Here is a 111,333-nt window from a genome sequence, read left to right as displayed (position 1 = left end):
CCTTTCCATCCACCATTCTTCCCCATGTATACTTATGTTTGACACTCTTCTTCAACACTGTTTGCCCACGCCTGTGGGGAATTTGGGCTAACGATCAGTATTAGGAAAACCAACGCCATGGGCCAGGACGCCCCTGCATCACCATCGACAACGAGGATCTTGAGATCACCGACCATTTCACGTACCTGGGTTCAACAGTTGCCAGCAACCTGTCGCTCGATGACAAAATCTCCAAAATGCCCCGCCAAGCCCGCCGCCGTCATGGTGAAGTTGAGCAAGAGAGTATTGGGCAAAAACCAGCTGGCAGTAAACACCACGCTCAAGGTGTACAAGTTTCGTGTCCTCAAACACCATGCTGTAGGATGGTGAGCCATGGATCACGTATCCCAGACAGGAGAACCGCCTGGAAAGCTTCCACCTTCGCCCTATCTTGGGCATCACGTGGCAGGCCAAGGTCACCAACATGGCAGAGCTAGAGAAAGCAGGCTTCCCTTGCATGCACCTCATGCTGTCAGCATCGCTTGCAATGGTTTGGGCACGTGCGAACAGGCATTAACCTAAACAATTGAGAAGTGGCGGCAGCTGACCTCGGCATTTGTAATTGTTGATTCGAACTACGTGTTCTTTTCTTTATCTGCACTTCTTGTATATTGATTCAATGTCAAATAAAATGACTTACCGTGGCCACTGGCGCCGCGCTGTGCAGGAGTCACGAGAGGCAAGGAAAAGATGAATTTTCAGCTAGAGAACAAATACACACATACACACACACACACATATATATATATATATATATATATATATATATATATAAACATAAATGTAGTAGCACATTTGTTCATATTACACAAGAAACCCACATTCGGAGAACAGGAAATTCGAATAAAAGATTCTATATTTCGGCTACCAACTGTAGCCCTTTTCCTGAAGAGGGTTACAGTTGGTAGCCGAAATATGTAATCTTCTTTTATTCGAAATTAATTTTCTACGACTGTGGGTTTCTTGTAATATATATATATATATATATATATATATATATATATATATATATATATATATATATATATATATATATATATATATATGACAGATGAGCGGTGGGCTGGCAAGGTAAACACAGAGAAATGTTTTATTTTTATTTCTTACGTTTTGTCCTTACTAGGACTTCAGAGAACAGAGATGTGTGTGTTTAATTTGGGAGAGAGGCTCCCACGGGCTTTAGGTGTGAGCCCGTTTGGTGGGTGATTGTACATACGAGTGTGTGTGGGCCCAGCCACACACACTCATACATTCACAAGATGTGCACACGCATAAGAATGCGCATGCACATCTCCGTGAATGCACCCTTCTCAATATAACTGAATTTGATGGTAGGTGGTGACATCTTGGTATATATAATGTAAGAAAAGGGGAGGGGGGTGATCCAATGTATGAGTGTGTGTGACCTTGGCCACACACACTCATACATACATTGGATGTGCATACGCATGCAATATGCGTATGCACATCACCATGAATACACCCTTCCGGACAATAAGCATATATATATTGAAATTAAAGGGGGTGTGATTCAATGTATGAGCGTGTGTGGCCTTGGTCACACACACTCATACATACATTAGATGTGCATACGTATGCAATATACGTATGCACATCGCTATGAATTCACCCTTCCGAACAGAGACATGTATATATAATAATTAAAGGGGGGGCTGACACTCCACCAGCCGACGCAGTTCAAACTGACTTAAGTGGCTGCATAGGCGGCGCACAAGACCCTCAGATGTTGTCGGAGGCCCTCTCCTCAGAAAAGCAGTTGCGGGGCAATGCTTGAGGTAGTGGTTAAGGGTGGCTTCAGGGTGGCGGCAATGATGGCATCTCTTTTCTTCTGGTGTGGGGTTCGTCTTGATTTGCCAGAAACAACGGTCCTCCAGCCGCAGACGGAAGAGCAGAGTTTCCACTTTTCTAGGTGTGGAGCGAGGAAGTACAAGGGGCTCGTAGTCTGTGACTGCCCTGTACCACCTCGCCCTCTCTGACACCTCTGCCTCCAGTCTGTGCTCGAGGAACCGTTGTACCTGGTTAAGAGCCCTGGTGCGTAGGCGCAACTGATTTCTGCTGAGAGAGAACAGAGAGAAATCGATATCTTATATACCAGCCGAAGATTTATCCCGTCCCTCTGCGGCCAACCTCATTCCTCCCACCTCTCCGTTCAGCTTCGCGAAGTACCTAACAACTCACCGTTTTTAAAAGTTCCTTTAATAAACCAATCCCGAGGGTTGCTACTCGGGAAACGATGTACGCTGCTTCTATTATTGTCCTCGTTTTCTTCGCGAGTCCTTTTCTATTCCGTCCTAATCTGGTACGTAGCCATGGTTGTCTACGTGGACTACTATAGTGGGTTGGAAGTCTGGTGGGCACTGACGTAAATTTTGTGCTCACTTGTCCAACTTTTAACATCCCTTTTCTGCTGCATTTCCTAACCTGGGATGCTAAAATAAATTATAGGGGGTGCTGGGAAACTATGCATATATACACTTTACTTTCTTGTGATAATACTAATAATAATGAACGAGTTCCGTAGGTGCGGCGTAGTACCACTGACAAAAACAAACATTTCACATCACTCACCGCAGCTCCACATTTACGTGACTCACCGAATCAGCCTTATAGCAGAAATGGTCCCGTGCGTATCTTCCGCTTACATCCACCCAGTATTTTCCACTTCTACCCTCTGAAATGTTGCCAAAGGGGAGGATAAAAGCTTCTGCCGATAGACCAAGACAGCACTGTATGAGGCAGAAACATGGAACATAAGAGAGGTAGAGTTTAAATGTGTTTGAGATGAAATAACTGAGAGGTATGGTAGAGGTTACTAGGCTGGATAGAGTGAGAAACATGGAGGTGAGGAGTACAGGGGTGGAAAAGGAGTTGGTAGATAGGGTTGATGAAAGAATATTGGGATGGTTTAGACACATGGAAAGAACGAGTGAAGAAAGATTAGTAAAAGAGCCGTAGAAGGCAGAGGTGGAGGAGTGAACATGAGGGGGTGACCAAGAAGATGAACGGATGGGGTAAAAGGGGCATTGTGAAAGAGGGAAATGTCTGTTGAGGAAGGAAGGGAAAAGCCAGAAGATAGGGGTGAGTGGAGAATGGTTGTGTATGGATGAAGCTGTGATGCATAGAAGGGAGTTGGAGATGGAAGAGTGAGGGAGTATGTGTGAATGATATTTTGATGCAGCCCAAAGGAATTTCTCTCCACATCTTCTCTTTTTCTGCATGAGGGGAAAGAGGGGGGGGGGACCAATTAAATGAAGCAGCCTTGCTGTAGATGTGCTGTGTCTTGCTGCATTGTCTCTGACCCAGACAGTGGGCGAGATGCAAGGATGACCCATCATCCAGGAGGAGCCAAGAAAAGAAGGAGGGGTGGTGAATGGGAGTGGATTTATGCCTTTGACTTTTGCCACCTCCCTTGTAAGGGGGGAAAAAGCATGTGGTATATATATGTCAATCAGAATGTGAGATGGTTTCTAAGAAAATAAGAGGATAGTATTGCAAAGGGAACAATACAAAGAAACAAAATAGTGTATGCTAATGTTGATGGTTTACTATCAGGCAGGTTAGAGATGATTACTTAAGGATAAACAAACCTGATATTGTGTGTTTAGTGGAGACCAGAATTCTAAAAAAAATGTTGGCCTACAGCTGCGGAACAATAGCTACATCTGGAGAAGAGAGATAATTTAATGGGTGGAGGGATAATGTTTGTTGTGAAAAATTACATAAAGGTGGAAGAAGCAAATCTGAATGAAGGCAAGGCTGATCCACCTGAATATTTGAACTAAAGGGCAGAATAAAAGACTTCATGGTGGTATATGCCCCCTCCCAAGACAAGAGCTTGGAATGAAGCTGAATATCAAGAAGATTATTTAACAAAGTAGCAAATTAGTCCTTATTGGAGATTTTGATTGCAGTGAAGTCAATTGGGAGGAATGGGAAGTGGCAAAGCAGATTCCTAGGGAAATACCCAGTTAAACATAGCAATAGAGAATACAATGACTCAATGGGTAAAGTGATTCAGGTAAGAGGAGACATTCCCACATCTGTTACTAACCAGGGCCAGACATCATTAGCTCTTTGAACTACCTTTGCCCCATAGGAAGAAGTGACATTGCAACAACTGAAGTTCAGTTGGAAGATGAAGAAATGGAGCCAAGGAATGAATCACACAGGCAAGAAAGACTCAATTTTGAGTATGCAGATTACTTAGGGTTGAAAATTTTATTTGAAGAAGCAAATTGGTAGGAATTTATGAATACCACAAGAATAAGGAGGAAATAGGAAATCTTTCTCGATATTTACAAACCTGTGAATGAACAAACATGTGTCAGAGATTAGTGGAGGGAAGCAGAAACAGGAATGGTTTAACAAAAGATGTGAAACTGCAAAAAAGATCAGGGCCGTGGCTTTGGAAAAATAGAGCAGTAAAACAAAAGAAACTTAAAAACAAGCTAGAAATGACTATACAAGTAACTGTAGGGAGAAAGAAATGTTGAAAGAGGTGTAATAGACAAATGCAATGATGAACCAAAACTGTTTTACAGGTAATGGTAAATTGAAACACTGGGAAGTAATCAATGGTAAATTGAAACACTGGGAAGTAATCACCAAGTTAATAATGGGTGGTGAGGTCATTGAAGAGGCCTCAACTCAGGCAGAAATAAAGTTTCCAGTCAGTCTTCAAAAAAGAGCTTTTTTTTTTTTGAGGGGAGCAAAAAATTCAGGTTTAGAAGATATAATGTAAGAGTGAAGTAAGTACTCAATCTTTTGGGATCACTCGCTCATTTTTCAATGTAACTCAATTATATGATCACCAAACCATAAACAAACACACCACGGTTGCTGTGCCACCCACGCTCCATCGGCCATCCATCGAAACTCATTCTCACTCTTTATTCAGTTGTGTTTACTCCCTCGGCCCGTGTATTAGTGTCTGTTTTGTACTACTATTTCACATTCACTGTTACTTTTATGAGAGTAATACATAATGTGATGGCTTCTAAGCAGCCTACAACAAATACTACTGGTAAACTAAAGCCCAAAAGACTGAGGAAGAGTTCATCATTGGAGAAAAAACTTGAAATTGGTAAGCACCAAGAGGGAGGTGAAGTGGCTAACTCCATTGCCAGAATCATGCAGTTGCCCGTCAACAAGGAGACAGTTTAAAGAAAGCTGGTGAAACAACTACATTAATGGCAAAGACACTGACAAAGCAAAGGGAACCAATAATAGAGGAAATGGAGAGACTCTTAAGGCTGTGGATTGAAGACTTGTCTCACCGCAGCAATTCTCTTTCTACCTCCCTTGTGACTACAAAAGCTCTCTCAATTTATAATGATCTACATAAGAGGGGATATGAAGTTAAGGATAAGTCAACTTTCAGTGCTAGTAAGGGTTGGTTTGACCATTTTAAAGCATGAGCAGCCCTACACATCAAAATAACTGGTGAAGCAGCAAGTTCTGATGAACCTGCCACTGCAGCATTCATACCAACACTGAAGAAACACACTGAAGAGTGTGGCTACAGTGCCAAAAAGGTGATAAACTAAGACAAGACAGGCTTGTATTGGAAGATGTCATTCAGAACCTTTGCTATGGAGGAGAAAACAATGCCAGGATTTAAAGCATCCAAAGACAGATTAACCCTGGTGTAGACTGGTAATGCAGCTGGGGACTTGAAGCTGAAGCCAGCTCCACATTACAATATTCAAACAAATTTATCAATAATTTTGCAGTGTGGCATGGTGCTCTATCCTGCATGAAAACATCAGCTTGACACTAATTCATGCTGGGTTCAAGTTCATCTAGGATAACCTCAAAGTAGCTGTTCTGTTTCTGGCTAGAAAGAATATTGCCACCGAGTCTTCCCACTTAGGTAGTAAAAGGCTGCTAAAACAGGATGGAGTGAAGGGACTTGGCATCCTGCTTTCTGTAACCCTAAGGGGAACATTCCTATGAGAAGTTATGGCAAAAGAGGGGTCTGAAAGTTTTCCAAACAAAACCCTAAGGTTTGGGTCTTTTAATGTGCATGGGTGTGGTACAGATGAGAGCAAAAGGGAAGAGATAGGCAGTATGTTTGTGGGAGGGAAGATGAATATGTTGGTATTAAGTGAAACTAAGTTGAAAGGGAGGGGTGATTTTGAGTTTGGGAGTGTACAGGGGAGGGTGTCAGGAGTGAGGAGAGGGCAAGGGAGGGAAGAAGTGGCTATACTAGTGAGGATATAGGTAAGCATGTGGTAATGTGGAAGGTTTCTTCAAGGTTAATATGGATGAAGGTGAAACTGGGTAGGAAGATGTAGGTCTTTGTAAGCGCATATGGGCCTGGTAGTGAAAAGTGTAGAAAGTAGGCCTTTTAGATAGATTTAAACAAGTGCTTATAGAATTTTGGGAAGAATGTCAATATAGTGGTTTTGGGGGTGTCTCAATGCTGGGGTAGGGGATGAACCAATAGATGGGATGGTTGGGAAGTGTGGAGTGCCAGGTAAAAATCATAGTGGAGAGCTAATGGAAATGTGTTCACAGAGTTGATGATAGCTAACAGTATCTAGGAAAAAGGTCAAGCATAAGTACACATGGAAGAGGGGGGTGGATGGAAGGGTGGTTGACAAAGCATTAAGGACATTAGTATGCATACATCAAAATAATTAAGCAAGACTGATTACCTTGTTTTACCTTGTAGTTTTAGGTGACCTCGCCATGGTCTTGGGACCTACTGCTTACAAGTCTAATATTTTGTGTTTAGTGGAGACCAAAATCACACCTCATGATGCCAGCGTCAGCATCATTGTATGGTAGAGATTAATAGACTATGCAGTGGTATCCAGGAGAAGACTAGAAAGAGTTCTGGGTGTCCATGTTCTTAGGGGATTTATTTATTTATTGTAAATGTTAGTGTAAAAATTATCTATGCCAACTTTTATGAAAACCTATTGAAAAAATATATAATGAATAAAAAAAATAATGAATTTGAGTTTTTTCCTTATATCTTAGTAACTAATAGAACCTGTGATCTATTTTTTTAATAGAATCTTTGATAAAAATCATATTGTTAACTTGTTACTGTTTAAAAATTATACCATACCTTTTCTTTGCATAATTACATTACAAGAATCTAGTTTTACCCTTTGAGACATAATTCAACAAGACAATTTAGAAAAAAGTCTAAGTATTATACAAACAAAAATTATTTATACAGAGAAGTTTCTGAATATCATAAATGTGACAAAAATACTGTTACTCACACACTGAGCTGCAAAGATAAAACAAAAATTTCACCCTCTGTGTGAAAACATTATCGGCAATAAGATGGAAAATGCATAGATAATGATAAAACAGATATATAAGAAGTGCAGTGAGTGATATTTTTCACATTTACATTATCCCAAAAATTTTGATTTTATTTTACTGGGGCAAAACCCCTGGGCCATTACAGAAACAGTGATTCATGTTGGGATTTTGTTTCACTAAGGATAAGCCACTTCCCATCATTCAACACAGTCCCTAGTTATATAATGATCTACACCAGGGCAGTGGACAGGATGCAGGGATGACCCGTCATCCAGGAGGTGCCAAGATAAGAGGGAGGGTGGAGGGGAGTGGAATATACACTACCTCGATTTACAAACTAGTTACGTTCTTGAAAAAACGTTCGTATATCAAATATACTTAAATCGAGCACTTTTTTCCTATATAAACCCATTATATTATGTGAGATAGGTTCTTTCAACAAATTTCATGTCCCTATAAAGTCATCACATTAAATATGCATAATCTTGAATACTGTTCTCTGCTAATTACATACAAATACATAAAATATTAATATGCAAAGTAGATAATAACACTTAGGAGGCACAATGTCACTTGAAATAATGCTAATAATCCACGATTAACCGAGACCAAGTGAGTAGACCGAGCAGTACATACATATACCAAGGCTTTTTCCCCCTTACAAGGGGGGGTAGCCAAAAAGGAAAAGGCATAAAATCATTCCCACCCTTTCCATCCCTGAATACACTCCACACCCCTCCACCCTCTCTCTTATCTTAGCACCTCCTGGATGACGGGTCATTCCTGCACCTTGTCCACTGCCTTGGGTCAGAAGCAGTGTCGTAGGACACAGCACATCCAGAGCAAGGCCGCTTCATTAAATCGGCGACCCCCCTCTCCGTCCCCCCATTGCATAAAAGGAGAAGACTGGGAGGAATCCCTTCGGGCTGCGTCAAATTTTGCTCACACATACTACCTCACCCCCCCATGCCCCCACCCTGTGGTGGGGGAAAAGAATACTGCCACCAAGTATTTCCACTTGGATCGTAAGAGGCGAGAAGAAAGGGACAGGGATTGGGACTAGGCATCCTTCTCCTTGTAGCCCCACAGGGGACATTCCTAAAAGAAAAAAAAAAAAAAGAAAAAAAAAAAGTTTAATATTTATGATGTAAAAATATTTTTCTTTTTTTAATATCTATGATTTAAAAATATCATAATTTTTTTCAACAGGATTTTATTCATTATGGCGGATTTTTAGTTCGTATTTCGATTTTTGGGACAACAATTTTTTGTTCGTTATAGCGAAAATTCGTATATGGAGCGTTCTTAAATCGAGGGAGGAGTGTATAGGAAATGGAGCGGGTGGGAGTGGTTTCTATGCCTTTTTTTTTTGGCTACCCTCCATGTAGGGGGAAAGCCTTTGTATATGTATGTACACCAGTGTTTCTCAACCAGGGTTCCCTGGAACCCTAGGGTTCTGCAACAGGTCCCTATGGGTTCCACAAGAACAAGCAAGATAATCTAATGGACTTTTGATTTTTTATTTAATTTCATATATATTATATAATTAAATCCGCATGACATATTCTTGGTTATTGTAATAATGTAACATAGACATCATCCTATCTAACCTATTATTATGATGAAAATAAAATGAGAAAGATATGATATATGTGTTTTGTTTTTTTGCGCAGGGGTTCCTCGAGACATGCAATTTATTTTAAATGTTATGCAAGGGTAAAAAGCTTGAGAAACACTGATCTACACTAAAAGAAAAAGAAAAAAATTTCAACAGCAACACTCAAGCAATACACAGTAAAATATAAATCAAGTTGGAACTCTATATGAATTTGAATTTGAGTTTAAATATGTTAGAAAATTAGAGAATAGGAGAAGGGACCCAATGGGCATTGCTCTTTTCCTGTATACTATAATTAGGTAAATACATGGTGAATTGTTACTTCCTATTTCTTGCCTTCACATCTCACTGTCAGTATAAGTTGACAGACATACAATATACCCTTCTAAAATTTTATACAAGAAAAACACCAAATGTAAATATCAAATATAAAGTTAGTCTTATGCCATGTCCCGTTATATAGACATTTTGCCCACTCGAGATACTATTTTAAATAATTTAATTAGAAATAGTAAATGATGCTGTACAACACTTTTACTTCAAAAGTATGTTGTGTATACTTCAACTAAATTTTCCACAAGATTTAAAAAATTGTCAAAAAATCCATTTCTAGCAAACTGACATCCTTACCCTCTTCAATATGAGTTGAATTCTTGCACACAGCGTTGACTGCCTGATGTACAATGATTCAATAAAGCATCACACTATGCTTGTTATAAAATATAAAGTTATAGCTGTATTACTCATTCTTTCTCCCTGAATGTTGGTAAGTTTAGAAAATATGATCAAACCTGTTCACAGAATATGGAGGTCACTCAGCTACAACTATAAAATAAATATAATCAAGATGCTGATTCCAGTATCTTCGTATACCCACTCACACCTCATGACGCTAACGTCAGCATCATTGTATGGTAGAGGTTAATGGACTATGCAGTGGTATCCACGAGACAGTAGGAAGAGTTCTGGGTGTCCATGTTCTTAGGGGATTGGGTGGGGGAATATCAGATAATTTTTTGGTGGAAGGTAAGTTGAGAGTGGAAGATAGGAGGAGAAAGAAGAAAAGGGCAGATGGGCCTCTCTTAAATTTTAGTTTCAGCCCCATACAGTGTTGCAGGTACAATCATCCTTCATACAATCTCCTCTTTGCATCCATTCCCAGATACCTATTAGGTTACTCATGACCTTTCCGATCCCCCAAGACTTTTACTTGTTTTCCTCATTCTACAGTTTACCTCCATTCCCTGCTACATGTAACCCAATATAACTAAAACTATCTACTTCCTCTAGCCTCTCACCTCTAATACTTTCGACATCCTACCATCCTCTCCCCCTTGTACATCTTATCACTTTACTTTTACCCACATTTACTTCCAACTCCCTCCAATCACATACCTTCCCAAACTCCATCACTGCCTTACACTCTCCTCTTACCCTGCCACAAATGCAGTGTCATCAGCAAACAACAATTGCCTCACCTCCCACTTCTCTCCACTATCTCTAACAATCTCCAGTCCCCTGCCCATCACCTTGCATTTATCTTCCATACCACCCCCATCCATGTACACATTGAACAGCCATGATGACATGACAACCCTAATGCAGCCCCACCTTTACTTCAAACCACTCACTCTAATTTCAATCCTAACACAGGTTCTACTACTCTCATAAAAAATCTAACTTCCCTTAACAAAGGCCATGCAGTAGCTCAGTGAATACCTTGTCAAACTCATATGTAGGTGGTCATGAGTTTGATTCCTGTGACCCACTGCGAGCTTCCTGTGTTGGTTCCTGATAGCCCTGGCCAGGCAGGAAGGCAATCCAACATCAGCGTGAAAAAAAAAAATCCTACTGTGTGGGTGTGGGATGGTGAATTTTACCATAAACTTTCCCCCAATCTCAAATATATGCACCACCCTTCCTGTCTACCTTTTCCAAATCCATAAAGGCCCAAAAAACATCCTTACCATTTGCCAAAAACTTTTGAAAAGGTAAGGATGTTTTTTGGGTTGTTACATAGCTATTTTTATCTACCTATATACTGAGGCCTTCTTCCCCCTAAAACATCTCAGGTCACAGGGAGTACATGCACTCACCAAAATTGCAAACTACAACTATTCACACAACATCATACCTAACATGTGGAAGCATGGGAATATCATCACATTTCCTAACAGTTCCAGCATCAATCCATTCACACTACTCTGCACCACCTCCTAAGTCAGAGAACACCAAATACTACAGCTTATCAAACCACATATCACAATACAGTTTTAAATAACAACACTCCACAAATACTCTTCAAATTGATCTTACACAACTTTTTTACATGGCATAAACTCAGATAGGCCTCCACACAACACTTCTTATAACATTAAATTTTGATGCTAACCCCAACACAATCTCACAAACAAAATATGACACAGATATGCACAATAATACCAAAAGATGGCTTACCAATTATGATAATGGCCAATCATCACACACCAGAAACCTTAGGAATGAAGAACATTATAGTATTTGTCCTATCCCTCTCTCTCTTCAATCTATACATGCACAGTATACCCACAACCCACAAATACAAAGCTACAGATATCTGTCCAGGATGTAACACATCACCTCATACTACTTACCACATTATGGAAGATTGCATCACAACTATGCATACCAAGAACACAAAATAGAGGGGGGTCCTCAAGGTATGATTGAGTTCCATTCCTCCACATATTAAATAAAATTTTGGCAAAGGTCAAAAATAGCCTAAGTAAGAACCTTTCTTGTAAACTACTTTCTTTTTCTTTGGTGCACTATCATCACAAGAGTCTATTTTACTGGTACCCATAATGAAGGGGAAACTCCATCAACTCCCCTCCCCCCAAGCTAAATATAGCATTGATGATATGGTTTAACATCACAAACTCCTCCCATCGGAAGGCTAGGATGGTGCCCCTTACAGAGGACTTTGTAGCATGGACTTTAATGAACCATGCCCTTGGTTCAACTTTGCCGGTGGCAGGATTCGAGCCGCCATCCCCCGACATTTGCCACATGTAACAACGCCCTAACACGCTCAGCCAGCGAGCTTCCAATGAAGGGTCATCCTTGTCTACCGCCCACTGCCCAGAAGGGTCAGAACCAATGCACTAAGACACAGCACATTCACAGCAGTGCCACATCACTCACATTGTGATGCTCCCTCCTTGTGCCCCATCATATAGAAAATAAAGAAGACAGGGAGAAATCCTTTCAGGTTGCATCAGCATACCATCCATACACAACTCGCTTCTATCCTCTCCTTTCTACCTTCCCTGCTCAATAGATTCCCTTTCTTGTTCAAACCCCTTTTCACCTCATCCATCCATCTCATCTTTAGTCGCCTCCTATAGTTCATCCACCTCTGCTTTCCACACTAGATTAGCTAATCTCTCTTTATTCTTTCCATGTGTCCAAACCATCCCAATAATCTTTCATCAGCTCTATCTACCACCTCCTTTTCCACTCCAGCTCTCCTCATTTCTCACTCTATCCAACCTTGTAACTCCTACCACATTTTTAAGACACCATCTCAAAACACATTTAAACTTCTCCTTTCTGCCTCCCTTAAATTCCAAGTCTCTGCCCCAGTGTTGTTGGGACAATCACCCCTTCATAAAATCTTCTCTTTGCATCCATTCCCAGATGCCCATTCCTCTAGACACCTTTCAATCCCCCAAGACTTCTCATTCTACAAATTACCTCCCTCCCCCACTCTATTTTTTTGCCACATGACCTCAAATACTTAAAACTACTCACTTACTCCAGCCTCTCTCCTTAAAGACTTGACTTCCAACTTGCTGCCAACCTCTCCCCTGTACATCTAATCACTTTATTTTTACCTATATTTAACATAAGATTTCTCCTTTTGCATTCTATACTGGATTATTAACTGCCTTAATCCCTCCTCTGACCCCACTACAAGTGTAGTGTCATCCACAAACAACTGGCTCATTTCCCACCACTATCTCTAACCCCCCGTCCTTCACCCTCTCATATCACCCCATCCATCTACACACTGAACAGCCATGGCAACTTGACACAGCCCTGATGTAGCCCCATCTTTTCCTCAAACCACTCACTTTCTCCATTTCTAATCCTATCACAAGCTCTACTACAGTACTACCTCTCATTAACGGTCTAAAAGGGGGTTAACAGTGTCCGTTGATGTGAATAATCTGTTGATTTGGAGTGGTTTTGGGTGGCATAGTGATTGCATGCATTAAACAACAGCACCAAAAACACAGCTAATTTATGTCCGTTAATGAGAGGTAATAATAAATTCTTGACTGCCCCTAACAGCTTTCCTCTAATCCCATATATCTGCAATACCTCCCACAATGTTCCTATTATCTACCCCTGACTTTAGCAAAGCGTTCGACAAGGTGCCCCAACAGGGACTACTAAATAAAGTCAAAACCCATGGCATAGGAGGAAAGTGTTAGAATGGATTAGAGATTGGATCAGTGACAGCAAACAGCAGGTCACCATAAACAGTGTAAAATGGGAGTGTTTCTAGTGGTGTTCCCCAGGACTTGGTTTTGGGCCCCTTATTGTTTATGTATATAAACGACTATGACAATATGATTAATAGTGATGTTACCAAGTTTGCAGACGACACTAAAACAGGACACCTAACTAGGTCAGAAGACAGGAGAAGACGCCGAGATTCTGCAGGAAGATCTTAACAAATTGTTCACATGGTCAGTGAAATGGCAAATGGACTTCAATATCTCAAAGTGCAGCATGTTAAACATAGGGCTACACAACCCCAAAAATAGATATAGCTTAGATAACACATTTTTAGAGAAAACTGAGTGCGAGAGAGACTTGGGAGTTCTAGTGAGTCCTGACCTTAAATCCAGGAAACAGTGCATTAGCACCAGGAATAAAGCTAACAGAGCATTAGGTTTCATTGCTAGGATGGTTATGAATAGAAGTGCAGAGGTAATTATCAAACTATCTAGCGTTAGACCCATCCTTGACTATGTGGTACAGTTTTGGTCTCCATCTTATAGAATGGACATCAATTCACTAGAATCAGTACAAAGGAGAATGACCAAAATGATACATGGGCTCAGAAATCTACCTTAGGAGGAGAGGCTTAGGCACTTTAACTTGCATTCTCTGGAAAGACACATAGTGTGGGGTGATCTAACAGAGGTGTTCAAGTGGATCAAAGGCCTTAACAAAGGTGACATAAACAAGGTCATCATATCAAGACAACAAGGCAGGGCTCATGATAATAGATTTAAATTGGACAAATTTAGATTTAAGAAGGAAATAGGAAAGAATTGGTTTATCAATAGGATGGTCAATGAATGGAATAGACTTAGTAACCATGTAATGAGTGCTGACACTATCGGTTGTTTTAAGACACAGAAAACTTTTCGGAAGGGGATGACAGGTGGTAATGGACATGAAACTACCTAGTGTAGACCTTATGGTCTCTTGCAGTCTCCTTCATTCTTATGTTATCATAAGTCTTCTCCAAATCCATAAAGACCCAAAAAACATCCTTACCTTTTGCTTAAAGCTTCTCACAAATCTGCCTTCCTCTTACCAACTTCACTTCCATTAACATCTGCCCAACTGTACCATTTACCTCCCACTCAGCCTGACCCATGCCCCTCACTCTTTTAACTTCCAAAATATCTTTTTATTCTTTTAAAAAAAATTGTCAAACTTCTACCCTATTTTACATCTGCCATCCACTTTCCCTTCTTTTTCTTATGGCTTCTCTCTTTTCTTGTACCTCTCACATGCTTCTGAGTCCTACTTTGCTACCAATCCATGTATGCTTTTACTTTTCTACTACAATCTTCACATCATCCTACCACTAACTACCTTTCCTTCTACGAGGGGCGTTCAAAAAGTTTTGGCAACAAGGTAACAAAAACAAAATTAATAGAGATACATATTTATTGAGCCTTACACTCCTTTAACATACTCTCCTCCAAGGTTTACGTACTTCTGGAGCCATGTCATCCACTTGACAAAGTACTTGAGTACTCAAAACATGTATACTTTTCAGTTCTACATTTATCCTTCTGGCAAGGTCCTGTTCCCTATGAAAATTGATCCCAGCACGCATTTCTGACAACTTAGGGAATAACCAAAAGTCACATGATGCCAGGTTAGGACTGTAAGGTGGATGGTCAATGAGTTGCCGCTTGCTTTCCTCCACAAACTGGCAAACTGGCGAGTTTTGACAGCAGTTACTGGAGGTGTAGTAATGGTGGAGGTGAACCTTTCTTGAGGCAAGGCATGTGGGCTTTTTTTTTTCTAGATTTTTCACTACTGACTTGAGAGCTGTTTCTGTATAGTAAGTTGCATTAACATTCTGACATTTGGGCACAGTAACAATGGATACAGGGCCAGATGAAGTGAAGAACATGATGAACATTTGCTTTCGTGGAGGGTCGTGCATCTTCTCCAAACCAAACCATGTCTCTTGTGTGTCACTTGAAAGAAGTAAAACCACTTCTCATCACCAGTCACCATATCTGTCATGCATTTTTGACCTTCAGGACCAAATTCAGAGAGAATTGCCAAAGCACACAGAACTTTTCTCCTTTTTTTTTGTCGTCTGACTGGAGATGCGGCACCCATCAAGAACAAACCTTCCTCATCTTTTGATCTTCATGAATGATCGCATGGATGCTGCCAGGAGAGAGTCCAAGATCATCACTAATAACAGCAATCTTCGTGGATCATTTGTCTGACAGCAGCAGTGTTTTCCTCAGTCCGTGACGTGGATGGACATCCAGTTTATGGATCATCTTCAAATGACTCTTCCATTCTTAAAAGATGATACCCATCTTGTTACTGTGTGATATGAAGGACAATGCCTATCTAGAATTTGGTTCTGGTCAGCTTGAATCTGCCTTGCATCCTCGCTGAGCTTTGTCATCATGACAACATAGAATCTCCATTCAGTTCTGTGCAGTGAGGCCATTTTCAGGCAGAGCATAGTAGTGTATGTTCAGTTTCCTGGCCTGGCAATGCACTAAATAGCAGCTGACAAGTGTCTCCCGAGTTCCATTTTGTTCCAACAGATGGTGCACCACACTTTCACAGTTGCCACCTAGTTCCAAAGACGCTGGGTCTTTTTTGAGACGTAGTTGCCAAAACTTTTTGAACGCCCCTCATATTCCCTACCCTCATTCCACATCCCATTTTTACACACTTTGTCACTTCCTCCTTGAAACAAACCGATTCCTCTTCTACTCTATCCTTTACCACCTCCCATGCTTCTCTTAGCTTCTAGTACTCCTTCTCTTTTAAAATGTTTACTAGCACCTCTCCACCTTCCATACTTTTCCTCTTCCTCCACTCTCAACTTTCTACCAAAGAATAATCTGACTCTCCCATTCTCTTCCATGAGAACATGGACATCCAGAACTATTTTTATCCTCCTTTTTGATACCAATACATAGTCTACTAATACCTCATCAACCACCTTTCCATCTGCCCTAAAATATGGGCATTCAGAACTTTTCCCAACCTTCCTTTGGATACCACTACATAGTCCATTAATGTCTTATCAAACACCTTTCCATTCACCACCCTTTCCTATGTATATTGACACTTAACTTTCTTCTTAACCACTTCAGTACGAGTCAAATTCTCGCGTGCAGCATTGGCTGCCATATTTACTATTCATCACACTGCTTGCATATTATAAAGTCACTGTTGTATTACTTGTTCTCTTTTACTTCGAGTAATAATAAACACAGAAAACATGATCAAACTAGTTCACAGAATCTGGAGGTAACTTGTGTACAACTACAAAAAATATCATATATAATCAAGACGTCAACGCCAGCATCCTTGTGTACCCACTCATGCCTCATGACGCCTACGTAGGTGTCATTGTACCCAAGTGGTTAAACATCATCTTTGCTATCATCAGCTCACTAAATTATGATTCTCAAATTTTTTCACTCCATTCCCCCTTTCACAAATTCTCAACATGTGTGTGGCTCCCCTTCATTTTTCTCCTAAATCCCACCCCACAAGAAAGAAAGAAAAAAAAATAATAATAATATATATATACATTATACAATAATAATAATAATAAAATATATGATAAATAAAAAAATCAATACATAAAAAATAAATTAAATTATAAATGTGTATATATATATATATATATATATATATATATATATATATATATATAAAATATTGATAAATGAGAAACCCTTTGCTTTATTACAAAGTTGACAATCACATTTATCTTACATTTGATGGAGTTTTGTGATGCTTAAATTACATTCAGATACATCACATTATATAAAAATATATAATTTGTAACAGCAAGCCATAGGCCCCCTTATTTCTTGTCATGGCTCCCTTGGGAGCAATGACCCCCAGGGTTGTGAACTGATGTTCTGAACACATCACCATCAATGCTTCATTATAGTTTTTACCTGGAGGTGCTAAGATAAGAGGGAGGGTGGAGGGGTGTGGAGTGTATTCAGGGGTGGAATGGGTGGGAATGATTTTATGCCTTTTCCTTTTTGGCTACCTCCCTTGTAAGGGGGAAAAAGCCTTGGTATATGTATGTACCTGGCATTTCAAACTTCCCTACCACTCCACATATTGGTTCATCCCTTACACTCGAATTGAGATCTTTCAACACTACTATATTGACATTCCCTTCAAAACATTCTAAACACTTGTTTAAATATATCAAAAAAGCCTCCTTTTCCTCTTCACTTTTCTCACTACCAGGTCCATAATCACTTGCAAAAACGTCTATTTGTTAATGGAGAAACCAGAAATAATGGGAATTGCGGAGACAAAACTGAAAGGTCCTATGTCACCAAGTATAGTGGGACAAAGTCTATACAACCATTCGGCAAAAAATAGGATGGATGAACGGGGAGGAGTCATGTTATTGACTAGAAAGGGCTTAAATGTGACAAAGATAACAGAAGGAAAAGATAATGTGGAAATGATTATGATTAAAGTTGTAAATAGTAATATGAAAAGTAGAAAATTTATAGTAGTATATGTGCCCCCCAAAACACAGGCTTGGTCCAATAGTGATCATTCCAAATTACTGGAAGACAAAGAATGCATTATCTGAGTTACTGATAGATGGAGGAAACATAGCAATTATGGGCGACTTTAATGCTAAGGAAATAAATTGGGGAGAAATAACATTAACCCCTTCCATACGGTGCCACACACGTAGGCGTCATGGGGAGCGAGTGTATTCGCGAGGCTGCCATATCGGCGTCTTGATTATATTTATTGTAGTCGCCCCTCCATAATGACATTCTTTCTAATTCTTTTGTAATCGCATTTTCTATGGTTATCAAGATTCACGGGTGAAGAGAGAACGATCGATATAAGCGGTGACTATATTTTATGATGCGAGTATTATTACGACACGTCCTACGGCTGGCATTGGTTGCTGCCACCGAGATCTAAGTCCATGACGCCTACGTGTGCGGCACCGTATGGAAGGGGTTAAAAGGTGGGGAGGAACTCTGGGGCAACACACTACTGTATATGACCAGTGACTATATACTGACTCAATGGGTCAAAGAAAATACCAGATACAGAAACAATGGAGGACTGTCAAGACTAGACCTAATATTCACATCTGAGCTTGAAATTGTGGACAAAATGAATCACAAGACACCAATTGGGAAGTGACCACATACTAATAGAGTTCAAACTTAAAGAACAAAATGATGTGAGAAGAAATGAGAAACATAGAGAAGGAAGATTAATGTACAGCAAAATAGACTTTGCAAAACTTAATTTTTTTTTTTTTCAAAACGCTAACTAGGTAAAATTTTTCAAATGAAGATACAAAGATTGAAGAGATATGGAACATAAAGAAAAATACAAGGAGAAAAAACATATGTACCAAAGAAGAAACAAAAAAGGGTTTACATAAAGTGTTAGTATAACAAAAAGTGTAGTGAGGCTAAAGATAGGAAAGACAAAGCCTGGAAAACATTGGGGGGAAAAAAAAAAAAAAAAAATGGCAAACACACATCAAACTGAGAAATGAATATGTAGATATACACAGGGAGGAAAAAAGAAACTATGAAAAAGATATAATAGATAAATGCAAGGACCAACCAATTTTTTTTCACGGATATGTAAATGATAAACTAAAATACAAATACGAAATAGTGAAACTGCGTGAAGGAAATAATGAGTATATAGATGATGTAGAACTGGCTGAAGTAATGATCAGGCATTTTAGGTCTGTATTTACAATTGAAAGCTCACAAATTTGGGATGAAAATCACCCGACAAGAAAGAAATAACCGTGACACAGAAAGCACTAAGGGACCAAATAGAAAACCTTGAAGTCAGAAAGCCACATGGGCCCGATGGAATTGCAAACTGGATATTGAAACAATGTATAGATGAACTAACAAACAAAATACACAAGACAATTGACTTCTCACTCAAAGAAGGAAAAATACCACAAGATTGGAAAAATGTAAATATTGTACCACTATACGAGACAAAGAAAATCCAACAAACAATAGACTGGTATCCTCTTTACAAGCACAGTAGCAAAAATATGTGAAAAAGTTATTAGGAATAAATGGATTAAACACTTGGAAGAAAACAATATACTAAATCCTAAACAATTTGGTTTTAGAAGTGAAAAATCATGTACTATAAACATATGCTTTTACTCAAGATCAATAGAAATAATACAAGAGACAGATGGGCAAATTGTGCTTTCTTGGACTTACAAAACTCTTGACAAAGTACCACACAAAAAGCTAAGAAAAATTGAAATAATAGGTGGAATACAAAGAAACTTATTGGAATGGATGAAAGATTTCTTGAATGAGGTTAGTACTTAGAGACAAAAACTCAAACTGGGAATATATGATAAGTGGAGTCCCACAAGGCTCTGTTTTGGGTCCAATAATTTTTTATATTTATATAAATGATATGGATGAAGGTGTCAAATTGTGTGAACTTCTTTGCAGATAATGCGAAACTACTAAAGAGAGGAAGTACAGAGGAAGACTGCAAATCTTTTCAAGACCTAGACAAAGTCTGGAAATGGAGTCAGAAATGCGAAGTGAACTTCAACATTAATAAATGTAGCATAATGGAATTTGGAAAAAGCAAAAATAGAATATCATCTCAATATATAACTGGTACATAGGAAGTAAAAAAAAAAAAAAAAAAAGTCAACTCGGAAAGGGACCTAGGAGTTACTATCTCTAATGACACAACACTAAACAAACACATCAACAAATTAGTGGGAGAAACTTTCAACTTATTAAGATCTATGTAAGTAGCCTTTGACTACATGGTTGAAGAAAAGATAAAGAAAATACTAGTTACACTGATAAGACCAAAATTAGAAAATGCTGCGACACTATGAACACCTAGTTAAAAAAAAAAACTAAAAAAAAAACACAAAGAAACTAGAAAGAATTCAAAGAGCAATGACAAAGATAGCACCAACACTCTCCAATTTGACATATGAACAAAGATTAGATAAACTAAATCTACCAACCCTGGAATAAAGAAGAGAAAGAAGTGATTTGCCAACCATCAACAGAATTATGAAAGGGATGGAAATTCTTGATGGAGATGACTTACTAAAGTGGGACTGAAGAAAAACAAGAGGAAACAAGAAGAAACTTAAGAAGGGCAGGCACAAAAGAGATCTGAAAAAGAATAGCTTCCCACACAGAGTGATAGATATCTGGAACAAAATGAATGAGGAGACAGTGCGTGCTAAAACTATACATGACTTTAAGAACAAACTGGATGCAGAAAGATACAAAAGCGGGTCACTGCGAGCATAGCTCTCTTTCCGTAAAATACAACTAGTTAAATACATCTCCCATCCCAGTTTCACCTTCACTCACATTAACCACTTCCATACGGTGACGCCTACGTAAGCGGCATAAGGAGCAAGTGGGTACTCGATGATGCCGACGTCGGCATCTTGATTATATTTATTGTAGTCGTACCTACGTAATTTCCATTCTCTCTAAACTGGCTTCATCAATTTTCTATGGTTATCAAAATACACGGGTGAAAGAGAACGAACGATTGAGCGCTGACTTTATTTTTTATAATGTGATTATTATGATGTAACATCGCACGTCGGGCAGCTAATGCTGCCAGACGTGCGATGTGCCCCGGAGTGAAGAGGTTAACCTTGAGGATACTTCCTTCCACTCCACAACAACCTTTACTATCTCATCATTTACCAACAGAGCCACCCCTTCCTTTCCTCACCTCCTCCTCACCCTGACCACTCTCCCAAACTCAAAATCACTCCTCCCTTTCAACTTAAGTTTCACTTAATACTAACACATCCATCTTCCTTCTCACATATAGCCTATCTCTTCCCTTTTACTCTCATCTGTACCACAATCATAAACATTTTATGATTCAAATTTTGGGGTTCCCTTTGAAAATCTCCCACACACTTCTATGCCACTAATTTTCATAAAATAACTTTACAGAGAACAGGGTACACACTCTCCCACCTTGTTGCCTTTTATGACTCACATGTGAATGACAGTGACAGAATTTTTTCCTGCCCCTATGACAGGGAAATTAAAAAAGTATACTTAGAGAAGTGGTACAGGGCAGTTTCAAGGAGACGTCAAAAGTAGCACCATTCTAGCCTGTAAGGGTACCCCAAAACAGTCCCTAGATCATTGGCTGCATGTTAATATGCAATTTATACTGCACAACATGTAATCAGTATCCCAGTAAGTCTTGTACACATGCTGCCATTACTTATGGCATTGGGAATTAGGTGAAAATTCCCAGGGGTTCAGAATGCAGGTGTGGTCAACATTGCTCCCTAGCCTACATATTGCACATACATATAGCAATCTGCATTCCACCTCCACCTCCACTCCACCCTTTCCCACCATATTCGCACCCAAGTATCTAAAGCTATCCACTTCCTCCAGTTTCTCTCCCTTAATACTCACTTCCAATTTGCTGCCACATTCTTCCCTTGTACATCTCATCACCTTACTTTTAACCACATTTATCTTCAACTTCCTTCTTTTGCACACCTTCCTAAACATATTTTGATAAAGTACCACACAAAAAACTAATAAGAAAAATAGAATCAATAGGTGGCATCAAAGGAAAATGATTGGAATGGAAGACTTCCCGACTGGAAGGAAAATGCAGGTAGTAATTAGAGACAAATACTCAACCTGGGAAGAAATGATAAGTGGTGTCCCACAAGGTTCAGTATTGGCTCCAGTCATGTTTGTCATATATATGACATGGGTGAAGGAGTGGAATGTTATATGAACTTCTTCACAAATGAAGCAAAAATACTAAAGGCAGAGGCAGAGCATGCATGCCGACAGGAGACCTTTTGGTCCATATCTAGGTCGGATGCCAAAAAAAAAATTATAAATTCATAAAAAACTATGTCAATAATTAATAAAATACATAGGCATTCATTATAGGCAGGCAACCGCGATTCCTGTAGTCTGGAGCCTATTCGTCAGCGTCTGTCTGTCACTGGGCGGGCGCAGGCCAAATTGCTTCAAGTAACAGTTACAGTCCGATGGATGTCTCGTAGAGGTGGGTTGGTTGGTGCAGTCAATGATGTAAGTGATGCAGCGATCTAAATGCATTTCTGCCTCCTTTCTTCAACCCTCGCGTTGGCACCAATGTAATGATCAGGGTGTTGTCCTCTTCCCACACGACACGCTTCCAGCCAGCCACCTATCCGTCTCCATCCTACGAATTCGCGCCCAACACTAAGTACAGAGGAAGATTGTGAATAATTACAGATAGACCTAGACAAAATCTGGAAATGGAGTCAAAAGTGGGAAGTAAACTTCAATATCACAAAGTGAAGTATAATGGAGTTCGGAAAAAGTAAATATAGAATATCGAGAAATTATAAAATTGGTGAAGAAGTCAAAAAAGCAAATTAAGAAAAAGACTTTGGAGTAATAATCAGCAAAGACATATCACCAGACGAACATATCAATAAAATAGTCAAGAGAAACCTTCAACCTATTAAAATCAATGAAAGTGGCATTTGACAATTTGGATGAGGGAATTATCAAAAAAATATTAAACTAATAAGACCAAAACTGGAGTACGCAGCAACACTATGGACACCCCGTACTAAAAAGAATATAAAGAAATTAGAAAGAATACAAAGAGCAACAACAAAGTTGACACCAACTCTCCAAATTAACATACGAACAAAGATTGTCCAAATTTGAACTCTGGAACAAAGAAGAGAAAGAAGAGATCTACTGACTATTTATAGAATCATGAAAGGAATGGAAATCCTAGAGATGATTTATTAAAATGGGAAATGGAAAAACAAGAAGACATGAAAAGAAACACAAAAAGGATAATAATTGAAGAGATCTGAAAAAGAATAGCTTCCCGCATAGAGTGGTGGGTACCTGGAATAAATTAGATAAGGAAATAGTGTGTGCAAACACTACTCAAGATTTTAAGAAAAAACTTTATGCTGAAAGATTCAAAGATGGGTCACCACGAGCATAGCTCCCTTCCCATATAATACAACTAGGTAAATACACACCAGCAGCGGTTGATGTAGGACGTATGAAAAGGAGCTCCGAAGCGCCAAGCAGCACTTCATTGACAGACGAATTTTAAACTGGTGCTAGTTGTGTTTACTAAAGTGGGAAGGAAGAAGTGTACAACAAGTGACCAAAATACAATAGTCTGTGTCTTTATTTATTTTTTTTTTTATTGGTATCGATCACTCTAAGAATTGAAGAAAATAACGGCAATTTGAGGAAAAAGAACCAATGAAGAGATGCCTGGATGTAAGTGGGGTAGAATCACCACTAGGGGTGATCCCCAAAAGGACATGCCTGAATAAAACCCCGAAGACATTCCAAAGGTTTGAAAAAAATTATTTTCTGGTTTTGATAGAGAGGGTGGAATTACGAATAGAGGGATAGAAATATTGAGCCCAGGTATACAAATATAGTGAGAAATAGAGAGATCAATGATTTATTAGATGAAATAATCGAACTAAAAAGTGAGCATAGGGCAATGTATAAAGAGATAGCCCTAAGAAAGGCAAATGAAAAAGGAACTAAATATAATCAAGGGAGAAAATGAAAGGTTGAAAAACTGAAGATATAAATAAAAATGAGGCATTAAAAAAAATGAAGGACCAAATACAGGCAATGACTGGGAAAATGGAAGAGAAGATCAAAGAAAATTATGTCCAAGAAATAAACAATGGAAAGTAGAACTGGAAATAAAAAAAAATTCTTTTAAAGAAATAGTAGAACAAGTCAAGGAAAATACTAAGGAAATGGTATTACAGTAATTAAGGAGAAAGGAAATTTGGTCAGGGACACAGTGGATAAAAAAAGTGCATTGTAATCTATGGTATTACAGAGAAACATGATGTTCCTAGATATCATAAAGAAAAAGAGAAAGAGATCACTAAAAAATTCTGAAAGAGATTCAAGAGAAGGGACAGGATATAAAAAAGTTGAGGAAACATATAGAATTGGAAAATATTCAAAAGAAAAATATAGGCAACTAAAAGTAAAACTTAGGTCTCAATTGATAGCAGAGGAAGTACTATCTAGAACAGCAAAACTAGCAAATAGCGAACATTACAAAAATTGATGGATAAAAAAAGAAAAGAGCAATGAAGAAGAGAAAGAAAAGGAACTTCGAAATGAAGCAAATAAAAAAAAATGAAAAGAGAACCGAGACTGAAAAGATTTTTTTTTTTTTTTTTTTGAGAGAGAGAGTGTGCTGGACCTGAGGCTAAGAAAATGGTATATTAAGAACAAGGATACAAAGCTGACAGAAAAGTACGAGAAAGGACAAAATTAAAGATAGCTTCTACCAACATAGATGGAACGATTTCAAGACTGAATGAATTAAATGACTATCTGGCATCAGAAAAACCAGACATAATGTGAATTGTAGAAACGAAATTAAAAAGTCCTCTATCACCAAATGCTGTGGGACAAGGTCTATACAACCATTGGATGAAAAATAGAGAGGAAAAACAGGGTGGGGGGGGTATTATTTTTGACTAGGAAAGATTTAAATGTGACAAAGATAACATACATACATACATACATATACCAAGGCTTTTTTCCCCTTACAAGGGAGGTAGCCAAAAAGGAAAAGGCATAGTCATTCCCACCCATTCCATCCCTGAAAACACTCCACACCCCTCCACCCTCCCTCATATCTTAGCACCTCCTGGATGACGGGTCATCCCTGCACCTTGTCCACAGCCCTGGGTCAGAAGCAGTGTCGCAAGACACAGCACATCCACAGCAAGGCCGCTTCATTAAATCGGCGACCCCCCCTCTCCGTCCCCCAATGCATAATAGGAGAAGACGGAGAAATCCCTTCGGGCTGCGTCAAATTTTGTTTTTTAGGAAAAAAAACATGTGGAATCAATTATGATAAAAGTTGAAAAGTCACATGAAAAGTAGAAAATTTGTAGTAATGTATGTGGCCCCCAAAACACAGTCCTAGACCGAAAGCTATCATTCCAAACTGTTGGAAGACACAAAATATGAACTAATTTATCGAAAGAGGAAATATTAGGAATAATGGGTGATTTTAACTCAAAAGAAATATGTTGGGAAGAAATGACAGTGAAGGGTGGAGAAGACCTCTGGTGAAACATAATACTTGATATGACTATTGAATACACAATGAATCAGTGGGTAAAGGAAAATACCAAATACAGTAGAAGCCCGATTTAACGAACTAATTCAGCCAAGGTTCAGTCCGCTATATTGAATTTTCCGTTAAATTGAGCGAGTGAGCGTTGGTGTAACAGTGTTGCCAGAGCGGATTATAAAAATGATACATACCTAAAAATTCCCTGGTGTACACACACAAACATACAGTATATTATTGTAGGTGAATTATAGGCAGCACAATCGTGAATTGCAAACGAACAGCAACGTGCAGTAATTTGTTGCAACATGTGTGTGTGTGTGTGTGTGTGTGTGTGTGTGTGTGTCGTGTAACAATGATATGAGCTGTCTGTGAATTTCGCGGAATATTAGTCATAGCTTCGTGTTTGGTTCGATGTACATAATTCTAGCGATTAATAGGACTGGGCAGTTGGTTTTTGGATAGTGAGCATTATTGTTGTGTTGTTGCAGAAAACGTAGTTCGTTGTTATAGAAGTGTTTTTCGTGGTGATTACTCTCGCGTACTGATTTTGAATTTTCCCATCAACTTACTGTTTCATTATTTTGTTTTCCTATTATACCGTCTATTTCTACTTGAATATATTTCTGCTACAATTATACTTTATACATATACTGAATTATATATTGTATATATATATATATTATATATATACATACATACATATACCAAGGCTTTTTTCCCCTTACCAGGGAGGTAGCCAAAAAGGACAAGGCATAAAATCATTCCCACCCATTCCATCCCCGAAAACACTCCACACCCCTCCACCCTCCCTCCCATCTTAGCACCTCCTAGATGACGGGTCATCCCTGCACCCTGTCCACTGCCCTGGGTCAGAAGCAGTGTTGCAGGACACAGCACATCCACAGCAAGGCCGCTTCATTAAATCGGCGACCCCCCCCTCTCCGTCCCCCCATTGCATAAAAGGAGAGGACGGGGAGAAATCCCTTCGGGCTGCATCAAAATTTTTGCTCACACACACTACCTCACCCCCCATTCCCCCGTCCATTCCACCTCATGCATCACAACATTTTCCATATACAACCATTCTCCATTCACCCCTGTCTTCTGTCCTCTCCCGTCCTTCCTCAACAGACATTCCCCTCTTCCCCAAAGCCCCCTTCACCCCATCCATCCATCTCATCCTAGGACGTCCCCTCATGTTCACTCCCTCCACATCTGCCTTCCATACCTCCTTTACTAGTGTAACGAGGAATAAAAATTTGGGAATGGATGCTAAGAGGAGACTGTATGAAGGAGTGATTGTGCCAACAGCATTGTATGGAGCAGAGACATGGAACATAAGAGAGGAAGAGAGAAGGAATTTGAATGTGTTTGAGATGAAGTGTCTGAGAAGTATGATGGGGGTTACTAGGCTTGATAGAGTGAGAAATGAGGTGAGGAGGAGAACAGGAGTGGAAAGGGAGCTGGGAAATAGGGTTGATGAAAGAGTATTAGGGTGGTTTGGACACACACACATATATATATATATATATAAATATACACTCACTATCCGAGTTACGACCTAGATCGGTTCCGACCAACCGGTCGTAAGTCGAAACAGTCGTAACTCGGACCGTATACATTCGAGGTGTATACTCAAGGACATATGATGCAGAGCATAAATCCAGCTCAAATGTTTCGTTTGTGGCCTCATTGTAGAACATTCTCAGTGTATGCAAAATATCCAATACTCTTTGATTGTTATACTAAATAATAAATTAATAATAATAAATTAATAGGATAGGGTAAAAGAAAGAAAATATATTACACAGGATTCTTATTAGAGACCGAAAATACAAATTAACACAAAGATACAAAATATAAAAAGTAGAAAATATGCATGTAAAAAACAAAACAAAAAATCAAAATCCACTTTTTGGTTGCATGTCATCTACACTTTCTTCGTGCGTACGGTCGAGGGAAAGATCAGGCAGTAGGTCTGGCGAGGCACCATGGGGGATCCGTTGGTATCCGCTGGTCGAGCCATACATACATACATACATATACCAAGGCTTTTTCCCCCTTCCAAGGGAGGTAGCCAAAAAGGGAAAGGCATAAAAACACTCCCACCCATTTCATCCCCAAATACACTCCACACCCCTCCCACCCTCCCTCTCATCTGAGCACCTCCTGGATGACAGGTCATCCCTGCACCCTGCCCACCGCCCTGGGTCGAGCCATAATTAATAAAAAGAGGTTGAAGTAATAAAGGCTTAATAACATCTAAAATAATTCCCTCAAATGTACATGAAAACAAGCACAAGATTCGCTTCTATGCACTGGGCTCAATCGTCGCCTCCCATGCGAAAAACATTCGGTCTCTCTTCGTAAGAAAAGAACGATAATCATAGCATAACGTTATTTCATCAAATAAATATTTTATGCATGGAATAGTACAGTGAGATATATTGTCTTATTGAATATAAGATATTATACTTCAGAACTCCAGGAATATCATAGACTTGGGTTAAAGCTATTTGTATCCATGTTCGTACACTACAGCTTTCGACTTTCGACCAATAGAGAACTCGAACCAGAATGAAAAGTACGAATGCAGGACTACTGTAAACCGACTCTCTGTCTTGGCTTTCGGGAAAGCGTGTATCACCGATCTGGCAAAACTGCCCTTTCTGACCATTCCCACCTGCCCTGATTAATTATCGGTGGGAACGGGGAATCGAAATACGGTATAATATCAATTCCAGTAAAATTATGGTATATGGTAGACATCGTATGGTAGATGGTAGGCACACACTAAATTATGGTGGAAATACCATAATCATGGCAGACAGCGCAACCTTGGTGAGATGCTGTGCTGTGCTGCCGTAACTGTCGTACGGGATGCTGGACGCCACGTGCAAACGTACAGTAAACCAGTAAACTCATAATATGTGCATGTAGGCATCTGCTGAATGTGGTCGTAAGTACGGGTGGACGTAAGTCGCACAGGTCGTAACTCGGATAGTGAGTGTATTTATATACCTCCAAGTACTAAATTATAAATTTTTCCTTGACTCCACCACCACAACCTGGTAACATCTGGTAACATTGGACTCTGAGACACGCATGTGGCCAGTTGACGGAAAATGCTCAACTTAGCTTACCGTTCCCGCTAAATTGAGCTATTTCCGTAGACGCGTGTCTGGCCAGCTAGCGGAAAATGGTCAACTTAGCGGACCATTTCCGCTAAGTTGAGCATTTTCGTTATTGCTATTTGCAGTTCGCTAATTTGAGCTTCCGCTAAATTGAGATTCGTTAAATCGGGCTTCTACTGTACAAAAACAATGAGGAACCATCGCAACTAGATTTAACACTCACGTCAGAACCTAAAATTCTGGACAAAATTGATTACAAAACTCCAATAGGGAAGAGTGACCATGTACTAATAGAATTCGAACTAAAAGAGCAAATTGACTTAAGAAGAAATGAGGAACATAGAAAAGGAAGACTAATGAACAACAAAATGGATTTTGAGAAACTGAAAATTCTTTCAAAATGCAATTGGGATAACTTCCTAAATGAAGAAACAAAGATGGAAGAGAAATGGAATATACTAAAAGGAATTTACAATAAGGGAGTGAACAAATATGTACCAAAACAAAAACAAGAGTGTACATAAAAAGCTGGTACAACAAAAAATTTAGTAAGGCTAAGGATAAAAGAGACAAAGCTTGGAAAAGATGGAAAAAAACAAAAAAAAAAGTAATATGAAAGAGATATAATTGAAAAATGCAAGGAACAACCTAAACTATTTTACTGGTATGTAAATGGTAAACTAAAAAACAAACAAGAAATAGAAAGACTGCACTAAGGGAATTACAAATATAAAGAAGCAGAAATGGCTGAAATTATGAACAATCATTTCAAATCAGTATTCACAGTTGAAAGTTCACAAAACTGAGGAAATAGGGAGACATACATCCCAATGAAGGAAATAACCATGACACAAGGAAATCAGAGACCAAATTAAGAAACCTTGATGTCAGAAAATCACACAGTCCAGATGGAATTGCAAATTAGATATTGAAAGAATGCATAGAGTTGACGGACAAAAATGGGCGTCATCATTGCCAAAGAGGTTAAAATAATCTGCCCATCTTCCTCTTACTGCCATCTCTTCCATTATTTCTCTCCATCTGCACTTTTTACCTTTTCTTCTCTACTTCATTCACCTCCTCTTCCTATCATAATTTCCTTCTAAATACATACATACAGACATATTCCAAGGCTTTTTCCCCCTTACAAGGGAGGTAGCCAAAAAGGAAAAGGCATAAAATCATTCCCACCCATTCCATCCCTGAATACACTCCACACCCCTCCACCCTCCCTCTTATCTTAGCACCTCCTCGATGACGGGTAATAAAAAGTAATAAAAAGATTATTTAGAAGGAAAAAATTTCCTTCTAAATAATCTTTTTATTACTTTCAAAACTTTATCATACTCTTACCCCATTTTATGTCTGCTCTCCTCTTTGCCTTCTTTATCTTATGCTTTCCTTCTCTTTTTACAAAGGATTACAAAGGGAGAGCATACCGACAGGAGACCTTTTGATCCATATCTAGGTCGGATGCAAAAAAAAAAAAAAAAAATCATATAATGAAAATAATAAAAACTATAATAATGTAAATAACAAATAAAATACATAAATAAATTCATAGGTATAGTTAAATAATAAACAAACAGGTAAATAGTAAATAATAATAAATTTATATACAGGTAGTTCTCATTATATGCGGGGGTTCCGTTCCGCGGACCCCCCCCCGCATATAACGAATTCACATATATCGAACTATTGAACCTATGGGAAAAAGGGGGATACGTTCTCAACTCGGATTGATTTTTTTTTTTTTTTTTTTTTTTTTTTTTTTTTTTTTTTTTTTTTTTTTTTTATAGAACAGAGTGAGTGAGCAAAGCGAGCATGATATTCTGCAACATTAACCCCTTCCATACGGTGCCGCACACGTAGGCGTCATGGACTTAGATCTCGGTGGCAGCAGCCAATGCCAGCCGTACGACGTGTCGTAATAATACTCGCATCATAAAATATAGTCACCGCTTATATCGATCGTTCTCTCTTCACCCGTGAATTTTGATAACCATAGAAAATGCGATTACAAAAGAATTAGAAAGAATGTCATTATGGAGGGGCGACTACAATAAATATAATCAGGACGCCGATATGGCAGCGTCGCGAATCCACTTGCTCCTCATGACGCCTACGTGTGCGGCACCGTATGGAAGGGGTTAACCTCAGGAAAAGACGCTACCGTAAACATCACTTATTTCGCCAAGCGTATTTTCTTCAGCTGTTTGAAAAATCAGTCTGTTTACAATTCACATTTCAGACTGCTTGCTACGCTTAAACTGACTGTTGATGTGCTCTGGAGATACACAGGCAGGCTTACTGCTTAGAGTTTATCCAGTGCGGAGAATAAACGATAATTCTTGCAGAGAGTGAAAATTGACGAAATTAATTGGGGCAGTAATAAGTATCAAAAATTAATTTGTTTGTGAAAAAAATAATTAATTTGTGTATCAAAAAAGCTTAATTACCTGCAGAAAGACAATGGTTTGGCCTATGAAACAGGAAGGATGCCTAAGACGATGCCGTCTGTACAGCTGCCGGTGTTGTTGTGATAACGCCGCAGTGATGCCAGCTCTACCTAGCTGATGCAGCCAGTGTTACCACACGGCTTTATGCGCACCAACTTCAAATATATAATAGGTATTTTGAACAAAATAATCGGCCGCGACTTTTTTTTTTTTTTTTTTTAGGTCAAATCGCATATCTTCGAATATATCCCCGCACATATCGAAAAGTGGTGCAAATTCTTGAATCGCATATACGCGAATTCGCATATATCGAGAACTACCTGTATAACTAATAATAAATGAAAATCAGACAGACAAAAGATAACAAAACATAAAAATATTATAAATTATAATCATTACAGCATCTTGCTTAGGTGTTTATCTAAATGATTCTTAAAGCTTCGAACTGAACTACATTGCACTACCTGTGCAGGAAGTTTATTCCATTCATTAACTACACGGTTGGCAAAGTTGTTTCTACCTACTTCCAAATTGAATCTATTTCCGGACAGTTGTTGTTGTTGTTGTTGTCGTTCCCTAGACTGTCTGTCCGAGCAGTCCCGTCTCCCCAAGGAAGGCCACAGCTGAAACTGGGTTTTCCCACAAATCCTTTATAGAGTGTATGTTGTGTTGTTTGCGTGCATGATTGTGTATAATGCAGTCTTCCATTATGTGTTGTATGGTATGGGGTGAAGTGTTACATCCTGGGCAGCTGTTCACAACACGGTCGTCCAGCCTCTTCTGGTAGCTTAGAAGTGCTGGGTGGTGACCGCATCGCAGTCTGGCCAAGTGGACTCTGTCCTTACGTGGGAGAGAGGATTCAGAAGGGTGGATATCAGGGGGTCTGGCATGCAGCAGTGTGTTGTCTTTCAGTGTGTTAATGGAGCGGTGAGTGATATGATTATGAATGTGTTTCCGGAGGCTGGTATTTGGTGGTTGTGGAGGAAGAGAAGAGAGTATCTGTGTGTAATAAAGGTCTATGGGTGTAGTTTTAATGTTTCTTGGTGTGTGTGGGTGTTCTGCTATGTAGTGTAGCGGGTGTGATGTGTTTGTGGTGGCTGCAGCAAGTGTTTGTGTGCCTCTCATGTCGAGGTGGTCCTTGACTTTGAGGACTTTTGTTTCATAGTGTAAATGGTCTGTAGGTGATGTATTTGTGCAGCCTGTAATTGTTTTTAGGGCTTTGTTTTGTATGATTTGAAGGGTGTTGTGGTGTGTCTCACTGAGATTAGGAGCCCATGCAGGACTCGCATAATTCATCACTGAGCGTATGCATTGTTTGTATATTGTTATATTAGTTTCTTTGTTTTGTCCAAATGTTGTTCCAGTGATTGACTTAAGTGCGTTAAGTCTAGGTGTGCATTTGTTTTTTATGTTTGTGAGGTGTTGTTTGAAAGACATGGATGTATCGTATGTTACACCAAGAATTTTTGGTGTGTTTGTGTGTGGTATTAGAGTGTTGTTGATGTAGAGATGAGGTATGTATTTGTGTTCTTTTGTCCAGTTGGTGAGAAGTGTTGCTGTAGATTTGGTTGGAGCTATTTTGAGTCTGTTTGTGATGAACCATGTGTTGAGTGTGTCAAGGTAAGGCTGGATTATTTCTGCAGCTTTGTCTGTGTTACGATGTGTGCATGTGATTGTTATGTCGTCTGCGTAGGAAGAGATTTGTATTTCTGAGGTGTCTGGCGTGGGTAAGTCATGCATGTATAGATTAAATAATGTGGGGGATAGAACTGAGCCCTGTGGTACTCCGTTCTTAATGTTTCTGATGTGCGATGATTGGCCATTATATGACACATGAGCATTCCTGCCTGCCAGATAATTGGCCAGCCATCTTTTGGTGTTATTGTGCATGTCTGTGTTATATATTTTATTTGTTAGGTTGTGGCGGGGGATAGCATCAAAAGCTTTACTAATGTCCAATGTTATAAGAAGTGTTCTGTGGTGGGGCCTATCTGAATTGATGCCATCTAAAATTCTTTGTGTGAGGTTTGTCAGAAGAGTGTTTGTGGAGTGTAGTGGCCTAAAACCGTGTTGTGAGTCAGCAAGGGGGATATATGGTGTGACAAGTTTAAGTATTAGGCGTTCAATGACTTTAGAGGGGGTGCAGAGAAGTGTGATTGGGCGGTGCGATGTTGGGATTGTTGGGTCTTTGTTCGGTTTTGGAATGGTGATTATTTTACCATGCTTCCAGATGTCGGGTATAGTGTTGTGTGAATAGCTGTAGTTTGCAATGTTTGTGAGTGCGTGTATACCTTGTGGTCCAATGTGTTGAAGGTGGATGTTGCTTATGTTATCAGGGCCACAGGCAGATGAGTGCTTGAGACTATGCATTATGAGTTTTGTCTGACTGTCTATGAAGGGTGTATAGTCTGAGTCTGTGGGAAAGTCTTTCTTACGTCGAATGGTGCGTCGGACTGTATCTGCAGTTTCCATTAGCCAAATTTGTTAGTAACTACAGAAAACCAGCTGATTCATGAATTGGGAGCAAGATGATCGAACCTAAAATAAAAAATATACCATTTTATAATCTATCAAAGACCTTATATTGAGCATAAAAAAAAAAAAGAAAAAAAAAAAATGGTGGAGTTTTTCAGAATGGCTAAATAACATTCCCCCAGCACCTTGACTTTTAGAGATACAGACTTTGAAGATGCGATATATGTATTTATATCTATATACATTAGGTCCTGGAGCTGCAACGTCTACGTCGTGGGACCACCCCCCAACCCCAAGAGTTGGGGGCCAATCAGCAGCAACTACCCCTGGCCATCAGCTCTACGCAGATGGCACCGATCCCCAAGGAGGAGCTACGCCTACCTGGGGGAGTACCACAATCCTTTCCGGACAGTTTGAGACCATTGTTTCTTGTCTGATTCTCATTCAATGTGAAAATTTGGTCACTTTTGATGTTGTCAATTCCCTTTAAAATCTTAAAGACCTGTATCAAGTCACCTCTGAGTCTACGCTTTTTTAGTGAAAACAGATTCATGTTTTCTTTGTACTTCTCATATGATTCTCTTGTCCTATTTTGTAATCAATCTGTAAATGCTAACTACTTCTCTTCTACAACCTTCTTTGCTTCATCCCAGCACTCATTACCCTTCCTTCTATTTCTTCCCATCCTCCTTGTTCCACACACCAACTTTGCAAACCTTGTAACTCCCTCCTTGAACCATCCCCATTCCTCCTCCAGGTTCTAATCCTTTTATACCCTTGGCATGATAAGATGATTGCAGACTGAACTCCTATTCACAAACATCACAACAATGCAGGTAAAAGCCTCATTCAAATGCTGCTACGTCCATTGATGGGGTTGGGGAATAGGTGAAGTTTCCTAGGTGCTGATGACGTAGTAGGCATTGCTTCCAAGCCTTCAGTTAGTAGCAGGTTCAGCTGTTTACAACATAACAAATTTAAAATGTACTCACCATAAAGAAGACTACCTGTTCAAAGTTACTGTGACATATACAGCTCTTTTCATACATCTTATAACTAAAATTTAATGCAAATCCTGGAATGACCAACAAATATGCAAATTACATACCATGATTGGTTAAAAAAACACCAATATTTGTGAATTCCAGATGCTCTTTATCTGTTTAGCTGAACTAGACAAAAAATTATTAAAATATTCCATCACAATATTTTTCTTATATACATAAATTGATTAATCAATCTGTTACCCCTGGTCTCTCTTGCATAAGACCAACAGCCTCCAGGAAACTGGCAACAGGCCCCAGGTGGGACCAAAGTCCCTTAGAGACGAGATATTCTGTTGTTGTCTGGGGATTGTCAGTGTGCGGCATAGCAACAGGTGTTGTGGCTTGTGTGTGGTAACTGTATCTGGGACAGTTTGAATATGTGGGCAGGAAGAATGTATGAGAAAAAATTTGACGCAGCCCGAAGGGATTTCTCCCCATCTTCTCCTTTTCTGCATGGGGGGGATGGAGGGGGGGGGGGGGGGGTCACTGAATTTATGAACCGGCCTTGCTGTAGAGGTGCTGTGTCTTGCAACACTGCTTCTGACCCAGGGCAGTGGACAGGATGCATGGATGACCCGTCATCCAGGAGGTTGCCAAGATAAGAGGGAGGGAGGAGGGTGGAGGGGAGTGGAACATATAGGAAATGGAATGGGTGGGAGTGGTTTCTATGCCTTTTTCTTTTTGGCTACCCCCTGTGTAGGGGGAAAAACCTTTGGTATATGTATGTATATACTGTCTTTATACCTCATGGTGCCCTCAGCACAGGCATACTAGTGTGATTCTTGTCATGAGTGGGAGGGTTTTCTCTGTGTGGTTGTTGCTGCTTGGGTACAGAGTTTGGGAGTCTTCCTGAAGGGGTTGTTTAGTTATCTGGGTGTGTAAATGTTTGTATGTGGATTTTTTGTGTGGTTTAGGTGGAAGGTTGTGGATGTTTGAGTAGCATGCTATTGTAGTTTGTTTTTTTTCTATTCTGTTGGTGGTGCTTGTGAAATGTAGTGTGAAGGGTGTGTTTTGTTTAGTGTTCTGATAAGTGTTCCTGCAATTTTCATGCAATATTCTAATGGAAAGAAGTCATCAAATTAGCATAGGTGGAGTTTTTCAGAATGGCTAAATAACATTCCCCCAGCACCTTGACTTTTAGAGATACAGACTTTGAAGATGCGATATATGTATTTATATCTATATACATATATTCATAATATTTATCTTATATTTTCTGTATCACTGTTTACAATCACAATAACTTCGATCACATATTAGCGTTCTTTTGTGTACCAGTGACTCCACACAGATTCTAAGCTGCAGCTTGCAAGTTACAAGAACAAAAAACTTTTTTTGTTGGTGGATCAAGTAGAAATGATATTACGAGGGACTGTATCTGCAGTTTCCATTAGCCAAATTTGTTAGTAACTACAGAAAACCAGCTGATTCATGAATTGGGAGCAAGATGATCGAACCTAAAATAAAAAAAATACCATTTTATAATCTATCAAAGACCTTATATTGAGCATAAAAAAGAAAAAAAGAAAAAAAGAAAAAAAAAATGGTTATAGTGACTGAGCTGAGGGGACTCGAAACTGGTCATTTTTTTTAACACAAAAGAACCACAAGTGTTATGACTAAATGGATTGAATAACACACTAAGCAGGTTCTCGTTACAGGTTTATTGCAACCGTTACAGGTACAAATTACGTTATAGTTATTTTTTCTATTGGAATGAACTGCTGATTGTAAACACTTGATAGAATATGGCTGGAACGTGAGAGTGCACCTGAACACTGACTGCAGCATGTACAACACTGAAGGCACATTCAAATACTGACAAAAACGACGTAATATAGATCAGAATGCTTCACCTTGGGCCCACGGGAGTCACAACAGATAATGCACACGAAGCTCAGCCATTATGTGCATTGTCATCTCGAGTATAAAAGCTCGCATACGATTTATTTTCAAATGAACGTAATATTCCAACACAAGTATTGGACGGACGATTGGGGGGGGGGGCAAGAGGAAGAAGATGAAGAAAAAAGAAAGAACAAAAAAATCAACTGAAAATATGGTCTGCTAATATATGTGTGTGTATATATATGTATATGCAAAGTAGACCACTTGGAAAAAGAAACTAACGAAACAGAGTGCATTCGTATATTATATCTTCAGTGCAAAAAGTGCATTGAAGATACAATATACGAAAGCGCTCTGCTTCATTAGTTTCTTTTCCCAAGTGGTCTACTGTGCATAAGTGAACACACATACCCGTGTTCTTCTTAGTATATATATATATATACATACATATATATACATATATATATATACATATACATACATATATACATACATATATATATATATATATATATATACACACATGCATATATTAATAATAATAAATGAAAAATAAAAATGAGGGGAAATATATAAAACACTGATGCACATGGTAATTTTGACCACAATCCACATAATTATGTAATCAATAATTCCTTATAACTCTACCTTCTCCACTGATTTGACTTTCCATTTTGAAAGGGAGTTGACAGAGGCAGAAATGTATTATTTGACATCAATTACAAACTGTTTATAATAAAAAATTAAGAATTGGGAAGTGACTCCTATTAATATTGCTAATATTCAACACACATTAACAAATGATTCACACTCTGGTAACATCCACACAACAACTCAACATTTCTCATACGAACGTCAAATCCTCTCTCCGTGTATCATTTTAATTCATTCATGTCGCTTACATGACAATATAGTTAAATGACATAAAATTATCTCGGCAACAAATTCAATTGACATAAAACAATAAACATATAGCAACTTTTTTTATTTATTTATGGATGTGCCACTAAATACAATGGTTTCAGTGCTTGATACTTAAAACGCATTGAAGACAAAGTCTGGTGCTGTTACTCAACCAAACGCAAGGCACTGTGAAAGGCACATGCTAATACAAGGCTGGTCTTTATGGAAGGATTCGAGCAAACTGAGTATCAGCACAACATTAATTTAACTGCCTTCTTTTGCCAATCAGCATCTTTTGGACCTTACCTTACACTCGGAGAGACACATACACATCCAAATGGCTGGTTATCATGCAACAACCACTCCACAATCTTCTATCATTACTTTATACTTGTAAACATTGGTATCACTTGCCTTTTTCACCACATTCATTCCTTCGACCACACGTCCAAACACAAGACTATGAGTGAATTTCTTGAATTCACGTTCACCACACCAAATCATAAACTGAGAACCAACCATACCCCGCCCAGTGTCACTTGTCCTGCAGCCTTTGAAGCGAATGGCACCATATTCATCCTTAAGGGGGCAAAGATCAGCTTCAAAGGGTTTCCTGTCATAAATTGAGTAGCCTCCAGTGCCATCATTGTTTTCAATGTCTCCCCCTGCCAGGATACCCTCACCACTCCTGAAGAAAAGAGAGCCCTGATAGCCATAACCTGCTTTTCCACTACACAGGCCCATAAAATTCTCACACATTCTAGGAGCTTTATCAGGGCGAATTTCAATGATTACTCTGCCTTCTATTGCACCATTGATGGATATGGTCATCCAGCAATGAGGAAATTTGCTGGCCTTAACTACTGGTGGCAGTACCTTGGGCTGCATATCCCCCATGGGTGCAGGCTTGGCGGGCTTTTTTGCGGCATCAACATACGAAACTGGACTTTTCTCTTCCTCATTGTGATCCTCAGTTACATCCACGGGAGATGAGAGTAGCAGTTCATCCTTGACAGGGCTTGAGGATTCTCGGGAACTGGACCCTAAGATAGTAATGTTGGAAAGACCAAGTGACAGTGCAGTTACAATAGTATTTTCACTGGAATGAGGAATGTGCATGTTTGTGTTGGGGGAATGAATACTTGTGATCGGGGAATGAATACTTGTGATTGGGGAGTGAATACTTGTGATTGGGGAGTGAATACTAGTGATTGGGTCAATGAGCTGATCATTTCCCATGCCAGTCATGTCATGGGAAGATAGATCAGTTATGTTTCCATTCATGGTGGCCAAGGGACTTCCTCCCATAACTGAGGAGTGACCTGGGGTTGGAAGTCCCATTCCCATTGTGTCTGCTCTAAGGAGATGTTGTGGTATTCTGGTGGCCAACAAGTCAGATAGCATGTACAGAAGTATAACATTGGCACAATTCCCCGACACTGCATGCTGCTCCAGGGTTGATGTCATTGGAAAAGCCTCCTGGAACTTGAAGCCCAGTGATGATAGGGAGTCAGCCAGGACAGACTGTTTGAGCTGTAATAGAATTGCCTCTGGAGCTGTGTTGACTGCATTCAGGGCACATGACTGCAGGTGCTGTGCTGTGATGTCCTTGGCATAGGACTGGACCTGAGGGAGAGAAAGAGAGAAATTTCTTAATTACAGTTTCATACGATGTAATTCATCCACAATGCTTTCATCCCAAATGTGCAGATCACTAATGTATTATCTAGTCCAGTGCTTCTCAACATGGGATGTATGCCACACAGGTGGGCAATTTGTTTGTTCAGGTGGGCAATATAACCTTTAAGGGGGGGGGGGGGGGTAACTGAGGGCAACTGAGGAAGTCAGGATCAATTTTTTTTTTTTTTTATTCAACTTGTTTTGTTTTTATTTTTCATTGATGCCTTGTTCTTTTGAAGTGGTTTTAAACCAAGGTTTTATGTTTCTTTTTTCAGCTGAAGGGGAGTTTACCTTTCACATGATAAGAATTGTATATCACCACATGGGGGGGGGGGGGGATCAGGATTTTAAAGGTGATTAGGTGGGGCAGCATGGCCAAAACAAAGGTTGAGAACCACTGATCTAGTCCCAAAACATAGTACTGACATAACATTTGGAATATTCTTCACTACTTGTTTCATACAAGACAATGTGCTCAGCCTCTACTTTTTTATTTTTTTAACACAAAAATTAACCTAAATGGGTTCTACTGCATACCTGTTACCCCCTTCACTATGGTAACACATTAAAAAATTATTCTGCCGAGATTACGGGGGCAGACTGAGGGACGAATGGGGTCTTAAGACCACATTTGTGTCCCCAGGTATCCCTTCGTCGATTAAATTTCTCTCGTATTAGCCAGAATAAATTTTGTAAAGGGTGTCACCATTGTGGGGGGTAATCCTCTACCATTCAGTGAGACAAACTTGGCACATGAACCATGACAGTGAAGATGTAAGAACTACGACTGATCGTGTTGTTGCAACACGAAAGTTGTGGAGGAAGAGAAATTGGATGAGCGTTGTGTGGGGCAGTATCTTTTAGCGGCAATATCTTCTACTGACACAAGTGAAAGTGATGAGGAAAGTGTTGGCATGAATGGAAGAAAGTAAGAATAAGGAGAAGAGAGAGTAAAACGGAATAATGAGATGGCTAGAGCACATAAAAGATGTACAGTAAGTCCTCGTTACACGGTACATATGCATTCCTGAAAACCTTACCGCAAATTGAAATTACCGTATACCGAACCCATTATAACATGTAATAATAGGATATGACAGACATACCTTCTCCCTGCTCTTTCCTCTTCAAAACACAAGCGGATACTGTATCGGTGAATTTTTCTTACCATAAATAGAATCGAGGGTAGTAATTACCAAATACCGTAACTGTGAATTTACCAGATAAAGAATTACCGTATAAGGAGGACTCACTGTATTGTGAAGCAGGATGACCAGAATGATGCAGGAACTGAATAGGAGGAAGTGCAGGAGGAGTTAAAAGTGACAAGGACATATATGGCTCAAGACGTACGTGATATAGAAGGGTTGCAATGATAAGGAGAGTTATTGACTGGTGAATAAGGAACTGGAGGGATGTGTAGTGTATTCAGGTATGGAATGGGTGGAAGTGATTTTATGCCTTTCCCTTTTTGGCTACCTCCCTTGTAAGGGGGAAAAAGCCTTGGTATATGTATGTATGTATGAATAAGGAACTAGAAAAACGGAGAGAAAATACTGAAACATGAACTATGGCTGGAGCAAAAAAGAATTTAAAAGACGTAGAAATTAAACATGATAGAAGGTGGTATGATGCAAGAATAAGAATTACGAAAGATGGGGGGGGGGGGCACGGATCTGAGGGTTTTAAAGTAGTAATAGGCTTTTAGTGTCTTGCGGCACTGCTTCTGACCCAGGGCAGTGGACAGGATGCAGGGATGACCCATCATCCAGGAGGTGCCAAGATAGGAGGGAGGGAGGAGGGTGGAGGGGAGTGGAATATATGGGAAATGAAATGGGTGGGAGTGATTTCTATGCCTTTTTCTTTTTGGCTACCCCTCGTGTAAGGGGGAAAAAGCCTTTGGTATATGTATGTAGAAATGGAACAAGATAGAAGGTGGTATAATGCAAGAATAAAAATTACGAAAGAAGGGGGGCTGGACACAGATCTGAGGGCTTTAAAGTGGTAATGGGCTTTTCTAGAAACGTGTGTGAAATGAGAAATGCAAAGAAAATGATGAGAGTAGGATAAATAATGATGGAAGACAGTTAAAAAGGAATGAGAGTTGATGATTAAGGTGGAAGAAGTAATCTGTATAACTGCTTAGCACACAAAATGACAGGAAACTGAAACAATGCTTTGAAAAGGTGGAATGTAAAGCATATGGAGACAGGGTGGTGAGGAGAATATGCCAGAAGGACTGTGACTGAAGTTGTCACCTTTACCCTCTGTGTTTGAATAGCTAGGATTGGCAATAGTCACTGTTAAGAATCAGGAGGAAAGTGCAGAACCCGAACTCATGAATAGGATGCAAAACCAGTACATTTCCGACTATGGAGTAGAGGGGCCTAAAAAAAAATAAAAATAAAAATAAAAAAATAAAATAAAATTGTGTACTAGAAAACTGGAATGCAGAAAAGCAGTGAGCCTGGATGAGGTGAATGTGATAATAAAGTGGGGAGGATGTAGGGATGACCCGTCATCCAGGAGGTGCCAAGATGGGAGGGAGGGAGGAGGGTGGAGGGGAGTGGAATATATAGGAAATGGAATGGGTGGGAGTGGTTTCTATGCCTTTTTCTTTTTGGCTATCCCCCATGTAGGGGGGAAAAGCCTTTGGTATATGTGTGTAAATTAGTGGGAGAGATTAAGGTGCATAATCTATACTACAATAGAGGTAAATACACATGACCCTTTATATTCACAAGGGGTTTGGGGATGTGAATAATTTTCAATCCCCCTACATCCAGGGTGGGCAATCTTTTAAGTGTTTTTAAGTGTAAAGTATTAAGTTTTAAGTGTTAAGATTTTCAGCCAAATCTGATACAAAATTCACTCTCATGCCAACAAATTATAGGCCTACATATGAATATGGACCACCCTCTCTTCACCTCCCACACCCTTAATCCATCACCCAGTACAGCGTGCAGTTACCAATGGTCAAACAAAATACTTGTATTTGTGCGCCACAAATAGTCCATAATGTATTTACCTAGTTGTATTATACAGGAAGGGGAGCTATGTTCATGGTGACCCGTCTTTGCGCCTGCGTCTCCCAACATCTAGTTTGTTCTTAAATTCTTGTATGGTGTTTTTGTCCAATTTGTTCCAGACATCTACCACTATGTGTGTATTTTTTTTTTTTTTTTTTTTATCTTTTCTATATCTAACCCACTCCTCCCCTATTTCCATGCCATGAGAAAAAAAAAAAAAAAAAAAACACCAGAGCACCTAAATCACCTTCAGCACTTCTAAACCAAGTTATTCAAAGACCAAGTCTTTTCATAACAAAAGTAAGTCATTCATAACATTCTAATATTCTATACTTACATATACATATCTATATTATATATATATATATATATATATATATATATATGTATGTATACATTAGCGTCCAAAATGTTCTGGACACTTGTAATTTATACATACATACATACATATACCAAGGCTCTTTTCCCCCTTACCAGGGGGGTAGCCAAAAAGGACAAGGCACAAAAACATTCCCACCCATTTCATCCCTGAAAACACTCCACACCCCTCCACCCTCCCTCCCATCTTAACACCTCCTAGATGTGGTGTAATTTATAACGTAATTTATAACTTGTTATTTACAACTCATCAAAATTCTATATAACTGGATTTGCAAAGGTTCAACCTGTGTACATTTGCCATGTCCTGTGGAGATGTATGGAAACCACATAGCTCACCCAAGCCAGTTTGTTAGCTAGCAGCTGCTATGGCAACTATTGCAGCATTAAATTAACACCATTAATGCTCAAGCATTAAATTAATGCCATTGATGCTGTACAGGTTAAGGATGGGAGGGTTTTAACCTGTAAACTGTGACACATCATATGATGAACATCGTGTAACCGTGTAACTGCGACATACATTATACGATGTGAAGCCTATATTTCACTCCCTTATGTCTGAAAATGAAGTTTGGACCACTAGACCTACACTAGACCTACCCAGCCATCCCTTAATTCTCCTTAGATATCACGGAAGGGCCAAGTCAGTCACAAGCCCCTAAGGCTGCATTTACACCGAGCGAATCAAATCAATTCAATTCATGAAGAATCAACACGATTCATGAATCGTGTTGATTCGCCACACTAGTTTCAATGTAACCGTTCGTTACACCAGGCGAACTGACATGATTTGAATTGACTATTTGCTCGGTGTAATAAACGATTACATTGAAACTAGTGTGGCGAATCAACACGATTCATGAATCATGCTGATTCTTCATGAATTGAATCGATTTGATTTGCTTGGTGTAAATACAGCCAAATTCTCATGGCGTAAGATTAAAGATAACTTACACAAAAACCATTCCTTCTCGTGGTGTAAGATTTAAGATAACTTACACCAAAAAAAATTCCTATGTAAATATGAGAAAGTGGACAAATCAAATGGCAGTGGTGGGAAACTAAGTGTGAAAAAGTGTAAAAAAGAATGTACATACATACACCAAAGGCTTTTTCCCCCTTACACGGGGGGTAGCCAAAAAGAAAAAGGCATAGAAATAACTCCCACCCATTTCATTTCCCATATATTCCACTCCCCTCCACCCTCCTCCCTCCCTCCTATCTTGGCACCTCCTAGAGAAAATGTAGTAGAAAATTTCCCTGTAGCTCACCCATGCATGACCACCTCTCACTGACCACAATCTCTAAGTGACAAAATGTGCAACTTCACTACACCACCATTCCCGAACTATGGCAAATGATTAACCTCTTCACTCCGGGGCACATCGCACGTCGCAGCATTAGCTGCCCGACGTGCAATGTTGCATCATAATAATCGCATTATAAAAAATAAAGTCAGTGCTCAATCGTTCGTTCTCTTTCACCCGTGAATTTTGATAACCATAGAAAATATGATGAAGCCAGTTTAGAGAGAATGGAGGTTACGTAGGTACGACTACAATAAATATAATCAAGACGCCGACGTCGGCATCATCGCGTACCCACTTGCTCCTCATGACGCCTACGTTGGCGTCACCGTATGGAAGTGGTTAACTAATATTTGATTTTCCTATACTTTTCCAAAAAGAGGTGAATGATCGCATTGGAGACAACTGCCAAGGATGCAACACTTCACCCCATACTATACAACACATATGGAAGACTGCATTTCATGCAATCACATACGTAAACAACACAATATACACTCTATCAAGGACTTGTGTGAAAACCCCGTTCCAACCATGGCACTCCTCAGGGAGTTGGGACGGCTTAGCTAGAGCGTCTAGGGAACGACAGCAACAAAAACACAGGATTCAGAATGACAGTGTACACCAAGCTACTGGACTGTTGCAATGGTAATAGCAAGTGCCCTAGATGCTACCTGCATTTCACCATCAGCACCTCAGTCAGGAATTCCTGCTCCCACTGTTTGTCCTGGAAGGATGTGTATATGGAACTAGAACACCTGCTCCACTAGTCAACAATGGTTACAGCAACACCAATATTCTAGGTATCCACATGAGGAACCCACTGGAGGCTCAACCTCAGCCTTGACATGCTTGTGCCTAATTTGCAACACCTCAAGAAACCCACACAGCAGTCTTGGTAATTTTGACAGGGCAGGTTTATATAAACCTGCCCCCACCACAAGTACCAAGTATTGTTTGCAATGTACAAATATATACGATTTGCCCTTTCATGCCCCCACCCCCACCAGCGAGCCCAAGAACCACACTACACATATCAACCCAATAGTCTCAGGGGTCATAGAAAAGAATATGCACACACTTTCTTGACACCAAGATAAAACAACCTCAGATCATGCAGTGTTGGCTGTTCAATTCATGGTATGCCTAATCCAAAGATTCAAGTCAAGCAGTCCAGCCTCTCAGAGCCATGAGGGGCTACCTCTCCTGGCTTGAACAGAGGACAAAAGAGGCATGATGCTGGTCCCAGGGAAAACACCTTAGTGCAACCACAACATTGGGGCATTACTCAGCCTCCTGAAGTCCCATCTTCCGACCCTACAGGAATGCCATTCATACAAAACAAATGGTTTAGTGATCTGTAATGGGGATGGATGGCCAATGACTTCGAGTTCATCTGCCTTTTTGATGGTTTTCTTTTTCTTTCATCTTGGTATCCTATACACCCTCCTCACTAGTAGGGGAGCTAGTATAGTTACCAACTGACCATGGGGCAGTTTCCATCCTGCTTCCCATTTCAAGTGTAGGTTCTATACCAGCATTTCTCAACCAGGGTTCCCCGGAACCCTAAGGTTCCGCAAAAGGTCCCAAAGGGTTCCGCGAGAAAAAACGAGATAAGCTGATAAGCAAATGCACTTTTGATTTTTTATTTAATTTCATATACGTAATATACACGCATGACATATTCTTGGTTATTGAAATAATATAATTTAGACATCATCCTATCTTACCTATTATTACCCTCATGCCTCGATTTAATGGACTAAAAGGGGGGAACACCGGTCCGATATACCCAATTGTCCAAAGTTTCCAATACTACTGTATTTCAACGATAACGTTACGAAAAAATGAGGAATGAATACAGTACGGTACTTTTACTTAAGCACACTATCCAATCTGTTAGTGTAAATACCTGGGATCTGGCCCAAAATTTTCACCCCAAGAGTACCAAGTCCAAAATTTTCATCAACCGAATACTTCAGTGAATATTGGGTAAGCTGCCTTTTGTTTACGAATATCAGACACAATTTGTTTCTTTACTCCATATCCTCTTCCATACGGAGCTGCCTACGTAGGCGGCATAAGGAGCAAGTGGATATGCAAGGCTGCCATATCGGTGTCTTGATTATATTTATTGTAGTTGCCCCTGCGTAATGACATACTCTCTAAACTGTCTTCATCACATTTTTTATGGTTATCAAAATTCACGGGTGAAAGAGAGAACGATCTATATAAGCGGTGACTATTTTTTATGATGCGAGTATTATGACGCAACATCGTACGTCTGGCTAATGCTGCACGCGAGATTTTGGCCCGGAGTGAAGTGCATATTCATCACACACCTGCTTCACCGACATTCCACTTTCCAACTTTTTAATCAACTCAAGCTTCTGTGATACTGTTAAATTGACTCTTTTCCTCTTTTCTACAGGATGTACAGGTGCCATGGTTAAAAAAAACTGTTGAATTATTTCACAAACAACACACAAAACAGGGCCAAAAAGGTCGAAAAACACGGACCAAACAGCTCCACGTGTTCCAGCACAGTTGTAAACAAAGCGACCATAGGTCATCTGGCGGTCAACTGCGGAAACATCGGACCACGTCCGGTCGCTCCGGACGATCCGGAAGCTACAGATTTTGTACGTTGCATCCGAAATCCGTTAAAGTGAGGTCCGTTAAATCGAGGTATGAGTGTACAATGAAAATAAAATGAGAAAGATATGGTATATGCGTTTTTTTTTTCGCAAGAGTTCCTTGAGACATGCAATTTATATTAAAGGTTACGCAAAGGTAAAAAGATTGAGAAATGCTGCTCTGTACTGTACTACAGATATGATTTTTCCTTCACACAACTTCCTCTTTGCAGTCATCCCCAAATAACTACTTCACACAACACTTTCCATTCCACCAATACATTCATTTGCCTCTTTTATTGCTATGAAAGTGTTGCTGACAAGTCTATCCCTAGTTGGCCTCCAAAATCCTGCCCACTAGACTTTTACCCATCTTATTTTCTTCTTCCTTTAGTTCCTCGGTGGCGAGCTAATGTCCTTCACACAGACAATTGTTCCATCTTAACCTTTCCTGTTCCCAGACATTTGGTCCACCTTCTCCTTAACCCCTTCCATACGGTGCCGCACACGTAGGCGTCATGGGGAGCGAGTGTATTCGCGAGGCTGCCATATCGGCGTCTTGATTATATTTATTGTAGTCGCCCCTCCATAATGACATTCTTTCTAATTCTTTTGTAATCGCATTTTCTATGGTTATCAAAATTCACGGGTGAAGAGAGAACGATCGATATAAGCGGTGACTATATTTTATGATGCGAGTATTATTACGACACGTCGTACGGCTGGCATTGGTTGCTGCCACCGAGATCTAAGTCCATGACGCCTACGTGTGCGGCACCGTATGGAAGGGGTTAACATTTCCTAATATACAGTGACTCCTCCCCCATACCTCCCTTCCTCTCTCCTTCCCCCACCCCATTCCCCCAGTTCATATCTAATCTCAGTCACGTGTATTACGACAACCTACTTGAAAAAGCTCTAACAAGTGAAATGTCGTACTAATAAAGCCTCCGTCCTCACGTGGTATTTACCTCTTTTTTTTTTTTTTTTTCTAAATTTCTCCTTCACACCAACCCATCTCTTCAATGCCACATATGATCCCAATTACTTAAAACTGTCCACTGTATCTTCCCGACACGAGAATTTTGCCTTCAAGAAACCTGACAGTTCTCAGAAAAAAAAAGAAGAAAAAGAAAAACTTACCAATTCCGAGTCATCGAGAATCTCAGACAATGGCCGATCTGATGGCTTATTCATGATTACATTTAGGCCCTTTAAAAAGGAATGTAACAAAGCTTCTTCAAATACCTGTTCCTCAATCTGTAGGAGTAAGGATGTTTCATGAAGAGAAGGGTCAATAATTAATTACAGATTATTACACAAATACAAAAGATGAAAAAGTGTATATACATAAACAGTGTTTCAAAATGAATACCTACATATTATTATACAAATACTGAGACAAGAGAATATGTATGCATAAATAATGTTTCAAAATGAATAACTACAGACTATTACACAAATACAAAAATGAAAAAATGTGTACACATAAATAATGTTTCAAAATGAATACATACAGATTATTACACAATGATAAAAAATGTGTATACATACACAATGTCTCTATATGAATACCATAAAAAACACATTAAATAACATAAATGGATTCTGAAAATATGAAAATATGTTAATTTACACAAGCCAAAGCCCATAGAATATGGAAACCTGAAAACTAATTGAATTTCTTTTTCTGGATGACAAATCTTACATATACATACATACATACATGCATGCATAAACAATGATCAACAAGCACCTACTTCAGGTGAACCTAAAGATGGACAACACAATCAATTTCCATGCTGCTCATTTAAAAAAACTGTCAACCCACTCACCTCAATTTGGATGACACTCAGTCGCCTGACAAGGCCCAAGTTTCCCCTATCAACTTCAATTAGATTCATTCCACTTTAACATTAGGAGAGCTAACTACTAGTAAATATTCACTTCCTATTACTTTCTGCCACACACAAACATCAGCCCTCACTGACCAATAAAAATCCAAACCTTATATATATATATATATATACATATATACATATATACACCCACACATACACACACTGAATGGTCCCCAGTACAGATATTAATCTTTTTTCAACCACATTAACTTTTTCACTTTAATTCCATGTCATCACTATCGAGACTGACAATGCACTCAACTGAGACATATGCGGAAACTAATACATAGTAAAGCCAAGGACTCGAACTCAGCTCTGACATACCAAGAGAACAGTGACTTGGTATGGGGAAGAGAGGAGGGAAGGGGGAGATAGGAGGTAAGGGGGAGAGAGGAGGGAAGGGGGAGAGGAGGGAGGAAAGAGAAGGGGGAGAGAGGAGGGAAGGGAGAGACAGGAGGGAAGGGGGAGAGAGGAGGGAAGGGAGAGACAGAAGGGAAGGGGGAGAGAGGAAGGGAGGGGAGAGAGGAGAGAGGGAAGGGGAGAGAGAAGGAGAGGAAGAGAGGAGGGGGAGAGAGGAGAGGGGAGAGAGGAAAGGGAGAGAAGGGGAGAGAAAGGGGAGAGTGTAGGGGAGAGAGGAGGGGAGGGGAGAGAGGAAGAGGGGAGGGGAGAGGAGGGGAGGGGAGAGAGGAGGGGGAGGGGAGAGGAGGAGAGGGGAGAGGGGAGGGAGGGAGAGAGGAGGGGAGAGAGGAGGGAGAGAGGAGGGGAGGGGAGAGAGGAGGGTAGGGGGAGAGAGGAGGGGAGGGGGGGAAGTTGGGATAAATAAGAGAGGAGGGGAGGGGGAGAAGTTGGGATAAAGAAGAGAGGAGTGGAGGGGGAAGAGAGGAGTGGAGGGGGAAGAGAGGGGAGGGGGGAGAGAGGTGGGGAGGGGGGAGAGAGGAGGGGAGGGGGGAGAGAGGAGGAGGAGAGAGGTGTGGTAAGAGGAGAGGGGAAAGAGAGGAGGGGAGGGGGAAGAGAGGAGGGGAGGGGGAAGAGAGGAGGGGAGGGGGAAGAGAGGAGGGGAGGGGGAAGAGAGGAGGGGAGGGGGAAAGAGAGGAGGGGAGGGGGAAGAGAGGAGGGGAGGGGGAAAGAGAGTAGGGGAGGGGGAAAGAGAGGAAGGGAGGGGGAAGAGAGGAGGGGAGGGGGAAAGAGAGGATGGAGGGGGGAAGAGAGGAGGGGGCAGGGGGAACGAGAGGAGAGAAGGGGGAAGAGAGAGGGGAGGGGAAGAGAGTAATTCTGAATAAGAGGATGAAGGATTGAGAGGGAGGGGGAAAGAGGACGAGAATGAGAGAGCTTCTCTGGGTCCATTCAAACCTTCATCACCGTTGCTCGTCGGATCGCCAGGGGGAGAGTGGTCTCGGGTGTTGCTATATATACTATATAGAGGGGGGAGGGGAATATATATATACTGATATATATATCGAGGCAATAATATATATATAGTAATCAAACTATATATAAATATCTATATAAATATATGTATACAAGTATGTATGCTTCTTCTCTGGCATTAATATATGTATATAATTTTATTATTATTATATATTAATATATATATATATTATATATATATATTATATATATATATATATATATATATTTATATATATATTAATATATATATATATTTTTTTTTTTTTTTTTTTTTTTTTTTTTTTTATGGAAATTGAATTAGCTACCCAATTTAAAAAATTTCCCTTTTAAATAATCAAACGTATTAGTTACGGCCACCAATATATTATGGCTACTTAATCTAGATCATAATTCTGAATCAATACATATATCAAGGGATTTTCCGCTCTTACAAGGGAATAACTAAAGCGAATAATTAATTAGTTGGTCAAAAGTGCCTGAAACATCACAATATTATTAGATCTCAGTGCACACAAAATATTCATGTATGCAGTTTTTGTTCACTAGCATGACCAAAATAAGCTCTTCACATGCAACTGCAAAATTATTCATCATAATATCAAACATGCCTGAAACAAAATATACAAATAAATGAATTACATATACACAGCATGGATTTTGGCCAAACAGCAAAGTTTATGAAGATGCATACAGAACATAATTATAACAATACTTTATGCTTTTCATTAGTTGCTCTGGGCTGTACATACACAATCAAAAGAATTACATCAACAGTGATAAGATAATGATGATGATAATGATGATAATGATGATAATAATAATAATAATAATAATAATAATAATACAACTTAACATATAAACAGGGAACTTTACTCTCAAAATTAAATTAATCACATTTACGAAATTCAAAATCACTTTCCTATAAAAAAAAGCAAATATAGTAGTGAAACTAGATTCACACCACAACTATTTGATCACACATTTGGCAAAGTGTCTTGCCAAGCCAATATCTCTCAATTACTGTCCCCAATGTAAATATAAAATAAATATAAAAAGAAGAGACCGTATGAAGGAGGGATTGTGCCGACAGCACTGTATGAGGCAGAAACATGGAACATAAGAGAGGAGTTTGAATGTATTTGAGATAAGGTGCCTGAGAAGTATGATTGGGGTTCCTAGGCTGGATAGAGTGATAATGAGAAAGTGAGGAGGAGAACATGGGGTGGAAAGGGAGTTGGGAGATAGGGTTGATGACAGAGTATTGGGATGGTTTGGACACATGGAAAGAATGAGTAAAGAAAGATTAGTAAAAGAGGTATGGAAGGCAGATGTGGAGGGAGTGAACATGAAGGAGCAACCAAGGACGAGATGGATGGATGGGGTAAAAGGGGCATTGGGAAAGTGGGGAATGTCTGTTGAGGAAGGCCAGGAGAGGACAGAAGATAGAGGTGAATGGTGAATGGTTGTGTATGGATGATGCTGTGATGCATGAGGGGGAGTGGGCGGGAGATGGGACTGGGGAGTATGTGTGAAAAATAAGTTGACACAGCCTGAAGGGATTTCTCCCTGTTTTCTCCATTTCTGCATGAGGGGATGGAGAGTGGGGGGGTCACCAATTTAACAAAGTGGCCTTGATGTAGATGTGCTGTGTCTTGTGATACTGATTCTGATCCAGGGCAGTAGGCAGGATGCAGGGAAGGTATTTTCCCCATTTATAATGGAGGTAGCCAGTCAAAAGGCATAAATCCACTCCCACCCATTTCATTCCCACATAATCCACTCCCCCCCTCTTTTCTTGGCTCCTCCTGGAAGACAGTTCATCCCTGTATCTCACCCACTGCCCTAGGTCGGAAACAGTGCGGCAAGACACAGCACATCCACAGCAAGGCCGCTTCACTTAATCGGCAACCCCCTCTCTGTCCCCTCATGCAGAAAAAGAAAAGATGGGGAGAAATCCCTTCAGGCTGCATCAAAATATCATTCACACATACTCCCTCACTGCCCCATTACCCACCCACTCCCTTCCATGCATCATAGCATCATCCATACACAACCATTCTCCACTCACCCTTATCTTCTGTCTTCTCCCTTTCTTCCTCAACAGACATTCCCCTTTCCCAATGCCCCTTTTACCCCCATCCATCAATCTCTTTCTTGGTCACTCCCTCATGTTCACTCCCTCCACCTCTGCCTTCCATAGCTCTTTTACTAATCTTTCTTCACGCATTCTTTCCATGTGTTAAAACCATCCCATTCATTAACCCTATCTCCCAACTCCCTTTCCACCCCTGCTTTCTCTCTTCCTCTCTTATGTTTCATGTTTCTACCCAAGACAGTGCTGTCAGCACAATCATTCCTTCATACAATCTCCTCTTTCATCCATTTCCAAATATCTATTTCTCATTAGTTTTTAATCCCCCAAGGCTACTTACTTTTCTCAATCTACATTCTACATCCTCCCCATTCATCCCTTTCCCACCACATTTGCACCCAAGTACCTAAAGCTATCCATACATAAATCAACATTTAAACATAATCTAATGCTAATTCAATTTCTGGTTTACATTCTAATCTAACCCAACATCTCAAAATATGACTTATTGCATGGGATCATTCCACTAAATTATCATGACATAAAATAAACACTAGTAATTCTACAATAACAACAATCATCACTTTAACAATGACAAGGCAAAATCAGCATTAATAGCATGAACTAACCAGCATCACACAATTCAAATTTATCAAATAGAAAATGCTTATAAATCAATAAAGTTCAAGAACACAGTAAAGACAAAACATTCTCTACAAAAACAAGATTTACCTACTTCTTGAAATCAGCATTTACAAGCTTACCTTGGCTTTCAATTCCTCAGCAAATCTTTCTACACTTTTAAGAGTTAATTCCATTCTCTCCCTCATATTCACTGTCAAGGACATAGTATCCCGTAATTTCTCAAGTGAGGTTTCAAGTTCAATGTCCAACATCTTGGTCAGGACAGCTGGTGCTTGACTGGACCTCATAACCTTGTGGCCATCTCGTTCACACATAGGTGTTGGTTGCGTCTTTAAACAAGTACAACATACCTTGGATTCCATACTGGGCAACCTGCAACAAAGCCACAAAATATCTATAATTTAATTATTTCATTACAGCTACATATACCAGGGATAACCTGTCATCCAGAAGGGCCCAAGAAACGAGGGAGGGAGGGAGGGGTGGTGAATGGGAGTGGAGTATGTGGGGATGAAATGGGTGCAAGTGGATTTATGCCTTTTGATTTTGGCTACCTTCCTCGTAAAGGGGAGAAAACCTTTGGTATACGTATGCATGTACATATACCATACACTCTGTAGTACTCCTTCAAGACCTAGTGGAGAGGTGGGCATCCCATGACATACATACAAAAATTGGCACACTAACAAAAAAAAAATTCGACATCCAATACCCAGAGCTTACCTTAAAAGAGAATAACTAACAAATCTCCGACTTAATTTGCATGAATACTGGTAACCATATGCTGCACTGGGCAGCAGATTGGTACCCTAGAAGGTGAGGGGAGGGGCCCCATACTCATATATGGGCCTATAATTTTACTCTGTTGACACACAAGAAAATTTTATAGCAAAGATTTTGCTGATTTTGGAACCCACACTTAAAAAGGTTACCCACCCTTGATCCAGGGCAGGGTTGAGTGACTGATATGGACCAAAAGGGAGCTAGTTGATAGGGATGATCAAGGACGGAATGGGCACATGGAAAGAATGAGGATAGACTACCAAAATGAGATGGATGGATGGATGGATTGGGTGAAGAGAGGTTTGGGTATTGGGGAATATTTGTTGAGCAGGGAAGGGAGAAGGCAAGAGAAAGGTACAAGTGGAGAATGGTTGATAAACTGATGTGGCCCATAGAGATTTCTCCTTATTTTCTCCAATTACTTGTGTGTGAACAAAGAAAGAGGGACGGTCACTATGTAATGAAGCAGCAGAGGTAAACAATATTCAGCTGTTGGGCTACAGATGTGCTGTGTCTTGCTACTTTGAATACAATGATGCATACATAGGTGTCATGAGGCGCAAGTGAGTACACGTGGATGCTGGCGCTGGTGTCCTGATTATATCTATTTTGTAGTTGTAGGCAAGTGATCCCATTATTTTGTGAACAGCCTTGATCGCATTTTCTTTGGTTATGTACATTTAATGAAGCGGCCTAGCTGTGGATGTGCTGTGTCTTGCGACACTGCTTCTGACCCAGGGCAGTGGACATGGTGCAGGGATGACCCGTCATCCAGGAGGTGCTAAGATAAGAGGGAGGGTGGAGGGGTGTAGAGTGTATTCAGGGATGGAATAGGTGGGAATGATTTTATGCCTTTTCCTTTTTGGCTACCTCCCTTGTATGGGGGAAAAAGCCTTGGTATATGTATGTATGTATGTATGTATGTATGTATATATATATATATATATATATATATATATATATATATATATATATATATATATATATATATATATATTTATGTATATATATATATATCTATATATATCCCCCACTTACAAGGGAGATAGCCAAGGTCAAAGGCATAAATCCACTCCCACCCACTTTATCCCCACATACTCCATTCCCATTCACCATCCTTCCCTCCCTCCCTCTTTTCTTGGCTCCTCCTGAATGACGGGTCATCCCTGCATCTTGCCCAATGCCCTGAGTCAGAAGCAATGTAGCAAGACACAGTTATCCACAGTACATCCACTTCTTTAATTGGTGACCCCCCCCTCTCCACCCCTTCATGCAGAAAAAGAGAAAAAAAGGAGAGAAATTCCTTTGGGCTGCATCAAAATATCATTCACTCATACTCCCTAACTCCTCCCCCCCCATCCCCTACCAACTCCCTTTCATGAATCACAGTATCATTCATACACAACCATTCTTCATTCACCGCTATCTTCTCCCTTCCTTCCTTCCTCAACAGACATTCCCCTCTTTCCCAATGTCCCTTTTACTCCATCCATCAATCACCTCCTTGGTTATCCCCTCATGTTGACTATATCCACCTCTGGTTTCCGTACTTCTTTTACTAATCTTTCTTCGCTCATTCTTTCCTTAAGTCCAAATCATCCCAATACTCCTTCAGCAACTCTATCTCCCAACTCCCTTTTCCATCACCACTCTCCTCCTCACCTCCTTGTTTCTCACTCTATCCAGCCTAGTAATCCCTATCATACTTCTCAGACATTTCATCTCAAACACATTTAAACTTTCTTTCTCCCTCATGTTCCATGTTTCTGCCCCCATACAGTGCCATCAGAATAACCACCCTTTCATACATCTCTTAGCATCCATTCCCAAATATCTATTTCTCATTACATTTTTTAATCCCTCCAAGGCATTCACTTGTTTCTTTCTATCTACATTCTACCTCCACCTCCACTCCTCCCTTTCCTGCCACATTTGCCCCCAAGTACCAGTATCTATAGTAATTTGCGGATAAAAAAATAAACAAATAAAAGTGGCATAATTCTACCACCACCAAAGTATAGGACAAGGCCGAGTCATAAAAATGGTAAAGGGTACTTTCATAGGAACAGCATATAGAAAGGGCAGTTATAGTACTAAGAATTGCATCATTCCTGTTAGAGCATTGGCTGCATATTACCATGTTGTCAATACCAGTGTGGTATACTACAACTGTGTAAGTACACTCAACATCTCTTTCTCACAATCTTCCTCACTGTATGACTTCTAAAATAATAAAGCCTTCCCCATACACCAAATTACATCAACAAAAAAATAATAATAATAATAATAATAAATAATTGCTAAAAAAAAATAATAATAATAATAAATAAATAATTGCTGACTCACAAATCACCTTTGCTTGTCTGCTACTGGTGCACCCACTGCTAATGATTGTAAGGAAATTCCGCTGTCCATGGGATAATATTTTCTAAACGTTTCCGAAGACAAACTGGACAGACCTGCAAGTAAATTTTTTTTTTTAATTCAGTACAGTGAAATAAAAGATATTCACTTACATAATTTTCAGTAAAATCCTTTCTGAACTATATACATATGAAACAACATTCATTTCATATACAAATATATATATATATATATATACTGAATCCAACACAATTTGGATTTAGACTAAGAAGATCATATGCCACCAACTTGATTTGCTTCTACTCAAGACTAATAGAAATAATGCAAGAAAAGGATGGATGAGTGGATTGTGCTTTCCGAGATCTACAAAAACCATTTGATAAATTACCACACAAAAAACTATTGAGAAAAATTAAATCAATAGGTGGTATTCAAGGAAAGTTATTGGAATGGATGGAAGATTTCTTAACCGGGGAAAAAAATGAGGGTAGTACTTAGAGACAAATACTCGACCTGGGAAGTAATGATAAGTGGAGTTCCAAAAGGATCGATATTGGCTCCGATTATGTTTGCCATATATATAACTGACATGGATGAAGGTGTGGAATGTTACATGAACTTCTTTGCAGATGATGCAAAACTACTAAAGAAAGTACTGAGGAAGACTGTGAATCACTACAGAAAGACCTGGATAAAGTCTTGGAATGGAGTCAAAAATGGGAAGTGAACTTCAACGTCAAGAAATGTAGTATAATGGAGTTTGGAAAAAGTAAAAATAGAATATTCAGCCAATATAAAATTGGTACAAAGGAAATTAAAGTTAGCTCAGAAAGGGACCTAGGAGTAATTATCAGCAAAGACATGTCACCAGACAAGCATATCAACAAAATAGTCAAAGAAACTTTCAATTTACTAGATCAATGAAAGTGGCCTTTGATTACTTGGATGAGGAAATGGTAAAGAAAATATTAGTTACACTTACGAGACCAAGATTGGAGTATGCTGTGAAACAACGGACACCCAGTGCTAAAAAGAATATAAAGAAATAAGAAAGAATACAAAGAGCAACAACAAAGATAGCACCAACACTCTCCAAATTGGCATACAAAGATTGTCCAAATTGGAACTACCAACCCTGGAACAAAGAAGAGAAAGGAGATCTACTGACTATTTACAGAATTATGAAAGGGACGGAAGTCTTAGACAGAGATGACTTATTAAAGTGGGATAAGAGAAAAAAAAAAGGACATGAAAAGAAACTCAAAAAGGATAGTTATAGAAGAGATATGAAAAAGAATGGCTTCCCACACAGTGGTGGATATTTGGAATAAATTGGATGAAGCAACAATGCGCAAATACTATACAAGAAATTACGAACAAACCTGATGCTGAAAGATACAAAGACAGGTCATTTCGAGCATAGCTCCCTTCTCATATAATACAACTAGGTAAAAATACAAACACACACACACACACACACACTCGATGGTGCAGTGGTTTTAGAGTTCCTGGCTGCCACTACGACAGTCTGGGTTTGAATCCTGCCCAATGCCTAAGTAATTTCAGTATCGCTGCACTGCAAGTCATTACTCCAATTCTCGTGGGCAGGGAGTTGGGGTCGTGTGTGTGTGTGTGTAAGGTTCATCACCAATTACTCCCTCTGTTCCTCTCCTAATCCTCTCCACCACTTTTAGAAACTCCCTTTAATACTTTGCCCATCTTCCTCTTACCACTGTCTCTTCTATTATCATCTCTCCATCTGCACCTTTTAACTTTTTTTTTCTACTAGGTTTACCTCCCACTCCTCTTTAATTTCCTTTCAAAACTTTTTATTACTTTCAAAATTTTCTGTCATACTCTTCCCCCATTTCACATCTACTCTCCTTTTTGCCTCCTTTATCTTATGTTTTACTTCTCTTCTTTTTTCTTTTGTACCAACAAGTTTCTCTCGTCTTATTTACAACCAATCTGTGAATGCTCAATTCTTCTCTTCTGCAACATTCTTTGTTTCATCATCCCACCATTCACTACCCTTCCTTCTACCTCCTCCCATCCTCCTTGTTACACATACTACATTTGCACACTTTGTGATTCCTTCCTCGAAATGTCCCCATTCCTCTTCCTCTCTTAGTTCTACCCTGTCCTTCACTTCCTCCCACTTTCCCCCTCCTCAGCTTCTTGTACTCCTTTTCCTTCTTATTTAACCTCTTCAATACAAGTCAAATACTCGTGCGCAGCATCAGATATCTAACGACAATGCATCACACTACTTGTTGTATAAAATATAAAGTCACTGCAGTATTACTTGCTCTCTTTCACTCTGAGTAATTATAACCACAGAAAAAGTGATCAAACCAGTTCAAAGAATTCGGGGTTCACTTAGCTATTGCTACAAAATCTAACCAAGACACACAAAAAAAAAATAATAATAAAAAAATATATATATAAATAAATAAATAAATAAATAAAAAAGATAAAAAAAGTCAAAGAGCAGTATTGTGGTGTGAATGTAATGTATACTATCAATCTCACTCTTAACCACTTCAATAATAATCAAACACTCAAGCAGTCTCAGGTTGCTTGATGTACAATGATTCAATGACACACCACAATATGCGCATTATGAAATATAAAGTTACAGCTCGAATGCTCGTTTTCCTTCATCCAGAAGGTTGATGATCACAGAAAACGTGATCAAGCCTGTTCATAGAATACGGGGGTCACTTTGCTATAACTACAAAATAAACATAATCAAGACACCAATGCCAGCATCCTCGTGTACCCACTCAGTTGGAACAAGTTAGATGAGAAAGTGGTGTGTGCAAAAACAATACATGAATTTAAAAATAGTTTAGATAAAATGAGATATGAAGACAGGACACCACGAGCATAGCTCCCCTTCCCGTAAAGTACAACTAGGTAAATACTAGTGTCTCAAGACGCCAACATCAGCATCATCGTATGATAAAGGTTAAGATCAGCTCTCCTATGTCTGAGAGGTTCCACGTACCCACTTAATCAACACATACACAACCTTGATTTTGAGCAAACAGCAGTATTAAGTTGGATAACTGAAAAACTGTATTTGGTTTAAGTGTGCATAGTGGTTTGACCACTTTGGTACGTTGACACCTATATAGGTGTCATGAGGTGTGAGTGGGTGCACTAAGATATTGGTGTCTTGATAACATATTTTTTTGTAGTTGTACATGAGTTACCCCCGGTTTCTCTGAACTTGTTTGATCATGTTTTCTGTGTTTATTACTCTGAGTAAAAGAGATCAAGTAATATACAGTGACTTTATGTTTTATAATGTGAGTGGTGTAATGCAAATTATATATGGCAGCCGATGCTGTGCGTGAGAATTTGAGTTGTACTGAAGTGCTTGTGTATATAATGGTTTAAGTGTCCTTATATATATATATATATATATATATATATATATATATATATATATATATATATATATATATATATATATATATATATATATATATATATATATATATATATATATATGGGATGGAGATGGGGGGTGACGTAGTATGTGTGAGCAAATTTTGACGCAGCCCAAAGGGATTTCTCCCCGTCTTCTTTTATGCGTGGGGGGACGGAGAGGGGGGGGTCGCTGATTTAATGCAGCGGCCTTGCTGTGGATGTGCTGTGTCTTGCGACACTGCTTCTGACCCAGGGCAGTGGACAGGGTGCAGGGATGACCTGTCATCCAGGAGGTGCTAAGATGAGTGGGAGGGTGGAGGGGTGTGGAGTGTGTTCCGCGATGGAATGGGTGGGAATGATTTTATGCCTTTTCCTTTTTGGCTACCTCCCTTGTAAGGGGGAAAAAGCCTTGGTATATGTATGTATATATACATACATACATACATACATACATATATATATATATATATATATATATATATATATATATATATATATATACAGACACAAAATTAGTTGACCAGTCATTGGCATGAATTGGGCCAATGAACAATGTGGAAGACTGATCCTGACGGCTTTCACTATACAGTTCCATAAGGATGGATATTGGGGTAGGGAGAGTGGAAGTAGCAGCAGCAGAGCAATTGCCAATTATGAGCTCTACTTATGAGAAAAGGTAGAAATGGAACTGAAGTGCTTAGTCTGGACACTGTACCCCCCCCCCCCTGATGCAAATACAGGTGATTTGAAGATGGGTAGCTGTGAGATGAATAATGTCCACCTAACCCTCATCATTGGTCCTGGTTAGTAACGGCTACTGCGATGTGAATGAGTTAACAGGGAATGGATGCTCAAAAAACATGATATACATAAGTCTCTGAATTTCATTAAAATACCTGAAAGTCATACTTTAATCCCTTTCACCTGGGAACTAAACTATCTAATTAATGTTGCCCCAGTTCTCTTTTGCTGGAGACCTCAGGTCCTCAATGAACTAAGCATTCACCTTCTTTCTTCTTTATATGAAAATGTTCATAAACTACACTAAGTGATACATTCCCTTGTATGAAAGTAAACATTTCAGTCAACTCCATATCCAAACAATTCTCGAGGAAGAACCACAAAACATACCTGATATTCCTCCGTCAGCAAGCTGAGTAGGCATGGAGCATCGCGGACATTTGATGAGTGAACGTTCAGTTATAGATACAAGACAATCTGAGCAGAAGATATGACCACAAAATAAAGCTCGGGCTTCGTGCTTCCAATCGTCAAATTGTTCCCCACAAACGTCACAATTCTTGAGCATTGAAGGTGGCTGTAACAGTAATTCCTGTTATGATCCATTATTCTAGAATATATTGTAACTTTAGGTGACCACATTCATACCAACACCAAATTAAGTACCATAATAATAACCAGCACAAAGTAAGAACAAGAAATAATATCAATACTACTTGCATTTCTCACGTCATTCGTCCTCATATCAAATGGACTTCTGATTGAATTAGAATTGGCATCGACACGCTGAACAGGAGAAATGCTGGGGTGCAGTTCGTCTAGTTGATGACTTCCATAAGGCAAAGACGATACGACCGAATTCTGTGCCATGGGAAGGCCATACGAAGTTTGAACATAATTTGTTGCGCTTACGGCTGATGACACCGTGGTGTTCAACACATCTTGAGTCCGTGCCTTTCCATTCACTGCACTGTCAGCTTTACTAGTTGGGAATGAGTGTGGTGATACAGCATTGTGCGATGAGTGTGAAGAGTATACGGAGTAGTTAGAAGCAGAGGAGTTACCACTGCTGCTTCCAAAACTACTGGAGGCCTTGTTACTTTCCAGGGATGCTGAACGTCTTTTCTGAAATACAATGGATATGACTACTTACTACGTAAAATTTTCATAAATAAATATATACAGTATGTGTGTATGTGTGTGTGTGTGTGTGTGTGTGTGTGTGTGTGTGTGTGTGTGTGTGTGTGTGTGTGTGTGTGTGTATACATATATATACATATACACACATATATATATATACATACATATACATACATACATATATATATATGAATATATATATATATATATATACACACACACACACACACACATATGGAGAAGAAATCACTTGACTGCGTGATTCTAGTAAGCAGAGAAACCACTAGGAAAATAACAGAAACGAGACCGAGCGCTTTCATCTATTCAGACATTTTCAAAATGTCTGAATATACGAAAGTGCTCGGTCTCGTTTCTGTTATTTTCCTAGCGTTTTTCTGCATACATATATAAATAATACATATATATAAATATATAGATAAATACATATATATATATATATGTATATATATATATATATATATTATTTGTTTATATATTTATATATATATATATATATACATATATATATATTTATATATATACACAGAGTATGCAAAGGAGTATGAGAAGGGAAAGAGATGGGAGAGTGAGGTGGAGGGAGAGAGGGAGAGGAGATAAAGGAAAGAGAAATAGAGAGATAAGCAACATCAATTTGATTTTTCACAGGTGCACTCCATTACATATGTAATCACTTAACCAAACCTTGTCTTAAATCTGATCATGCACTTATCTTCTAAAAATCAAATTCCTTCCATTCCATCTAACAATTAACCCCTTCCATACGGGGCCGCACACGTAGGCGTCATGGGGAGCGAGTGTATTCGCGAGGCTGCCATATCGGCGTCTTGATTATATTTATTGTAGTCTCCCCTCCATAATGACATTCTTTCTAATTCTTTTGTAATCGCATTTTCTATGGTTATCAAAATTCACGGGTGAAGAGAGAACGATCGATATAAGCGGTGACTATATTTTATGATGCGAGTATTATTACGACACGTCGTACGGCTGGCATTGGTTGCTGCCACCGAGATCTAAGTCCATGACGCCTACGTGTGCGGCACCGTATGGAAGGGGTTAATACTGGTTTCTTTCAAATCCATTACTATGACAGGTTTCTTTTAATTTGGAACTTCCCTGGCAAGTACTTTACCGACTTGTAGCGTTCAAGAAATGACCAATGCTTATGTGATCCTATCTTCCACTCTCTCTCTGTCTGTCTTTCACACTATAGAGTTCAAACTCGTATGTTTCCCATTTGGGCTATAGTCCATACATTTACACATCTGTACGGAAAATTGTACATCTTCTGTTTCTCTCACCAAATTTTCCTTCTCCTTGATTACCTGAATAACTGTTTCCTTAGCATTCTCCTGCATTTGTTACTGAACAATTTCCTTAACAGATACCTTATCCTTTTCATGGTCTTTTTTCCATTCCTTCTCAAGTTGCTGTGTGTATGTGCATATCTGAATATGCATGTATTGCAGCTACCATGTCTGACATACCCACTGTTGCCCTGTGGAGCAGGTCAATGGAGGCAGGGTAGTGGACATGTGGGCAAATAACGAGCACTCAAATTCTGCACCTGATGCCAAATTGGCACACCTTCCCAAAGGGAGGTGCAACCATCATGTCTCCAAGCTGGGTCCAGATCACTATCTACCCTCCCACAAAACTAAACTATCTCCCTCCTCTTATATTCCTGGATTTTTTTTCACATAAGGTCAGTGCTCCAGCACCTGCCCTTTCAGCTCTCCTATTGGCCAATAACAAAGAAACCAGCCTAAGCCCTTACATCTGCCCCACATGAACTAGCCCTGTAAAATACGTACACATCCATAATGTGCAACACACACCACTATCGGTTCATTTAACCTGCACAACACTTTCACACTCAAACCAGTGCACACAGAACTGGAACTGTAACAGACACACAACACATGCACCTAAAAACACACTACAAATAAATTGACAGAACCACAAACATCCAGGTCTGGTTCATTTACATGAACACAACATTCATATAGCAATAATCCAAGAAACAAAATTAACACCATAAATTACATTACTAATCCAGCTATTATCAACCAAAAATTCATAAAACTGTTCAAATTATTGATCATACATACATATACCAAAGGCTTTTTCCCCCTACATGGAGGGTAGCCAAAAATTATTGATAAAAACATGATACTTTCACATCATATTTATGGTCTGAAGGATAACAAATCCTGATATACTGCCAGGCCCACTTAACCCCTGGAGCCGAGAATTGCGCATGCCTCAAATCATACTGCATGGAAACAGTGCTGAATATTAAAATCTCTTTTCTTTTGCCAAATGGGATAGTTTTATTACATGATAAACCAGCTACACTTACTAATGAATCAATGCAAAATCATACACATCTTGGGCATATGTGGTCCCATGTTCCATTTTTCAAAGTTGCTTGGTACCCTGTGACAGGATTTTTATATTGTTTCAATTATCTGATGTATTTATTTGGTCTAAAGTCATGTAATTTTTTTTTTATAAAAATATATTAATTGCAAAATTTTTCCAACTATTCCTTGTGTCATAACTATGTAAGAGGATCATATAAATGTACTGCAATGAGTTGTATTTCAATTTGTTGGGCAAAGGCACATTTTAAGGAAGGAAAGGAAAGGCTTTATACAACATTTCAACCATGGGGGGGGGGGAGGAGAAGCGGAATAATAATATTAATAATAATAATATGACAAATGAATCAAATTCAAAATAGTAGGAGGAGGAGGAGGAATAATAATACCGTATTTTCCGGCGTATAGTGCACGACTTTTTTCCGTTGGAAGGGCCTAAAAATGGGGGGCGAGCATTATCCGGTAGTGCGCATTATCTACGGCCTACGATAAAAATTCTGCGGCTGTGTGTGTAATTTTTTTTCACAACAACGTGACGATGTTGGCCGTCACAAAGTTGGGAGGCACACTTCTCCGTGACGTTCCGTGAGAACAAGAAGAACAGCCATGGTGACATGAAAGAATACGCCACCATGGGCTACCGTATATAAATATTTGGTATAGGTAGGTATCTATTGAATCTTATTTTTCATGTTTAAATAGGCCTAAACACCATGAAACATGATCAATATTCATGATATTTGCCCATGTTCACAGCATCTTAGTTTGAATTTTTATGTTGGCTTTGTTGCTTCACTTTAGGTATGGTGCAAATTCCATTGCGGCCGTTCATAAACTCGTGTCAAACACCTGACTACAACACCCTCTTTCGGGAGTTATATTAACTAAACGTCACCTCGATGAGAGACTGTCCTATTTCACCACTGTCATTGCAGGTTCAAAGCTAAAATGAAACAGTCTGTAGTTTGTTTCAGTATTATATAAAAAAAATGGTAAAGACGAATTAATTCCTCAAGATATAAAAAGAACATTTTCTGTAAAAATCCCAAAATTTTTCTGTATATTTTACTTTCAATAAACTTTTTTAGATCATATTTCCAACAAACTATTTAAGCTACAAAGTAATAAGGGACCAACGCACAACATGAGTCATATACCGGTACATGTAGTTCCGACTTTTTCTTAGTTGTGTCCTGATTGATGCCTAAACTGACACTTAATTTAGTGACAAATCAACAGATTTCCCAGTGGTGGCTCTAGCCAATGAAAAATACTTCTCCATGTAAGCTCGTTCACATGATATAAATACCGAGGTAAAACTGCGTTATAGACAAATGTGATCGGGCATGCGCGTTATACGTCGATGCGCGCTATCTGTGTACTGAGATAACGAAGTCCATGGGTGCGCATTATAAGCCAGAAAATACTGTAATAATAATATTAATAATAATAATGGGACAAATGAATCAAAATTCAAAATAGCAGTACAGAAAACTAGCTTGGCTCTATCTAGTAGTGGGTCCCATGCCTCTTCTGATTTTCAAGATGGCAGCCTCTATGAGCAGTTATTTCAGGTATGGAATAAGTAGTAAAGATGCAAAGAAGGTTCATTTACAAAGATGAATATTGAAAATGAATCATTGTCTAAAGGAGATGATGTACATATAGTATTTTACAATGTATGATTTTTAAGAAAAAAAAAAAAAAAAAAAAATCATGGACAATATTTAAAGCAAGGACCTAAAAAATCTCAATTCTCCTTCCAGTTGGTCATGAATTGGAAATGTTGCATCACAAGCCAAAACACCAATAAAGCAAGTTTAAAGTGCCCCCTGCATATTCAAAAATATCCAATGCAGGTGCTTGCTACATTACTCAGGAAGCTCAGAAAACCTGTCATTGTTGTGATTACCCAGTTTGGTGTAAACTGAGAGGATAGTAAATAAATTCTGTTTGGTTACAAAACTTCTTGGCATAAATCACGTAGAGATTGCTTTCATGATACTAAATTACAGCATGCAAAGAAGAAAACCATAGCTGAAGTTGAGGATGATGATGAAGATGATAATTATATCCACACCCTTTTAAGACCTGTGAAATTGTGCCAGTCTAGGAGTGGCCATTTTAACTCGCAAAAGCTACAGTGTTTCTTTTGCAGATAATATGACAACTCTGAAAACTTCCATTGTGCTTGCACATTAGAAATGGAACACAATGTCCGAGATTGTGCTAAACTTTTGAAAGATAATAAAATGATTGCAAAACTTTCTTCCATGATTTAACTGCAATTGATGCCAGGTATTATACACGTTGTCTGGTCAGCTCGTATAATGAGGCTGTTAAAGTATGCCTCCAAACAAAGTTTGTTCAAATTAGAGGAGTTCACTTGCCAAATTTATTGCATGCATTGAGGAAATCCTTGAAATAAACAAGCCAACAGTACTTTTACTAAACGAACTGGTTAAAAAATTTCCAGTAAAAACTTTAGGAGCTACAGGCAGAACATGGAAATACCAATGCAACAAGTCTAAATGACAGGATTTCAAAAAGATTCCCTGACCTGACTACACATTCTCAATGCAGGGAAATCCGTTTCAAGGCATGACATGACATAAGAGAGATTACAAATGATGTAAAAGGGGATTCTGATACCTGGTGCCTAGTAAGGGCAGCCCATATTGTAAGACTTACTTGAAATTAGACTTACTTGAAATTAAAAAATCCTTTAACAGAGCCTTCTCCTCAGAATGTCAGAAGCAAGCTGTCCCCAGCTCTCTGCCATCATTCCTTAGCATTTTTATCGAGGGATTTTTAACCAAAATGTATCCCTCAGTTGAGCAAGCCTCTCAACTGCATAATTAGTTGTCTTTAACAGTATACCAAAGGCCCCCTCTCAGCCTGAAGCTACTGTTAGCATGCACCACATCAAAGGAGTACCTGTTACCTATATGCACAGCCTTGATGATACTTGGAACAAACCGGACGAAACAATAGTGTGTGCAAAAAACATTCACGAATTTAAGAGCAAACTAGACACTGCGAGATACAAAGGCAGGACACCACGAGCTTGGCTCCCCTTTCCGTAAAATACAACTAGGTAAATACAAGACAGGTCTCTAACAGCTGCTTTCTATAAGCTTGACCTGTACATGTCATACAATCACTTCCTATTCTACAGAGATAACCGACACCATTAGAGAAGTACATCACTCTATTTTCTATTGTGTAATGACGACGATATGGTTTAACATCACAAACTCCCCCCCTATCAAAAACCTAGGACGGTGCCCCCTCACAGAGGACTTTTGGAGCATGGAATTTAATGAACCATGCCCTTGGTTCAACTTCGCCAGCAAGAGGATTCAAACTGCCATCCCCTCAACCTTCGCCGCAAGTAATGACGCCCTAACCCACTCAGCCAGCAAGCTTCCATATAACTTGGGATAATATATGTTTTGTGGCTTCATCATTAATAAAAGTAATAGATGCATAGTCCTTACTGTACAGTGATGCAATTTCTAATTGCCTTCCACCATGATATAACTAACTAGGCTGGACCAGCAAATTAGTCACCCTATTGGGCAGCACTCACCCAAGCCAAAAATACTTGCGACAAACACATCAAGTGCGGTTGCGAGACTGTGTGCAGAGGCAGATGCAAATGTGTCAAAGTAGGTGTGGCATGTATTGGACTGTGTAACTGTGGAAGTTGCCAACAAGAGTAACTCAATATGTGATATATATATATATATATATATATATATATATATATATATATATATATATATATATATATATATATATATATATATATATAATATATATATATATATATCCTTCCCAAACTGTCACCAGGTTCATCAGTTATCCACTGGGATCTAAAATGTCTAAATTTTGTATCTTACTTGCATTTTCTATTTTCATGTGACTAATTTATGTTTGAATGATTTCACCACAGGGTACCCAAAGACCTTCGATAAAAAAAAAGAAAATGTGACCAACAGACTGCATTCAAGAGCTGAATGAAAAGAGAGATTAACTCACATTAAAACTGGATTCTCTGCAATCTGATCAAAAATGCTAGCTAGATGGGAAAAAAAAAATCATTACCACTCTAATTGCATTTAAATTCAACTTAAGCCTTTACTTAAGAAATTATTTCATAAGCCTATTTCAGAACAAACATACCTTACGATAAAATGACCACTTCTACAACAATTCTATGAAGACTTCCTTAAATTATACTTCAACAAATCCAGAGAAAGCTTGAAACATACATTTCACCACTGGGTACCAAAACAGCTAAAAAAAAAAATGGTAATATAACCCCATAACTCCAACATACATTTTTTTTTTTTTTTGCATTAATTCATTATTTAAGTGTAGCTACTGTATCATATGAGTAAATTACCTCATTTGGTTAAGAATATAGGAGGTTTTAATATTCAGCCTTGTTCCCTTGTTGTAAGATTTGAGCCATGTGCAGTTCTCAGTTCCATGGCTTAAATTGGTTTGGCACTATATCAGGATTTGTTGCCCTTTGGGCCACTAGTAATGTATGAAAGTTTCATGTTTTTATCACCAATCTGAAACATTTTGGTCAACAACTTCTGGACTCCATCAACATTCAGTGATTACACAACAGTAAGAGAAGACAAAACAATACACAAAGATGGACTTGTACCTAATACACAACAGCATATCCTTGTCCCATGACAGCCTCTTTAACACAATCAACAACCAACTTTTCTAAAGTAACGTTACCATGCTCTCTAAAAATACAAATGTGAAAAACCATAAAGAGCTCCCATCAAACCATTTTTTTTCACAAGCCACATATTTATACATCTATAAAAGAACATAAGAATAAAGCAGACTGCAAGAGACCATAAGGCCTACACTAGGCAGCTTCACATCCTTTCAATGTACGGCTTTTCTTAATTTACTTCCATGACCTCTTAAAGCCCTCCCATCTTTAATCAGGAGATATCTTCTATTAATGCAATCTACATGCCAGACCCCCTGATATCCACCCTTCTGAATCCTCTCTCCCACGAAAGGACAGAGTCCACTGGCTAGACTGCGGTGCGGCCACCACCCAGCACTTCTAAGCTACCAGAAGAGGCTGGATGACCGCATTGTGAACAGCTGCCCAGGATGTAACACTTCACCCCATACCATACAACACATAATGGAAGACTGCATTATGCACAATCATGCACACAACACAACATACACTCTATAAAGGATTTGTGGGAAAACCCAGTTTCGGCTGTGGCATTCCTTGGGGAGACGGGACTGCTCGGACAGACAGTCTAGGGAACGACGACAACAACAACAACAACAACCCCCTTTATAGAGCGTATGTTGTGTTGTTTGCGTGCATGATTGTGTATAATGCAGTCTTCCATTATGTGTTGTATGGTATGGGGTGAAGTGTTACATCCTGGGCAGCTGTTCACAATGCAGCAAGACACCACATCCACAGTGGATTTGTGGGAAAACCCAGTTTCGGCTATGGCATTCCTTGGGGAGACGGGACTGCTCGGACAGACAGTCTAGGGAACGACAACAACAACAACAACCCCCTTTTGTGACCTGAACACTGTAATCATGTCACCTCTTTCTCTTCGATCTTTCAAGGTTGGCAGACCCAGTACCTTTCGTCTTTCCTAATATGGTTTATCTGCCAGGCTGGGGACCAGTTTGGTTACTGCCCTTTGTATTCTCTCAATATTGCTTAAATCCTTCACTCTGTGTGGGGACCATATTACTAACGCATATTCCACTCTTGGATGTATTGGGGTTTCAATGAGTTTTTTCATCATTTCTTCATCCATATAATAGAATGCCACTTTTAATCTTCTGCAGTAGTCCATATGTCTCTCCCACAATCCTGCTAATATGTCTGTCAGGTGACAGGTTGTCTTTATCAACACTCCCAAGTCTTTCTCCTCTTCTGCTTTTGTAACATGTTCACTTCTCAAGGAATAATTTAAGGATGCCGCTATTGCCCATTTCCAGTACTTTACATCTTTTGGTACAGAACTTCATTTCTTATTTTTGGCTCCATTCAAAAATAGCACCTACACCTTTTTGTAATATTCTACTGTCCTCATTTTTCATTCTTCTCATGATTTTAGCATCATCTGCAAACATGTTGGCATAACTTGTTCCTTCCATCTATCATTACCATAGACAAGAAATATCATTGGTGCAAGCAATGAACCCTGTGGTACTCCACTCATTACTGCTCTCCAACTTGATATCTTGTCATTCACTATGGTCCTCATGTATCTTTCCTTCAAAGTCTTTAATCCATTCTAAAAATTTGCCTCTCAGTCCTCCTACATACTCAAATTCCACATAGATTGACTGTGAGGTACTTTATCAAATGCATTCTCTAGGTCCAGGTGTGTGTGTGTGTGTGTGTGTGTGTGTGTGTGTGTGTGTGTGTGTGTATGTGTGTGTGTGTGTGTGTGTGTGTGTGTGTGTGTGTATTCACTTGGTCTTTGGATCACGTGTTGGACTCGTGATCGACAGCTATTTCCCTCCTGGAAGAGAGCTCAGAGCTCGTAGGTCCGATCTATGGGTAATGCTATGACCTTGCACACACACACACCCCCAACTCCCCGCCCACGAGAGTTGGAGTAACACCCCTCAGCGCTGCGATACTGATATTATTTCAGCCTCCGTAGTGTGGGTGTTGGGAGGTTCCTGGTGCTGAAAAATGGCATTAAAAATAATAATGTAAAATAAATCAATAAATAAACAAATACCAACATCTTACCCTGGCATTGTCAGAGAAGTCATCAAGAGACCTTATTCCTTGTCCAACCTGATTTCTAATCTGTGGAGGATCCGCTCGTCGGGTGTTGGTCGAAGCTTCTGTGAACAACGCTGCAACCCAAGAGACAATTATGAAGCCTGCATATCCACAGAGTCAGATGCACAAACACATCACTTTCAATCACACAAAAATAAAAACTCGTGAAGTTTGATTTAACATCCATATTAATTCAAGAAAATTTATCAAGATTTTACTAACCCTTTTCCATTAAAAAATTATAATTTACTCAACATACATTTCAAAAGGTCAATAATATTTTCATTAATACTTTTTTCATACAAAATAACACCAAGATTCAATAAATATTCCCATGCAAGTCCCAAAGTGCTGGCAAATAATCAAACAGAATTAAAATAATTCACCAGACTACTCTTACAAAACTATCAAGAGATCTGCTACAGTATTCCAGACTATTTATCAATATACCAAGAGCTTTTTCCCCTCTTATAGGGGAGGTAGCCAATTCAAAGGCATGTACCTACTCCCACCCATTCCACTCCCACCACCCCTTTCATCTTAGCTCCTCATGGATGATGGGTCATCCCTATATCCTGCCCACTGCCATGGGTCTGAAGCAATGCAGCAAGACACCACATCCACAGTAAGGCTGCTTCACTTAATCTGTGCCCCCCCCCCTCCCCACCCCATCCCTTTATGCAGAAAAAGAGAAGACAGGGAGAAATCCTTTCAGACTGCATCAAAATATTGTTCACACAGAGGCACCCCCTACCCCCACCCTCTGCCCCTCCCTTCCTTGCATCACAGTATCTATACACAGCCACTCTCCACTCATTCTTAACCTCTTCAATACGAGTCAACTTGCCTGATGTATGATGATTCGATGATGCACCACAACACTTCCATTATAAAATATAAAGTTACAGCTGCATTACTCATTCTCTTTTACTCTGAATATCAATAACCACATAAAATATGATCAAGCCAGTTCACAAAATATGGGGGTCATTCAGCTACAACTACAAAATAAATGTAACTAAGACACCAACGCCAGCAACCTTATGTGCCCACTCGCACCTTATGACAACTACATAGACATCATAGTATGGAAGGGAGTTACCTCCTGCCTTCTCCCTTTTTTGCTCAATGCCCCCTTTACTCCATGAGTTCAGATCTAAATATAATAATTGGAAATCAAGGATATGGATTAAATTGGAATTGTACATGAGTTTGAGTCTAGAAGTGTTTGAAAATTAGAGATTAGGAGATGGGGCCCAACGAGCATTGCCCATTTTCTATATACTATAATTAAAATACCCCATCCATCCATTTCATTCTTTGTTGTCCATTCAAAATTATGCATTTACAATACTTTCATAATATCAATCTTTCCGTATGTATCCCAGAAATGGCTACTACACAAAACCCTGGCAGCAAAGACCAATGGATTTCACAGCAAACTACTCAGGAGGATTGAAGGCATCCAGTGGTTCAAGCACACTTACTCGTAGTCAAACAGGCATAGGTGCCACCTGCCTTGCTGCAACAGAGTTCAATGATACAGCCACATCTTGCCTTCCTCCTGAACAACCAACCCATGACATCCCAGACTTTGATTCTCATCAGATTGGCTGGAGATAACCAAGAGAGGCTCCCTTCACCTACTGGCTTGATATCGTATCACAGGATCTCAGGATGTGCAACATCACCCTGGATCAAGCTCAACAATTCAACAAGTAGCACAGAAAAGGCACAGACTGATAACACTGGAGAAACTGTTTGGCTTCTCCTCTCTTTTTGTATTTCTTGCTTTAGTTCTACCTTACAACCAATCCTTATGTGCCCACTTCTTTTCTTTTATTGCCTTCATTTCATCCCACCATTCCCTACCCTCCCATCCACCTCATTCCACATTCCATCTTTGCACACTTAATTTCTCCTTCAAACAGACCCATTCTTCTTCATCTACTCCTACCCCTGTACCACTGCCATCTCCCTCACTTTTCAGTTTCTGGTCTTCTTTTCCTTCTCATTCAACCTGTTAACTCTAAGCACCTCTTAACCTCCTAATCTTTTCCTCCACTTTTCTTCCACTCCCAATTTCCCTTCTAAAAAATAATATGACACTCCTCCACTCTCTTCATTGAAAATATGAACATCTAGAACTCTTCCTATCTTTTCTTCAGATACCACCACATAGACCATTAATATCATTTGAACCTCCCTTTCCCATGTATATCTATGCTTGGCTCTTATCTTAACCACTTCAGTACAATGATGCGTCATGAGGCGCGAGTGGGTGCATAAGGATACCAGCATCAACGTCTTGATTATATACAGTGAGTCCTCCTTATACGGTAATTCTTTATCTGGTAAATTCACAGTTACAGTATTTGGTAATTACTACCCTCGATTCTAATTACGGTAAGAAAATTTCACAGATACGGTATCCGTTCATGTTTGGAGGTAAAATTAGATATTTTGAAGAGGAAAGAGCAGGGAGAAGGTACGTCTGCCATAAGTCGAAACTTGGGTTCGGTATATGGTAATTTCAATTTGCGGTAAGATTTTCAGGATTGCATATGTACCATGTAACGAGGACTCACTGTATACATTTTTGTAGTTGTACATGAGTTACCCCTGGATTCTATGAACTGGTCTGATCACATTTTCTGTGTATATTATTACTCAGAGTAAAAGAGAATGAGTATTACAACAGTGACTTTATATTTTACAATGAAAGTAAAGTGATGCAAATTATATATGGCAGTCAATGCTGCACGCATGAATTTAAGTCATACTGAATTGGTTAAATACTGTGATTGTTATTATCAACTCCCTTTCTTCACACATCATCATCATCATCTCTCTACTATGACTTCTACCTGGTATCCCAAACTCCCCCACTACTCTACTGGCTCATCTTCTACAGCATCAAGATCTCCCAAACACTTTCAAAAACTTGTATCTATCCAAAAAGCATCCCTTTCCTCACTACCAAGTCTATATACACTCACAAAAATAGACATTACCAGGTTTAGCAAATATAAAGTAATAGAATTGGAAGTGCTCAATCTCTTGGGGTCACTGAACGTGACAAAAGCTTCAGAACCTGACGAGACCTTACAATCGATACTTAAAGACTGTAGGGAACAACTAGTGGACAAGATCCACAGTCTTATTACATGTTCATTGAATGAAGGCATCATGCCACTTGATTGGAAAAGGGCTTACAACAACAATGTTTCTTATCTATGTCAGTGACATAATAGAAGAAACAAGTTATGCCAACATGTTTGCAGATGACACTATTTTTCCAAGGAGCCGAGAATGGGAAATGAAGTTCAATACAAAAAAATTACAAGTACTAGAAATGGGCAATAGTATGATGACACCTACGTAGGCATCATGAGGCACAAGTGGGTACACAAGGATGCTAGCATCAGTCTAGATTATATATATTTTTTGTAGTTATTGACAAGTTACCCCTGGATTCTGTGAACTGGCTTGATCGCATTTTCTTTGTTAAATTATTACTTGGTAAAAGAGAATGAGTAATACAGCAATGACTTTAAATTTTATAATGAGAAGTGTGATGTACTGTACATATGGCAGCCAATGCTGCACACGAGTCAGATTTTTGTGTGCAGCACTGCCTGCCTGATGTATAATTATTCGATGATGCACCACAATACTTGCATTATAAAATATAAAGTCACAGCTGTACTACTCTTTTTTTTCACTCTCAATGTTTGTAACCACAGAAAACATAATCAAGTTCACAGGATGCGGTGGCCACTTAGCTACAACTACAAAATAAATATAATAAAGATGCAGATGCTGGCATTCTCTTGTATCCACTTGTGACTCATGACGCCTACATAGGCGTCATCGTATGGATGAGGTTAAACTATTCCTTAGGAAATTAATCTATTACAAAAGCAAAAGAGGATAAATATTTGGGTGTTGATACAAGATAACCTGTCACCTGACAGACATATCAGCAGGACTGTGGGAGAGACATATGGACTACTGTAGAAGATAAAAATGACGTTCCACTACGTGAATAACGAGACTGAAAAAACTTATTGAGACACATACGTCCAGAACTGGAATATGCATCAGTAGTATGGTCCCCACACAGAGTGATGGATATAAGCACAATCTCCCCGACCCGACTTCTCCCAGCCTTGATTTCTTTTAGGATGAACATACAAAGAGCTGGATTCCTAGTCCCATCCATTCCTCACTCATCCCTATCTCTTACCATCTCCCTTTGCTGGTAAACAGACATTCCCCTTTCACCCAAGGCCCCATTTACCCCTTCCACCTCATTACTAATCTTCACCTCAAGTTCATTCCATCAGCCTCTGCCTTCTCTAGGCTACCCCAGACATCCAACTGAGAAATCACTCCCATGACAAGTACATGCCACCCCATATTAAAATGGTGCCAACACACAACAAACCTGGCAACATTAAATGCCCTAAATGCAACCACCACACTGACATTGAGCACCTCATTCTACAATGTCCTACTCTCACCCTATACAGAAAACATAAAATATTTTTCTGTGCGACTTGCGGACAAAACAGATGGCTACAGCTTGCTACCTGGAATACATGGCCATCTTGTACGAGACCTGGGGTAAAAGACTGAGATACTTCACCTATATTTGTCACTTTCTATTGAGAATTTTGAAGGCTCAAGTTTCTACATCCATCAACAAAAATGCAAATAATCTATTTTCCCAGAGTAGTCCAACTATGAAGATCAACTTTCAATCTTTCCAGTAGGAATGCCATATTACTAGAAAAATCACATCTTAAGCAATACTCACGTTTGCCGTTAAGAATATATCGATTAAGTTCAGCAATTGCCTTTCGTCCTTCCTTCACCTTGGCCATGTGCTGCAGAAAAAAATAGGAAAATTGTACTAAAATGCTCATAAACTACATACACACATACACACTAATAGGCAAAGCCAGATGGAATTACTTACCATTAGAGTGAACATGGGGAAGCAACGCTATTTTGGGGTCACAGTAGAGGCAAAACATTGCTGGTTCCAACTTTAGGAGAGAGTCAAGGAGGGAAAGAGAAAAGTGCTTTTCGTCAGGACATGACAGCAACACTAAGAAAATGGTGAAATAATGAAAAGTTGGAAGTGAGACAGTTGTTGTTTGCTGACGATACTGCTTGTGGCAGGGTCGGGTGGGTTAAGGGAGTCAGTAACAGAGTTTGCAAAGGTATGTAATAGAAGACAGTTGAAGATAAGAGTAGGTAAAAGCAAGGTAATCGAGACGTACAAGGGGAGTGGATGGGAATGAGTTGGAGGTAAGTCTTAAAGGAGAGAGGCTGGAAGAAGGGGAGAGCTTTAGGTATTTGGGGTCACATGTGGCAGGAGAAGGAGTGGAGGTTGAGGTAAAATGTAGATTGAGAAAAGTAAGTAATTGCCTTGGGGAATTAAAAAGTGTCATGAGAAATAGGCATTTGGGAATGGATGCAGAGGAGATTATATGAAGGGAGGATTGTGCTGATAGTTTTGTATGGGGCAGAGACTCAGAATTAAAGAGAGGCAGAGAGGAAAAGTTTGAATGCATTCGAGATGAAATGTTTGAGAATGGTAAGGGTTACTAAGTTAGATAGAGTGAGAAATGATGTAAGGAGAAGAGCAAAGGTGGAAAAAGGGATGACAGATGGAGCTGATGAAAGGGTATTGTGATGGTTTGGACACAGAAAGAATGAATGAAGAATAGTAAAAGAGGCATGGAAGGCAGTGGTAGAGTGAATTTGAGAGGATGACTGAGGATGAGATGGATGGATGGGGTGAAAAGGGTGCTGAGCATGAGGGGAATGTCTGTTGAGCAAGGAAAGGAGAAGGCAGGAGATAAGGATGAGTGGAGAGTGGTTGTGTGTAGATGATACTGTAATGCAAGGAAGGGAGGGGTGGGGGTAGAGGGTGCATGTGTGGATATTTGGACACAAAACCCAAAGGAGTTTCTCCTCATCTCCTCTTTTTCTGCATGTGAGGGCAGAGAGGGGGGTCGCCAATTGAGTGAAGCGGCCTTGCTGTGTATGTGCTATGTCTTCCTGCATTGCTTCTAACCCAGGGCGGTGGGCAGGATACAGGGATGACCCATCATCCACGAGGAGATAAGATGATAGGGAGGGGGTGGTGGAGGGGAGTGGGACTGGGTACATGCCTTTGACTTGGCTACCTACCTTATAAGGGGGAAAAAGCTCTTGGTATATAGAGACTAACCAACAAGCCAGACATCATCAGCTCTTTGTATCCTTGCATCACAGGAAAAAGTGACCTTGTAACAATTTCATTTAACTACAGGATGAGGAAATAGAAAAGGAAATCGCACAGGCAAAGAAGACTTAATTTTGGGAAAGCAGATTACTTAGGCTTGAAGAAATTCTTTGAAGCAAAGTGGGAAGAATTCATGAATACCACAGGAATAAAGAGGAAACAGGAAATCTTTCTTGATATATACAACTGGGGAATGAACAAACATGTGCCAAAGACTCGTGGAAGGAAGAAGCAGAAACAGGACTAGGTTAACAACAGATGTGAGGTTGCAAAAAAAATCAATCAATCAATCAAAAAAAAAAAAAAATCAATAAAAAAAAAATAATGAACAGTCTGACAGTCAATCTGGTTTCAGATCTGTAAGGTCATGTGTGCTGAACATTTTAAAATTTTACTTAAGAGTAGTTGATGAACGGCAAGGAAGACAGGGGTGGGTGAACTGTGTCTACCTCAACCTCGAGAAGCCTTTTGATAAGGGACCTCAGTCGACTTATGCGGAAACTGGAGCACGTTGGAGGACGAAGAGACAACTATTTAATTGGATGAACCCATTACAAAAGCAAAAGGGGAGAAAGATTTGGGAGTGTTCATAAATGACAATCTGTCACTGACAGACATATCAGCAAGATTGTGGGAGAGACATAAAGACTACTCCAGAAGATTACTACTGGATTTTCACTATATGAAGAGATAATGAAAAAACTCATAGAAACTCTGATCTGTCCAAGACTGGAATATGCGTCAGTGGTATGGTCCCCACACAGAGTGAAGGAAATAAGCAAGATCATGCGAATACATAGGGCAGCAACCAAACTGGTCCCTAGCCTGGCAGATAAAACATATGAGGAGAGATTAAAAGCACTGGGTCTACCAACTTTGAAAGATCAAAGAGAAAGAAGTGTTATGATAACAGTATTCAGGTCATTAACCTCTTCAGTGCAATGACGCCTATATAGGCATCACGAGACAAGTGGATACATGAGGACACCAGCGTCAGTGTCTTAATGATATTTTTTGTAGTTGTACAAGAGTTACCCCCTGATTCTGTGAACTAGTTTGATCACATTTTCTGTGCTTATTATTACTCAGAGTAAAAGAGAACAAGTAACACAGCAGTGACTTTATATTTTATGAGATGAGTAGTGTGATGCATCATACATATGGCAGCCGATTCTGAACACAAGGATTTGACTCTTACTTAAGTGGCTAAAGGGGACAGATTGCATTGACAGAGATCTTTTGATTATATGAGGGGGCTTTAAGAGGTCATGGGAACTAGATAAGAAGGACCACATATCTAAATATGAAGAAATACATTTTCTGTATATACATAAATACCTGGAATAGCTTAGAATGTGATATGGCACAATCTGGAATATATATATGAATTAAATTATCAATATGATAACTGGAAATCAAGAATGTAGTATAAATTGGAACTGTACATGAATTTGAGGCAAGGTAGGAGGAAATTGGATAGAAGACAAAACCCAACTTGCATTGCTTCTTTCTTGTATACAATTAAATAAATACTCCGCATGACACCAATCCAATCCAGTTGACTTACTAGTTCTATTTTCATTCCAGCTCTGGTTTACAGATACACATTCTACATGTCTAAGTGAATAATGAATACAATTTTTAGCCAAGTTTGTAATTTCATAACAGATATTGGCGATACATGCTAATCTCTACTTTCTGTATTCTAAAAGGCAACCAAGATAGGAGGGAGGGAGGAGGGTGGAGGGGAGTGGAATATATGGGAAATGAAATGGGTGGGAGTGATTTCTATGCCTTTTTCTTTTTAGCTACCCCCCGTGTAAGGGGGAAAAAGCCTTTGGTATGTATGTATGTGTATATATATATATATATATATATATATATATATATATATATATATATATATATATATATATATATATATATGTATGTATGTAAAAGGCACCCCAAACAACAGCCAATATATATCAATTGTACATCACTCTATGAACCTTACCACAAAGCCGAAGCCTTTGCCCTCGATGACAACCGCTTCCACCACTTTCCCATACTGGGAGAACAAGTAGTGAAGTTCATCCGATTTTGTGATCAAATTTAAATTGCTGCAAAATATCTTAAACGTTTCTTTCGACATTCTGGAAAAAAGAAAAAAATATATGTAAACACTGTACATACATAAGTGTCTAAAGGAATGCACCAACCAAATATTAAGGACCATGAAACAATACTAAATTAGAAGTCTACTAATTGACATTTTCATGGCATCACAAGAAATGCTAAGCACAAACAATAGCCTGTAGCATTCACTTACAAAGGAAATAAAAAAGTTAGAATATTTCTCTATATTTAAACAACATATCAAAAGGTTTCTTCCCCCTCATAAGGAAGGGTAGCCAGCTCAGGTGTGCACCCAACCACATGTGTCCCACTTCCAATCAGCTCACATTTGTTTCATTTCCACCTTAACTTATTGTGGATGATGGGCCATCTCTGTCCCTTACTCACTGCCCAGGACACAAGCGTTGCAGCAAAACACAACACATTTGCAGCAGGACCTACAGCCTTAGCTGGTTTACCTTCAGAAGACAAGAAATCCATTCAGGAGACTTGGTTTACATAAATTTAGTGTCAATTCAATACCACTCTTTAATCACACCTATCTTTTGCCTTCTTCCCTTCCTGCTCAAGGGTCCTTTCACCCAATCCATCTAATTCTTGGTTCTCCTTTCAACTTCAATCCATCCAACACTAATTCTGCTAGTCTTTCCTCACTCATTATTTCCATGTGCCCAAACAATCCCAGTATTCTTTCACTAGCCAAACTGGTCCCCAGCTTGGCAGATATGAGAAAAGACTAAAACCATTGGGTCTGCCAACTTTGAAAGACTGGAGAGAAGGATGTGATATGATTACAGTATTCAGGTTACTAAAGGAGATAGACTGCATTAATAGAAGAGATCCGATTAAAGATGAGAGGGTTTTAAGAGATCATGGAAGCAAAACAAGAAAGACCACATGTCTAAAGGATGTGAAGAATTACATTTTTCCTTATACAGTACTACCTCTCATTAACGGACTAAAAGGGGGGGTAACGGTGTCCGTTGATGTGACTAATCCGTTGATTTGGAGTGGTTTTTGGGTGGCATAGTGATTGCACAGCACTAAACATCAGCACCAAAAACACAGCGAAAACACAGCTAATTAATGTCTGTTAATGAGAGGTAGTGCTATAGATGCACAAATACTTGGAATAGCTTAGGAAGTGATATAGCCCAAGCTCAAACAATACACAAGTTCAAATCTAAATGTTAACTGGAAATCGTTGGAAATGTACATGAATCTGAGGCTAGGTATGATAAAAAAAAAAAAATAAATAAATAAAATAATAATAGTAATAGAGAATAGGAGACAGACACAAGATGCATTGCTCCTTTCTTGTATACTACAATTAGATAAATACACACACACACACTGTTCTCAATGTAATCTATCCCCTTTAGTGACCTGAATACTGTAATTATATGTATTTACCTAATTGTACCTAAAGTGTATTAACCTAATTGTGTATTTACTATTTGGTAAATGCATATTAGGTACAATTAGGCAAATACATATGATTATAGTATTAAAGTCACTAAAGGGGATAGATTACACTGACTGAGGAGATCTCTTATGGATAGGAGGGCTTTAAAAGAGATCATGAGAACAAATTAAGGAAAACTGCCAAACATATGAATAAATGGTTTTCCATATAAATGCATTGATACTCGAAATTACCCAGGTGATCCAGCCCAAGTTGGAACAATGCACAAGTTCAAATAAATATATAAAAATTGGAAATCAAAGATATAGATTAAGTTGGAACTGTACATGAATTTGAGGCTAGGCAAGATAAATTGTTATTGCACTACTGCTTTGGTGATGCTATCTTTCCCAGAATTACTTCAACTTCTTCATGGGTGGACAGGTGTGTGTTGATTTCATCAAGTTTTTTATGTTTTTTACTGCCCTTCACAGTACTTTGTTACCTACTTTCCCATCTATTGTAGCTACTTTTCCCAGTTCTCTGTTTTTATTAATTTGGTGATAATTTTATTTGACAGCCTTAACTGCTCTTTTTCCTTCTTCTGACAATTCTTGTCTCTTTAGGGTAGTGATCTCTTGTAATTGGCAACTTGTCCAACACTTTGCTAAAGTCAAGGTAAATAACATCATAGCTACCATTGTTATCTGATGCCTTATATACTTTAGGGTAAAAGGATTAGTCACGCATGACTTACCCTTGGAGAAACCATGCTGTGAGTCACGAATCAAATCATGTCTCTCGACGTGATCTCTTATTCTATTAGCTATTACTGATTCAAGCATTTTACTTATAACTGGCCTGTTATAAAACAAGAACATTTGCCTGCCCCCCAAGCAATAGGCACAAAACCAGCATCTACCAACTTATTAAATATTTCTGTTAACTGGTTGCAGATTTCAAATTTACACACTTGAAGTACTCTTGGAAACTTTTACTAATGCTGATATTAGGAATATATATTTTGCTTGCCTTCTGGATGGCTGGAATTTCATCAATTGCTCTAAGAATGGGAATTTGTCAATGTCTAAGGTCTGTAGATTTATCTCTTCCTTATGCATAATCATGGCAATTTGCTTTGTTGTAGTTCATGGATGTGGTGGGGCAAGAGGTAAACGTAAGAGTAATGGGCTGGGGATTACAGATGGTTAAAGAAAATGGAGAAAAATGGGAAATAAGCCAGTTGTCGTTTGCTGACAACATGGATGGGGTGGCCCAAGAGGTAAACACAAGGGTAATGGGCCAAGGAGAGATGGTTAAAGAAAATGGAGAAAAGTGGGAGATAAGCCAGTTGTTGTTTGCTGATAACATGGATGGGGTGGCACAAGAAGTAAATGCAAGAGTAATGAACCAGGGATTGGAGATGGTTAAAGAAAACGGAGAAAAATAGGAGATAAACCAGTTGTTATTTGCTGACAACACCGCACTTGTAGCTGGATCAGAGTAGGGATTAAAAATGTTTGTGATGGAGTTTGGGGAGGTGTGCAAAAGAAGACAGTTGAAGATAAGTGTGGGTAAAAGTAAGGTTAGATGTACAAGGGGAGAGGATGGCAGCAAATTAGTATTAAGGGATAGAGACTGGAGGAAGTGTATAGCTTTAAATATGCGAGTGCGAATATGGCAGGAAAAGGAGTGGAGGTGGAAGCAGAATTAGATTGAGAGAAGGAAGTAAATGCCTTGAGGGATTAAAAAGTGTAATGAAAAGTAGACATTTGGGAATGGATGCTAAGAGGAGATTGTATGAAGGGGTGATTATGCCAACAGCAATGTATGGGGCAGAGACATTGAACAAAAGAGAGGAAGTGTTTAAATGTGTTTGGGATGAAATGCCTGAGAAGTATGGAAAGGGTTAACCACTTCCATACGGTGACACCTACGTAGGTGGCATGAGGAGCAAGTGGGTACTCAATGATGCCGACGTCGGCATCTTGATTATATTTATTGTAGTTGTACCTATGTAACCTCCATTCTAAGCTGGCTTCATCATATTTTCTATGGTTATCAAAATACACAGGTGAAAGAGAACGAACGATTGAGCACTGACTTTATTTTTTATAATGTGATTATTATGACGCAACATCGCACGTCAGGCAGCAAATGCTGCCAGACGTGCGATGTGCCCCGGAGTGAAGAGGTTAATAGGTTGGATAGAGTGAGAAACGAGGAGGTGAAGGGAAGAGCAGGGGTGGAAAGGGAGTTGGGAGAGAGGACTGATGAAAGAATATTGGGATGGTTTGGACACATGGAAAGAATGAGTGAAGAAAGATTAGTAAAAAAAGGTGTGGGAGGCAGAGGTGGGGGGAGTGAACATGAGGGTGCAACCAAGGATGAGATGGATGGATGGAGTAAGAGGGGCATTGGGAATGAGGGGAATGTCTGTTGAGGAAGAAAGGGAGAAAACAGAAGGTAGAGGCGAGTGGAGAATGGTGTATAGATGATGCTGTGATGCATGGAAGGGAGTGAGTGGGAGATGGGGGGAGTATGTGTGAATGATATTTTATCCAGCCTAAAGGGATTTCTCCGTCATTTTTTTTCTGTATGAGGGGATAGAGGGGGGGTTGGCCGATTTAATGAAGCAGCCTTGCTGTGGATGTGCTGTACCTTGCTACATTACTTCTGACTCAGGGCAGTTGGTGAGATGCAGGGATGATCCATCATCCAGGAGGAGCCAAGAAAAGAGGGGAGGGGTGGTGAATGGGTGTGGAGTATATGGGGATGAAATGGGTGAGAGTGGATTTATGCCTTTGATTTTGGCTACCTCCCTTGGATGGAGGAAAAAAGCTGTTGGTACATGTATGAATAGTCTCTTGTATAAGCTGCACTTTCTCTTCTCATTCTATGGTAATTTTTTGTTGAGAAATCCCAGGGAGGTCCTGCATGTTCCCCCACGTTACTTGTGCTAGTAGGGAGGGTGAGCACATAGTTATGATAGGGCACTCCTTGTTAGATATGTTGAAGGGGCAGTCTAGTGGGGTTGTTGCAGTTTATGTTTAGATTGGGAAGATGAGCAAGTACATACCCAGGAGTATGCAGTAGCAATTGGTCTGATGCACTTGGCTCTCTTGTGGACCCTTAAGAACTGTGGGAACCCTTTACACATGAAATTCTGAAAGCTGCTGAAGAGTGTGTTGTTAGAACACCCAAGGTTTAGGAGTGGTATCACGTCACAGGAGACACACAAAAGTACAGAGTTAGGCTCTGTTGCCAGAATGGCTAGGGACCTCGACCAACACATGACTCAGAAACGGCGGACTAGAGCTCTCACGAGAATGAGCAAGGAGAGGTACATTAGGGGAATTGCTGAGGACATTGAGGGACACTTTAATGCACATGACCTCAGGCCTGCTTACCGAGCCCCAAAAATACTCCACTCCCAAGTGTGTGACCCAGAGGAGCACAATCCAAACAGCTGACGGCAAACAACTGTCAGTTGTGGAGGGGCATAACCCCTTTGCCAAATATTTTGAGCAGGTGCTCATGGGTGACAATCCACGCAGACAGCTTCCCCTCGATGATGTTCTGGTGTCGGTTCCTGATCCACCAATGGATGACTCTCAACCCCCTCTGATAGAGATCAAAGTGGCTGTAAGTTGAAGGGTGCAAATGCAGCCGATATCTGGAAATCAGTGCAAAGTTGCTGAAAACTGGAGGAGAGGCCAGGATCTGCGGGTTACATGCAGTATTGTCTGCCGTCTAGCAGAACAATACCATTCCCTCCAACTGGACAAGTAGCACAATAAACATGCAATATGACTGTGATTCTTGTCCACTAGTTGTTCCCTAAATTCTTTAAGTATCCAGTTTCAGATCTTGTCAGTTCTTGAAGCTTTTGTCACATCCAATGATTCCTAAATATCTCTGACAACTGGCAAGACATGGGGATCGACAGTATGGTTATGGGCTACTGCAACTGATTCTTTGGGGAAATGATCTCCACAAATAAACGATGAGCAGTAAAATCAGCTCGAACGAGTTTCACAACGTGTATCCACTCCACATGTCTGGCTGCTTCTTTATCCGACTGGAAAACTGAACATACTGACTCTATCTTCGACTCTGTTTTTGTTACAGTTCCACAAAGAACAATGCCTCCAGAAGGTTGACATCTTCTTTCCAATCTTGTTTGGTGGTTCAACATTTTCATCAATCATGTTTAAATTTGACATTAGATAGCCTACAATACTTGACAAGATCACAATGCATCAAGAATAAACACAACTACTAATGTCACTGAAGTAGGTGAAACAACAGGTAGATTTTATGAGAATGGCTGAAGCAGTCAACATTTTGGGCATAGAATCAGTAATTTCGAAGTGCAATAACTAAAAAAACAAAAGATTATTTGTGTAATTTAGCTATTATTGACTTTGGGAAGTACTAAAAACTAATTCCAGTGAAATAAGATGCCTTGCATTTACAAAGTGGTTACCCTTTATATCAATTGCAGGAACAACATTAGGATAAAACAAAGAAAAAACACTACAGTATACAAACAGTGCATATGCTCAGTGATTAATTATTTGAGCTCCTAGTATCACTAAGGCACCACAACACCCTATTCCATACAAAACAAATCCCTAAAGACAATCATAGGCTACACAAACACAACACCTACGAGACCATCCACACCGTAAAATGAAAGTCATCAAAGTCAAGGATCACCTTGACATGAGACAAACAAACATTTGCCGCGACCTCCACAAACACAGCAGACACAGTAAACTATACAGAACACCCACACATGCCAAGAAACATCAAAACAACACCCAAATACTCTCTTCTCTTCCTCCACAACCAACAGACATCAGCCTCCTGAAGCATATCCATAATTGTATCTATCACTGCTCTATCAACAAATTGAAGAACAAAACATTGCTGCATGCTTGTCTCCCGGGATATCCCCTCTGAATTCTCTCTCCCCTGAAAGGACAGAGTCCATCTGACCAGACTGTGATGTAGCCACCATCCAGTCCTTCTAAGCTACCAGGAGAGGATAGACAATTGCATGGCAGATAAATGTCCTGGATGCATTATTTCACCGGGCAAAACATGGCTTAACCTTGAAGACACTTTCCTCCACTCCACCATGCACTTTCCTACCTCATTATTTAATAGTGGAGCTATCCCTTCCCCACCTCACCCCCTCATCCCTCCTGTCACTTTCCCCGTCATACCCTCAAAACTCAAAATCACCAAACTTTCACTTAGCACTAACAAATCCATCTACCTTCTTACAAATATAAGTGCCAATCTCTTCCCTTCTCTGTATCACAACCATACACATTCAATGACCCAAATCTTAGCATTCTGGTTTAAGTTATCCTCTGAGGCCTTCTCATGCCATGATTTTCAGTTGGATGAGTATTAAGATGACAGAATTCATATTCTCATCACCCCATCCCATGATCACCTTTTATGACATGCTTGAGAGACAGAATTCTATTTTCCCCCATTAACATAAAGGATATGAAGATGTATAGTAACAGAAGTGGTAAAAGGCAATTTCAAGAGAGAAGCATAAAGGAGGGACAGTCATAGCACAAAAGCAGCAGCATTCCTCTGAGTAGAGATTTTACTCCAACACAGAGAAATGACGAGTAACTTCAGTCAACTGAGGCACCTCTAAGTCCCTAAAGCATTGGCTGCATGCTGCCATACAATCACTACCACATAACAACATAAGTCAATACCCCTATATAGTTAATCATGATTGGAAAAAAAAAAAATAGATAAATTAAAATCAAATAAATAAACAAAAAATAATAATAATAAATAAAAAAAAATAATAATAATAATAACAGTCTTGGACCTCAACTCTAGACAGCGTCAGCCTCTCATGAGTGCACCTCAAAATGGTGAGAGTGTTGACAGGCTTGGAAGACCAATATAAACGTTCATCAAGCAAGACCATTTGTTTACCTATTACTGGTCCCTGGACAAGTAGAAAGGGACCTGTTATAACAACCATCAATTTCTATTTCCAAACACCCTTTGTATCTTATAACATGTCTATTTTTAGACACCAATTGATCACTCCCTTCCCAAAAGACACACGTACAAAAATCATGCCATTACGATTAAGCAAATTAATCTAATTCAGATCCCCAACATTACTGTACTAATCGGACAAAGCACACCATTAGGTAATGCAAGAAGAATGTATTGTTGTCAACAAGACCACCATCAATAATTTGTAAGCCCTCAAGTTAGGTTAGGTCGTTTTGGGTTCTGTTAATTACTACCAAATGTTGGCTAGGATTTACAAAATACATCATCTACAATTCTAAATGAACACACATCTTTTTATATCAATGGCAATATCACCTTTGTTGTTCATTTCTTAATGTATCCTTCATTAACTAAAAAAAACGAGTATTGCAAAATTTTAATGGCTAAATGCACCCCTACAGCACTCCCACTGTTCCTCATCTATCTTATCTCTTAAAGGCAAATTATGAAATAAATAAAATAAACACATATAAAGGGGGGACCAGATTAAGTTTAGAGATTTTGCACATAAAATACATATATAGGGGGGTACCACAAATTTAACAGAGATTTTGCGCATGGTCAACACACATATTGCCGGGTCCAACTTCCAGACGAGTTAAGGTGTTGATTCGAAGACAATCAATGTGCAATTGATGCTTTCCAATGTCCCCCTTACAGAACCGCTAAATGCAAGAACTGTGTTGAGACCTGCAGGTATGTATAATGTGCAATCTAGAAATATTTCTCCTTTCCCAATTAGGCCTACAGCAAAATTTCAAAACAGATCATCATGACTGTCTAAAGGTTCAAGCATCAGTTTGATGAAGCAAATTAATTATACTTCATGAAAAAATTGCACATTTGTACTTGACATTTTGCTATTTTTGTGTGTTTCACTTCCTTAACACTCTTCAGCGAGACAATGTAGAGCAATACATATTATGCTCCATTACCGGTACTGTATTAATGTCGAAATCCTTGCTACAGTCATGATTGCACAACCCCATAGTTACATTCAAATCTAGCATGGGTCTTCCTCCACTATAAACATAAAGAAGAGAAATGATATACCTCAATAAAAAAAAAATAATAAATTCATATCAACTCCCTGTTCATTTATCTTTTCTGATCACAGTTTCCCTCAAAGTGGGATTATAAACTATGTGCACTGTAATATATGGCATAAAATGAGTAATATTTTCACTATCCTTGAAGCATATTCCTCTACATATGGGATCTATGAGATACATGCTTTTAAAATCAACCACACGACTATTACACCAAGGGCATTCCCTATACAAGCTTATTTCCATTAATAATTTCCACACGTTATTGGAATGGTCAACGGTTTGAACCAAATGGAAGAAATATAAATAAAGTTCCGATGATATTCCACGTGGTATTAATAACAATCACGAGAGAAAAGCTTTGGAGACCTTGTCCTCCAATTCACTCGTATGCACCCTATATCACAACTTTCATTAACCACTTCTCTTCGACACTAGATAATTACACTAAATTAACGACAGGCTATTACTTGTTCTGTTTCCACATGTTTCACGTCCAAATGGCACCACTCCCCTGTGTGAACACTGAACAATAGATAATACGTATTACGGAAGCTTTGCTCTGGGAAAATGCTGCGAACGCTGTACAACGAGACAAAACTCGCTTGACAATAGACAGTCTCGGAGCAGCAACAAGAAATCCAGTCAGTTCATGTATTTTACGGAAGTTAACGAAGGTTTCACTTCAAAACTTACACGATGTCAAACATATATTATTTCTATATGACGTACACGTCTTCCAGGTAACACCATTTATTGTGACAAGCGATAATGTCTTAGCTGACGCGGGACTTTTGTTCTATCTTTGTACAGTCACAACATACATTTAGGGATCAATACACCATCTCTAGTTATATATTTTCCTTTGTTTATACGTAGTTTACGTTCTGTTCAATTACCTGTTATGGTGTCCTAGAACTGTGAATAAATTTCATGAGGGGACGCCTGTTCCTCGATCAGTCAGCAAAACTTTCGTTCAATTCGTTGATAAGGGAGAAAAATGTGTAAAATAAATGAAAGACAGTGAAAGTTGACTAAATTTTAATTTTCACTTATAATGAATACGATATATTGACGTTAAAGTTTACTAAATTATGAGTAATTCTAAGGCATTGCTGCAGTTTTATATTCTTGGTCCTTTGTGTTTTATATCAAGAGACACGTATTCCCATCTCATCTGGAAATGTTTACAAAAATTATTGTTTGTGGGTATATCCATGGATATTATATATATATATATATATATATATATATATATATATATATATATATATATATATACATATATATATATATGTATACATAACATATATATAATATACATATATATATATATATATATATATATATATACATATATATATATACATATATATATTATATATATGTTATATATATATTATATATGTTATATATATATATATATATATATATATATATACATATATATATATATATATATACATATACATATACATATACATATATATATACATATATATATATATGTATATATATATATACATATATATACATATATATGTATATATATACATATATATACATATATATACATATATATACATATATACATACATATATATATATACATATATATATATATATATATATATATATATATATATATATACATATACATTTACACTGAATGGTTCCCAGCGATCAATTAATATCTTTTTTCAATCACAAATCACACAGATATATTAATGTTAGGGCATTCCTTAGTGTTGAGAAATGCCCCAACGTTAATATATCTACAGGGTAGTGGACTCCTGACATTATTTCACGCGCGGCAGTGAGTAGGCTGGTACGGAGCTTACAACCCCTCCCCCTCACCTCACCGTCCTCCGCCACCCCATTTTACCCCGCGCCTTAGTAATGCCATCTGTCCACATTCCCTCTCTTTTCTGTAGCTTATAAGTCCCCTTTGTCCTTTGTCTTATGTACTTTCCTGAAGAGGGCTACAGTTGATAGCCGAAATATAGGAATCTTCTTTATTTGAATTTTATTTTCTCCGTCTTTGGGTTTTCTGTGTATCAAGCTATATGTTGTTTTCCACTGCTGGGTTGCTGTCTGCTAGGACACAGATCTTTGTAGATGGAGTGCTCAGCTATCTGGTGATATGGCTGTGGAGAATAGTAAGGCTTCCGACAGATTTCCCCATCCCTTTTCATAAGTAAATGCTGACGGTGTAAATTTAATTTATTTGACCGTCTCATCGAGTCAATATTGGGATACTCCTTTGATTACAACGTTCACGACGAAACAATAAACTACTCGCCGAACCCAGAATAATACAATTACAACACAAATCACCGCGTGTATTTGCTGAATATCTAATAACTATTTTTCCATAAATTCCAATCGCTGTTTACAATATATCATATATCATAAACTGCCATGGCCCTGGGAGCATTTGGTGACTGGCAGTAGCTGGTTGAAGTACGATTGATGCTACCAGTGAGCATTTGCTAATAGTAAGTACCGGTAACAGAAGGTTAAGGAAAGTTTTATGCTTCAGTTACTTCCATTATTACTACTACTACCCGCAATTAGTACAACACAGACAAGACATTGATATAGAAGACGGACATGACCACAACTGGTGGCCGAGAGTGTCCCCAATAGTTCAACAAACCCCGACCCGAACCAATATATATATATACATATATATATATATATATATATATATATATATATATATATATATATATATATATATATATATATATATATATATATATATATATATAAAGAGCTCATGACCACCATACAGATATCGACCACTCTCTCCATCATCGTCACCATCATTACGTACATCCGTTAACTAACCACATTTCGCGAAAACACATTCTCATTGTTCTACTAACATTACCAAAATGATAACACGTGCGAAAAAAAAATCGCACGTGATATCACAAAAAACAGTGAGCACGACAAAAATAGATATCACTACCGTTCCCTAACAATGAGCCGCAACAACTTACCACTAGACGTCAAAAACTAGAATGAACACCAAAAAGTTGTACACACTGGAAAAATATTATTGTAAGAAAAAATTACAGTTCTATACATTTGTGGGATGACTCATCGGTGAAAATAATCTGTGGGCAAGAAAGGCATATTACATATTAGTCAAAGATAAAAGGGGTGACTATTGACTGCATAACCCCCCCCCCTCCTTGTGACGAGGAAGGAAGAATGATGCAGATTTTGTTGGTTTCATATTGGTGGAAAGAATGAGTGAAGAAAGATTAGTAAAAGTGGTGTGGAAGGGAGAGTTGGAAGGAGTGAACATGAGGGGGCGACCAAGGACGAGATGGATGGATAGGGTAAAAGGGGTATTAGGAAAGAGGGGAATGTCTGTTGAGGAAGGATGGGAGAAGACAGATGATAGGGGTGAGTGGGGAATGGTTATGTACGGATGATGCTGTGATGCATGAAAGGAAGTGGATGGAGGATGAGGGTAAGGGAGTATGTGTGAAAAAATAACTGACGCAGCCCGAAGACATTTCTCCCCATCTTCTCCATTTCTGCATGAGGGAACGGAGAGGGGGGTGGGGGTCGCCGATCTAATGAAGCTGCCTTGCTGTGGATGTGCTGTGTCTCGCGACACTGCTTCTGATCCAGGACAGTGGGCGAGATGCAGGGATGACCCATCATCCAGGAGGAGCCAAGATAAGAGGGAGGGGGTGAATGGGAGTGGAGTATGTGGGGATGGTAGGGGTGGGAGTGGAATTGATACCCTTGTTTTTTGGCTACCTCCCTTATAAGGGTGGGGGAGCCTTTGGTATATGTATGTATGCATATTGGTGAGTGAAGTGTCCTTTCTTGCTGGAGATGGTATAACTGAGCTCTTGTGGAGATCGGTAAGCTTGAGACGGTCGATGACAGCGACATCGGCCTCTCCGTTGCTGTCAATGGAAATTGTTTTCCTCCTCCTACGGACGACTTTGAAGGTGCCTTGATATGATGGTTGGAGATGTTTTTTTACCGAGTCTACTCGTACTCTAACAAACATGTGTGTGCGCAGGTGTTCAGCTCCCGGGGCAAAGTTCTCGGTGACGCCCCCCCCCCCTCCCTCCCCCCTTCCCCCATCACCACCTCCTATCTCCACCATTCCTCACTGCCTACTATAGCTATTGGCTTGCGGAATAATTAAACAGGTTTTAATTTTTTTTTATTTAATGTCCCTATTGCATAAAGGACAAGGGGAAACTATTTCATATTCTGTTGATTCTAACGCAAAATTCGTATATAACGGCAATATATCCAGGGCTTGACCTTTTTTAGTATTAAAATTATTTTGTCAGCCTTGTGGGCGCCATGTCCAGACTAGAATTGTCGCCCCCATAAATGTGCCACCCCAGAGCATATGCACCCCCCCCCCCATGTGAGGGTCCTGGGCGTGCGAGGTTGTACAGGCTGAAGGTATTGCATGCGTTCTCTCCGGTGAGTTGCAAAGTCTTGAATGAAGCAGGGTTTAGAGTCAGGTGCAGGGGCTGGGAGCTGGTCAGGCAACCTAAGCGTTGTGCCGCACACAAGCTCTGCTATGTTTGTCTTGTCTAGCTAAGGGCGGCCACACACGTGCAGTTTAAACTGAGTTACAACTGTTCAGTTATAACTGTCAGTTGAAACTGCATGTGTGTGGGTATCTCAGTGATACTGAGATACCCACAGACGTGCAGTTTCAACTGACAGTTATAACTGAACAGTTGTAACTGTCAGTTTAAACTGCACGTGTGAGGCCGGCCTAAGACTTTGATGTTCGTATACTGAATGCCCCCTTATTGTACCAGAACTGGTTCAGGGATAGTACGTTGAGAATATCAGCCATCTCAGGGTCTGTGGTCTGAAGCGTTTCTCCACAGTCACGCAAAGGACGAATTTTGTTTCTGGTTTTCTATTATCAATGTATCTATAGAACTCCTTGAAAGACGCGGACAACCTCTACTCTTTACCATGTTTTGATGGTTCTCTCATTCTCTGAACCCCGCCCGCGCGAAAGGATGTAGTCTTGATAGGCAAAACCGATACGGTTGGCTTTTATTTTTAGCAGCGATAGATTTTTCCTCTCCTTAATCGCTTTTCCTGTCTTTCGTGTGAACCATTCAGTTTACCGACGTTCATCTTTGACTGCTTCATTTGGTACAATCTGTGACTGTTTTGTTATCCTCGGCAAATGTAATTGTAATTTCGAACTATGTTTTTTTTTTAATCTGTATTTGATGTATTTGATTTATTGCCAAATAAAATTATTATCACCGATAGAATTATTATTATTATAATGCGATCACGGAATGAGTCCCATGAGTCCTGAACATTGACACCTACATCAATTGCCAGCGCAATTCCTCTTCTCAATCCAATAAGATCAGTTCTTCTCAGATCAAGAATGGTGCGTCCGTGTTTTTTTTTCCCTCGAATTCAGGCACACGTTTTTTAAATCTAACGACATTGTGACCACTTCCCCCTAGGGCCTCATCTACAGATACATTGTGTACTATGTTATTTTCAGTGGTAAGAGAGAGATGGTAGTGAGGAGGGAAAGATACATGTCGGGAGGGGAAAGTGAAATAAATGTATATGTATGACGGATGAGAGAGAGAGCTGGCGGGGAAGGAGGGAGATGTGTGTATATATATATATATATATATATATATATATATATATATGTATATATATATATGTATGTGTATATATGTATATATATATATACATGTGTGTGTGTGTATTTACCTAGTTGTATATTACGGGAAGGGGAGCTATGCTCGTGGGGTCCCGTCTTCATTTCTCATTTTATCTAAACAATTTTTTTTTTTTTTTGTGTGTGTGTGTGTACAATAGGGTCCCTAGAGAAGTTTTGTACTGGAGCTTAGGAAAGAGAGGAGTTCCGGAAAAGATGACAAGATTGGTGAAAAGGATTTATGAAGGATAAAAAAACAACAATGCAGACAAAAATATTGGTAAATTGAATTACTCCTAGTTGAAGTAGGACTCCATCAAGCATCGGCTGAGCCCTTTTCTCTTATCGTGTTGGACACAATAACGATGGACGAAAGAGATATATGAGCTGTGGAATTTGCTGTCCGCTGATGACATTGCAGATATGAAGGAGGAACTACAGGGGAGATATTCGATATTGAAAGGCAACATGGAGAGGTAGTGAATGAAATTTTTATTTATGTATTTTATTTGTTTTATGTATTGTATTTGTTATTTACATTATTATAGTTTTTATTTATTAATTTATTATTATTAATATTATTTTTTTCCGCATCCGACCTAGATATGGACCAAAAGGTCTCCTGTCGACATGCTCCGCCTTTGTAATCCTTTGTAAAGTGAATACACAAATGACAGAGGTAATAACGAGCAGCAGAGAAGGCAATGAGGAAATAACTGTTGTAATTTCTGTTTGTACATATCTTTTTGTTTCCTACTCTATGTATCTGCTGAAGAGGATCACAGTCAGTGGTCAAAATATACGGTTTGCTCTGTATCTCAGCTTGTTTTTCTCTAAGAGTGGGTTTAACATGTGTGTGTGTGTGTATATATATATATATATATAATGTATATATATACATATATATATACATACATATATATATATAATATATACATATATATATATACATATATATACACACACACACACATATATATATATATATACATACATGTATATATATATATATATATATATATATATATATAGAAAGAGAGAGAGAGAGAGATTCTGACAGCTTGATGTAAGTGGGAGTAGGAAACACAGGACCCTTACTCTGAGTTTATTCTTGACTAGATTCGCAGGTATGCTTTCTCAAAGGAATGGTGTACAAAATGGCTTGTGGGCATTATATATGACGGACACCTCACTAGCTCCCTGTATTGCCAGAGTTGGCGACAAACGTGGAAACTACCGAATTATATATTTATTGTTTATATATTAAAAATGATTAACAATAGTAATATACTACTACTACCACTAGTATTAGTAGTAATTATGATAATAATAATACATATATCAAGGGCTTTTCCTTCCTCACAAGGGAGGTAACCAAAGTCATAAGCATAAATCCATTCGCCACATTCTCCACTACCATTCACCACCCCTCTTGGTCCCTCCTGGATGACGGGTCATCCCTGCATCTCATACTCATCTCACCTGACACGCAATTCAAATTTCACGCCATGTGAAACTTTAATTGGTTGATGGCGTCAATCCCAGAACGACCTTCGGGGCGCACTGTTAAGATTTTGTTCATGCTTCGTAATAACATGCGAATAAATAAAACATATTTTTCCACTACTGGTATTGTCTGGTTTAGGCAAGCTCGTGCAGTGGGGAGGGGGGGGTGCTGGGGGTGCCCGAGCACCTCCCCTTTGCCCTGTGCCCCTAAAGTGCCCTTCACACAAATATATAAAAATTAATGAAAAATTATTTCTCACAGGCTTTTTCCATTTTTTTTACCATTCAAAAATTATAATGTGGACAATGGTGTTGCTTCCTACCGGATAGTTGCCAAATACGAATAACACAAAAGAGTGAAGTGCCCAATTTCCAGCCCAAAGCACCTGCCCCTTGCAATGTCTGTGCACGTTACTGGGTTTAGGTAATTAATATGTATGAACAAAACAACTGAAAGTCACGGAGTTTTACCGTCAATTCTCGGTTCCTCTTCAAGAGCCTCTTGTACATGGCTATGCCTCACCTACTGTAGGATTTCGATGAGTAATGGAGGTCTTGAGAGTGTGATGGACTAGGTCTGAGCTCTTGCATTGTTTAGAACTTTTATGTTGTGTGCCGTTACCTCTACCTAAAGCGTCGTTCACACAGCGCTGTTTTTATTCCCCTTAGACAAGTCTTAATTCACTAGCGGCCAAAATCACGAATTCACAGCATCTATTTGGCGCTGCGATAAAATTAAACACGTTCAATTTTACCGCTCACGTCTAGCATTTCAGTAGCGAATGAATAAGCTCGTGTCTAGCATCAAATGCAGCGCCGTGTAAACCGGCCTTAATGTAATTACTCACCTATTTACCTATCTACACAATATTGGGCATATACTTTTTTACCAGTGTCTACTGGTTCACGTCAAGTGACATCGCAATGCCACCCATGTAAGTCCTGCTTGTCGCATTATATTGTCTGTCCTGGTTAGGGATTTCACTACATATGATGGGGCCACTGCCCCCTACATGGTATCGATGTCATGTGATCAAATGGCGCGTGACTGAATGTTGTCACCAAAGTCGCGTGACTGAATGTTGTCACCAAACGTAGCGTGGCTGAATGCCATGTGACCAAATGTTTAGATACTCCCATGCACACAGCCCATGTCATGCCTATTATAATATAATAAGTGAACTTCAATAGTGTCGTATGTGTTAGCCAATTTCCTGGTCAGTGACACTGATCTGCAATTCAAGGATTTCTGTCTTCCTCATTTAAAGAATTTATATAATTTTAAGTGTATTAGATTGGTTTTGTATTTACTGTCATCAATGAACACAAATATCAAATATAATTTTTAGTGTGACTTATAGTTGTAGTTCCATGTAATACGTACAGATAGTTAATTTACTTCAAATTTATTGTGTTTGTTCCTTACGCTCCACACAAAAGTGTTGTTGGTGTGCGTTATGGTAGAGCGCTGCATGAAGTAAGTTTAGTTTTGGGATTCTGCAACAATAGCATTATCGATGAGACAAAAGTGCAGCACACTGAAATTTATGAGAGTTATAGAAGTGTACTTAAAGCATTTTCTTTCTTCCTGGCTATGAAGTACATGATTGTTTAACCTTGGCTTCGTTCTGTTTACAGTTTGGTAGGCCGTGAATCCAAGTTTTGCATTTTGTTTTAGGTGTCAGACCTTGCCTCAAATTCACGTACAGTTTCAACTTGGTCTATAATCTTAATTTGCATTTATCTAACTTACATTTGATTTCACGTATTGTTCCAGCTTTAAATATATCGCCCTCTAAACTATTCCAAGTATTTATGCATATCTAAATGCCGGGTAACTATTTCTTCGTATCATTTAGTCTTTCATAATTTGTTTTCATGACCTCGTAAAACCCTCATATCCCTGATTGAGAGATTGTTCTATCAATGTAGTCCAACCCTTATTCTTATAGTGACCTGAATACTATAACCATATCACCTTTCTGGCTTTCACTAGTGGACTTTAGTCCACTTGAACAGTCACTTCAGAGACTTTATTTTTTTCTAATTGAGCCAGGAAGCTGATCTTTTTTTTTTACTGAAAGTCATGCTCATCAATCATTGTAGTCAATCCAAGTTTCATTGAAGTTTGCTAATGGATACTGTACTTACACAAGCAAAACCTTATTTTATTGTGCAAAAATAATTGATATTCAAACTGCTACTTGTCCCAAACTATTTGGACTTATGTGTAGTGCTGCCTTACAAGTTACATGTGCTTTGGCATTTTTTAAAGAAAGTATTTGACATGCTTGTAATTATCAACATTCAAAATGTGTAGATTCAGTGGTTATTTTTTTGCTCTATTGATAAATTTACCTCCACAGAATTTATTGACTCTTTATAATATAAATATGAAGTATAAACCATTTAAGAAAATCCACTATTCAACACATCAAAATAAACTATGTTCAGAATTTAGAACAAAATGTCAGCCTGCAAATACATGAAAATAGACAAAAAAATTGTCAGAGTAGTAGTACGTTGAATGACCTTGCTTTAGGAGTGTAGGGGAGATTGAGGAAATGGCCTTTAAAGTTTACCTGAGGTTATTACTCTCCAGATATTAATTTAGTGGGGCTGATTGGTAAAATATGCATAAATTATATGATGATTCATTATTCAAGTAAAGGCATTCAAAGTTTCCAAAGATAGAGAGTGGTAGCCCCTTACTGATAAGGGACTGCTAATCTCTAATCTTCACACTTCCTCATGTATTTATGCTTGATTTTCTCCCATTCTCTGCTGCAGCCCATTTCTGTTTCAATGGTCTAGGCATTTTGGTAATTTTTTGAAGTGCACACCCATGCAACATCGCACAAGGAAATTAGATATTCATTTTATAAATTATAATACATCAATGTAATATATGTTTTTCTTGGCAGAAATTAATAAAAAAGATTTGCTAAAAGCAATACATTAACAAACAGAGCCACAATGACTACTTGAGATACCTTCTCTGTTTTTATAGATGCATAGGTTGAAGAAATTCGATTCTGATAAACTTGTCTAACCCAACCTAACTTACCTAATCTAACCTAACCTGCATTTAGCAATGCGTTACCTGTAATTCTAGATGTCATAAGGGTCATCATTGTTGTCCAGGATGTTGATGGTCAGTTTTGGCATCTGACTGGACTGCAGGGTGTAGAGGAGTTTCATAGCATGAAGAAAAGCATGAAGTTCAGCTCTGTAGCACTGTTTTAAAAATATGTAGCATGGTGACATAACTTGGAGTGGGAGAACACCCAGTACACAGCATCAATGCCATCGTCAAACTGACATTGACGGGACTGGATAGATGACAACATGGCATCTCGAACCTATCGTTTCAGCTCTGTTCGGTAGTGTATTTACTTATAGCAATTTTTTTTTTATTGGTTTCCACCAAGAAAAACATATATTATGTTGATGTATTATAAGTTAAAAAATTAATAATTAATTTTCTACTGCTATATTACATAGGTGTGTATTTCTATAAAAAATACCAGCAGTTCGAACACTTGTAAGTGTTTGTAGTCAGTAGGAAACCAAGTGGAAGCAAAGAAAATGTGGTGCATAGTAAATGTCAACACAGTCACATGGACCATGCATCTACTAATTTTACCTATTTGCGTTTCTACTTGTGTTGTGGCAGGAACTGATGCACTCTCCCTCCTCTCACACACACACACACCAATTTTTTTTTTTTTTTAAGTTAAAATACATGAGGACAGTAGTGAAGCATAAGATGTCAAGATGGAGAGCAGTAATGAGCAGCGTACCGCAAGGTTCATTGCTTGCAACAAAAATGTATTTTGTCAATATCAATGACATGATGGAAGATACAACAAGCTATGCCAACATGTTTGCAGATCACACAAAAATCATGAGAAGAGCAAAAAATACTAAGGCTGGTAGACTATTGCAAAAAGACGTAGACACTATTTTTGCATGGAGCCAAGAATAGGAAATGAAGTTTAATACTAAAAAATGCAAAGTACTGGAAATGGGCAGTAGTGGCAAAAGACTGTCCGTAAACTACTCCTTGGGAAGTGAACCCATTACAAAAGCCTAAGAGGAGAAAGATTGATGAGTGTTGATAAAAGATGACCTTTCACTTGAGAGATGTAACAAGATTGGGAGAGACATATGGACTACTGCAGAAGATCAGAGATGGGGAGGATTATTGAGGTGAAGGAGGAAAATCTTCCAAGTGAAATTCCTTTTCACTCGCTGCTATAATAGTCTCGACTGACTCACTAGCTTTAAATCTTTTAGAAACGTTGGCACAACTGGCACTTGCTTTAGAATCCTTTTTCACTAGAAAGCTGTCTAGAGACATTTGTTTTTGTCTACGCTTCAAAATTTGGTGAAAATGCGACAGCATTATTATTGAATAAATTTGTAGCAAGCATAGCCACTGCCACATTAGGGTGATACTTCTCAATGTATGATGAAAGAGTATCTCATGCTTTAAGCATCTCCCTTATTGCACTGGAAGGCTTTTGCTCTGCTGAAGCTATTACCTCCTCCTCTCTTGACAAAATCTCCTCCACAACTTCCTGTGAAACAGAATGCAATTCCATAAGCTCTTCGGTGGCCAGCTCCTGTCTCTGCTCTTCCACAAACTCGTTGATGTCATCGCTATCCACCTCCAGACCTGTTGTCTTGGCCAGAGACAATATGGTAACTACAGAGTCCACAGGCACTGACTCAAACCCCTCAAAGTCATATTTGACAACACTGTCCAGCCAAAATTTCTTCCAAATTGAAATAGGGGTTCACTTGGTGACCCCCTCCCGTGGCTTGTTGATCATCTTGAATCAGGCAACGATGTGGAGGTGATCTTACCAAAACTCTCAGAGTGAGATTGGTCCTCTCAGTCACCTCAAAACAGTTTGAAGAGTGCTTTACTCATAGTGTAGAGCTTTTTAAAGTTTGAGATGACCTGCTGGTCCATGGGCTGGAGTAAAGGAGTGGTGTTTGGAGGCAGGAACTGGATCTTGATGAATTACAATTCATCAAGGAGATTGTCCTTTAGACCTGGAGGATAGACAGACAAACATTTTTCACAGAAGGACCACCTCATTGATCCACTTAATAAAAAGGTCACATGGGACCTGAGCTTTGCTGTTGGACCTCCACACCACACTTAACCTTCTCTTCTGGACTTCACATTTCTTGAAGGCTCATGGATTTTCTGAATGGTAAATGAGCAGTGGTTTCAGTTTCATATCGCTGTTTGCATTGTCACAAAACAGCAGTGTGAGACTCTTTCATTGGCTTGTGGCTGGGCAATATCTTCTCTACTGTTATATAGGTTCGCTGCTGCCCTTGTGTCAGAGCTTGCTGCTTCACCATGCCTCACAATGCTGTGGATGCCAGTTCTTCTCTTAAACTTCTCAAACCACCCACGACTTGCCTTGAATACTTCCTCTTTGTCCATTGCTACTCCTGGCATTTTCTTAACAAGGTTGGCAAAAATTGCCTTATAGGAAAAAGTGACCACGAACAATTTATTTTCAGTTGTTAGGTGAGCAAATAGAGCCAATGAATAAATCACACAGGCAAGGTAGACTGAACTTTGGGAAAGCAGATTTCTTAGGCTTGAAAACATTCTTTGAAGGAGCAGTCTTGAAGGAATTCATGAATACCCCTAGAGATGGGAAATCTTTCTAACATTTACAACCTAGGAATGAATGAACATGCTGAAGATTAGTGAAAGGAAGGAATACAAACAAAATTGGATGCGAGAATGCAAAAATAGAAAAAAAATGTTGATACAGCTTGGGGTAAATGGAAAATGAGAAAAAAATTGAATATAAGAAACTTATAAACAATCTAGAAATATATAAATAAGAATCTACAGAGAGGAGGAAAAAAATTAAAAGGGTTATTTTAGGTAAATACAAAGATAAATCTAAGCTGTATTACAGGTCCCTCAATGACAAAATTAAATGCATGCGAGATATCACCAACCTAATAGTGGGTGGTGAGGCTTTTGAGAAGGTTTCACCTTGGGTAAAAATAATGAATAGACGTTAACAAACTGTCTTCATAGAGAAATACTTTTAGGGGAAGGAACAGTCCTGTCAAATGACATGGAACAACTGAAGGTCAGATGTGACCAATGAGAACTCTGAGATTGGCCTTTACATGCAGCTATTATCCTTTATACTACAACTAGAAAATTACAACCAGTACATTAAACAGAGGAACTAATGTACAACCAGAAGTCAGTAAAAGTCATTACTCTTTGCATTGATCCCAATGATACAGACCTTAGGAATTTTAAACACTTCACATTTAGTTAAGTTAATTTGTACTTGAATGGATTTGTTTATAACCTGTTAAATTATATACCTAAACTGTTTTGGTAAGTCTTATTTGAAATAAGGTTATATATGGTACTGCATATGTTACCTAAGTTAGTCAGCATTTTAGAATTCTGTAATTTAGGTTATGACCAATGTGAACTTTTATTCAGTATTATTATTATGTCCCAATTTTCTTGTGTTAAGTAGATAGTTTATGTGTTATTCATTAAAAGTGTTGACCATCAATAACTGGTCCTCTGCTGTAAGAAATAATTTATTTCAAATTAAGTGAAAAAGAAGATACAAAGAATACATTGCATTGGTTATTTCCTTTTGAGATACTAGAATTAATAGAACACAGGGTTGTAGTATTTTCAGTGCCTTTTTTTATGTCTTTAGTTTTACATTTTCTTTCTCCCAGATAGTAGAAAGGAGAATGCTTTCAACATGGAGATGGGCAAGAGGTCTGCAGAATGTTATTACCAATACCCCCTTCAAAGTGCCAACATTAAATCCTGCAGTTATCTGTTCATCAACGTCAGCCCTTGCAGCAAGAGCAAACTTTAACCTAACAAGTAAGATAATAAGTCGGCAGTACTTTTATGATTAATTCTACTTTCAACATTGTTTACAGATTCTTCCTCTTTCCTCCCAATTCCTGGTCTCTCCTAAGGCTAATTTATTCCCCATTTCCTTCATCCCTACTGTTCACAGTTTTGGCTGCGGTGTTTCCCCTCCCGTGTATTTACTTAATTGTATTCGCCTAATTGTCATATACAGTAAAGGAGCGACACTCGTGGGATCCTCTCTTATACCCCAATTATCACACCTAACTTCAAATTCGTGCATGGCTCTAAAGTGGGTAATATCTCCATATTTTCCAATTATTATGTATAGATTTTATTTCATGTATTGTCCCAGCTGAGGCTATATCACCTATGCTCTTCCACATATTTATGTATCTATATGGAAAACTTTATTTCTTCACATCATATATAAACATATTCCTTAATTTGTTCTCATGACATCTTAAAGCCCTCTCTTTAATCAAGAGATCTCTTTTGTCACTGTAGTCTATCCTATTTAGTGACCTGAATACTTTAATCATGTCACTTCTTTCTTTTTAATCTTTCAAAGTTGGAAGACCCAGTGTTTTTAAGCCTTTCATTGTATGGTTTATCTGGCAGCCCAGTCCAGTATGGTTGATGCCCTTTGTTATTCTCTTGATCTTGTTTATATATTCACTGTGTAGGGACCATACCACTGACACATTCCAGTCTTGGATGGATGAGTTTTGATGAATTTTTTTCCTTCATCTTGTCATCCATATAGTGAAAAGATACTTTAATGTTCTGCAGCAGTTTGTACATCTCTCCCACAATCCTGCTGATAATTCTGTCAGGTTACAGGTTGTCTTTTATCAGCGTTAATCTTTCACCTCTTTTGCTCTTGTAATGGATTTACCTTCCAATGAATAATTTAAAGGTGGTCTTTGCAGCCATTGCCCATTTCCTGTACTTTGCATCTTTTTTTAATTGAAATTAATTTCGCACTCTTGGCTCCATGCGGAAATAGTGTCTAAATCTTTTTGTAAAAACCTTCAGTCCTCCTCATTTTTCACTCTGCATATTATTATTTCATCATCAGTAAACATGCTAGCATAGCTTGCACATTCCATAATGTCACTGACATAGACAAGAAACATTATTGATACAAGCACTGAACCTTGTGGAACTCCACTGGTTACTGCTCTTCATCTTGACATTTTATCCTTTACTACTGTCCTTACTCACTGGCCAAGCAGGTAAGGGCGTCGTTACTTGTGGCGAGGGGAAGGCGGTTCGAATCATGCCACCGGCAAAGTTAAACCAAGGGCATGGTTCATTAAACTCCATGCTACAAAGTCCTCTGAAAGGGGCACCGTCATAGCCTCCCATTAGGGGGGAGTTTGTGATGTTAAGCCATATCATCACTGTCCTCAAGTATCTTCCCTTCTAAAGATATCTCATTACTTTCAGTAGTTTCCTTTTTAGCCCTCCAATGTGCTCCAATTTCTACATAAGTCAATTGTGAGGTACTTTATCAAAAGCCTTCTCTAGGTGTAAGTACACACATGGTGTTAACACCAAAACTACAAGACAAGACAAGGTTAAGTAGTGCAGAGGATGTCAAACTCACTTGGAATAGAAACCCTACCTTTATCCAGTATTCTAAATATTGTATGCACATTTTTATTATTTGGTTTTGTGACTTCTCACAGGAATTAGGACTACAGAGAGTAGGATGCCTAGTCCCACACTCTGTCCCATTTTAGCTACTTTTACTACTCAAGGATTAGGAGAGGAACAGAGGGAGTAATTGGTGAGGAACAGTGTGGGTTTAGGAAAGGTAGGGGTTGTGTAGATCAGATTTTTGTGGCAAGGCAGATTATGTGAGAAAGCTTTAGGAAAAGGCAAGAATGTTTTTTGGACCTTTATGGATTTGGAAAAGACTTAAGACAGGGTAGCCAGGAAGGCACTGTAGGAGGTTTTGCAGATATATGGGATTGGGGGCGAGCTGCTAAGGGCAGTTTAAAGTTTTTACGAAAGTAGTAGAGTGTGTTAGAATTGGAAATAAAGAGAGCAAGTAGTTTGAGGTAAAGGTGGGACTGCATTACGGCGGTCATGTTGCCATGGCTGTTCAGTGAGTACCTGGATGGGGTGGTGCAGGAGGTAAAGGCAAGGGTAATGGGCAGGGGGACTGGAGATTGTTAAAGAAAATGGGAAAAAGTGGGAGGGTCAGAGGAGGGATTAAGGGAGTTAGTGACAGGGTTTGGAAAGGTATGTAATAAGGGGAAGTTGAAGGTAAATGTGGGTAAGAGCAAGGTAATGAGATGTACAAAAGTAGAGTATGGAAGTGAGTTGGAAAGAAGCTTAAAGGAAAGAGGTTGGATAAAGTGCATAGTTTTAGGTATTTGGGGTTGCATGTGCCACAAAAGGAAGGAATGGAGGTAAAGGTAAATTGTAGATTGAGAGAAGCAAGTAAATGCCTTGGGGGATTAAAAAGTGCTATGAGAAATAGGCAACTGCAAATGGATACAAAGGGGAGATTGTATGAAGGGGTGCTTGTACCGAGGGCATTGAATGGGGTAGAGACTTGGAATTTAAGAGAGGCAGAGAGGAAAAGTTTAAACGTGTTTGAGATGAAATGTCTGAGAAGTATGGTAGGGGTTACAAGGTTGGATGGAGTGAGAAACAAGGAGATGAGGAGGAGAGCGGAAGTGGAAAAGGAGATGGCAGATAGGGCTGATGAAAGATTATTGGGATGGTTTGGACACATGGAAAAAATGAGTGATGAAAGATTAGTAAAAGAAGTGTGGAAAGCAGAGGTGGAGGGAGTGAACTTCAGGGGACAACAGAGGATGAGATGGATGGGTGGGGTGAAAGGGGCATTGAGCAAGGAAGGGAGAAGGCAGATATGGATGAGTGGATTATGGTTTTTTATGGATGATAGTGGTATGCAAGGAAGGGAGGGATGGCGGATGGAGGGATAGGGGTGCTTATGTGTAAATGATATTTTGACAAAGCCCTAAGGGATTTCTCCCCATTTCTTTTTCTGTATGAGAGGACGGAGAGAGGGGGTCGCTGATTAAGTGAAGCGGCTTTGCTGTGGGTGTACTGTGTCTTGTTGCATTGTGCTTGACCCAGGGCAGTTGGGAGGATGCAGGGATGACCTGTCATCCATGAGGAGTGGAGATGAGAGGGGTGGAAGTAAATTAGTGGGAATGTGCCACTGACTTAACAACTTCTCTTATAAGGAGAAAAAAGATCCTAGTATATAGATAGAGAGAGGTTTTGTGATATAATTAGAGTTTGTAGTTTCAAAGGAACTTTTAGTATTGTATTTTTGTAGCTTTTTATACATATACATGTCATATGTTTTTTTCAACACTTTTTGTTTATTTACATGTTTTAGATTGGATAAAACTTATTTTGTACATATATACATTTCTTTTTTTCCCACAGCAAGATGGGCCCCTTTCCATTCCTCAGTTCAGCAAAGATTTAGAGAAGATAATAAAACAACAGCCATTGCTCTTCTGGATAATGTTAAGCAGGTAAAATATGACTTTTTTTGTGTGTGTGAAAGAATATATTTTTCCCATTACTTTGTCTGCAAAGTGGAGTTATTGTTGTGATAAATACACAGACTTTTTTATTTATTTATTTATTTTTTTTTAGTTAAGGTTTATTCGACAAAATAAAATACAATTTATACATACATATATACAAAATTTTTACAAAATTACTTGTTGGAAAGGGAGAGCATGAAGCAAAGCTTATGGGAAATTGCCCTCCCTTTAAGGAAAGAATTATTTTTTATTTTATTTTATTTTTCATTATTATTATTATTATTTTTTTAATACAAGGCTTTATTCAACATAAAATCTATACCATATTCTGAAAACAGGGAGAGAAGAAATGATAAAGGAATATCAAGCACAAAACATAAATATAAACAAACAAACCTGACAAACATAAACAAACACAACAGCATATTATACATACATACATACATATACCAAGGCTTCTTCCCCCTTCCAAGGGAGGTAGCCAAAAAGGGAAAGGCATAAAAACACTCCCACCCACTCCATCCCTAAATACACTCCACACCCCTCCCACCCTTCCTCTCATCTGAGCACCTCCTGGATGACGGGTCATCCCTGCACCCTGCCCACCGCCCCGGGTCAGAAGCAGTGTCGCAAGACACAGTACATCCACAGCAAGGCCGCTTCATATACACATATACATATAACAACTCATAACAATATAATACTGATGCTTCAGACATACAGAATTGTTAATATACACACATTTACAGGGAGAACACTGGCTGAATACTGACAGCTGGAAACAACATGGCTGTCATTTAAATGCTTCCCACACAGTGTCGCCAGATCAATGATTACAATGCAGTACTACCATAACAGTTATATTACTAAGGTGTTTATGATAACTTATTTGTCTTTACAGGTTCGGCATTCTCCAACCCCAGCCCTCGTTCTTGGCATCTCAGGCCTGATTCCTTTCATTGCTGCACCGGTGTACATTCTTAGTAATGGCACATTTATGCCAGACCTTGCTGTAGCCCAGCTTGCATATGGAGCGAGCATTCTCTCCTTTCTTGGAGGGGTACGATGGGGGTTGACACTCCCCCTTGGGAGTTCACAGGCTCCTGATTGGAGCAACCTTGGTTACAGTGTAACGCCTTCTCTCATTGCATGGCTAGGTCTTCTTGCATCCCCAACTGTAGGTTCCTTAACGGTGATAACTGGTCTTGCATTTGCAGGATACATGGACATGGCTATGTGGGGTTATCCAACATGGTTTAAAGGGATGCGTTTTTGCCTTACTGTTATTGCTATATTGTCTTTGTGGACAACACTGATGTGCCGGTTCATGCTGAACCAACAGAATAAGCAGGGTGAAGAGGAGACATTAATAACACAAGAGTAAAATGTTGATGGATGTAAATATTTATTGGAATTTGTCTTGCAATTATTTATTGTATAGTTAAAAGAGGTATGGAAGGTAGAGGTGGAAGGAGTGAACATGAGGGGATGACCAAGAATGAGATGGATGAATGGGGTAAAAGGGGCATTGAGAAAGAGGGGAATGTCTGTTGAGGAAGGGACTGAGAAGACAGAATATAGGGGTGAGTGGAGAATGGTTGTGTATGGATGATGCTGTGATGCATGGAAGGGATTAGGTGGTGGATGGGGGTTAACCACTTCAGTACGGAACTTAAATCTCGCGGGCAGCAGCCAATGCCAGCCGTACGACGTGTCGTAATAATACTCGCATCATAAAATATAGTCACCGCTTATATCGATCATTCTCTCTTTCACCCGCGAATTTTGAAAACCACAAAGAATGGGATTCAGGGCACATTTGAGAGAATGTAAAAACACAGGGGCGACTACAATAAATATAATCAAGACGCCGATATGGCAGCGTCGCGAATCCACTTGCTCCTCATGACGCCTACGTGTGCGGCACCGTATGGAAGGGGTTAAGGGAGTACGTGTGAATGATATTTTGATGTAACCCAAAGGGATTTCTCCCCATCTCTTTTATCTGTATGAGGGGTTGGATAGGGGGGTTTGCCAATTAAATGAAGCTGTGGATGTGCTGCATCTTGCTGCATTACTTCTGAACCAGGGCAGTAGGCAAGATGCAGGGATAACCCACCATCCAGGAGGAGCCAAGATAAGAGGGAGGGAGGGGGATGAATAGGAGTGGAATATGTGGGGATGAAGTGGGTGGGAGTGGATTTTATGCCTTTGGTTTTTTGGCTTCCTCCCTTGTAAAGGAGAAAGTGCCGTTGTTATATTATGTATATATAGTTAATTGAATTAAGAAAAAATTATAATACGAGAACAAAGAGTATATCAGATTGTCATGGAAAATAAATGAAAGATTACATACCAAATGTTGTATAATTATTGGAAATAATATATATATTGAAGATTTCTTTATTATGTTTCCAATCCCTGTAGGTCTGAAAACATGAAACTTACTGTTGTATTAGATGGTTTCCTGTATTGTAATTTGGTTATAGAAACTCCTAGTTTTTATGTATAATGATGATCACATATACTCACAGTACATACATATACCAATGGCTTTTCCCCCCTTACAAGGGAGGTAGCCAAAAAACATACATAAAATCCACTCCCACCCATTCCATCCCCATATACTCCACACCCATTCACTCCCCTCCCGCCCTCTTATCTTGGCTCCTCCTGGATGATGGGTTATCCCTGCATCTCACCCACTGACTTGGATCAGAAGCAATGTAGCAAGACAAAGCATATCTACAGCAAGGATGCTTCATTTTATTGGTGACCCCCCTTCTCTGTCCCCTCATGCAGGAAAAGAGAAGATGGGGAGAGATCCCTTTGGGCTGCATGAAAATATCATTCACACATACTCCCCCCTCCATCCCTCACCCACTCCCTGCCATGCATCACAACATCATCCATACACAACCATTCTTCACTCACCCCTATCTTCTGTCTTCTCTCTTCCTCAACAGACATTCTCCTCTTTCCCAATGCCCCTTTTACCCCACCCATCCATCTCATCCTTGGTCACCTTCTCATGTTCACTCCTTCCACCTTTGCCTTCCACACCTCTTTTACTAATCTTTCTTCACTCATTCTTTCCATGTGTTCAATCCCAATACTCTTTCATCAACCTAATCAAGTGTCAATAGGGTTGATACAGCAAATCCTCATAATTGGCAGAGGTTAGGTTACCTAAGATACCAGTTGGTACCTAAAACCATCAATACTGATTTTTGTTTGGTCAGGTATCTTTTTGTTTTTATCTTTTCCATCCCTTCATTTAACTATGTGTTATATCCAGTTTATTTAATTTTTTCATAGTTTGGTAATTAGAAAAATAAATACTGAAATGAAAATGGTAAATTAAGACATGAGTGTTGATCTTACTTTATATATGATTGATTCATATCTGGTCAGTATAATATTATGTATTTCTGCCAGTATTACTGTCACTGCTGACTAAAAAATATTTTTATCACTATAGTTTTTTGAAGCCTTTGCTTGGGTTAGGTCAGGATAAGTATACTTAAAGACTTCTTTCCTCTCAAGGGTTTTAGTCAGAAAGGGAGAGAAAGTTGAAGATATTGAGATTGTGAGAAGAAGTGATTGTGCCGACAGCACTGCATGTGGTAGAAACATAGAACATAAGAGAGGAAGAGTTTAAATGTGAGATGAAATGTCCGAGAAGTATGGTAGGGGTTACTAGGTTGGATAGTGTAAGAAACAAGGAGAGAGCAGGAGTGGAAAAGAAATTGGGAGGTAGGGTTGATGAAAGAGTATTGGGATGGTTTGGACACATGGGAAGAATGAGTGTATAAAGATTAGTAAAAGAAGTGTGGAAGGCAAAGGTGGATGGAATGAACAAGAGGGAGTGACCGAGGATGAGATGAGATGGATGGGGGTAAAAGGGGCATTGAGAAAGAGAAAAGACAGAACATAGGGGTGAGTGGAGGATGGATGTGTATGGATGATGCTGTGATGCATGGAAGGGAGTAGGTGGGGGATGGTGGGAGTTAGGGAGTGGATGTGTGTGAATGATATTTTGATGCAACCTCAAGGAATTTCTCCTGGTCATCCCCTTTTTCTGCATGAGATGACAGAGAGGGGGGATTGCTGTGGATGTATTGTATCTTACTGCATTACCTCTGACCCAGGGCAGTGAGCAAGATACAGGGATGACCATTCATCCAGGAGGAGCCAAGAAAAGAGGGAGGGAGTGGATTGTGTGGGGATGAAATGGGTGGGAGTGGAATTATGCCTTTTGGCTACCTCCCTTGTAAGGGGAAAAAAAAAGCCCTTAGTATATGTAATTTAATTTAAATTGATCAATATAATACTGAAACCAAAATAAAAGAAAACAATAGAGATTTAGGTCAAAGCAATTCTTCAATGGAAGTAATGTAATTGCCATACAATTGAAATGATCGAGATGTTTACTTTCTTCCCACGAGTCGAGATTACTTGACCTAGAGTGAAAGCTTGAACAAGAAAAATAAGCCTGGACTAGAAAGCAGAGATTGTTAAGTTAAAAGAGATAAAATAAGACTGAGAAATGAGAGTTAATCTAAAAAAAAAAAAAAAAAGTACAAGAGGGATATGATAACCTTTAAAGGGATCATGGAGCAGCAGAGAATAGAAACTGATACACTAGAAGAAAAAATATTAAAGGTTATAAAAAAGAATATCTTGTTAGAGATGTAGTTGTTGACAAGACTAGATGTGTCATACTTGGGCTGGTGAGAAGACCACCTTGCTTCATGGAAGGTGTGCCAGGAACATGAAATGCAAAAATCTAAAGAAATGACCTTTATGGTTACGGAAAATGTAACAAATCAGGTTGACATGTGTAGGTTAGGTCATTACAAGAGAAATAGATGTCCAATGAAAATAGAATTTAAATTGCAGGCCATAGCAAATGAAGTAATCAGTAAGTCTTGGAAGTTTGCTGATGAGGATAAGTAAACGAAGACATTGAAACTGAGAGGAACCCAAAGTCAAGAATGAAAACAGGCTAAGATTGTTTTTACTTTTATTTTTATTTTTTTGTAATCAGAATGTGAAGAAATGTTTTTGAAAAAAAAAAAAACAGGATTGCACAGGAAACACTACAGGTAAACTTAAGGTAGCTAATACTAATCTACAGTATATACTAACCCTATAACCATATATATGACTATAACCATATATATAATATATGCCATATGCACAACACACAGATTCCTACCAGTGTTTAGTAGGGCCCCGACATGGGTAAGTGCCGCCCCCCCCACACACACACACACCACCACCTTCCACATCTGATGGTCACTAGCACGATTCCCATGTAACATTCATCCACAAATCAATGCTTATACACACATCATTCATACACACAACTCATGATAAATAAATCATGATGCATTAAAAGTACACTAGGGGGAATTTGCTTTACCTTCTTTTCACCAAAAGTGCCCCCCCCCCCAAAAAAAAAAAAAATGCTGCCCCAGGGCATTGCCCCCCCCCCCCCTTGTCGGGGCCCTGGCAAAAAGTGGTTTCGGACCCTGCTCTACCCTACTTATGGGGAGAGGGTAACCACTGAGGGATCAGACAAAAGGGTTCCCAGACCGAGGCTGTCCGTGCGGTCCAGTGGTGCCGTTCGCGACCACCTGAGGTCTTGTGCTGGATGAGTGGATGGTTGGGTGTCTGGGCTGGGGTGAGTTGTGAGAGGAGGTTTTAGCTCTGCCGTGGTGAAACTCTTGAACTAAGAGGAGCTGCTTTATAAAACGAGTGGCCCCCATAGGGACAAGGTACCCCCAGATATCCTAGTAGTTGTCCTTGATTCCTGGGACCATTTGATTTTTCTTATATGTATAGATACAAATAGAGAAACCCGGGACCTCGAGTGGCGGTCGACTAGGCCGTCGGGACGTCACCCTCTGGTTATGGTGGTGACACTATACACATGTGCAAGCACTCTGACTCCCCCTGTCGCTGTTTCTCATGCTGGAAGACCCGCAGCTCCGAGTCCATGAGTACTGAACTAGGATTAAACTAATGACAAAAAATTCGCATTCTATGAATAAGTAACTAGGGAAGTGGGATAATATCGTAAAGCAGATTCTAGGTAATTAAGGTCGCCGGGGGTGAGATAATTATTATTAGCTGTAGTAGGAGACGACATATAGGAGGTTGGGAGGACGAAACTAATTCCAGGAATTAGGAACGGGAAAACTCTAAAGGAGGGTTCGCGCCATCTCAGGACGTGGCATAATCGGATCATTACTAAGTTGCTGTCACTACAAGTTAGTCCTGAGAGGTCCTCGCTCAGGGGAATCATGTAATAGTGAAACATAATGGGCATAGAATTTGTAGTCACAGAATTATTTTGATGGAGAAGGGGAAATTCTGTGCAATAGTAAATAGTGAATTAATTCGATTACGCATGACGACGCC

General features: G+C 39.2%; 2 protein-coding genes across 7 annotated transcripts; one reads left to right on the top strand and one right to left on the bottom strand.

Annotated features, from left to right (window-relative positions):
• Window positions 1-36,420: 36,420 nt before the first annotated feature.
• Window positions 36,421-88,290, bottom strand: LOC143034575 (uncharacterized). 6 transcript variants are annotated; one of them, XM_076200835.1, is made up of 11 exons: window positions 87,713-87,864; window positions 78,598-78,736; window positions 75,123-75,192; window positions 70,265-70,374; window positions 60,650-61,054; window positions 60,320-60,521; window positions 55,740-55,845; window positions 52,723-52,975; window positions 47,699-47,815; window positions 38,399-39,148; window positions 37,930-38,210 (listed from the first exon to the last, which is right to left on the bottom strand). In XM_076200835.1, exons 1-11 carry the CDS (start codon window positions 87,727-87,729, stop codon window positions 38,202-38,204), a joined length of 2,178 nt encoding a protein of 725 aa, XP_076056950.1. In that variant the 5' UTR covers window positions 87,730-87,864; the 3' UTR covers window positions 37,930-38,201. The 6 variants fall into 6 exon arrangements, with proteins under 6 accessions (XP_076056948.1, XP_076056946.1, XP_076056944.1 ...); XM_076200833.1 differs by lacking the exon at window positions 87,713-87,864 and adding an exon at window positions 88,142-88,290 and having other exon boundaries at window positions 36,421-39,148; XM_076200831.1 differs by lacking the exon at window positions 87,713-87,864 and adding an exon at window positions 87,939-88,083 and having other exon boundaries at window positions 36,421-39,148.
• Window positions 88,291-95,798: 7,508 nt separating this feature from the next.
• LOC143034574 (transmembrane protein 69-like) lies at window positions 95,799-107,306 on the top strand. The gene is made up of 4 exons (XM_076200828.1): window positions 95,799-95,932; window positions 101,215-101,368; window positions 104,798-104,889; window positions 105,806-107,306. The coding sequence occupies exons 2-4, from the start codon at window positions 101,230-101,232 to the stop codon at window positions 106,286-106,288; spliced, it is 714 nt and encodes a 237-aa protein (XP_076056943.1). The 5' UTR covers window positions 95,799-95,932; window positions 101,215-101,229; the 3' UTR covers window positions 106,289-107,306.
• Window positions 107,307-111,333: the final 4,027 nt, after the last annotated feature.

This window comes from Oratosquilla oratoria, chromosome 17 (assembly GCF_046742065.1).
Source record: "Oratosquilla oratoria isolate Oo_2021 chromosome 17, ASM4674206v1, whole genome shotgun sequence".
Taxonomy (NCBI): domain Eukaryota; kingdom Metazoa; phylum Arthropoda; class Malacostraca; order Stomatopoda; family Squillidae; genus Oratosquilla; species Oratosquilla oratoria.
The sequence above is the reverse complement of the archived record's forward strand: the minus strand, read 5'-3'. Positions and strand labels throughout refer to the sequence as shown.

Excerpts from the sequence above, each read along its gene's own strand:
- LOC143034575 (XM_076200829.1), bottom strand. Across the intron at positions 75,193-78,597 it reads GCAAAGGCTTCGGCTTTGTG|CACATGGCCAAGGTGAAGGA; the intron begins GTAAGGTTCATA and ends TTTTTTCTGCAG. Across the intron at positions 60,522-60,649 it reads GGACGAATGACGTGAGAAAT|GAATTACTGTTACAGCCACC; the intron begins GCAAGTAGTATT and ends GGATCATAACAG.
- LOC143034574 (XM_076200828.1), top strand. The coding sequence starts at position 101,230 with ATGCTTTCAACATGGAGATGGGCAAGAGGTCTGCAGAATGTTATTACC. Across the intron at positions 101,369-104,797 it reads AGCAAACTTTAACCTAACAA|CAAGATGGGCCCCTTTCCAT; the intron begins GTAAGATAATAA and ends TTTTTCCCACAG. Across the intron at positions 104,890-105,805 it reads TTCTGGATAATGTTAAGCAG|GTTCGGCATTCTCCAACCCC; the intron begins GTAAAATATGAC and ends TTGTCTTTACAG.